The sequence below is a fragment of the Pseudorasbora parva genome, chromosome 9, assembly GCF_024679245.1.
Source record: "Pseudorasbora parva isolate DD20220531a chromosome 9, ASM2467924v1, whole genome shotgun sequence".
NCBI classification, from domain to species: Eukaryota; Metazoa; Chordata; class Actinopteri; order Cypriniformes; family Gobionidae; genus Pseudorasbora; species Pseudorasbora parva.
This window is the reverse complement of record NC_090180.1, coordinates 18,542,518-18,686,696: the sequence shown is the minus strand read 5'-3', so window position 1 is coordinate 18,686,696 and position 144,179 is coordinate 18,542,518. Positions and strand designations below refer to the sequence as shown.

The 144,179-nt window shown below is 40.2% G+C and overlaps 1 protein-coding gene, 3 long non-coding RNA genes and 1 pseudogene across 5 annotated transcripts; 3 read left to right on the top strand and 2 right to left on the bottom strand.

The window, feature by feature from the left end:
• Positions 1 to 21,358: 21,358 nt before the first annotated feature.
• On the top strand, positions 21,359 to 24,833 carry LOC137089562 (uncharacterized). Its single transcript, XR_010907710.1, has 3 exons — positions 21,359 to 22,125; positions 22,519 to 23,231; positions 23,602 to 24,833. It is a non-coding gene; the product is annotated as an uncharacterized lncRNA (long non-coding RNA).
• Positions 24,834 to 37,052: 12,219 nt separating this feature from the next.
• On the bottom strand, positions 37,053 to 77,978 carry brinp3b (bone morphogenetic protein/retinoic acid inducible neural-specific 3b). 2 transcript variants are annotated; one of them, XM_067454244.1, is made up of 8 exons: positions 77,583 to 77,978; positions 77,221 to 77,497; positions 65,458 to 65,648; positions 62,273 to 62,466; positions 46,861 to 46,966; positions 46,320 to 46,556; positions 39,730 to 39,952; positions 37,053 to 38,874 (listed from the first exon to the last, which is right to left on the bottom strand). In XM_067454244.1, the coding sequence occupies exons 2-8, from the start codon at positions 77,451 to 77,453 to the stop codon at positions 37,758 to 37,760; spliced, it is 2,301 nt and encodes a 766-aa protein (XP_067310345.1). In that variant the 5' UTR covers positions 77,454 to 77,497; positions 77,583 to 77,978; the 3' UTR covers positions 37,053 to 37,757. The 2 variants fall into 2 exon arrangements, with proteins under 2 accessions (XP_067310345.1, XP_067310346.1); XM_067454245.1 differs by lacking the exons at positions 62,273 to 62,466; positions 77,583 to 77,978 and having other exon boundaries at positions 77,221 to 77,488.
• Positions 77,979 to 78,112: 134 nt separating this feature from the next.
• On the top strand, positions 78,113 to 124,633 carry LOC137090319 (uncharacterized). Its single transcript, XR_010907838.1, has 3 exons — positions 78,113 to 78,181; positions 124,197 to 124,292; positions 124,529 to 124,633. It is a non-coding gene; the product is annotated as an uncharacterized lncRNA (long non-coding RNA).
• Positions 84,762 to 91,312, top strand: LOC137089561 (uncharacterized). Its single transcript, XR_010907709.1, has 4 exons — positions 84,762 to 84,893; positions 84,964 to 85,083; positions 89,037 to 89,113; positions 89,336 to 91,312. It is a non-coding gene; the product is annotated as an uncharacterized lncRNA (long non-coding RNA).
• On the bottom strand, positions 110,393 to 110,509 carry LOC137090408 (5S ribosomal RNA; annotated as a pseudogene).
• Positions 124,634 to 144,179: the final 19,546 nt, after the last annotated feature.

The following is a 144,179-nucleotide window of genomic DNA, read 5'->3' as shown; positions in this document are numbered from 1 at the left end:
CTCAGAAAAAGCTGAAATAAAGTGAGAGGAATATTTAAAATGGAGAGAAATATAAATAATTAATTAAATGCAAAACCAAGAAAAAACGCAATTTACAAGAGCGTATTGAACCATGAAGGCTGTACCAAACGGTTCAATATTATATTGAGAATTGTGGCATCATGAACAGTAATGATGTCGTCTGTTTTACCAATTCGAGCCTTAATCCTCATCATCTGGAAGTTCATGTAAAGTGAATTTGCTTTCCCAGCACCGAAAACAGTTTCTTCTAGACATGTCAACAACATGAACCAAAATCCGCCAGTCCTCAGCACAACTAAAGTGTTTGAGGTTGGATCAAAGTAGATCCTCATCACAGATAACCAATTAAGTCCATAGGCTGGCATTATTCAAAATATTTTATTTTTTATTTTTTATTTTTTAGGAGACAATAACTTTCTTTTGTTGTGCACTCTGGTCTTTGAAACTTTGCTGACCTTTTACATTACACACTGCATGAAAGTTACAATTTGAAAGATCAGTATGGCGTACACTGGAGAGAGAAAAACAAGTAAAATGTACTTCATTTTTCTTTTGTACGTTTTTCCTCACATTTTTTTAAGTATATGAAATTACGTAAACTCTGTTTAATTAAGTTAAGTAAAAGTAATTTTAACTTGACCAGTAAAAGGTTGAGTATTTTCTATTTAGTCTACTTAATTTTCCTCTGCGACGATTTTTACTCAAATAAAATAATACTGAATTAAGGCACATTTTGAAAGTGTATGCTTTACTTAGAAACATCTAAGTAAATAAAAGAATAGATATTGTAGAAATCATGCAGCACATGAACACAGATACATCAATACTTGGTACACAATACACATTTATGGTAACATTTGGTGGATCATTTGAGTTTGAATGTTTCATTTAGAAAAGACCATGAACTCCAAATTTCACAAAATAGCAAGTTACTAAACCTAAGAACAAAAGAACACCAGCGAAAAATCAACCTTATTAATTATTCAAGCCCCAGTGCATGATGGGAACACAAGTATAAGAAAAGTTGAGTAGTTTTAAATCATTAATTAAGATAATTTCAAGCTTGAAATGAGCATTAAAACAGAATTTATTTATTTATTTATTTATTTATTTATTTATTTATTTATATTCTGGTCTTAACTATGAACTTTTTTCATGAAGAAATAACCCCACCCCACCCCCCACCCTTCACCACAAAATATTTTGTATTACTGGATGTTAAATCATATGGAGAATTTTGATTCTTTTCAAAAAAAGAAGGAAAAAACGTCCACCATCTTGGATTCATTTTGCTCACTGAGCTTGATGCAGTGTATTCTGTGAGTGGATCTGTGGACATGTGAAGTTGCCTTGGAATTCAACCAAAATCAGGTATGTCTGGAGGCAGCGTAATTATGCTTTATAATTATGCGGCCTACATTTTTGGAACAGTCACCACATCAGGTGTACGCCTGTGAGGAGGCAGCTTGCTAGATTTTGGAACTATGCGATGGTGCCAAAGCAGTTTTCAAGGAATCGTGCCAGCGAGCAAGCCAAGGGTGATTAAGGCAAGAAGAAGCTATGATGGTTACGTTAGAAAATCATGTCTTTAAATCAGATGACAACTCAGATGCATAAGACTTTTGGGTACTTTTAAAATATGCCTACTAATTAGGAAAATAATTCACAGGAATGATAGCTGTGCTGGGAGACACAACCACACCTGGCAAACACATTTTTTCCCCTCATGGCAAAGCATGTCAAAATGGCTCACTGCTGTCTCTTAAGACAAATTTGTCTCAATTTTTCCATCAAAGCCTCAAAGCCTCCCGACAGTCCTATTAGAGGACCGCCCTCAATATCAATGACTGTGCATGTGGAGCGAGAAAGAGCAGAAGAAGACTTGTGAACACCTGAATTAAGAGTAATGAGGACCGAACCGGATAGAGACATCTTTTCATCTGAAAACTCCATCATTGAGGGCAAACTCCACTTTGGATAAAAGACTCTATTACAGACATTATGGCTACTGTAGGTCTATTCTTTAACATGCATCTCTGTATCTCGCATCAAGATTTTCAGTTATACGAGGTGTCATGCTGATTATGTTTGAGATGGTATTGGGGAGATTAATCCTTTGGCAGACACCATGGTTCATTCAACCAAATTTCTAAGTGAATTAACGGTGACAGAGTGGCAGCAGACATGATCGATTTTGTCATTAATTTGATCCAGAGCTTGGTAAAGGGATTTTCGCTTTCATCTGAAGACCGGAGGCAAGAGCTTTGAGTCCAGGATACCTTTGAGAGCGACTCTGCCCTTTTCAACAACCAAACCTGTAATTCATTCTAAATGTCTTTGCAACCCACCAGAAAACAAAGTGCACTTTATTTAACACTGAATCATTTAACAGACGCTTTTACCCAAGGTGACTTACAAATAGGAGAACAATATAAGCAATCAAACCAACTGGCAGGGCAAAAATATATACTGTAAGTGCTTTGACAGGCCCCATTATTTTTATTTTTATTTTTTTTAAACAAATAGATACAATAGAAATAATAGAATAGTAAGTGTTTTTATATTAAGTTATAGTAAGTATTTTTTTAAAAACCTATACACTTAAGAAATGCAGAATTGAATCATTGAGTTTTAATGTGAATCGTCTTAAATCGAATCATTCAGAATTAGCAAAAATCGTTCTTGAATCAAAACTAAATGTTATCAAGTCGCTGTCTAACAAAAGATTCACAGCCTTAAGGCCCTGTCATACACCAGGCACGACGCAAGTGTTTTTTGCTACACTGTAAAAAAAAAATATTTAAAAAATAAGTTACCTGGTTGCCTTATTGAGTTCATTGAAATTAAAAAGTTAAGTTAATACAATTACCATTTTTGAGAATCTACAACCTGTATTCAAATATTAATATATTTTGTAAGCATATTGGGTAATTGTGTTTTATTTTTGATGACGCAGTGAAACATGCCAAATTGTGCTATTTTTATGATTTATCAAATTTTTATGTATAGTTCAGATACAATAATATTTTGAGTTTATATTTATTAAGCCAATTTCCTTCATTATATCAACTTAAAAAATTTTATTTCAATAAACTCAGAATTTTAAGGCAATCAAGTTACTTCCTTTTTTTAAGTTAAACCAGTAATATTTTTTTACAGTGTAGTTTTAGCCTGGCGCAGTTATCATTTTCCAGTGTCAATTTTAAATAGCAAAAGCATTAATGCCCAAGGAGGTGCTGGTCTGAAAATGTGTGTTCAGGCGTATTGTCTCATTGCTATTTTGAGGCAACTATAGACTGTGCCATTGACCAACAAAATCCTGGTCTACAGTCAATAGTGTAGTATTTGTGTTATTTAAAGGGTGCATTAGTAATACGCACCTATAGATGGGTGAACAACATGTGCACACTCTGCTAATTACCCAAAGAGTGTCTGACCCCACCAGCCTTTCAATCACACATATAGCTTTAAAGCAGCAAGAGGGCAAAACAAGAGTTTTCTACAGAGCCCTGCACATGACATGCATGCAGTAAAAAAAAGTAGTAGGCACCGTACATACGATTTACTAATCCGTTCCCTCGATTTATAAATAGTGCGCACGTTTTACTAATTTGTTCCCTTTACTAATTAAGGGCCCGAAGATCACGGGCATCTATTATGGTTTCCCAGCCTTGACCCTTACGCACAGAGATTGTTCCAGATTCTCTGAATCTTTGGATGATACTATGCACTGTAGATGATGATAACTTAAATCTCTTTGCAAATTTCTCTGAAAATCTCCTTTCTTATATTGCTCAATATAAGAAAGCATTGGGGACATTGGTGATCCTCTGCCCATCTTGACTTCTGAGAGACACTTTGAGAGGCTCTTTTTTATGCCCAATCATGTTGCCAATTGACCTAATAAGTTGCAATTGGTCCTCCAGCTGTTCCTTATATGTAAATTTTACTTTTCCAGGCTCTGTCCCAACTTTTTTGGAATGTGCAACTCTCATGAAATCCAAATAAGCCAAATTTGGCATGACATTTCAAAATGTCTCATTTTCAACATTTGATATGTTATCTATATTCTAAAATATCCCTATAATATCTATAATCTAAAATAGCAATTTCAAATAATAATACGTTTATGAGATTTGTGTATTATTGCATTCCTTTTTTATTCACAATATGTACAGTGTTTGCACAGTGTTCCAACTTTTTTGGAATCAGGTTTGTAGTTTTTTTTTCAGTGTTTCTTTCCTACTATGCTTTATTTTTATTTGGGCTTCTTCTCTAACTTTTTTGGAATCAGGTTTGTAGTGCAATGCACCATAAACTTATAAATAAAAGATGGTTATGTTTGTAAAACATGCATAATGTACACAAATAGGCTGTTAATATGTCCATATTTTACATTTGAATGCATTTCGAATGGTACAAAAATTGGTGTGTAAATACTGTGTACATATTTTTATGAGATCAGGCGTCCAAGTTTGCACTGAGCAAGCAATATGTGAGCTTCAGTGGCTGGGAGGACAAAAACAGTTTCACACAAAACTACTGTATGGTTTCAATAACAAAAACTGCACAGTACTGACCACTTTTACGATGCTTTTGAAGAAAGTATCCGCAACATGGAGGTCAACTGGAGCAAGTTTGCTAAACCCAAGTGCAGTTTAATCAACTTAAACTATAACATAAATCAAAAGGCAAAACGTGGAACAAATACATAGCTTGACAAAACAAAGACTTGCAGTGGCTAAACATAAAATTCACCAACACATCAGGTTACAACATACACAAGGACATAACAAACATGAGGGCTTAAATACACAAGTACTAATGACAAGACCTGTGAACAATGATTAAACAATGAACCAAAAACAGAACATGACACAAGATCGCATAAGGGCGTGGGAATCACATGAAATGCAGGAAACATGACAGTGAACAAGTTAAACTAAGAAATATGAAAACACCAAAACACCATGTGTTAATATAACAGCTGTACAGAGTGTAAAACCCTGAGGATTTGTTCTTTGATGGTTGATTTGATGGAAAGCTCAGTGTTTTCGCCCCTTCTTTTTCTCATCTTCTAAAGCCCAGCGCACCTCATGCCCCCTGCCCAAGCTGCTCTTGACCTGTGTCTGACCCTCCGGCCTTTCAACCACACTCATAGCTTTAAAGCAGCAAGAGAGCAAAACAAGAGTTTTCAGCCATTTTTATGATGGATTCATATTTGAATCAGATTGTAAACTGTTTTGAATATGAGAATGTAACATTAAAACCATTGGCTTCAAACATATTGCTTCTTGTTGGTAATATTAGGTAACACCAGTGTAAATAGAACATAATACAAACCAGTATCATATTGCAGCAGGTTCTCTATATTCAGTTGATAAAAAATATACAAGCAATCTATGGCTGACTATAAATATCATGGCTGACCAGATGTAGAAGGTTGTAGTAATATGAAAAATTTGGTATATATTACATTTATTTAATGTTATTTAAATTATTTAAGAATTGGTTTTTATTTATTTTCTAACAATTTTTTATAATTTTGAAGTGAATTTGAACACCTGGTAATTGTGTAGGTTCTAACAACAGCAAAATGCTATAGCTTGACACAGTGCAGGGATAAGTTGTAGATTTGAAACAGCTTTCATTTGTAGATAATATGGGAATAATACATCCATGAATTGTATGTCAAATTTTGAGACAAAGCGTTACAGATGATGAAAGAAAATGTGTTCCTGTCTCTCCGCTCGAATGACCTCGATCCCTCACCTTGTTGCATTGTTTGGTTTCACAGTGCTAACGGCTATGGCGCAGTAAATTGTGCGATTATTTATCACTAGGCTTTGAAAGCTATGACTTCCAGTGTCTCGGTGGACTGCACAGATGCTGATGTGGACATTTTTTACATGTCCCTTAATTGCAAATCTGTCCCCTCTTGTTTCCTTTAGGTGCAGTTGCGGGGATGTCTGATTTATGTAGTGGTGTTTGTGTGTTGTTATTTTTTAATGAGTTTTTCATAAACTAAAATTCCCTAAGGCTACAGCTGGTGAGCATTTGAATCCCCTAAAGTTTTACTCTACTCTAATAACAGATAACACTCTGCCACTGTTTTACTCCTTTCAAATTAACTTTAATACGATTATTAAATTGTCTCTTCTTGGTTTTTGACCACTGCTTAAAAGCAATGCTTATTTTTTATTCCATTGCGAGTTTGTCGTTTATCTTTTTGTTGTATTCAGTGTTGTTGTTGAGTATAATGACTGCACTAGTCAGAGGAAGCTGCATAATTCCTCTAGTGGTGGTTCTAATAGTATGCTGTTTGATGGGGCGTAAGCGAGCATTTGCATAATGCTCTGTTGGTGTGAGTAATGCGTAAATAACAGCCTTTTGCTTGGTTTTTTGTCATTACTTTCCGTATTGTGTCACTCTAAGGAAGAAAGAAAAGAGATGAGGATGAGATTCATGCTGGACTGAATTCTCTTAAGGGTGTTTGTACAATAGTTTTGTTATTTCACATGCATACATGGTAAAGCAGCAGATGGATTTTCGAGCTAACTGGTTGTCACTGCAATTCAAAAGTCTGCCTGGACACACTTTGATTAAAGTTTCTCATGATTTTAAAAACCTTTGTTAAATGCTTGAAATGAGCTCGCTTCTAGAAATCAAGGAAACACTTTGGGGGGGGGGGGGGGGGGGGGGGTGCTGTTTCATGCATACTGAGCTTTTTACACTGTTAAAGACTTGGATTCCCATCCTAAACATAGACAAAGTTTCAAAAACTAATGTTGGACGTTTGATGGAGTATTTCTGTGTTAAAAATACTCCTTCCGGTTTCTCACAAGTTTCAGAGATTTTTTTCTGATATGGCTCAGCTTGACGTTAATAGACCGGAAGGTCCTTGTATGGGCTGTACGGGCTCTTCACCCATTAGGGTGCGCGGGCGCATGACTAGAGCGAAAGAGGAAATGCACGACCATAAACACTGCTCTCAAGCTGCAGATCCAGTCGTCCGTGAACACTTATGTCGGTTATAGTCCGCGCCACGCTCCACTTCATTCCTCCACTTTGACATTAAGCGGCTTCAGCACAGCATTCCGGGTAGGCGGCGCTGCATTTGAACCGATTTGAACGCAGAAATGACAGGAAGCTTCACAACATCGCTTCAGTCGCATCGCAAAGTGGATCTCCACACTCCAAGAAGTGTGTTTTTGACGGAGCGGTCCCAGCGATAAAGGTTCGGTCCTGCTTTGGAAGCAGCCGGTGAGTAAAACTGTTGGCTATCGTCGCGTGAGTAAACATCAGTAAACGACACGATCGCGTGCTTCATCATTCAAATAGGCATACGAACTCCATTGCTGTTCTATGTATAACGTTACACTAGTCTGACGTGCAAAACCATTTTGCTTGCTATTGCTAAGGTTTAGTCACATTTAGCTCCACCCACACGATACGCCTCCAGGCTCTCGTTTTTTTTCCGGAAAGACTCGGTACAGCCCATATTTCTTTTATAAATATAATAAAACTAAAGACTTTTTGGAGATATGAAGGATGCAATACTACTCTATGGGTACTCAAGATTGACATGAGATTGACTGAAACTGAGTCCCCCCCCCCCCCCCCCCCTTAATATAAGGAGCACATATTCACTATTAACTATGACTTTTGGCAAGGTAATTTAGTTTAGGTAATGGGTAAGATTAAGGGATAATGCATTAATATGTGCTTTATAAGTACTAATAAACAGACAATATCCTAGCAATATTTATGCTAATAAGCAATAAGTTGAAGGTGTCATGACTTTTAAACAAAGGTGTCATGGCTTTTAAAGCGTTGGCATGGCATAAAACATGGTATTTTTTTTATTCATTGTCTGAGGTCAGCTTATATCATTTGCATGGTTTTACATTCCAAAACATCATAATAAATAACTTATAGGCTATTTTCTACCCTGGTTTTGAGGCTCTCTCCTGCAACGCTCCGTTTCATGGGCATGCTGCACTGAAGACTTGGAAGTAAACGAACACGGCTAAGATTGATAAAATGTGCATATTTAATACGCTTCAGTGCATGTGGGAATTGTTTTGAAATGTGTGGGAAAACAGCAACAAGAATGAATTGCCCACAGGGCTTGCAAAATGTCTTTATCAAACAAACACAATGATTTATCTTTCATCCTCCCGCGATTGATTGAAATGTAATTTTTTTATTACTTGGCTCGGCCCGATCGTTGGATATCACTGCAACCCACCCATTCATGCACATAATCTCATCCTGTCTGCAATGCAGTCTCTTGTTTACAAAGGAATCCATAGTCGAATGAAGGAACAAATGTGCAATGTCTTTCCCACGTGAGCTGATATTCATTAAAAATAAAGTTCATCCATGCATTCATAATATTGGAATCCAAATGAAGCTTATACAATGAGTTTATTGCTTAGAACTTTGATCCGGTGTAGCTCTATGCAGGCCTATGTCATGTCAGGCAAGAATCAGTGGGCGGGGCTACAGAATCAGGCGTTGTTCATCTTATGTTGAGGCGGTGTTTCACCACACCAATGAAATCAAGCTGGGCCTGGTGTCTATAAAAGCTTTTCTTTGACTAACAATGAAGTTTTCAGCTCTGAAACTTACAGGATATTCTTATATTACCATGACCTTTTAATTATCAATAGCTCAAGGGAAAGTTCATTTCTCAATGAATGACTCCTTTAAAGGATCCCATGGTGTTGAGACTTGTATGGCTTAATATAACATAAATGATGTCTCTTACTGAATTATGTGGTAGAAAACCCATGAAAAGATCTACGTTATTTAAAAAATCGATTTTATATTTGGACCATGGGCGGCGCCATTTTTGTTTGCGTTCTAGGTTGATGACGTAGAGTGGTTGAACTCCTCAATCAGCTGGCGTTACCCGTTGCTATTTTTACCACAACGCAACTCGAAAATTGTTTCAGAGTTAAACAAAACCAATGAATTGCTTTGTAATTGTACTTAAAACACACTCAAACATACATGTGCACACAAACTCACCTACACAAGTCACAAAACAGATCGGCGGGCGCGCACACACACACCCTGACTGCTCTGTCTCAATCCCATGCATCATCACCAAAACATCCTGCCTCTCTTCCTCACGTTACTTTATCCCATCGTCCTACTAGATATTTCCCTCTGCTGGTCACATTAGGCATTATAGTTAATCTACTATATCAACAGTCTATCTAGGGAACAGGATGTGTTTGAACAGGATATCAACACAGGGAATAGATTGAGGGTTATGTATGCGCGCGCAGTGCGTGCGTGTGTGTGTGTGTGTTCGCGTGCCGATCTGTTTGTGGTGTATGTGTGTGTGTCGTTCGCAACGATCTGTTGGGGTCGTGTGTGTGTGTGTGTGTGTGTGTGTGTGTGTGTGTTCGCGCCGATCTGTTGGGGTGTGTGTGAGTCTGTGTGAGAGAGAGAGTTTGTGTGCACATGTATGTTTGAGTGCGTGAAGTCGGACAGCTGTTTGTAAATCGGCTTTACTCGTTATTGCGGTGGAACGTGAGGACTGAATGACTGCACTCGAACATGTCCACTATGGTGTCGGACAACACTACAAATGTCCGTCCTTCAAATAATGCCCTATTTAAGGGTATAGGGTCGATTTCAGATTCAGCCCCTGTCGTGGAGACTGAGCAGCCCAACATCTCGATTGAGACAGAGCAGCACTGTCGTGTGCGCGCCCGCCGATCTGTTTGTGACTTGTGTAGGTGAGTTTGTTGTGCACATGTATGTTTGAGTGTGTTTTAAGTATAATTACAAAGGAATTCATTGGTTTTGTTTAACTCTGAAACAATTTTCGAGTTGCGTTGTGTAAAAATAGCTACGGGTAACGCCAGCTGATTGAGGAGTTTCAACCACTCTACGTCATCAACCTAGAACGCAAACAAAATGGCGCCGCCCATGGTCCAAATATAAAATCGATTTTTAAAATAACGTAGATCTTTCATGGTTGTCTACTACATAATTCAGTAAGAGACATCATTTACTGTTATATTAAGTCATACAAGTCTCAACACCAGGGGATCCCTTTAATAGCAAGAATTGAATCCTGAAATAAAATGTTACTATAATTTTAATTTATGCATCCGATTTCGCTTCAATAGTGGGTAGATAACAGATCACACGATTTTGTGATCAAGTATAGTTTTCAATTACAATTCAATAAACAAGAGAGAAAAGAAACGACAGCTTTGAGCATCGAAATGTCTTGGGCAAAATGCAGTAATTTCAAAAGGTATCTTTTGAGTGTTCTAAATAAGTCATTTAGAGTTTTGCGTGGCTTCTGTGTTACTTCTTACAACAGTACACTATTGACACTAGACAATTATTTTTTTAACTATACCAGAAAGTGATCCAAGGCATGTCTGTCCAGTGATGGTCCATGTGGAAATTTCCTTCCCTCCGTTCCCCCTCTGTTGACTCCACTCTGCTGCATGGATTTGCCTCAGATCCTTTGGTCTCCGGCAAGTGGATCCCGTAGCTTGGCCTCCAGCCGCCAAACCTGTCACTCCACCTTGGCTCCTCCCTCACGGTTCCATCTGAGGCTGCCATCCTTACGGCTGCACCACGCTCCCTTCTCCCTCCGGCTTCACCTTAGTCAGTCATTGCTCTGCCTGTACCACGAACTTCCAGGCCTTCAACTGGTCTTCGTCCCTCCACCCATTCAGGCTCCACCTTCTTTCTGGCTCTGCCTTGGTCTGCAGTCCCACCGGCTGCGCTTCAGTCCACCTTGGGCATTTGTCTTTGCGGCTCCACCTCTGCCTCAAGATTCATTGGTGTCACTTAATTTCATCATCTCTTCAGGTCACCTGGGTCCACTTCTGTCGGTTGTCTTCCTTGTTTCCTTCAGCATCTTTATCAGGATTCTGCCACGGCTCCTCCCTCCATCAGCTCCGTCATGGGCCTTCATCCTCCCTGTGCTTTGGGTCCCAACCTGGCTCTTCCTACTCTCGTCTCCACCCTGGCTCCTTCCACCGTCATCTCCTCCAGTTTTCAACCCCTAGTCTTCTTCCAGAACCACAGCCCTCTGTCCATCATCGGCATAGACCAGGGATCTCAAACTCGTGGCCCGCGGGCCACTTGCGGCCCGATATTTTGTGGCCCCCTACTTGACATGAAAGTTTAGTGTTAGTGTGGCTCGCGTGTTGTTCTGAAAAGCATCTTTTTGCTGAGTTTTTACGTGTGCCGCACTTGCCACGCTTTCTGCCTCACATCGTCGTGTGTGTGTGTGTGTGTGTGTGTATGAGTTAGCTCAGCCCTCCCTAATGCAGTACAATTGGTTGACACCACATGATTGACAGGAACAGAGGCTGATCAGAAACAAATGTGGTCTAACAGCACGCTGATGGCCAATCCAATCAAAGTAGGCGGGGTTTACATTCTCTATTGTTATCTTCACACACACACAGGCGGGCGAGTCAATCTGTCGCATAATGCCGTTGCGGAGAAAGCCTATTCTTTCCGTTGAAATCACAAAACGCGCACACAAAATGCAACGTGTCCATGCTCTTAATATACAATCATTGATGAACATTTTAATGAAGAAGAAAACTATATGAGGGGAATTGAGACGATTTACTAAAAGTCTACTATTAGACCACCGAGGAACTCAAATAAAAGCAGCGGATGTACGTAGGGGTGTCACTTTTTATTCGATATTCGAATATGCATTCGAACATGGCGTGAAATATCCGTAATCGAACTATAAATAAATTATCCGGTTTTTAAAGTGCCATGTAACGCAATTTTTTACAGTTGAGTGCGTTAACGTGGAGCACTGTAATCAGTTTAAAAGTCCATCTGAATGAAAATGCTCCATATAAACACCTCAATCGTAATCAAAATGCCCAAACTGAATGAAATTGTAATCATTTTGAGATGGGTGGGATAAACCTTTTCATGAATCGATCAAACGAAACATTTCACCATGTAAACGACCTGACCGGATTACTTTTGAGTGTGCGTCCTTATATGGCGTACACAACACGCTTTCACCACTGAAGAGCAAGCCGCGCTCACATGCACCAAGCATGTTGACAAGAAAGGAAAGTAAATTTTTCTGAGGGATAAACTTTTTATTTCGTAACAATTTATGAAGATAATTTTGGCATAATGACACTGTCCCTAAACCTAGCAAACAATCAACTTCTTAAACTGCGCATGACATTAGAATTAATTTTTTTTTCTGAGATGATTTATACAGTTTACAACAAATAAATAGCTTTTATAAACCGTATAAGTCCTGGTGGCCGTTGAGAGTTGCTATGGCATCCGTAAACAAATTCCAGCTGCTGGAGAGGACGGGCTTCGACATCTGATGCGGTAGTGGCACTTCATATCTTAATTTACACTTAAGTTGATAACCTGCTGTTTCAAACATTAAGTTAACAATTTATTTTTCTAGTCTATGACTGTCAGACTAAAGCCCTTCATTTATGCCGAGCCCGACGGGCCCCGACTTTTTTACGCCCCTAGGGCCGGGCTTCGGCCAATTTTCACGTCATACCTAAAACGCGGGCCGGGGCTTCGGGCCTTTTTTAGGCTTCTCCTTCATTTTATATTTATTTTATTAATTAAAAGGCACATTGAAATGTTCTGCGCTGGTGGAAACAACACCATAATAACTATCGCGACTGTCAAGATATGGCTCACACAGCGTTCAGAGCATAGGTTCAGAGTCCGTGCCAGCAGCAGCAGCGCGCGTTTCTGTTGCGTGTCATCCGCGGGGCGTCTGCTGCTAATAATGCACAGGGAAGCCCTATACTATTAAATAGGCTATATAAATATATTGCATATTGATACAGCAAAGACAACGTCGGCAGTAGCCGGCCCATACCATATCCATGGTATTGACGGCAAAAGGCTACAGAATATTTCGTTCTGTATTGACAGGTTTAATATTTCAAAATCGATAATTATGTTATTTTTTATTATTGCAATTAGGCTGCATTTATGTTAACCTACAGACTTTCAAACATGAAAATGTCATTTTTATTAATATGTATTTGTGTGAAAATGGCATATAAACATCTTTTCATATAGGTTATATTTCGCCTGGAAACGCTTCCAACACGCTCGCGGTGAAGCATGCACACTTTTTCCACGCGGCTCGGACCGACGCAGGCAGTATGCAAGCTCTAGCCAGTTAACATGGGAGCCAAAATAAAAACGGACACGCCACGCAGCCGAGACGCTCACGACACGAGAGGTAGCCTATTTAATTCCGATCACTAAACAAACCAATTCAGAAGGATGAAAGCATTTTAGACGAAACCGGACAAATTTAAATGTAGCCTATCTGGTTGTTTAAACCAAATGTATAAATTTTACTCCTGGCAAACGGTTAAAAAATAAACGTATGAGCGTGTTATGGGCTATATGTTGTAGTCAAATAGATATGATGGTGCTGCAACACTCATCTTCAATAAAATTGAAAGAGACTAAATGATCTTACCAGTGCGATTAGGTCACGTTCTCTTATGTGGTCTTTGAATTTGAAATGAGCTGCTGTATAAAATGCATCTAATCTTTTGCTTTCGTTGCTGTAAACTCCGCTTAGGTTTAAGGTAGGCTAGGCTATAAGACAACCTGCATGTTCCTTTTTTATTATTATTTGTTTTATTTGTTTGCGAGAGCCTTGAGCAGAATCAGCCTGGCTCAGCTCGTCAAAAATGCCTTTTACTGTGGTGGTAATAGTTGGCCTAGGCAAAATTAACTAACATTGTGATGCTTGAAGTGTTTTATATGTATGGATTTTATTGTAGGCAAGACAAGTCAAGAGTTGATTTGAGAGACTAAATCGATTAAATATGCGGTTAACTCACTGTCGGCCGCTGGCCGCTTGGTTGTCACTTAAAAAAAATAAAACTTTAATTTAACAAACAAAAAAAAATGCTCTAAACATTTTTCTAAATTAACTTAATAAAGAAACGAAACAAAATATAATTACTTTGACATTAAACAATACAGAACTATTTTAATGGCTGCAATAATGTAACAAAAAAACAAAAAAAAAAACAAAAAAAAAAACAAAAAAAAAAACACGGACTCCAGTCGGACTCGGGCCGAGAATTTTGATAAGCTGTCGGACACGGGCCGGGCTAGGGCCTCAGCGTCTCGGGCCAGGGCCTGGCTAGGGCCTAGATTTGAGGCCCGTGCAGGGCTCTGTGTCAGACTGTTAATGTATTTGTAATTGAATCTCCGTTACGGCGGTGTCTGTTTTTTTTGTGTGTTTTTTTTAAATGGGGTCATAGATATTCGAATATATTCGAATAACATTACATTGGTTGATATTTGATATCCGTTCGAATTAGATTTTTTTTTTTTTTAAATGACAGCCCTAGATGTACGTATTTATACACTCATGCGAAGAATCTCGGGACTAATAATATATTTGATGCAAATTAATGCAAATATCGTTTGCAAATCCCAAATAGATTATTTCCCAACTAGAATTAGACCTAGAGTTTCATTCATTGTTCTGTTTGACCTGTTTATTGCCTCACTTTGAATTGGTCTATTATTTAAAATAAAAATAAAAACATGTAATATTTCAGTATTACATAATGGTTTAATTTCTATAGGCTATATTTTTAAAAACAACAACAACAACAACAAAAACGAGTAGGCAAGAGAAGCCAATATGAACCATTCATGCTCCGAAAGGAATGTTCAAATTCAGAGGAACAGTTCATGTTCAGAAAAAACATTCATGTTGAAGAACTGTTAATAATAAAGATTGAGAAGATTAGATCAGTTGTGCTGTTTTTTTTTTTTGGTGGTGGTGGAATAGGCCTACTTGATGCGGCCCAGCCTGACCCAGAGTCTACCTCCAGCGGCCCCCGGGTAAATTGAGTTTGAGACCCCTGGTAAAGACTCTTGTATTATTCGTTCATGCTAATATTACTATGTTTATTTATATCTTTCACAGTTTCCTTCTTCAAGGTTGTTGAAAACAAGTTATTCCTCTATTTTTTCAGCATCGAAGATGGACCCACCTCACCCAACAGACTAGCATACAATGCCAGAGGAATGTTCTTTCAAACAAAACAATAGTACTTGTTTATTTCACTTCAAGGACTCTTAGTCTTGGCCATTATGTTTTGCACTGTGATCATTAATGTGCCAGAACTCAGTGAATATGTAGTTCACAGCAAGGGAGCTACTAAAACACCCCAGGTATCGCTGTCTGTCTGCTGCATACGTGTGTTTGTTTGTGAGTATGCATACCTGCTGATTCTTACATCTTCTTTTCTCCATTTGTGTACAATTGCAGGGCATTTCTAACATTCAAATAATCACACACTAAATAATGATGGGTTAAAAACAACTCAAGTTGGGTTGAAAATGGACAAACCCAGAAATTGGGTTGTTTGAACCCTATAGTAAATGGAACCATTCAAACAACCCAATTTCTGGGTTTGTCCATTTTCAACCTAACTTGAGTTGTTTTTAGCCCAGCATTCTTTAGAGTGCAATGGTGTCATTCAAGGATATGGCAGAATGACTAGGGACTCGGTGGTGAAAAGCCAGGCAAAACATTTTTCCTGTTTTTGCACATTTCCTTTATATTGATTATTCGGGCTTTTAGTTCTTTTACAGCTCAACCGTTCATTAACACTAGCCCATACCTCCTGCCCCCAGGGCAGCATTGAAACCCCAGCAACAGGGAGAAAGCCCACTAAATAGATTTATTGTTTCAGCTCCTCCACGTAAAAGCAAGAGGTGATGCACCTTTCAAAATGGAAAAAAAACCAAGAATGTTTTTGGTCTTTTACAATTTTATTTTTGATGTCCTTCACCTCTATCTACTTTTTTCTTTGAGTGAAGATGCAGCCTTTTAAGATGTACATGTTAAGAGATTCAGATCTCCAGATATTTCAAATCCCGTCAAAAAATATATGGACAAATACATATAAATGCCACATTGTGACATTCCATATTTCATAGATGAGTCTTTGTATTTTACCAGCCTCTAGTTTTCTTTTCTCACTCTTGTACAAAAGATATGATAATTTCTTTATCCCTGTGACGTGCACAGTGCTACGTAGTTTTTTTGTTTTGTTTGTTATATATACAGTGCCTTGCGAAAGTATTCGGCTTCCTTGAACTTTGCAACCTTTTGCCACATTTCAGGCTTCAAACATAAAGATATATAAGTGTAATTTTTTGTGAAGAATCAAAAACAAGTGGGACACAATCATGAAGTGGAATGAAATTTATTGGATATTTCAAACTTTTTTAACAAATCAAAAACTGAAAAATTGGGCGTGCAAAATTATTCGGCCCCCTTAAGTTAATACTTTGTAGCGCCACCTTTTGCTTCGATTACAGCTGTAAGTCGCTTGGGGTATATCTCTACCAGTTTTGCACATCGAGAGACTGAAATTTTTGGAATTTTTTGAGTGGATGATCGCCTGTAAATCGACAGACGTCAGATGCTGATGTCAGGCGGGTACCACCAATCAGCGGTCGCGAGGCTCTTTATGAATGGAGCAAGCTGAAATGGAGGGTGTGCTCTGATTTTGGAGAGAGAGAGCATGCTCTGTGACGACGCTCTCTCGTTCGAGAGTCCAGTCCGAGAGTCTAATCAAAAATTGTTGCTTTGCATTATGACCGAGGGTTTCTGAGTGTCGATTTTCTCATCTGTTCACTTCACGCAGTGAAAGGGCTAAGAGAGGTTGTGAGCCAGTTAGCAGGTCGCGAACTACATTCCCACACACGTAGCTCAAATCATGTATTAGACACACCAGGCTCAGGAGTGGTGCTGTTTATGTACAGTGCCTTGCGAAAGTATTCGGCCCCCTTGAACTTTGCGACCTTTTGCCACATTTCAGGCTTCAAACATAAAGATATAAAACTGTATTTTTTTGTGAAGAATCAACAACGGTTGAGCTGTAAAAGAACTAAAAGCCTGAATAATCAATATAAAGGGAATGTTCTGCAAGGAGCTGTTCTGCAAGGAGGAATGGGCAAAAATTTCAGTCTCTCGATGTGCAAAGCTGATAGAGACATACCCCAAGCGACTTACAGCTGTAATCGCAGCAAAAGGTGGCGCTACAAAGTATTAACTTAAGGGGGCCGAATAATTTTGCACGCCCAGTTTTTCAGTTTTTGATTTGTTAAAAAAAGTTTGAAATATCCAATTTCATTCCACTTCATGATTGTGTCCCACTTGTTGTTGATTCTTCACAAAAAATTACAGTTTTATATCTTTATGTGTGAAGCCTGAAATGTGGCAAAAGGTCACAAAGTTCAAGGGGGCCGAATACTTTCGTAAGACACTGTATGTTTTGATTTTTTGTTTAGTTAGGAAGTTTAGTTATGGCGTTTTCGGACGTCGAAGATGTTTTTTTCCGACATCTTTTGTTGTTAGTTAGTTTAGTTTTTGAATCTTTAGTTAGAGAAGTTTTATGTTTGGTTCTTTGATTTAATCACCATTCGTTTGCCTCTTTCTCTCTCTCTCCATTTGTTTGATGTTTGTTTGATCATGACTGCTCGTACTTTGTCAATTTATTTTCTACTTGATTACTTTTCACTAAATTATTTTACTTTACGATAATAATCACATTAAATACTTTTCAATTGAGATTGTTGAGTGTTGCTCGTTCTTTTGCATGTTCCCCTACACTATCTGTCGCGCACACACCTCTATTGTGTTATATGAACAGCAGTTTTCAGTTCTTTCCACAGATTCTCGAATGGATTCAGGTCTGGACTTTGGCTTGGCCATTCTAACACCTGGATATGTTTATTTTTGAACCATTCCATTGTAGATTTTGCTTAATGTTTTGGATCATTGTCTTGTTGGAAGACAAATCTCCGTCCCAGTCTCAGATCTTTTGCAGACTCCATCAGGTTTTCTTCCAGAATGGTCCTGTATTTGGCTCCATCCATCTTCCCATCAATTTTAAACATCTTCCCTGTCCCTGCTGAAGAAAAGCAGGCCCAAACCATGATGCTGCCACCACCATGTTTGACAGTGGGGATGGTGTGTTCAGGGTGATGAGCTGTGTTGCTTTTACGCCAGACATAATGTTTTGCATTGTTGCCAAAAAGTTCAATTTTGGTTTCATCTGCACCTTCTTCCACGTTTGGTGTGTCTCCCAGGTGGCTTGTGGTAAACTTTAAACAACACTTTTTATGGATATCTTTAAGAAATGGCTTTCTTCTTGCCACTCTTCCATAAAGGCCAGATTTGTGCAGTATACGACTGATTGTTGTCCTATGGACAGAGTCTCCCACCTCAGCTGTAGATCTCTGCAGTTCATCCAGAGTGATCATGGCCGTAATTTTTTTACGATAATAATCACATTAAATACTTTTCAATTGAGATTGTTGAGTGTTGCTCGTTCTTTTGCATGTTCCCCTACACTATCTGTCATGCACACACACCTCTATTATGCTATGTCTGATATTATACTAGACATTTTAACATCTAACTAACAAGGGACGTAACAATCCCTGAGATGAGAAGAACAAATATCAGTAAATGTTTGCATGTTTTGATATATTTCAAGCAAGTTTCATCAGAATACACTGTAATGCTCCATTGAGCCTTTGATCAGTGGTTCTCAAATTATTTGCTTCAGGGCTCAGATTTTACGTTTGACATCAAGTTGTGATCCAGTTTGGTAATACATTTTTTATAATAAAAAGTAAATAAAGATGCCTTAAAAAAATTAATTCAATAATATCAATATTATTATTTTATTATTATTATTATATTATTGTAGAGTACATCGCTGTCCTGTTAGTATCCTCTTCAAACTCCAGTCCAGTGGGTGGCAGAAATGGCACATTTTACTTACTAACGCCAGAGGAAAAACAGTATGGCTGTGTTCGGAATGGCACACTAACTTACTAACTTTTTGTTAAATAGTATACAATATGCAACAAATAATGTTTCAAAGTAGTATGCTACAGTGTTATCAAATGACAAACATTGAACATTAATTCAGCACAGCTCTCCAGGTTGTTACCTTACAAATGTGCTGTAAAAACATGATTTGGTGAGATTAAGTCTTTCGCTTAAACACACATTTTGCTCAACAAAAATGTGCACTTGCGAAAAATGTAGCATAAAAATGTTTGCTTAATGTGGTAAAATGTAAATTAACTGGTTTGATTCAAGTCAAAAATATGTTTAACTAATGATAAGGGTTTCCTACAGGAACACCGACTCTGCGTCCCAATTCGAATGCTATCCTTACTAAATAGTATTCGAAAATATAATTAGTATGTCCCAAATCGGAGTATGGTGAAAAGAGTATTCCAAGGAGACCATGGTTTACTATTTCCGGTAAAAATGCGAAGTGCGGATCGACACACACTCTTAACAGCTGATATTGCCCACAAACCATTGGATTCGTTTAGAACTACAAACGTGGAAAAAAAAGTGTTAAAAAACTACAAACATGACAGATGTGTGAGTCTGACGATTAAGTAGAGAGTATTTATTTAGTGTTGTCCACATTATATTTCACCTGCAGGAGCATTGTGAACTTTTGTAGTGACACATTTGGCCATTAACTTTTAAATCCATCATTATATTTAAAGTGCAAACACAAAGAGAGTCTCTGCATTAAAGACCCACACAGGCAAATCAATGTGCTCCTACATTTCTCTCCAATATGGTAGGAAATTAAACTGTGGATGATTTTAACTGTGACGATGATTGACAGGGCAGTTTAAACGGTGACGGGATGCATGTAACTAAGTGACATAGTCCATTATAGATGATGAAGTTATCTCAAAGTTATCTATCAGCTATATCCCAAAGCTTGCATCTGCTACACACTCAAAAGTACTTTTGTAAAAAAGAGTACAAGTATGCTCTTAGGACCTACTATAAGTAGGCGAATTGGGATGCAGCACTACTGTAGAAAATCCTTCAGGTGATTTGATTGGCTGACCAAACTTTAATGAACACACCTGTGGTTTCTAATTAAGGCATAGTATCAGTAGCTGTGTCTCATTTCGGAAGGCTCCGTCCTCCGGAGATGGCATTTGAAGGCTGCATACGTAATAAGGCTTTCTCATTTCAAAAAAGTAAGAAGGACAGTCCAAATGCGACCTTCGAATGCGCCTTTCTTTTACAGGAATTCGTAATGTATCCTTCACTGCTGCAGATAACCCACAATTCTTTGCATCACCGTTAACAACAGTCATATTTTTTTATATTATGAAAAAATGCCACCTCCGGCTGATATACATGCAAGCGTAGATGTTGTGTTTTAAAGGTAATTCATTTCAAGCTTGTTTTTGTTTTTTAAGCTGTATTACCTGAAACAGACATTTGTGGTAAACAGGATTACAAGTGTTTCGTGTTTTTTTTTTTTTACTTTTAGAACAGTACATTGCTGTCAAGGCAAGAACATTTTCATAGTCATTTTTAAGTTCTAAATAATTTTCATTCATATAACTGGCGTGAGAGCGCAAAGAGGCTGAACGTGTTGGCATAGCAACGTGATACTTCCTACCTGTGTGTCCTACAAAGGACGTCTCGTTTAATTTGGATTGAGGACACTCCGTATACTACATCCTTCACAGGATGTGTCCTCCGGATGCAGGCTTCGAAATGAAATTGAATGAGACACAGCTAGTGGGTTTGGATGTAAGAAGCCAGCTTTCCTTGATTCAGACATGGCCTGTGTGGATTATATGAGTTGTTGTCATTGTGAGTTACTTTTTGTTTGCTTCAAGTATGATGTTTTTGATATTTGTCATACATATAATTTGAGTTATATTTACTTTCCTTTAATCCTATATATGTAAATGCTGTTTTCAGATGTATGATTTAGGACATGCTAATGTATTTGTATTACATTAGTTGTTTCTTTTTTGTTTATGCTTTTATTAAAAACCAACAATAAGCTGCATGTCATCAATGAGAAATATCTACTTCATGTCAAGTAAACCAAGAACAGATACAGATGACTGAATGATTTTTAATGGACCCACAATTCTGGTAGCTTCTGCCCAATCAGCCTAAAATTCCTTCTATTTTTCTACACCTATACCACATTTTACAGTGTAGAATACTTCAATTATATATAGGTACACAAATAACCCATTATAGCTGGGTTTTCCAAAACATCTTAAATAATTCTCTTAAGACTTATGGCTATGTTATACACATTAGGTAAATGGGTTATATGTTGTCAGCATAAATAGTTATTGATGTTAGCCCTTTTGTGGGTATCCGTGGAACGTGCGATTTGCCTTTATAATCTTCATATGAGTAGAATGGTTGCAGTGCCTGAATCGTTTGCTGTGCAGGTGGTTGTTGGTCATAGGCCGTGGGCCGGACCCCGATATTGTGAATTTCATAGATCCCTGCCAAGGAACTAAGTAATTTGTTTAAAGATGGCATGTAAAAAATCTTATAAGTGGTGTAAGCATTGTTTCCAACTTTGATTCGTGCACATTTTATAAAGATATCAATTTAAACTCTTAATTTTTTTAACAGGCAAATTTGTAGGACCACTAAATCGTAGCGTCAGAAAACGTAAACAAATAAACCCGTCTCCTTGACAACTAACATTGTTGATACTGTAACATTTCTCTTTGATAACGAAATCCTTCCATTATAATAGGCTTTATATACTTTTTATTTATTCAAACTATACTATACATTGTGCACTTACCATCAGAAGACTTCTAACGCTGTTGATCACCCGTAGGTGGGCTTGTCACCTAAGTTAATTTATTTACATTAGACCGCATAACAACAAAGCGGGTCGCGATTGAAAGCCGGTGCGCGTCAATGTGAAGTGCTGTATGTATGTTGCTTCTAAGGCAAAACGCCTAATAACCTTATTTTCTAAAACAAGTTGGGCATCATTTGTTTAGTGTGCCCAGAAATGGGTTGACCTCAACACTGCTGAGTTTAGTAGCTGAAAAAGCCATAGCAACATTTAACTTAACAGAAACCTAGAGACCAAGATGTGGCAATCAACGTGGGCTTCCATAGGGAATGCTACATGCTTTTCACCAATAAAGATCATATTGCAAGAGCATGTAGGAGGAGAGAAAAAGCAGCCAAAGATACTAAAGGTATGTATCAAATCCATTAATTCTACCAAATGTCTATTAAAATAAGTGTGTATTGGTGCATCATGTATTTGTGTATTCTAGTTAGTTAAAAAATGTATGTTAAATAAACCACTCAATACCAGCAAATCTTTCATTAATTCATTAAAGTCATTTTTCATTAATTTTTTTTTTTTTACATTATCTTAAAATTGTACTGAAAAGCTGGACATTTAACAAGGGTAAAATAACAGATTCAAAATAAGATTACAGTAAATATTGTGAAGTTGACATTGACTTGAACAAGTCATTGTTTTAGAAATGTTTTATTTGAAACAAAGACATCACATGGTATTACTAGACTAAAAGTAATCACCTTTGATAAACACATTTTTTGTCCCCTTTGTAATTTTATAGATAAAGGCCACTTGTTGCCAGAGGAAGTCAGTGATGACACTGCATCCAAGGTTCGGGTTTTGCGTTCTGCATCATATGGCCCAAGCCTCACAAAAAGAGCTTTCCATCTCCTGCCTGTTGGATGCCTGATATGCAGAAAGAACCAATACATAACTGATAGTCACAGCAGAAAAAGGTGCTACAGACGTTATACAAGACATCTGCCCAAAATTTATCGCGAAGGAAATCCAGAAAGTAATCCATATCAGGCAGGCTACAACCATTTCTGTGAGTCAGTGGTGGAAAAGAGGTTGCTGAGAAACCGTGAGGTGTTAAGGCTGTCCTGGCTAAATGGCCTTTTTTTAAAAAATAGTTAAAGAACAAGAAGGTGTTGACATTTCAACTTACAAAGCTTTTTCCTTAAAAGCCAGACTTCAAAAGTCACATCCATTTTTGAGATTTCTGAAATCCTCGAGAAATTATTTAGTATATGTTGATGATTTAACTGCTGATGAAGTAATCCATGATGAACCGTCACAGCCATCATCATCAGACTATAGTGAAGATGACACAGAAACAAGTCATGTTGGAGCAGGGCAAGGAACAAAAGACTCAAGACTTCTGTATCAGGCAGCCATGTCACTAAAGGAGATTATAGATGCCAAGTCTTCCTCCAAATAAGGACTCCCTTTTCTTCACATTCAGCGAGAAAACTACCAGGCTGCTATATACAGGTAAAGAACCTAGGAACAGAAAAAATAACAAATTAGTACTGTAAGAACAAGTGATACTAAGAATACTAATGTTACTTAGATTGTCAAAAATACATAAAAAAATATTTTTAAATAAGATACAAAAAAATCAATCTGTAAAGGTATCTAATTAAAAATACAAATTACATCAACCATGACATGTATCAAAATAAACAGTAATTTGTATTTTAAAAATACTAAATATTTTTCCAAAGCAACACAATTTTGATCATAATTGAAAGCTCTTCACTGTTTAAAAATTAATTTTACATGCATGTAGCAAAAAAATACTGTCCATGTCTGCCTGACCTTGAATATATACCAACAAACTTTCTATTCCTCTGTTCTACAGGAGAAGTTTGCAAAGCCTGACAGACATACCTCCCCCAATGCAGCATGGATGGAGGATCGAGGGGGAATTTTACGCAGTTCATTGGATGACACTTCCACCAGCACCAAAAAGTGTCTTGGAGCTTGTGCATTGCCAGTGCAAAGCATCACAATGTGTGGGGGGAAACTGCACATGTAGAAAGCACCAGATAGCTACCATGCACAGACACACATGTCTGTGCATGGTAGCTAGCTGGTGCTTTCTACATGTGACAAAACATTGTGAGCACACATTGTGATGTAACGTTACTATGTACAGTACTATGTAGGAACTGCTCCAATGCTGTCTAAGTGCAACACAAAACATTGTGAGCATGCAGCCATGGGCTTAATGCATCTTTAAATAAAATGACACTGATAAAGTTTATCTGGTTCAAGTTCATTTTTGTCTGGGCTCCAAACAGTATTAGGGGAGGATCACAGGCTTAACTTTAAATAAAATTAATTCATACAGCTAACGTTACCGGTAGTCTACACGGAAGGGGCTGAACGATGGGGAAAAACTTGAAATCTTCTGCAAGACAAAAAAAAAACCTTCAGCGTAACTTAGTCATCATTTTAAGACTAATGCAAATATGCCATTGCTAAACTCTTTATAGCAATAAAGCCAAACATATAGTTAAATAATTAGCTTGCGGTATCCACAGATAAAAAGCTAACGTTAATCACACCATACTAAGTTACCTCAGGTGCTAACGCTAGCTTAACATTTGCTTATATTAGTTGTACAAATACTGATAGTAGTAGCTATTTTGACGGCGAACATGTGCCAAGACCCATGCATTCAGACTTTTTACAACGTTTCGGACAATGCTAGTGCTAATCAGTTACCTACCGTCTCCACGAGGTGTGGTGCAGCCATACACTGTAGCCAAAACAATGGTTTGCCGCTCCGCTTTCAGTTCACATCCGGGTCTTCAGGCACTGGTTCAAATAATGATGTGATTGGCCAACTCAAGTTGACAAGGTAACAACACGAGCTTTGATTGGTTCTTACTCCGGCTAACCGTTTGTGGTTAGATAGCGAGATTATATCTACATTATATTTTTAATGTGCAACATTTGATGTTGGAAACAAGTAGTAATGTACTCAACAACGGTTAATGTAACCAGTTATAAAAAATGAATCAGTTCCCTGGAGGAGATCTATCAAATCGAAAACTAAAGGAGAAAAAGGGACTTGGCCCACAGCCTATCAGAGGAAAAACAAGCCCTGTTTATTTTAGGGGCCCTAGTTTACGGATCTAAGCACATGGCGCAAGTAGGTGCACCTAGGGCATGTCCGAATACACTTTTGTTGGTTTTAAGACAGAAAAAAAACCTCTAGCATGCCAGGCGCATGGCCGCAAAGGGTTGTAACTAATCTCATAATGAGTCATGGGAGTGTTTTGGGCTTAATCTGCAATAAACCAATCACCATAAATCAGTCTCATCTCCCATTCCCTTTCAAAGCCAGTTGCGCTTGCATCATGGCAGATTCGCTATTTACATGGTGGAGTTTGCGAGACTGAACGCTTCTCCAGAGGGGAATCCTCTTATTTTTAATATTTAAAAATGTTTGTGTGCTGCTGTGCGTCTCTGTGTGTGTAATAAGCAGAGTGTATATGCCTTATGCACCCGCCTATAGGGCCAAATTACTAACACAGCCTTTAAATAACACAAAAAATACTGCGCTATTGACTTTAGACCAGGTTTTTGTTGGTCAATGGTGCAGTCGTTTTCAGTTACTCAAAATAGCAAAGTGCCAACAATGCGCCTGAACACACCTTGTTTTCAGACCAACACAATTAAACAATGTGGTACTGGACGTAAAAATGATAACTTCAAAAAACACTTGTCTTGTATGACAGGGCCATAGATGCGTGTTTTAAATGCTTTCAGGCTGGTTATGTTGAGCTGGAAAGGCGGTGGATGCTGAATGGTCAGTACAGGCAAATTGCACCTTCCACGCGCGAGAGATCCACTTTCGACGCTTTCTGCGCTTGCGCAGACTAAAGGAAACACACATGCGCGCCCTCAGATCAGTCGGACGTAGTGGTGTACAAGGGGTAAAAACGTCTCGGTTACGTATGTAACCCTCGTTCCCTGAAGGAGGGAACGGATACGCCACGTCGGAGTACCGACGAATAGGAATCTCGCTAGCGAGAGCCAATCTACTTCGAGTGTAACTAAACGAGCCAATGCACATTGGCATGCAATGATTGCACCAGCTGCCCATGCCACGCAGAGCGGGTATAAATGAGGCACAGGTGCTTGCATTAAATTAGTCTTTTGCTGAGGAGCCGAGTAGGAGAAATGGCACCCCAGCAGGGTACAGAGGACATGGCGACGGGACGTGGCGTCTCCGTTCCCTCCTTCAGGGAACGAGGGTTACATACGTAACCGAGACGTTCCCATTCAGTCGGTCACTCTCGGCGCCACGTCGGAGTACCGACGAATAGGAATCCCTACCAAAGCGCCATGGCCTGTGCCCCCTTCCAGTGCCCTGTGTGAGCCTCCTGAGCTCTCTTACCTGACGAGACGGGGCTCACACAGAGAAGTCCATCACTGCTGTTCTGCATGACCCGCTCAGTGACTATTGGATAACACTGGGAAGCATGCCCTAATGGGGGGCCGCTGCGGAACCACATCATACCAAGGAGAGTTATGTGGACACAGAGCTGAGCCGTAGCCCGCCGCCGTGAGGGGGCCCCATCCCTAAAAGGAGGGCTCTCCCAAGGGAAAGACACGGGCTTCCGAGAGGAGCAACCATGGAAAAATATGTGGGATCCCAGCAGGGTCACTCACATGGCCCAAGCCAATACCGGTTCTCAAGGATTCAGCGGTAGGAGGCCTGATGCCGGACGCTCCGCCACGCCCGGCACCGAGGGCGGTGGAGGACTCACAGAGTTTGCTTCTGGAGAAAGTAAGCGCCAAGGCGCAGCAAGCCGACAGGAGCCGGGCCTCTCAGTGCTTCTACCTGTTTGAGGTGAGAACACAGGAGGAAACCGGCTCCACACGTAAGCTATAGAACCTAACGAACGTGTTGGGTGTCGCCCAGCCCGCAGCTCTACAGATGTCTGGCAGTGAGACGCCACGTGTCAGTGCCCAGGGGGATGCACCACATCTAGTAGAGTGTGCTCGTACCCTGAGTGGACAGGGCACACCTTGTGCTTGGTAAGCCAAGGTGATGGCATCCACTAACCAGTGGGCCATCCTCTGCTTGGAGACAGCCTTTCCCTTCTGCTGGCCTCCGTGACAGACCAAGAGCTGAACTGAGGTCCTGAAGCTTGAGTTCTGTCCATGTACCTAAGTGGATGGGACAGAGCAAAGCTAGGGCTGGGTCTGCCTCCTCCAGGGGCAGCGCTTGCAGGTTCACCACCTAGTCCCTGAAGGGAGTGGTGGGAACCTTGGGCACATAGCCAGGCCGGGGTCTCAGTACCACGTGGGCGTCACCCGGCCCGAACTCCAGGCACGAATCGTCGACCGAAAATGCCTGCAGGTCCCCTACCCTCTAGATGGAGGCCAATGCAGCCAACAGTAAAGTCTTCATGGACAGAATCTTAAGCTCTGCTGACTGCAAGGGCTCACATGGGGCATTCTGAAGTGCTCGGAGCACCAGAGCAAGATCCCAAGAGGGTATGGAGGGAGGTCGAGGAGGATTTAACCGTCTCGCCCCCTAAGGAACCTGACGACCAGGTCGTGCTTCCCCACCGACTTACCTCTACATGGCAGAAATAGCAGCAACGCAAACTGATGGTGGAGGGCGACAGCCTCCGCTCCAACCACTGCTGCAGGAAGGAAAGCACTGACGCGATCGAACATCTTCGGGGGTCCACCCGGCGGAGAGAACACCAATCGACGAACAGGTTCCACTTCAAGGCATAGGCCCGTCTCGTAGACGGTGCTCTAGCTGAAGTGATGGTGTTAACTACCTCTTGAGGTAAGTCACCTAGAACCTCCGCGTCCCGTCCAGGGACCAGACATGAAGTTTCCAGAGGTCTGGACGCGGGTGCCAGAGGGTGCCCCGTCTCTGAGTTAGAAGATCCTTCCTCAGAGGAATCGGCCAAGGAGGGGCTGTCGCGAGGAGCATGAGTTCTGGGAACCAAGTCCGGTGGGGCCAATACGGGGCCACCAACAGGACCTGCTCCTTGTCCTCCCTGACCTTGCACAGTGTCTGTGCAAGTAGGCTCACTGGGGGAAACGCATATTTGCGTAGACCCTGGGGCCAGCTGTGCGCAAGTGCATCCGTGCCGAGTGTGCCCTCGGTCAGCGAATAAAACCACTGGCAGTGGGACGTTTCAGGGGAGGCAACAGGTCGACCTGTGCCACCCCGAACTGAACCCAGATCAGCCGGACCACCTGGGGGTGGAGCCGCCATTCTCCCGGAAGCGCAGCTCGTGACAGCTGGTCGGCTGCCCGGTTGCGCACCCCAGGGACATGAATGGCCCGAAGCGACCTCAGACACTTCTGACTCCAGAGGAGGAGATGGCGGGCGAGTTGCGACATGCGACGTGAGCGTAGACCACCTTGACGGTTGATGTACGCAACGGTCGCCGTGTTGTCCGTATGGACCAGTACATCTTTGCCCCGTAACCGGCCCTTGAGGCGGCTCAGTGCACGATGTACTGCTAGCAACTCGAGGCAATTGATATGCCACTGCAGGTGCGGGCCCGTCCAAACCCCTGACACTGCATGCCCGTTGTACGTGGCACCCCAGCCCATGGACGAGGCATCCGTGAAGACGACAGCATGCCTGGATACCTGTTCCAACGGCACTCCGGCCCGAAGGAACCCGGGATCTGACCACGGGCTGAAGGTTTTGCGGCAGGACGGAGTGATGCTCACCCGATACGTGCCGCGTGTCCACGCCCATCTCGGGACTCGGCCGTGAAGCCAATGCTGAAGCGGTCTCATATGAAGCAGGCCGAGCGGTGTAACTGCCGCCGCAGCCGCCATATGCCCCAGGAGCCTCTGAAAATGTTTCAGTGGAACCGCCATCCTGCCCTGAAACGTGTTAAGGCAGTTCAGCATCGACTGGACGCGCTCCTTCGTGAGACGCGCAGTCCGCTTGACCGAATCCAACTCCATACCGAGAAAAGAGATCCTCTGCACGGGGGCGAGTTACTCTTTTCCCAGTTGACCTGAAGACCCAACTGGCTGAGGTGTCTGAGCACCAAGTCCCTGTGTTCGCACAACTGCTCCCGGGACTGTGCAAGGATGAGCCAGTCGTCGAGATAGTTTAGGATGCGAACGCCCTGTTCTCTCATGGGCACAAGGGCCCCCTCCGTGACCTTCGTAAAGACACGGGGGGACAGGGCCAGCCTGAAGGGTAGGACTTTGTACTGATATGCTCGCCCCTCGAACGCAAAGCGCAGGAACGGCCTGTGTCGGGGGAGAAACGAGACATGAAAGTACGCGTCCTTCAGGTCGATCGCTGCAAACCAATCTTGGGGACGGATGCACTCGAAAATGCGTTTCTGCGTGAGCATCTTGAACGGTAGCTTGTGAAGGCTCCGATTCAGTACTCGCAGGTCCAAGATTGGCCGTAACCCACCGGTTTTCTTGGGTACAATGAAGTACGGGCTGTAGAAGCCTGTCCTCATATCGGCTGGAGGGACCGGCTCTATCGCATCCTTCGCCAGTAGGACTGCGATTTCCGCACGCAGGACACGGACGTCTGCAGCTTTCACCGAAGTGAAGCGGACGTCCGTGAACCTGGGAGGGGGAACGCCGGGCGAACTGAATCGCATAGCCGGGCCTGATGGCCTGAATGAGCCAGCGAGATGGACTGGGGAGCTCTAACCAGGCTCGCAGAGACCGAACAAGCGGGAACATCAGGACCACCGGCGTACCCACCATGGGGCAGCGAGGTGGAATACAGGCACCGGCCTGGGGCGGCTGTCTCGTGGAGGTGGCCCGCAGTGAGGTGTGAATGTGCTGTGCAACACATACCTGATTCCACGGAGGGCAGAGGGTCCGCGAGGAGGCTGTGGTGCATCCCTGCGTCATCCGCTGCTGCCTGCTGGCGAAACAGGAGGAGGATGAGTGTGGTCCGGCGTTTGACCAGCCACAACTCTCCAAGCCCCCTGAGGACCCAGAGATAGAGGAACTACTTTTTTTTTTTTTTTTTTTTGAGAGTTTGGGTACCACTGGTTGTGACCAGCGGCAGAACAGAATTTAGACTCAAAACATTCCCCGGCCCTCTTCCGGGGAAAAGCAGCCCCGCCCATCTCCAGGTCACCCGTCTCAGAGGTGATGTTTCACCGACCGCTTAAACAGCAGTAGAGACGGGTGGCGTCGTCCTCCTGCCGTGAACACAGTAGAGCAGACTGTGTCGAGGGTCCCTTTTTTTTTTTTTTTTGCAGGGGCGACGTCTTTGGCGACAAGCAGACTGAGGGGCGGCCCATAAGGCGCTCTGAAGCTTGATTTCCTCAGCCCGCTACCGACTGCAAAGAACTGCTGGGCTCAGTTCTCAACAGTGTCGCCGAAATGGCCACCTTGTGAGATGGAAGCATCGTGAAGCGTACTTTGACGACCACTCGCATCTCAGCAAGGCAAGCCAGGGGGCGTTTCTGGACCACAGAGGTGGACATCGTCTGGCCGAGGGCCTGCGCCATGACCTGATCACGGTTAGTCAACGTGCGCAGCTCAACCCCGACTCAGAACTACCCTCGTGCATTAAGAGTGCAGGGCGGAGGTGGTCTGCGTACAGCCACCCCACCAAGGAGGGTAGTGAGGGAGGAAAAACTTATGCAGTGCTGGCCCCTTTGGAGTTCCATACTGCCAAGTTTTACATGCACATCTGGGATAGATCCCAGGAAAGCATGGCTATTGACTCTGAATCTGATACAGCAAAGCACACACCATTACAGTGGGCTCAGCATCATCTTCATTCCCAGAGCACAACAGCCCGCTCTCCGATGTAGCGATTGACATCTGATCCTCAGCTGGAGCCCTGAATGAAATGCTAGGTTCCCCCCTAAGAAGGACCAGCAACTCCATCCAAAAGCTGCACAGCTTGCAGTGCGCTAGAGGGGGAGGGGCCCCAGGGGGTTGGATCCCCGAAGAAGCCCCACCCACCTCAGGTCACCCCAGCCATTACACCAAAGTAGACCTCTCCTGTGGCCACCAGGGAGGGCGCTACAACGGGAAATCGGCCCGGGGACAGCGCACATAGAGCGGCGAGCGAGCGCTGGGTTGCCGTGACAACGCGCGCTGCAGCTTAGCCGCTCGACGGCACACGACACGCAGAGAAGCGAGAGGTCCGCCCGGTTTTCCCCCGGCGGCAGCTCTCGCTGATCTCCACGGTCTCCCAGAGTGTCGAGCAGACCCGCGGCTGTGCTTTTACACACGAGCCGCGGCTGGCCAACAACAAAGGGGACTCAAGCTTCCCGGAGAAAGAAGAGTCGCGACTGGCGTGCCGACGTGGTCATGTTCCCATTTGAAAACATGAACCACCCACGAACGCAGTCTCAGCATGCAGCCCAGACATGTGAAACAGTGCTCGTGGCCGTCAGTGAGGACAGGGAACAACCGCAACCAGAAACACACAGGTAAATTGTCATCTTTAAAAAGACGCAAGCTCTACCTGTGTAGCTCTTTTAGGGAAAATGCTCTCTGGGGTGCTGAAGCACACAGGGGATAGTCGCGGCGACACAGACAGGGAATTCGTGCAGCCTGTCATGCGCGCTCTCTTTCTCATAGAAGGCGATCTCTTACCAGCCGTGAAAACGGCCTTTCAGCGCTCTAAAACAGCGCACCAAACCAGCTGTGAGAACAGCCTTTGTTTTTGCTCAATAAAACAATCGAAAGTGAAAGAGAGAAATTCGACCCCGCTGCAATGCCGTCACTCCAACACCAAACGAGGAGAGATTCACCCGAAGAGCTTGACTCGTTATAATGTTAACACACGCTTGTAGAGAGTGATTTCAGGACGATCCATTCACCACTCGGCTCCGAAGCAAAAGGCTAATTTAATGCAAGCACCTGTGCCTCATTTATACCCGCTCTGCGTGGCATGGGCAGCTGGTGCAATCATTGCATGCCAATGTGCATTGGCTCGTTTAGTTACACTCGAAGTAGATTGGCTCTCGCTAGCGAGATTCCTATTCGTCGGTACTCCGACGTGGCGTCGAGAGTGACCGACTGAATGGGAACAATATAAATACTGTTCGTTTTCTCACACAAACTGCTCGTTTCGTGTCTTAGGCCATCAGTGTGTACTTACGATGGGAGATTGTTTAATTTGGACTTCTCTGTGTATGCTCTTTGAGGTGGTGACCATAAACCTGCATTATGTGAGGCACAGACAAGAACGGTTTGACCTAAAATGATCAAAAATGAAACTACTGGGGAATCAAATACTCCTACATCTCGGATGCCCATGAGTTAAGCTAAAACATATCAAAATTTAATTTCAAAGTGAACTATCCCTTTAACGGATTATTGAAAAAGGAAACAATGTAGGGGGATGCTCTCTAAAGTGAAGGCATATGAATGCAAGCTTGCAGGCCTGGAAGGTCCAGTTAGGACATTTAGATTTAATTAAACATAATGAGGTCACAACATTTTTTATAAATTTACCTTATGAAGGGATCAGTTGTTGGATGAATAATATCCTTAACATTAATTTCGAAAATAGATGAATGTTCATTTCATGCTGTTTATAAAAGGGATATTGATCTTGATGCACACTGAAATTGAGGTTTTAAGATTTGGTGACTTCGGATTTTAAAGGGTTAGCTCACCCACAAATTGAAATTCTGTCATTGATTCCTCACCCTCATGTCGTTCGACACCTGCAAGACCTTTGTTCATCTGCGGAACACAAATGAAGATATGTTTGTTGATATCTGATGGCTCAGAAAGGCCTCCAATGGCAGCAATGTCATCTCCTCTCTCAAGGCACTAAAGACGTTGTTACAAGCCCATCTCACTACAGTGGCTCTACAATAATTTTATGAAGCAATGAGAAGCATTTTTGTGAAAAAAAAATAAAAAATTCTAAATAACTTTATTCAACAAGTTCCCATCTTCCGTCTGGGCCTCAGGCGTGAAATCATGAAGCACCACAATGCATGCGCGGGAATATGAGTTAGAGACGACTGAAGCGAGGAACTTTGTTTACAAGCTGAGGAAGACACGCTGTATCTAAGCTGTTGAATTCTACATTGATTGTATGCATTTCCTGGAATGCATTTTCCAAAGTGGCTTATAAAAGAGGAGAAAATGAAGATCTCCATTATATTCTTGTGCATGTGTTTTGGTGCTTCGTGAGTTCATGTCAGAGGCCCAGATGGAAGACCGGATTAAAATTGAGTAAAGTTGTTTTTTAGATTTTTTTTTTTCACAAACAAAAACTATTCTTGTCGCTTCATAAAAAGATTGTAGAATGACTGTAGTGAGATTGACTAGAGAGGGTCTTGTGAGAGGAAATATCATTGCTGCCAGTGGAGGTCTTTCAGAGCCATCAGATTTCAACAAAAATATCCTAATTTGTTATGAAGATGAACAAAGGTCATATGGGTGTCAAACGACATGGGGTAAGTAATTAATGACAGAATTTTCCTTTTTGAGTGGACTAACCCTTTTATATGCAGTGATACAAAAACAACATCCATCCTTTAATAAACCCTTTTCCTTTAAATCCTGGGCAGATTTAACACACTGACATTTCTGACTTCATGCCCCTGAAATAAATATAAAAATGATTTAAATTTAGAAATGAATAACTTGCTCAAGTCAAAACATCATACATCCTTATATAATATATACAAAATACAACACATATCACTCTTTCCTGAACTTCCGGTGTATGAAAATCAATGAGAAGCAAAATTGTTTGGTTGGGTTCTTAAAAATATCTTGTTCAGCTGAAGAAAGTAAGTCATATAAGCTTGTAATGACACGAGGGATGAGAACATGGGTCTTAAAACTATCCCTTTATGGTGTCTGATGATGATAAGGGCACGTCACACCACCTGTCCAAGTTGACTGTAGCTTCGACTAAATGATAGATGAATGTGCGGCAAAATACCAGAGTTTGATTGGATGCATGGCCTTTGACACCAACAAAAAGACACTTTGAATTGTATTATTTGCATTCAGTGTTGTTTCTTCCCTGCTGTCTGTGACCCTATCAGATCAGACTTACGACCCACTGCACTTTTCTTCTCTTATTTTAGCTTGCCATCACTCTGGTGGAATTTCTGTTTGTACCCATAGTGAACCACACTGACAGGAAATCTGTTCACCTTATGTGGCAACACCTTGCGAGTCATGCTTGTCTGAGAGATAGAAACATGGGGAAATTTACTTCACAATGCTGCTGTCAATCACGACGTAGCACTCTGGAGCAGCAGATGGTTTCACAGAACCAAAAACAAATTCATCTGAACCCCAGCAACCGAGGTAAATAGCTCACGCGCTTTGAACAGACTCCTGCAGCCGTGGAGAAGGATGTCTGATAATGGGCTCTGTCCAGGGTGCCAGCCTTTCGAGCGCCGCATGTCTCCATCTCCTCAGTGCTCATCCATCACACCGGGAGCGATGACGGAGTGGAGGACTGAGGGAGGTCACTCTCCTCATCGTTATTCGTCTGCTGATAAGTGCCAGCGCTCGTCTCTCGAGGACCGTGCATTTAGGGCACTAAATTTGCCACAAAGAAAGTAGGAGGGGACCATATGCCGTCCATTTCTAGGGGTTGTTAAGAGCCTCACACTCTACAAGATGTGATGGAAAGTTGAAGGATGAGTTGGAATATGTTGTGAATCAGGGAATAATGTATATTAATGACCATGTGATTGATGTTTCAGAACGACGCAAATCTGATTTTGGCGTGAATTTTTAAAATCATTGTAGGAATGCGAAGAAATTGAATGTTGCTAAGACATGCGCTGTTGTCCATTGACAGATAAATACATATTTATGTATTTCAGCAAATGTTTGAATTCATTTGAATATCTCGTTTACCTGAAGCCATTACTAGTTTGTTCACTTCAGCTGATGTCTTAATGCAGTAGATCTGGATTTCAACTGGAATGAAACATTTAAAGGAATTGAAGCACCTCTGCTGTCAGTGCCAATGGATATTTTAATGGTGCACTTCAGTATTGCCTTTCAAAATGTACAGGCTTGGATTTAAAATACACTCCCTGCATTCTTTTTTCTTCTTCTTTTTAAGTAGGGGATCAATTATTACTTTGTCTTGATGTACAAACCCGCTTCCAAAAAAGTTGGGACACTGTAGAAATTGTGAATAAAAAAGCAATGCAATAATTTACAAATCTCATAAACTAAATATTTTATTCTCAATAGAATATAGATAACATATCAAATGCTGAAAGTGAGACGTTTTGAAATGTCATGCCAAATATTGGTTCATTTTGGATTTCATGAAAGTGACACGTTTCAAAAAAGTTGCGACAGGTAGCAATAAGAGGCTGGAAAAGTTAAATTTACATATAAGGAACAGCTGGAGGACCAATTGCAACGTATTAGGTCAATTGGCAACATGATTGGGCATATTCTCTCAGCGTGCCTCTCAGAGTGTCTCTCAGAAGTCAAGATGGGCAGAGGATCACCAATTTCCCCAATGCTGCGGCAAAAAATAGTTGAGCAATATCAGAAAGGAGATTCTCAGAGAACAATTTAAAAAGTTTGAAGTTATCGTCATCTACAGTGCATAGTATCATCCAAAGATTCAGAGAATCTGGAACAATCTCTGTAATCTCTGGCTGGGAAACCATAATCAGGAATACTTCCAGAAAACATTGTTGGTGAACACAATCCACCGTACCATTGCTAGTCGCTGGCTAAAACTCTATAGGTCAAAAAATAAGCCATACCTAAAAATGATCCAGAAGTACAGGTGTTTTCACTAGGCCAAGGCTCATTTAAAATGGGCTGTGGCAAAGTGGAAAACTGTTCTGTGGTTAGACGAGTCAAAATGTGAAGTTCTTTTTGGAAAACTGTGACGCCATGTCATCTGGACTAAAGACGATAAGGACAACCCAAGTCATTATCAGCGCTCAGTTCAGAAGCCTGCCTCTCTGATGGTATGGGGTTGCATGAGTGCGTGTGGCATGGGCAGCTTACACATCTAAAGAGGTACCATCAATGCTGAAAGGTATATCCAAGTTCTAGAACAACATGTGCTCCAATACAGATGTTGCTCTTTCAGGAAAGACCTTGCATTTTCCAACATGAAAATGCCAGACAACATACTGCATCAATTAAAACATCATGGCTGTGTAGAAGAAGGATCCCGGTACTGAAATGGCCAGCCTGCAGTCCAGATCTTTCACCCATAGAAAACATTTGCCGCATCATAAAGAGGAAGATGCGACAAAGAAGACCTAAGAGAGTTGAGCAACTAGAAGCCTGTATTAGATAAGAATTGGCCAACAATCCTATTCCTAAACTTGAGCAACGTGTCTCCTCAGTCCCCAGACGTTTGCAGACTGTTATAAAAAGAAGAGGGGATACCACGCAGTGTTAAACATGGCCTTGTCCCAACTTTTTTGAGATGTGTAGATAACATGAAATTTAAAATCAACTTATTTTCCCCTTAAAATTATACATTTTCACAGTTTAAATATTTTATGTCATCTGTGTTGTATTCTGAATAAAATATTGAAATTTGAAACTTCCACATCATTGTATTCTGTTTTATTCACAATTTGTACAGTGTCCCAACTTTTTTGGAATCGGGTTTGTAATTGAAAACAACCATTGAGGGATGTAACATGCATGATTAGAAATGTAAGGGTGACCAAAACATGTTCAGGTCATGTTTTACCTCAAAAAGTATTGGACAAAAATACAAACTTTCATATCACATGGAAATTAATACCTTTTTTTGTTATCTAAGCATTTGTAATTGCTTTACTATTTTTATATATTATTTAAATTGTAAAGTTTTTTTATACATCATTGTAGAATTTGTAGAATTGATTGAAATTAATAAAAAAATAATTACAGTAGTTTTACTTTAATAAAAAGCATTAAATATAGATTAATGAGAATCATTATAGTTAACTCAAAATTCAAGTGTCTGTAAGATATTTGACTGTTTTTGAAAGAAGTCTCTTATGTTCACCAAGGTTGCAATTATTTTCATGAAAAACAATAAAAAGTAAATAAACAGTAAAATACTGAAATACGTTTTACAATTTAAAAGAACTGTTTTCTGTTTAAATACTTAAAAATGCTATTAATTATTGGATGCAAAGTTGTGAAACATTTTCATCATCATTACTCCAGTTTTCAGTGACATAATCCTTCAGAAATCATTATAATACTGCTGCTCAAGATTTTGTTTTTTTTGTTTTATTATTAATGTTGAAAACAGTTGCTTACCCCCCCCCCCACCCCCCCAAAAAAATAAAAAAATAAAAAAACACTTACCAACCCCAAACTCTTAAATGGTGCATATGTACATACGTATTTGTTTATTTATTTATTCATTTTGAGGTGAAATATGACCTTCATATGTAAACTTGTTGTCAACATGGTATAAAAAATAATGTTAATGTTTTTACTTTTTATCTCACATAAAATTTCAAGTTATAAAGTTAGAATTACAAGATATAATGGCAGAATTGCAAGATATAAAGTCAGAATTGAGAGTTATATTCAGAATTGTGAGTTATAAAGGCAGAATTGTGAGATATAACGGCAGAATTGAGTTAAGTCAGAATAGCAAAATGAAGTAAAATAAAAAGTTGCAATTATTAAGAAATAATTAATTTCCATGGTGGAAACAAGCTTCCATACCTTGTTGTAGTATGTAGGAGTTTTGATAGATTGACTTCCAGCTAATGAGAGAAATATTCTACTGTATGTTATAGATTCTTAAAATGTTCCATTGCAGAGTTGGGATCCAGACAATCCCAATCAGTGTGCTACAAAAACATAACAAAAAGTTAGATATTTTTGCCTATTTTATTTAATTGAAACATGGCAGAATTGATAAAATTGTGCAAAACTTTGTTTAATCTGAACTACCATTTGAACCAAAGACATCAAATATATACCATGTCTATGAACAGTAATGACTTCATATCAAACAGCAACAGTTAAACTTCTCAGCGAGTAAAACAAAACATCAATGGTAAAAGTAAATTCATTTGCTTTCTAACTACAAAGTTTCGAAGCTTCATACTCTTTGTAGAATGGCTGTTTGGCACTAAAAGTCTGCAGTGTGGTAAGTATTCTCTGTACCTCAGAGCTGGAGAGTTTGAGCCTATGTCGGAGTAGGCATGAGAACAGATCTAACGGCAGTGATCCAGGAGGAGACAGTCTGTTGACCCGGTATCGGATCTCCATTAGCTGCAGCAGGGCAGAGTCTTGAGATCCCTGAGTGTATGGATAGTCCAACTGCAGGATCAGGTCCTGGATAGCCTCGGGGTCAAAGTGCATACTGTAACCAAACAGCTGCATGCTGTTGATCTTCATGTATCCAAAGTTCTGAGAGGAATCCATAGCTTCTAGAGGCTCGAAGTAGACCGTATCGTTCCCCTGAGAGGACTCAGTCCGAATGCGGCTCCTCAGGTAGAAGTGAACAGTCTCAAAAAAGCTCTTCCACCGGTTGCCTAAAGTCAAGGTCCAATTGAAGCAATCCAAAGGAATGTCCAGCTTGGTTTTCACCCAGTCCGGATAGCCGTTTTGATTGATGGGCATAGTCCAGCTTTCTGAATGGCTGCCACCGAAAGGGTTGACGTAGACAGACAGCGCAGGCTCCAAGGTGGAATTCTTGGTCATGCAGATCTGCAGTGAGATGCCCAGCAGCATATGGACACGGTTGGATTTGAACTTGTTGCTCTTTAGCGTAAGCAACATCCTCTTTCTCCAAGACGGGTCGAACCAAACGTTGAGGCGCACGTCGTTGCTGACGAAAATTGCATGTGTGGTGATGCGGCCGTCTCTGTGTTGCAGTAGGTAGCGTAGCTCCAGGTCTTGAAGGTCCGTCTCAAAGCCCAGGTAGTGGTCTGTCGGGTTGGGTACGGCGTATTTACAAACTCCATGACTAAGAACGTAACCTGGATTGCAGCTGGAGCAGCGGGTGCGGTTGTCCGCGGAGCAGGCAGCGCATCGGTGGCCGTCACCCACCTCGCAAGGGACAACACCCTGGCATGAGGGGTTCTCGTACGGACAGGCACAAGTGCGTAATTCCTCTGCATAAAATCCCAGTTGGCTGTTCTCACTGCAGTACAAGACGGACAGGGTGAACTGAAGCCAGTAGCCCAAGGGCCTGGGAAAACCAACAGTAAACGAACAAAAAAAAAGTGAGTAAACAAGATATAATGGCTTGTAATGTATGCAAATAATTGCAAAGATTATAAGGCAATGATTCGCAACAAACGGTGACTGCCAATAGACAGTTTTGTTTAGCAACAGTACTAATTGGTTTCTAACCTTCAGCTCTGCTAATATCTGCCTTTGAAAGCACTGGTAGGACAAAAGTAATCCATTAGTGCAGCAGTAGCCTCAGAGGCTGTAGTGGGTGGTTAAACAATAGATTAGTCATTAGTCTTTTACACTTGCTTGGAGATGGGGCTTAGCTAAACAATTGCGCTTTCGAATCAAAATCCAGCAGTGTAATACTCAATCAAAGCGTTTCCACAATCCCAGAGGTCCATTATATCGCTCAGAGGTTACCATTTCAAAGCTCAATAGACTTGATTGTGATTTTACTTATGTTTAATTTATGTATCTTCAACATGTTACAAATAAAATACAAAAATTGACACAAAGGAAATAATTATTGGTTTTAAAGCTTTCTGATGCCTAGGGACCCCAAATATTTATTTACTCTCCCATTGTTTGCAAACTATTCATTAAAGCAAAAGTCTTTTTAATTTCATTACTATAGGAGAAATATCTGAGATATTGAAGGGATCTTATTTGTGATTCCCTATGGGATGGGATAGATTTTTTTTAGCTAAAATCAAATGAATCTGGAACTTGGAGTTTAATGATGCACAAACATTCTGTATTCCTTATAGACTAAAACTTTGCAGCTTTTCATGTTGCTTCATTTGCATAGCTTGCATAATTGCAAAATTAGGATTCGTGGGTTTAATGTGTGCCTATAAATACATTTTACCTCTCCCTTAGAGACACTATTTTGGGCTGCATGCGGCATCTCTTGCTGAGGCTGAAGAGCTTGTTAGCAGTTCGTCGGGTCTTGGAAAGCAGGAGGCTAACGCGGCTTTCGAGCTGTCTATAGCGTTGCTGTAGAGCGCTGTCTGTCCTCCACAGTTGCTGGATTCTTGATGAATTTAGAGCACACTGTGTTGGTAATCTACCCATGAAGCTCTGGAACTCATCTGATGAAAATGGAGATGAGAAATTTTCAAATTGTCAGTAAAATAGCCACATTAAGTCTACTCACAAGGTAATAACATGCTAAATGTTAAAATTACCATGAAATTACCATGAAATCAAAACTGACCATTCTTCTTATTTACTTGTTTAATGGAATATCATAGTGTTTAATGAGATACCATAGTATTTATTATAGGTTACATATCTATGCATTATTGGTATTACAGTTTTTCTCAATTGCTAAAATGCTATTTCTGAAACCTTGCTCTATTTTCAGAAACCATTAAACACAAAACCTCCTCTTCACAAAACCTCTGACTCCTCTTGCAGAATGAAACTTTCGCCTCAAAACAGTTTGACCCAGTTTGTGTTCAAAATCAAACACAATCATAAACAAAGTGATCAAAATGATAAACACTATCAAACAAAAAGTTATCAATACACCAAAAAATTGAAAACACATTGTTCAAAACAGTTCTCAGGGAGAAGTACATTTTTTATCTCAAAAAATATCATATTTTTCTGTCATTGTCTTGTGATGAATGAAAACATGTTTCAGTAGCTTAAGATTGATCAGAAATTCTACTCTGCATTGCTTTGCAATTTTTTGTTCTTCCTCTTACTTGTAGTCTCATGAAATGCATATATATATCACAAATTGTATTTATTGTGCGATTTATACACTGTAAAAAATTATTGAGAAATACAATAATATTTTGAGTTTCTTTTTATTAAACAAATTTCCTTCATTGTATCAACTCAAATTTTTTATTTCAATAAACTCAAAACTTTAAGGCAACCAGGTTACTTACTTTTTTAAGTTAAACCAACAAAAACCAACATAAATGTTTTACAGTGTACGGCAAAATTTGTTTTTATGTGCATATGATTTGCATTGTCACCCCATTGGGTAAGATTAGTTGTTTGGAGTACTTGCACATAACACAATATAAAGTACATATCATATGCACACGAAAACTGCATAACATATGCACATAAAAACTCATATTTAAATCGCATGATAAATACAATTTGTGCTATAGATATGCATTTTCATTAGATTAGGCTGATTTTTACATTACTGTACCCTACATCTCACAAACTTGTCCTTTGTTTCTGTGATACTGTAATTCTTGTTCTTTGTTGATATGAACCTGCAACCGGTCAAAATCTATTGAGCAGTCCAGTCAGTACTGTTCAGCACAATGTTCACGGCAATATGATTTGTTCATTGTACAGTATACAGCCTACAATGCACTGTACTTATACAGGTGGTGTCTCATCATTTGAAAAAGGTTAAATCAGTTTTGAGTGGTTGTGTTCAATCAATGACATTGTGTTCTCCATTCGTATTTGATTGTTACCACCTGTGTTTACCCGTATGGATGACATGTGCATTAGTGTGCAGAATGTGTCTTTACAATGAGAATGTGTTTAGAGATTTGCTGAAAAGTCTAAGTGAGATCTTCAAATTGTGTTTTACCATGTAAAATGGTTTAAGGTATTGAAAACAGACTGCACAATTAGCTAAATGAGCTCAGGCAACTGAGATTTTTTTTCAGCCAGTGGGTGTTAGTGTTTAAGTAATTGAGACAATCTGTAATATGTGCTCAAAATGAGTAAAGATCTATTTCCAAAAGCACAAACTTAAAACAACTTAGTTATAATAAAGAAGGTATAATTACAATATTCCCAGAGTGTGAAATATTCAATACAATTAGGTTTTTGTAAAGTCATAATTTTGTTATAATATAATATTACTTTTTCTATTTTTTTAAATACTTAAAGACAAAAAATTAGCAGATACAAGTCAATAGCTTGTGATGGCCACTCTTTTTTCACACATGAGGCTCTCTTAGTAGTCACCGATTCTGTAGCAAATTTTAAAATGTTGTTTTCTGTGATGCATGTGGATATTTTGCCATACGGTGACATCCTGAACACAATTTGTGCATCGCAACAATTATTTATAATTACACAGTGCCTATTTGAACCCAGGTGCAAATAGCTTCTCCCACACAGCACAGCTATTTGTATCCAAGTTCTTGTGAAACTGTAGATATTTAGGACAAAGTTTGCCGTGTATGTACTGGGGCTGCAGTGGCGTGAAGAGTGAAGATGGAGCCAGTACACTTTTATGTGCAGGCGACCTGAGTTCAGATCCGCCTTTTGCCTTCCTCTGTGAGTATGAGCAAAAATAAATAAATAAACACAGAAAAACCCAGCCATGCTGCCCACATCTCATTAAAATCATTCCCATCCATATTTTTGAACACTTTTTCTTCTTTTCCCTTCCAAAACAACCATAAGCCCTTCCTTCGTGTTATTTGTTGCAATTTGTGTTCATGTGTGTCTGTGAAAATGTCATTTCGGGATGAGAGTTGATCTAGTTTTTAGCTGTGTACTTGCCCAGTATTATGGTGTTATACTACGAGGATGTTGAATGCTTCAACACGAGTTCGGAAGACAGCGTTCACATCGTCCAAACAAACCGAACTCTGATGACCGAACGCCTCCATGTTTTCCCTATTTAAATACAGTTACAACAATAGTTGAACGACCAAGTATGGTGGCATAAAATAAAACGTGGCACTTTTCTAAGTGGATTAAAAAGGAGAACTATAATGTATGGCGGAATAGCATTTGTACACAATAACTTCGGCTTGGCGCAGTAAAAAGTCCCGGCTGAAAAATCCTCCCTCACATCTCCCCCTCCCCCCTATTGACAGAAATGAGAGAGGGAGAGAGTGTTGTGAGGGAGGATTTTTCAGCCGGGACTTTTTGCACTCTTTTCAGAAGTGCTATTCCGCCATTCATTATAGTTCTCCTTTTTAATCCGCTTAGAAGAGTGCCACGTTTTATTTTATGTCACCATACTTGATCATTCAACTATTCGTGTAACTGTATTTAAATAGGGAAAACGTGGAGATGTTTGGTCGCTTCTAATGTGATCTCTGTTTGGTACCGTAGTGAATGAACTGGGCTTAGTGGGCTAAGCTAAATGCTATCAGATCATCACCGCCCGTCAGCGAGATTAAGTGCACACACTGAGATGAGAGAGGTATGTAATAACTCATTTTAATTAAGGGAATAACATGTTTTAATATGAAAAAGTAGTGAAGTATCCCTTTAAGGACAAAACCCTGACAAATGTTTCGAAATACATCATCTGAACAATGTTTTGAGGTGTGGTATAAGTAGTATAAGCAGAATAATTATTGAAAAAAAAATGCACACTCTGCTTTTCGTCGTGGCCGCATTACCATCTCAGGTATGCAATATTTTTTTGTTTATTATTCTGATTGGTCAATTCACTCATTCAGGTAATGAAGTCCAGGTAACTGAAGTCTCGCTCTCTAGCCTGAAATGGTCAAACTCAATTCTAGTCAGAATATGAGTCTAATACTGCTCCTTTGGGCTGTAATTATGGGGCGTGTTTCAACCGAACCAGAAAAGACCTCAATTGGATAGACCTACAACCAATCAAAGCAACGAAGTGACGGATTATGTTAGTTGTCAAATGTCAACAGAACTCAACTGCACTCTGTTGCCAAGTCTGCGGTTTTCCCGTGGGTTGTTTTTCATGTCCGTGAGTTGAAGCGACCTCAATTATGTGTACACCCCAAATGCCACTTTTTTTTTCTCCAGAGAACCCCCCCGAGCAGTTATTGGGCTTGTTTGGGGCTAGTAGGTGGCGGATTTTGTTGAAAAAACTTGGCAACCCTGTCTGTACGCACACTGGAATAAGTTACGTTAGAAGAAAAAGAGGAGTTTTTAACGATCTTTGCCTGTGTTGCAAAAAAAGAATTTAAGGATACACAGAGTACTTACCAACCCGATCTTCATTTCTGAGAGAAAAAGTGAAAGTGAATGCATTTACGAACATGTCCTCCGTTTAAGATTAGAACCCAAGTGCCTTTGATGACATGAATGATTATGTCACTGTTTATCATCTGTCCATCATCGTCTAAAGCCCGCCCTGATGATTTCATTGGTCCGAACAGTTTCTGTTCGGGGATAATTACTCCTCTATGGATCAAGGCCAGACCGAACTGCCCGAGCTCAAATGTTGGGGGCGGGGCTGAGTTTAGCCTAGTTTCATACAAACACTGTCATCTGTGAATGTAATTTATGGACCATAGTTAAAATGAACTCTAAATGCTTTAGTATTTTTATTGCTGTTATTTTATTCTATTTTCTCTCCTTGCAACCCTACTTAATAGTTTGAAGATTATGCTTGTGTTTATTGTACTAAATATGCTGTTATTTATTTTATGCTCTTTAACCTATTTAAGCATAGGCTTATAGACTTGGTCGTGTCATAGTTAAGGGGCGTGATGTGGGTGCAGAGTCAGTCCATTAGAAACACTGGAAATATATGGCGTTGACCCAGTATAGCCTCTTTAGAATCACTTCTGCCGGTTGACAGAGCAAGATACAAAGAAATACTGAGCCATATTGGGTCAGGTTGTCTGTACAGTATCTGTGACTTGAAAAACGACCCTACGCAATGGCCAAAGGTGTCATTTTCTCATTGAAATGCATGCTGCTCCCAGAAATATCACTTGCCTACTTCATAAATCACCTTCATAAAATCATCTTCATAAATCGAGTCTTTCGATGAAGACGTTTATTCAGTGTTCCTGAATTTAATGGATTTAGGGTATGTATTACATACATTTTAAAATGACGTTTTAAAATGATCATAAAACTTGTCATGTGCTATGAAATGTTTTTCTAAATATGCCACAATGCAAAGGGCGTTTGTCCATGTATTTGCATGGGCTAGAATATAATCATTAACTGCAGTGCCACGTTTAACAAACATTTGTCAAAACATTCAAATCCAGTTTTATGATGAGCTGTTTGGGCTCAATTACACAGGTTTAGATCGAGTTCAGACATCCATCAGCTTTCTGCTGTCTTGCATGCATGTATTTTTATCTGTTTATTTATTAGTTTTTCTTGTTAGTACAGCCATGCACAAATGAATTAGTTCATTTTACAAAGCAAATTTGGAGTTGACATGTCAGTGCCACAATGCTATTAGTTAAACTTTTTTTGTGCTTTTTTATAGCAAGCGTCTTTATCGAAAAATGATGAAGTAGGCGATTATATAATATTTGTGGGAGCAGCATGCATTCTGATGAGAAAATGTCACTCAAGTGTCGTACGTGTAAAGTGACTGTATCGTGACTGTAAGCTTGAAGCATGAGCACAGCCCTTCCCTTAATGAAATAAAGAAAACTTTTGAATGTATTGCACATTAATAACCTCACACACTGTGATAGCTTGCGTGAAATCTGCTTTAATGATAAGTTGACTGCTTTTTGACGCAGTTTGAGTCCCGTAACAAACTTACAACTATATTGCCGTTTTTGTTAAACAAACTTTTGTGACTGTAGTAATGAAATCTTTTATGTTTTCATCTTTACAATAATACATCATCATGTAGTACAGATGTTTAATTGTAATGAATGTATTGCACAGGCTTTTGGAATTGACAAAGGCTCCGTCTGTTATTCCGCAGTATATAGAAACTCAGATTTTTTTTTTTTTTACTTATTAGAGATGCATAACGCAACACAGCCACTTTTCGGCTTTGCACCAAGCACAATTCAATCCTATTTATTACGAAAAGTAAAGATAAAGCATCTAACAAAATCTACGCACACTCATTCGAATGGGTTGTTTTTCCCCACGGCATACAGGGGCATGACGTTTTTGTGGACGTTCTCAGTAATGCTGACCAAGTCTATATTTACAGATATACGAATGGAGAATTAGTTACATGTTATATGCGTATGTCATATACATATTATTGTTCCCCACTTGAGTTTGTACATTGATATTGTTAAAAAAAACTATATCATTTATAAATCGTACAAGAAAATCTTGTACAATTTATAAATGAACTTAAATTAATAAAATCAAAATGTATATTTTTGTTCATAGCCATCAGTGTTATTTTAGTTTAATTTACATACACTGTAAAAAAATTGACTTTTTTACAGTGTGCAATTGAAGTTTTTATTAATATTTTGAATTACTATTTATTTTTATATTTTGCCTTTTTTCATTTCTATTTCTATGTATTAATTTAAGTTTAAATTAAGTTTTCTAATATTACTAAAGTAATTTTTATTGTGATTACATTAATGTTTCATGATTTTCAATAGTTTAATAGCTTTGGTTAATACTATCAACACTGTATGAGTATGTGATGAGTGGTTGGTGAAGTTCCCAAAGGAAGAAAATATTGCTGGTTAAGCTATAGTCAAGCAGGCTTGAAACCTAATGGGAACAGCAGAACCTCATGCATATGTATGGAGGGGATAAAAAATGAAAAAAAAAATGATGTTTTGGCACCTGAGTCTTGAAATGCCTGGTTCTCCTGCCTCCAGGCCTCCCTCATGCGCTCCAGGTAGCTTTCCTGGGAGCGGATATCAGCCTCAGGGCAGTTACACAGGGGGAACTCCTTGCTGCATTGGCACCAGCAGTCATTGTCTTTGCACACAAACTGGCCTTCAGCATTGCAGCCTATGTAGCCTAAGGCAGCCTGAACAAAGCTGCTACTTAAATAACTAGGCAGAATAGCCTGAAGTCCTAGAAGGAGAAATACAGAAATGTGAGATCGACCACACATGCCTTTACTTTTCCATGGTTGAGAGTCAAAAGGGCCTCGTTCAGTTGTTAAATCCTTTAATCTAATTAGCAAGCACAGTCAACTATGAGCATTCAACTTTTGTATATAATTAGCAGGCTAATTAGACAACAGTGGCATCAGCACTTTGATCGTGTTGCTACCATGGCTCATCACACAACCACAACCTTTGGAAACACTTTAGGATTAACAGCAGGATGAGGGGAAGTGTTTTATGAGGAGGTTTGGGATTGTGTATCTCCCTACCTTGCAACTGAACTTTGTTCTCCTGGCTGTGAACCAGAACGGAGCTGACAGAGTCAAGGTTGTCATAGTTACTGCAGCCCAAAGGTCCGGTCCTGGTCTCAGTTACCTGGACAGATAGCATGAGAGAGAGAGAGAGAGAGAGAGAGAGAGAGAGAAAGAAATAAGAAATGATTGGCTTTGTCTAATAAATTAATTGAAGTGACTGGTGGTTATCAAATACACCTGACCAGAAATTTTTACTCTAAGGATCCTACATAGCTGATGGATTTCCATTAAAAACAAAAGAAAGAAAAAAAGAAAAAGAAAAAAACTAGTTTGCCCTCATAACAAACATTTATGTCATATTGTATTTATGTATACAGTGGGTATGGAAAGTATTCAGACCCCCTCATTAATGTACACACAGCACCCCATATTGGCAGAAAAACATTTTTGCAGATTTATTAAAAAGAAAAACTGAAATATCACATGGTCCTAAGTATTCAGACTCTTTGCTCAGTATTTTTGTCTTTTTGGGAAAGATTTTCACACCTGGATTTTGGGATCCTCTGCTATTCCTCCTTACAGATCCTCTCCAGTTCTGTCAGGTTGGATGGTAAACTTTGGTGGACAGCCATTTTCAGGTCTCTCCAGAGATGCTTAATTGGGTTTAAGTCAGGGCTCTGGCTGGCCCATTCAAGAACAGTCATGTTGTTGTGAAGCCACTCCTTCGTTATTTTAGCTGTGTGCTTAGGGTTAAAATTGTCTTGGGAGGTGAACCTTCGCTTAGTCTGAGGTCTTGAACACTCTGGAGAAGGTTTTTGTCCAGGATATCCCTGTACTTGGCCGCATTCATCTTTTCCTCAATTGCAACCAGTCGTCCCGTCCCTTCAGCTGAAAAACTCCCCTACAGCATGATGCTCCAACACCGTGCTTCATTGTTGGGACTGTATTGGACAGGTGATATTTTTCTCCAAACATACCACTTAGAATTAAGGCCAAAATGTTATATATTGGTCTCATCAGACCAGAGAATCTTATTTCCCACCATCCTGGAGTCCTTCAGGTGTTTTTTTTTTTAATGAAAACGTTCACGTATCGTGCACTGAGGAAAGACTTCTGTCGGGCCACTCTGCCATTAAGCCTCAGCTGGTGGAGGGCTGCAGTGATGGTTGACTTTCTACAACTTTCTCCTATCTCCCGACTGCATCTCTGGAGCTCAGCCACAGTGATCTTTGGGTTTTTCTTTACCTCTCTCTCTTTTTTTTTGTAAACTTGCTGATTGGTTGTAAGTTGTGCCTTGCCACAATTCTGTCTCTGAGCTTTTTAGGCAGTTCCTTTGACCTCATGATTCTCATTTGCTCTGGCTTGCACTGTGAGCTGTAAGGTCTTATATAGACGGGTGTGTGGCTTTCCTAATCAAGTCCAATCAGTATAATCAAACACAGCTGGACTCAAATGAAGGTGTAGTACCATTTAGATGATTAGAAGAAATGGACAGCACCAGAGTTAAATATATGTGCAAAGGGTCTAAAAGCTTAGGGCCATGTGGTATTTCAGGTTTTCTTTTTTTAATAAATCTGCAAAAATATAAAAAATTCTGTTTTTCTATCAATATGGGGTGATGCGTGTACATTAATGAAAAAAAAAAAAAAAACCTTAAATGACTTCAGCAAATGGCTGTATTATAACAAAGAGTGAAAAATTTAGAGGAGTCTGAAAACGTTCCATACCCTCTATGAATGAGGCATTTATAGGACTTTCATATGTACTCCTGTACACCCAAAGCACTTTACACTCATGTCAGGGGTCTCTCCTCAACCACCACCAGTGTGCAGCATCCACTTGGATGATGCGACGGCAGCCAAAGTACAACGGCGCCAGTGCGCTCACCACACACCAGTGATAGGTGGAGAGGAGAGAGGGTGATAGAGCCAATTCAGTATATATATCACGCTGTTTTTAATTTTAGGTATTGGGTAGGATTAAGGGATGTAGAGTATGGTAATACAGAATAAGGCATTAATATTTGCTTTATAAGAACTAATAAACAGCCAATATCATAGTAAAATGCATGCTAATAAGCAACTAGTTAATAGTGAGAATTGGACCACATAAGGGCACACTACATTGTTATAAAAATATTTCTATGTTAAATAACTGCTTTTCTTTTGAGTGTTTTATTCATTAAAGAATCCTGAAAGAATCAACATTTTGATCTAATTGGAATGATATACTGGATTTATTTTTCAGGTGCGATGCAAGTGATTTTTGCTAGTTTAAGCCTGACTCGGTTATAATATCCAGCGCCATGTTGTCTATAGCAAATGCACTCGTTCCCGTCTGTTTGCCCATGGGCGTGCTGGTCTGAAAAAGAGGTGTGTTCAGGTGCATTGTTGACGTGTTGCTACTTTAAGGCATCTGAAATCGACTTATTCAGCTAAGATTTCCCTGGCATTTATTGTCGAAACCATGCCTATATTCATAGTTTTCACTGCCAATGTCACGTGATTTCAGCAGTTTGGCAGTTTGACAGGCGAATCATGAATCAATACGCTGAATCATAACCTTTTGAATCTTTATTTGAGAATTGAAAACAAACCCAGAAGAGAAGACAATGCTAAATAAAGCCATACTTTTGTCTATCCATACTATCCTGTCCTCTAGAGGGCAACAAAGGGAGGAAAAGGTTTTAAGGTTGCGTTTAGCATAACGAGAGTCATGGCAATGGAGTATGGGTGAAAATGCCTGGAATCACATTGTGTTTGAGGAGTTAAGTGAATTGTAACATTCTAATGCTTTACAATCTTATTCAAATGCACATTTTTATGTACCCATATAAATATTAATTCATAGTGTTTGGAGGTTTGCATGCAGAGAAGCTCACAGAGGACTCTGCTATGGGGCTTGAGTGCGCTGATACCTACTTCTTACTTGTGTTGGATTGTGCCAGTGCCTTATCTGGGATTTAGGATTGTATATCTTCATTGCCTGCTGGGACTGGGACTTCTACAATATTCAGATAAGAGACTGTATATCATTTTTTTTTTTTTTTTTTGTGCTGTTTTTTGTTTATTTGTGTAACACTTTAGTATTTTGGATTTGAGTTTGATTTATTGTTTATTGGTTTACTTTCAGTATTGAGCTTTGCTTTTCACAATTCTGTCTTGGATTTCATCCATGTGAAAATTGTTACTATGTTATTATTATAGTGACGAAACGTCCTGCTTTCCCAGGACATGTCCTGTTTTCAAGTCCTGTCCTGGCCGTCCTGGCTGTTTTTTTTATAAAGTGATGAAAATGTCCTGTTTTTCATTATTTTTCATTGGGCCATTAAATTGACCGGCACTAGGGCAATCTACATGTATCTCATTGCCGGGCCGAGTGTCCTGTTTTTTTGGTAATCAAAATATGGTCACCCTACATTCAGTGATTCAATAGATACCATTTATTTTCACTCCGTCATTGAGACTCTTACAGTTATTTTGAATACAGACTACTGGCAAAATTGAATTCCCCTTTTATGAGGCTTTATTATTGTATAAAAAAAACTAAGGTGAGTCAGTTACAAACATGAATGGGTTTGTTTGTGTTATGATTGTTTATTTCTGAAGTTTAATAAAAAGCCAATTTATTTCTGCACCCTTGAGTCCTTATCCCTTGCCTCATCTGACAAGTTATTAATATTATAAAATAATATATTTTAAATGTAATTTGTTTTATACATAAAATCTATACTAAGACTCTGACATTTAACAGTGATGGTGATTTGTCACATATATAATTTAAACATATAATATGTGGAATAATGATATATTTCAATATATGGAATTTCTTATAGCTGTGCATATATGTACCTGTATGTATACTCTATATGAACATATTAGGATATTTCATGTATGAGACATGTACAAATATGTATTATACATACATAAACATATATAATATATAATACATTTATACATTTATATGTCAATATATGGAATTGTTACAATTTCTAATTGGTTTCATATATGTTTTTACATTACATATATTGCATATATTACATATATTGATATTTCATATACTCATATATTACATTTCTGTATGGGTAAAACTGTTATAAAGCTGATTAAGCAGCAGACAGGGTGAACTGATGGCAGACCAAATAATCATTATTAGGGCAACCCACCCTTAAAGTGATATTAAAATATCAAATTCAGTTTACACCTTTGTGATGATGCATACAGGCGAGTATACTGATAAGAGCTCAGAACTCAATGTGTTTTCTTTATAATAGGTTTTGATGGGGAAACGCCTAAAGAGAAAATTTGTGTTGCACTAATATTCTGTGTTCATCTGCTTTACTGTTCAAAATATGCAACATCAATGTGTATATTGAATTCCATATTATAATATCACTGTCTCTGCATTAATACTGACTACAAACCTGGTAAAAAATGACTGGCAATGGAGCCTTGTTTTGCCCTCCAGGTGGGCGAACTTATAAGCGTGAGACGATATGTGAAAACTATAGAGAATAGAGAATAAATAATCCGTCCAACTATTGCAGCAGAGGATTATTGTTGTTCTCTTGCCGTTTTCTCGTTTTCCTACTGTTTCAATGCGACCTCATTCACTTCGCACAGTCTATTTTCTCTGTTTTAAATATTATCTAGGCCTAAATCATTATATATTTTTAAAAGTTTAGTAAGAATAAAAAATAAACAAAATCAGCACTTTTTGTACTTGCAAAAGCAACAACAACTATCTAGGTCTACTTCTGTTTGTGTAATGATGCAAGAATTGGTTGCATCTGGTCCTAATTTATCATGAAACTAATTAGGTTAACATCACTGTATTTAATTAACATTTTTATTATCTTTGCGCAGCCCAGAGAGCACTGTTTGTCTCTTTCTTCTGCTGTGGCATAAAACTATGGATTTTTTTTCTCCAGCAAAATAATGTAGAATATGAGATATTCATCATTTATGAAAAAAAGCTATAAAAAGTATTCAAACTGCATGTCTAGTCAAGGGCAAGATTCAGCAGAGTGTGAGAGAGACAGAGAGAGAAAAATCACAACTTCATTACACCCACAGCAGGCTCTTACGCTGTTAATGCTGCTGGAGGGAGATTCATTAAATCCTAAAAATTCTCTCTGAGGTCCGAGCCAGCTCATTGTCCCTGTAAAGGCCAAACACACAATAGGCCTGTTGTTGCAATCTGCATCTAATTGTACATCAAAGAAATGAATGAGAAATATTGTATTCCGGACCTGGTAAATGACAAAAATGTAATGTTTACTGTGAATTGTGAATATGGAGGAAGGGAACTATTAAAAACTATTAAATGGTTTACACACACACGCACACACACACATAGTGTTTCCATGTTTTATGGGGACTTTCCATAGGTGTAATGGATTTTATATTGTAAAAATCGTATTTTCTATCCCCCTACACTGCCCCTACCTCTAAACCTACTCATCACAAGAAAAAATTCAGCATTTTTACATCTTCAAAAAAAAATAAAAAAAAATAAATTATAATAATTTTAAATAATTAATTAAAAACATAATTTTGTATGATTTATAAATCCATTTACATTGTGGGGACCGCTGGTTGGTATATATCCCAAGTTTGTATTGAAAATGCACTAACCCAACAATTGGGTTGATTTTACCCAATGGTTGAGTTGTTTTAACCCAGCGGTTGGGTTAAATGTTGCTTAAGACAACCCAATGGCTGGGTTAAAACAACTCAGCCATTGGGTTAAAACAACCCAATTGTTGGGTTAGTGCATTTTCAACCCAACTTGGGTTGTTTTTAACCCAGCATTTTTTAGAGTGTATATATATATATATACACACACACCATATGATATTATAACCTTGAACTTACTATATGCTCATAAAAAAAGCTTAATTATCTGACATTTTATGCTTCATCTGACAGCAGTTACACTTTTCTCATAAGCTGAATATGCAGGCAATCTGACGGAAGCTAGACGCATTAAATATGGATATTTTTCGTACAAAAACCTATCGATTTGCTTCAGAAGGCCTTTCTTAACCACCTGGAGCCATGTGGATTACTTTTATAATGGATGGACTTCAAACTTTGGGCTGCCATTCGCTGCCATTATAATGTTTGGAAATGCACACATTTTTAATTTAACTCTGATTGTATTCGTCTGAAAGAAGAATGTCATACACCTAGGATGGCTTGAGGGTGAGCAAATCATGGGGCAATTTTAATTTGTGGGTGAACTATCCCAATACTTAGATTTTGTGTATTGACCTGTGTTACAGTTTTTTTTTTTTTAGATTGCTTACACACTAAAATTAAAAGTAGTACACTATTAGCAAAACCTTACACTCAAGAAGCAAAACATCAGCCCATATTTCCACAACTATAAGCGCATTGTCAACTTCACACTTGTTGCAAAACTCTACATACAGTGATTTGCAAAACACTAAACACACTTAACATACATTACACGCTAAAATCTATCATGAAGTCACTTCCTTGCAATACCAAAGCACTGACTGTCAAATTACCGCACAGTCCAACCAATTGGTTCAACACAGTCATCAGCTGGGCAAACACTTGTTTGCTTAATTCTAGACACACCAATCAGGTTTATAAGCACTATAAAAAGCAGCAGGCGCGTTCATCCGTCTTCAACACAATGGAATGAGTCAGAGAAAGAGTAAGACAAGGAGGTGAACGAGGAGGACAAGGAGGACAAGGAGGACAAGGAGGAGGCCTGTGATCAGATGGAGGTCAAGACGTTTCTTTCCATTGTGTCTTACTAATGACAACATTGCCTACGCTGTTGATGAAAAAATCTGGCCAGATCCAGGGTGTCTAGGTGTTTTTTGTTTTAGTTTTTTTTTTACAGTAAGCTTGCAGTACAATATGTAAAGTGACATTTTGTTACAGTATTATGAATGTCCATGTCAACATTTTGGGCATGTTGAAATAAATGAGTTTCTTCAGTCAGCAACATTGGTCTTGTGTAGTGTTTGGTGGACTTAGATTATATTTGTACTTTGTTGATGGTAGCCTACTCTATTCATAGGGAAGTAGAAGTGCTAAAAGTGTTTTAGGTTTATCACAGCAGAGTGTAACTCGTGCAAACAGAGTATAGTAAAGTGAAACGTGTGTGTTTCATATGGTAACAAAGTGTGTTTTTTTAAAGGTGCCCTAGAATGAAAAATTGAATTAACCTTGCGATAGTGAAATAATAAGAGTTCAGTACATGGACATCACATATTGTGAGTCTCAAACACCATTGCCTCCTACTTCTTATGTAAATCTTGTTTGTGAAAAACTCCACGGAAAAATAAGTGCTTCTCAACATAAAACCAACCGTGACGCAAGCGTTGGGGATTATTTATATGCACGCCCCCAACATTTGCATCTGTCCAAACATGTTCATTGTCAGGCGGAACTGACGTCACGGAGCCGAATCATTTAGACTGCAGGTAAAGACACTCGAGCATAGCGAAATGGGTAGCTCTCATGACACACGTCATCGTCATGTTTAGGCTGTGCAGAGGACTGTTGTCATTTGTCAACAGTCATGGTTGAGGTTTATTATAATCGGATACCACAACAAATATTTTGTTTGTTCGGTCCATTTCAAGCAAGCTTCGCTCAGCATCTTAAACTGAAGAAAGCAACTGTATGAAAGCATTGTCTAGATAAGAGAAGATGCTAGTACAGTAACAATAGGAAACTCCAAGTACCATGCAAAAACTAAATAGTGTATCTAATGACAAAGGTTAATATTATTTTGTATTACAACTGTAGATACGTTGCTTACAGATCGTTCACTCGATCCTTCTAGCAAACGTCACCTTTTCCGCCATATAAGTTAAAATGACAGTCATTTGACAAGGCTATTCATTTTGTAAAAATATAAGTAGCCCTCTGCTGTTTTTGCATGCTTGTATTTCAGTAGATTGCTGAAATGCAGCTTACTTGTTTAGAGCTCATATGGTTGCCTGATTGGACATGTTTAGGTAAAACACCAGATAGTATACATGTTCCTTTAACAGAAAAGCTCTGTTTGTAGGGTTTAAATGACTGAAATCTGGTAACCAAAAGCATGTGAGCTCTTTCTCGGGCGGATGATCTGAAAACACCAATAAACAAGTAGGCTGCATTTTAGCAATCTCCATTTGAGATGTTCTGCTTAAAGTGTCATTCAGTTGTTCTGTGTTCTGTCAGGATGGTCAGGACTCACGAACTGAACAGCTGAACTGCTGTGCTGTGAGCTGTGAGCGGCTGAAATAATCCTGTCTGACCGATACCCGATCTGGCAAAATAATGGCGGATCGGAGCCAATACTGATACTGAGTATAGGATCGGTGCATCCCTAATAAATTACATGTATTATTATCATTAAATCTACCCATTTAAATTTTGAGTGAACTGTACCTTGCAGACACTTGGAAATCAATGCTAAAACAAATCTTTCTAGGAGAAGTTAAAGACACTTTGGTTGTAAAATCAGATTTCCCTCATCTAAATGACGGTGTCCCGTGATCATGTTTATTTAGGTGGCAGAAAGGAGCATTATGTGAAGGTTAATGTTATTTGGCCTTCTTTCTTCCGCTTTACTGAAGAGTAAAAAAAATTTGAATAATGTGACTGTGGTTCTCTTTCTAAACACTCTGGATTTACATCGTTGATTAACACAAAGCTAGAACGAGTATTTCACCTCTACATTTACTGCCTGTGTTAAAATGAAAAACTAATTCCAACAGCAACAAATCGCCACCTGATAAGTGAATCAATAACCTTAATGAATAACATAGCATTAAAAAAACTATAATTGCTCACAGACCAATCATTATTCTTCTGAAAACATTTAACTCCATTAATTAGCGTAGAGACAGACAATTGTTTAAACCACCAATGAGGTCAGCTACTGATGCCATCTGCGACTATACTGAAGACCCAGCAAAACGAATGAGGCCAACAGATTCAACAGTGGTGCATCATACTCAAACCTCTAATTTATGCTCTCAAACACCCTTCGAATACCATCCTCCCTCACCTGCTCATCCATAAGAGAAACACTGAAGAATCATCCAACTAGCTCCATTTAACACCTCGGCTAACCTTATAATACATCTTCCATACATCTGTTTTCTTGCCTCAGAGCTCACTTCATGCTAGATGCAACTAATGAGTTAAATTAGTCAATGCAGAAAGGAATCTAAATGGAAGAGCCAAGCTGATCCATCACCGTGATGCATGTTGTGACTAACACCGACAGCCGCTTTGTCCTCATTAATAGCAACTTAGCCCGAGATCGTCTTAGCAAACGGGCTCAGACCCCAAAACAGTTTGCCTGACTGAGATTGCAAATGACTGAATGTGGCAGGACAGAAATGGCCTTTGAATGGAAAACTGCTACATGGGATTAAGTCGCGGATTTACTGATGACTGCTTGAGACTTTTTGAAAGGAAACCTTGGGTCATTCGCATCTGAAGCACTTCAGTGGTTTAAGCATGGATTTATATTTAAAGGCTGCATTTGGCACTGGCACTTTAAACAAAGCCTGAGCAAATGAGATCAGTGTGGAGTCTATTACAAACGCCGCAGGCGCAAGGTTACGCTGCTGATAACTGCGTATTGAATAATGAACTCACCTTCGAGGCGGTAATAATTGTGTGCAAGAGGAAGACGTTTGCTCGTATGTATCACCTGCGGTTGAACGCATGAATCCCACATAAATTCACATTGAACATCGTTTCAGATTCTCCTGTTCTGGTACCTGTGAGATGAGTTTTAAGTTGCAAAGAAACTGACATGAGGCTTCTAAACTAGAGGCTTTTGCATGATATGAGTCTTTAAGGAAAAGCCAGCAGTACTGTTTAGTAGCGATGGGAAGTGTAAGGAATCAGTTCTGGTTATGATTCCTTAATGAGTCCATTAATGATTCTTTGAGTAATGACTTTTTAGAAAGTAGCCAAAGCCAGCTCAAAAAGTTTAAATTCCTAAATTCCTCTAGATGACGTAATGCGCCAACTGCCGACACTTTACATCTGTTCTCTCTCCTAATCCGTGCCCACATTCTGTATTTTAATGTAATATATAGCCCAATGTCCAATAAAGCCAATAATTTTTTTTTTTAATAATGGAATGAGTATGATGAGGGACTGACTAAATGTTAATTAGCTGTCCAAAATGTTGCCAGAATTGTCCCTAGTTGCTTTTTTTGAAAGAAAATAAGGGGTGTAAAAAGTCGCTAAATGGGCAACTCTGCTTTTTAAAAGCCTTAGATGTGTATTGAATAATAATATAGGCTACGGCCAGTGATATTTTCAAAATAAATTGAACTGATTCAGATTAATATTCCCCACTCAGCTCCCAACTCTTTTTTCAGTGGCAATGTGTGGCCATATTTGCTCCACAGCAGCACTTCAATACATTGACCACAGCTGGCACAGTATCCTATGGTTTAAAGAGGCTGACACAGAGTATGGCAAAATACAGCAGACAACAATCATGTGCCTTTTTTTTCCACTGATGGATCGATTGGTCTATCAGTGAAAAATTCACCTTTTAAAACATGCTGGAAATAGAACCATGCATGATATTAAGGACCAGATTTACTATACAGGGCAAATTAGCGTGAGAGTAGACAGTTCTGTGCGTGATCTACTGACAACACTCAAATTAAAGAGCACAGACGCAGCCGGATCATTTCCATAATGACCAAAGCAAACTACCCGTTAGAGCCTGCAAGACCTGCTTTATTTAGGCTGTAAATAATGCCGCAAACACCAGTAAATTTACAAACGAAAACCCTCAGTAAATCACCTTGCATGATTCATTTAAAAACTCTCCTCCCATACATTTTGCACCTGAAAGGGAAACCCCTACAAATACATATGCAATAAGGTCAACAGCAAAAATAATCGCGTCCACACATTTTCAGTGCTAATTTATCACTGTGCGTCTTTAGTCAATCCTGACATTTTTTAACGCCAAGAAGGTTTGCGCTGACGAAAGCTGTTAGTAAATCTGCCCCTTAATGTGTATCAGAGATATACTTTGGGCATGGGGGAGAAGTTTCCATTGATGTATGGTAATAAATTAATAAAGATTTCCCAATGAGTGCAGGAAAGAGAGGCACGCCTGAATGTTGTAGAGTCATTTTCATTTTGTATTGCTCCCTTGCTAACCTGGATAATGGGTAAAGAACACACTATACATTTTAAAAGCACATGGTATTAAGATAAAATGGTCTGTTGATTCAAGTTAAGCCTCCAAGACTCATGTTTGGATAAGTATGGTGTAAAAAACAAGGAAATTGTGCAAAATAGTAATTTTTTAGAGTCCATAAAACTAGCCTACAACACAGAGAAAGCCAAAAGACTCATATAAACCAATATTTCATTTAATGTCAAAATTTTGGGCCAGATTTACAGACAGATGGTCTGTTAATTAATCTGGCCCAAAATGTTGACATTTTTTGACAAAATTTTGACGTAAAAAAATAAATACTGTCAATTTACTAAAGACACGCAGAGTCTTTAAATTAATCATGCATGGTGATTTACTAAGGTTTCTGCTTGTCAATTTACTAGTATTTGCTCCATTACTTACTGCTCACAAAAACATGTCTTAAACCAGACGTTAACTGTTAGCTTGTGTTGGTCATTATGGAAATGATCCTGCTCTGTCTGTGTGCTTTAATTTGGCGCACCAAGAGTAGATCACATGCAGAACTTTCCACTCCCATCATGCTTTTTTGAAATGTAATTCTTATGATAATTTGCCCTGTGTAGTAAATCTGGCCCTTAATGGACGTTAAAATGCACATTTTAGGTAACCTTATTTCTTTAAATAGTTTGGTCAGTTCAAGAATAATTTATGCAATTTTGTATTATTTATTTGAAAGAATTAAAAGAGCAGTTTCATGTCTATCTATATTTTTATTGTTCAACTGGTCGAGGTTGATATGGGATTTAGAAAGTAATAAGTATTAAGTAATGCAATATTTTTCAGATAGAGTATTTAGTGCAGTGATCTAATTACACTGTTAAACATTAATTAGTGGCTAGTAATTAATTACATTTTAGAGTAACTTACCCAACACTGAGAACATACTAGCAGATTTTATAGGCTACAATTAATGCATGATTTGGATTAATCAACGCTGCCAAAAAGGCAAGTCCCCCAGTGATTTGATGTCAAGTTAGAAAATTAAAAACACTAAATCAAAACTTGTCCCATTTATACATTTTAGTTCATTACAAAATTATAATGTAATATGTATGGGGATTTGAAAACGATTTGATCAGGAGATTTAGCCCAACAAAAAAACACATATTCCTGATGATCAACAAGAATATTGTAAAATCATTTAGTAGGTGTGAATTTGATGATGTTAAATGAATTGAGCAGGATTGTGTGTGATGGATACACTATTAAGGCTGGGCGATATAGCTATAGGGTCCAAATCTCACTATTAACTAGTTTCTTATTAGTATGCATTACTAGGATATTGGCTGTTCATTAGTACTTATAAAGCACCTATTAATGCCTTACTCGGCATGAACATATTCTACATGCCTTAATGCCTACATGACTTAACAACTACCTCAGTAACTAAAGTCACTACTATTAAGCAGTAATTAGGAGTTCATTGAAGCAAAAATAGCTAATGATGAGAACCGGACAATATTCTAAAGTGTGACAGCTATTTTTTAGACATATTTTAAAAATTGTAACACTAATAATTACATATAGAGTTTTTTGCATTTACACAATAATGAACCAACATAATATTGTACTTTTTACGGCACTACGTTTCATATTAAATATCATTTAATGCTTAATTCCATTAAATGTAGTACACTGTAAAAAAATAATAAGTACAACTGACTTGGATGTTTAAGTTATTTCAACTTAAATGATGCTAAACTGACTTAAAAAATGAGTTGCATCTTGTATAACTTAGTAAAAAAGTTTAACATTTCTTAACTTATTTTGATGAGTTAAAATTATGTAAAAACACATGTTGTCATAATATATTAAACATATCGTCGCTGCCCGATGAAACTCACTTATGTCCAAAATGGTTACTTTTCAGGAAGTGAAAAAAACACCATATTTCAAAAGCACTTGAATGTAGCGTTGTCATACTTGGTACGGCATCTTTACATGTAACCAAATTCTTTCCAGTGTAATGATATAATTCACATTTGACCAAAATTGAGTTTAAATGGATATACATGCATATTATACGCGGTCGATACGTGTTCTTCCGATCATTAATTAGAATGGCCAAGTCGCGTTTCATATTTCACATTCATTTTCAGCGTTTATTCGCGCATCTTCTCAGTTAACATTGGCTCTGTGTAGTAACAGCTGCTCTATGTGAAATCACGCACCTGAGGGAATTTACCGCTGATTAGAGAACCAGCTTTACTGACGAGATGTGCATTAATGACCGGCCGATCGCGATCGGAGCAGCCCTATATTTCAGTAATGAATACAGTAGCTGTGTCTCATTTCGTTAAATTTCGAAGGCTGCGTCCTCCGGAGGACACTTCCTGTGTAGGATGCAGTATAAGGAGTGTACTCAATCAGAATTAAGGGGGTCGCACACCGGACGCGGAGCTCGGCGGCGCGCCACGCAGCGTCTCAGGTATCACACACCAGACGCGCACATTTTAAAAGGCTACGTTTATTATACATTTCCCCAAAATATGTTTAGACTTTATTCAAGCTGTTGAACTCAGAATGTAAAACAAATTTGTCTTGTAGCAAAGGTTGAAATCAGTATACCTTAACGATAATATACTTTTAATATAAAGCCTTGAAATGGCGCTCCGTGGCGCGGCAGGATTTAGAACAACTTCCTGAGTCGCCGCGGACAGGCGCCGAATGCCACCACCGGTATGCGTACACTCATTGAAAACAATGTGTTTGAATTTTAAAGACGTGGCGCGCCGCCGAGCTCCGCGTCCGGTGTGCGACCCCCTTTAGACGTCCTTCGTAGGACACACAGGCAGGAAGTATCACGTTGCTATGCCAACAAGTTTAGCCTCGTTGCGCTCTCACAGCAGTTATATGAATGAAAATTATTTATAACTTGAAAATGACTGAAATGTTTCTTGCCTTGACAGCAATGTACTGTTCTAAACGTTTAAAATGCACTAAACAGTTGTAATCCTGTTTACCAAAACTATCTGTTTGAGGTAATAGAGATTAAAAAAAACAAAAAAAAAAGCATGAACTACTTATTTTAAACACCACACCTACGCTCGCATGTATATCTGGCGGTGGTGCCGTTTTTTTCATATAACATAAAAAAAAAAATTGCGGTTGTTAACGATGACGCAAAAGAATTGTGGGTTATCCCCAGCCGTGAAGGATACACCTCATGCACACTCCGAATTCCTGTGAAAGGAGGACGCATTTGAAGGTTGCATTTGGAGTGTCCTACTCACTTTTTTGAAATGACACGGCCTTATGACGTATGCACCCTTCGAATGCGACCTCCGGAGGACGCAGCCTTCTGAAATGAGACACAGCTAATGTAGACTTAATTGTAGACTTAATTGTTTGACTCAATTCTATTTTCCTACTAACCTTCCTCATCATTGTTGACCCTCGCAATCGCCTCAATAAAAGCCCTATCATAGTTAACATTCATCAATTCACACAGCTCCTTTACAGAGACAGACATCCGGAAGGAAGGGAGAAAAGGATCAGAAAAAATATAGCGCTATGCCCTGTCAACATTGTTTCACTTCACTTCGGAAATCCGTGCGTTAACATCTTCACAATACGATGAATCTTTACGAGACCGGCGAGATGCTTCCACAGGGTGGGAGATAAGCGGCGTGATTGACAGCTTTGACACCAAATGGATATACGTGAAAATCAGATGACATGATTTCACAACTTTTCATTGGTCATTTAGATATTTAGATAGCCATTTAGATATGTGAAGCATACTGTATACGGAAATGAACCTGGACATTCAATCCGTCGAATAATCTCAAAATCGGCAAAATGGACATACGTGGTTTTCATCGGACAGTGACGATATATTTTTTTACAGTGTACTTTCTTGTACTGAGGTAAGTTTTACTTGAGTACAATTAATAAAGTATCACATTCGCTAATGTAATTAAGTATATGGGGGGGGGGACTTAAATTTATAAAATTGTGTGCAGTAAAATTATTACATTATGCTTTGGAATGTAGTGAAGTAAAAGTTTTCCAAAGAAAAACAGTAAATTGAAACAGAAAAATGTACTAGAGTAGAAAGTAAAAATACTTCACTACTGTCCAACCTCTGTGATTCGCCCAGATCTATGCTACATTGAAGTGTTACAGATTTTTGCATTTATTTACCCCCAATCAAGTGCCATCACAATTCAAACCCTGGTCGGATCCATGGGGGTCATACCTTAATGGCGGTGGAGGCGATCTGGAGGTGATGGAGCTTCCGGAGTGTGCTGTCTCTGTCGATGAAATAGGATGCCGCCAGTTGGTGGAGGGCTTCGAGGGTCAGCGAACCAGCTGTAATGTTGGAGGCACCGCCATTCTGCTGACCTCTGCTAAGCTTACTTTTGTCCACGAAAATGGTCAAGGACTCCTCGCCTGATCAAAAGCCAGACAGAAATGATCATCTCAGCTGGAGAAGCTAATCAACCCTAATCATCTACAGCATGAGCTCGCCCCGTCTCGGCCCGTCGGGGGCCCACAAAGCCACGGAGCTCTTCCCCATCTGACGCGTCAGCTCTCATTACACGCATGGTACAGATGAGAGTATCCTTCATCTCTGAGTGAGAGGGATCCAATGAAAATCAATTGACTCAGCTGGTGGGTTTGTTTGGAGAGAATAAACGCCTAAGAAAAAATGGTGGAGTCAAAAGGTGTCCTGTGGAGCATTAGCCAGACCTTCAAATGATCCCCACTTTCAGCCTCAGTCACGGTATAAAAGCGGTTTATTTATGGAGCGAGATACTGACGAATGAGAATGTCTCTTTTGAAGAGATGTGTACTGTAAACAATCTCTCTCGGTAGGAAAGGTATAAAAGACTATGCTGAACCTAAGGACTTCTGTTCTGAAATATATCTACAAATGAGGATGAGTTTGAAGAGGTCTGAACACCAGCTAAACAAACACGGATGTACCTTTCCACACTTTTCATCTCTGAAAACTGACATGGCAGTAATCCATTTTACTTTTGTAATAGCTTATTTTTTAAGATATCAGAACATAAAACATACAAAGAAAGGGGCTTAATTATATATGGGGAAAATACTATTGGGGGGATTTTCTGACTTAGATGCTAAACGTCAAGTTACTCAAGAACATCTCAACATACACCTTTTTGTCAAATCTATGGTTCCATGAACACCTGGCATTAACATGCAATCTCTATGATTGAATCATGATCAGCACACTTATCCAAATCCACATCCAAAAGGCAGATGAAAGATGGATTGTGATTGGATCATTGTGAACGCATTTGGAGATGGTCTTGAATGGATTCATTACTGTAAATGAAGGTGTAAATGCAAATGAATTTTTGATTATCCGCATACGGCAATGAAAGTAAAATGTGATGAGGTCGAAAAAAGCGTAAATCATTTTCACATTCAAGCCCTCTTTTGCTCTTATTTAATTTCATCAACAATTTCCCATTATTTATGGAATTATTTCACCGAATTAAACTTGGAATGAACCTTTTTCTGCACTTATAACCCCTAACTCACTGAGAGATTTAGCAAAAAATAGCTATGTCAATGTGTTTAAAATTTGGTTAACAAGTCTAAAAATGAAAACGATAAAGTAAGAAACATGTTATTTCCAGGTGTAAAGGAAGCATATATGATTATTATCGCTGTAACTTCGATTACTTTGCATTTCCTTTAAAAGAGCCGTAGAAAAACTTACGACACTCCCATATACTTCCAGAGGAACTGAGGATTGTGTAAGTAATTTGTGTCGTGGAGCAACCAATAGTTACAAACTACCAATAGTTCCAGCGTTGAACCCCATTCAAGCACACTCGTAGGTATATTAATTTAAATATTAATCGGATTAAAAAGGAGAACTACAATGTATGGCAGGAATAGCACTTCTGAGAGTACTTCGCCTCGGTGCAGTAAAAAGTCCCGGCCGAAACATCTTCCCTCACATCCCCCTATTGACAGAAATGAGAGAGTGAGGGGGAGGTGTGAGGAAAGATGTTTCGGACGGGACTTTTTACTGCGCCTAGCCGAAGTACTCTCAGAAGTGCTATTCCGCCATACATTATAGTTCTCCTTTTTAATCCGATTAGAGAAGTGCCACGTTTTATTTTGTCACCATACTTGATCGTTCAACTATTCGTGTAACTGTATTTAAATAGGGGAAACGTGGAGGTGTTTGGTACTTCTAACTTGATCTCTGTTTGGTTCCATAGTGAATGAACTGGGCTTAGGGGGCTAAGCTAAATGTAGTCAGCTTATAACCTACCTTTAACTTTTTACTTCTGACGACTGAATTTATGCTTCAAAATCCATAAAAGTTGTGTTCATCTGTGATAATTATCTTAATGGACAAAATGTGTAAGCATCATAAACTTTTGTTGATCAAAGAGCTTGTTTTTAATGACAATCCAAAAGCATATATAGGAAAATCCTTTTTTTTTTTTTTTTTTGGGAACCAGTGCTATGCTAACTGCTGACTGGCCTACAAAGTGATGTCTTATCTGCACCAGTCAGCTCCATGAACCATGTGACCACGTGGCGGTGAGATCATTTCACAACTCTGTTTTTCAACGGCTCTGCCTAAAGCAGTTCCTAAATAGTTATTTGACTATTGGGTAGAATTAACTAATATCCGACATAGCCTAGGTCAGAAGTTCTCAACCTTTTCGAAGGCCTCCAACTGTCCAACCCAATATATGAAGGCCCCCTAAGTACTATAATATTAATTACAATAAAATATATCAACTATAATATATTATTAACAGAAAATGGGTCAGTCAATATAGGTACATTTATATACCACAATTTATTGTGTGATTCTAGAAAGTGCAACTACAATATATTCTTCAATAAGACCAACTGAGAGGAGAAATTTTAGCAGTTTAAATTTGAATTGTTTTAATATAATGATAATAATATATTAAGTTATTTTTAAGTCATCCTGAAACTTTCTTGGAAGTTTGCTGAGAGCCCCTTGTGGGTCCCTTAGTTGAAAACAATTGGTCTAGGACTAGGTGACATAAGCGTGACATTTCAGAGGAAAATAAATAATTTAGCAAATCTACAAGGTTATAGATATACAATCGATTGTCTTAGGAATAACATGCATTGTTAAATCAAGATCAGAATTCTGCTTTAATAATAATAATAAATAAATAATAGGATGAATTTTAAGTTAATTGTCTGACCCATTATGTTAATCCTGGAACTTGAGCTATCAGTGTCATATCCATTAGACAACACTAACCCCAGTTTTCAATAATGCGTAATGTCATGTCAACCTCTACCGAGACTATATAAAGATGTCCTTGCAAACTCAAGCACAAGACAGGAATGAAAATCTATTTTGCGGGGATAATAACTAGCTCCCATATAATAGAGTTTTCTTACCTCCCAGAGTGGCAGAGAGCAGGAAATGAGTCCCATATTTCTTAATGATGGTGTCAGTAATTTTCTGCAGGCTTGGCCTTCTCCCCAGAAGTCTGATGTTATGGATAAAGTCGGGGTCAAAGGGCACGGCCACCCCATTGCCTTCTTGTCTCTCCGCAGCAAGGCTGTTGACCTTCCATCGGCCAAACTCCCTGTGAGTTCATAATAATTTACGTGAGATGTCGTATAAGCCGATGTGATGTTGTAGCACAAGTAATCAGCACATCCCTCACATTTCTCATTACAGCCGCATTCATGTCGCCCTCTCAAATGTCAGCTTAATCGTTCTCTTCTCTACATTTGTTTTTTTCGTTGCTCTTTTCCTATTCCAAAAAGCTCTTTGGGGCTCAACAGTGAAGCCATGACGGTAGGTGGTATTTCATTGTTTAGGGCTTGAAGAGCCTCTGTGGGGAGCCAGGTGCACAATCTGAATACATTTTTACAAAGCACTGGGGATGTAATCCCTTAAGATCCTCCTTTGGTGCCTCTGCATTTCAAATTGTGCATATTACTACCTTGAACAATCCTTCTTGTTGTACAAGGTAACGCTGTACTTGTAAACCTCTTTTACTGCTCTAACCAAATACAGAAGCAGCACAGTGTGTTTTAATGTTGCTTAATTTTCTTTCGGAACCATTATCTGATTACGCCCTCACACGGGATAAAAGCAATCGCTTCCTCGACTAAAGGAAGTAAGCTAAAATGCTTACAGTACACCCACTAAACTATGAAATAGCTGTTGTGGCCGGAGAACTGAATCTACTTTCTTCCCATTTAAATACACTGTCATCTATTATTACGCAGCGAGAGAGCTGTGTTTGAGAGTTTAGTCATCCAATATTCTGTCCTAATCCAGTCTGACAGAATTTGTAGCATTCCCTGAAGCTAACATTTAGATGGTAGATCTTCAAACAAAGCATCCCACTCGTGCCTCCCTAAAAGCTTTAGCAAAAAATTGAGAGAGGTTGTTAAACTTTTATTTTATTTATTTATTTATTTGGGGGGGTTCTAAACTTTCTTTTTGTGTGGAAACACATTTAAAGCATTACATCATGACATTTGATTTGTAAAAGATGCATTAAATGATTTCACAGAGAGTGCATTTTGCCGTATGGGAAAATATCATAATGTTTACTTAAATGCAGTTTAATATAATTATGCAAGGGGTCAAGTTTAGTCTCTGTTTAGAACAGTCCAGTTTGCCCCCACAGGTAGATAAATGGCATATTTTATTTTATTAAGGCATTCATTCGGAGGCTTAATTTATATTTGACTCAGATACTCATTTCAGGCACTTCAGAATGAGCAATATCAGAAAGGTTTTAATTGTTTTAGCAAAATTACTTTTTGTATGTATTTGTAGCGTATGCATTTTTGACTGGTTGTACATACAGGCAAAGGTGGAGTGGGAATGTATGTGAATATGTAAATGTTTGTTTGATTTTTGTACATTCACATTCCAACTTTGACTTTTAGATCAAAAGGTATAATAGCATGAGCAATATTCAGAAAGGAACTGATCAAACATGACACTAATAACAGCAAATCGGCAATTAGAATGATTTCTGAATGATCATGTTATACTGAAGCAGTGCCATTCCTCACTATATGCAAAATATATTGTGTAGGACCCTCAAACCACCAGGGACCTCCCTTGCTCTCAAGAATTATTTAGAAATGATGATCATGTTGGTAAGTACTCTGTGTACTTACCAACGAAATGAAACTTTTAGTTTTGTTTTTGTTTATGGCTTCCACAAATTATGAAAACATGATGCCGCTTTCTTTTCTTTTCCTTTCCTTTAAACCAGTGCGCTGTCACCCATGCCTAACATCCAAATCAGTTTTATGTAATGTCACGTGTAAAAGCGCATTGAGCTGTTAAAGAGACACTCTTCAACATGCGATCTGAGATATAGAAAAACAAGGACAAGTACATGCTAATTTGGGCTCTGGGTGTGGACAAATGCTGGCTCCGCCCTCCTGTACTTCTGCTCAATTTTCACTTTCCTTCAATACTCCGTCTGGGATCGCGGTATATTCTCTGGTTTTCTCAAATTTTAACTGGTTCAATCAGCGAACAGAGGGAGTGACTGAGAACGTTGCCGTTGATTTTGTGCACTAGTTTGAGATAACATACGTCACGGCCAAACGCTTGCGATTGTTTATGTCAGATCCAGAGCAGCTCTGGGCGGATCCAATAGTTTTAAACTTCAGGCCTTCAGGGAAGTTAACACTTGTCAATGTAGAGTGGCCAGACTCTCTGTACAAATGAAATGTATAGACTAGGCTAGACAAACGCACACAAAAATATTTCAAAATATCTGTCTCTGGGACTTTTTAACTTATGTCTTCAGTGAACATAAACAGATGGGGAAAGTAATCGAATGCTTGTCAGTGTATTATGTCTGTGCGTTTGGTCTTGAAGTGACATCAGCCTAATAAACCTGCTCATTTAATAATTGAATTTTAATCAAACAACAAAAGAAAAATTAGAGAATCATCAAAGTCCCTTTAAGACAAGTCTTTTCACTCAGCAAATCTTTAAAACACCTCTTGGGCATGCAAGTGCAGCTCCTATCTCTTAAAAACATTGATTTCTCCAAAACTGTCAAGCTTTCATGCATGCTGTCCACATTTGTAAATAGGTTAGTATGAATGTGAATATGTTAGTACACATTTGTGGACAGTTAATTTAACACCATTTAGGTTAATTTATTTTTGTAATGTTCTCCAAACCACTTGAGGGCAGTGTTTGACAGAAATAGTCTAAGAATGGCTACTGTCTTGCATTCCAAATATTCATTGCTTGATGACGTCCTTAATCCAAGATGGCTGACAGTGATAGACATGTGCCAAAGGCCCCAGGCATATCTCTGAAAAACTTTTATACAAGGAGGAGGAGTGTGGTCAAGTGAAGTAATTAAGTTCTCCCACTTAAAAAGATGAGAATGGCTGTAATTTTCATCATAGCTACACTTCAACTATGAGAGACATAATGAGAAAAACAAAATCCAGAAAATTACTATTTTTAACGAATGTATTTGCAAATGATGGTGGAAAATAAGTATTTGGTTACCTACAAAAAAGCAAGATTTCTGGCTCTCACAGACCTGTACTGGCCTCTCTCGTCATTTTAAGAGGGAGAACATGCACAATTGGTTGCACATGCACAAAACAAAATACTTTTTTGCCCCACTGTGTATATACAGTGACCTAATGGATTATTAGGAACACCTGTTCAATTTCTCATTAATGCAATTATCTAATCAACCAATCACATGGCAGTTGCTTCTATGCATTTAGTGGTGTGGTCCTGGTCAAGACAATCTCCTGAACTCCAAACTGAATGTCAGAATGGGAAAGAAAGGTGATTTAAGCAATTTTGAGTGTGGCATGGTTGTTGGTGCCAGACAGATCGGTCTGAGTATTTCACAATCTGCTCTGCTCATGGAAAAAACATCCAGTATGCAGTCCTGTGAGTGAACTTGCCTTGTTGATGCTAGAGGTCAGAGGAGAATGGGGCGACTGATTCAAGCTGATAGAAGAGCAACTTTGACTGAAATAACCACTCGTTACAACCGAGGTATGCAGAAAAGCATTTGTGAAGCCACAACACGCACAACCTTGAGCCAGATGGGCTACAACAGCAGAAGACCCCACCGGGTACCACTCATCTCCACTACAAATAGATAAAAAGGGGCTACAATTTGCACAAGCTCACCAAAATTGGACAGTTGAAGACTGGAAAAATGTTTCCTGGTCTGATGAGTCTAGATTTCTTTTGAGACATTCAGATGGTAGAGTGAGAATTTGGCGTAAACAGAATGAGAACATGGATCCATCATGCCTTGTTACCACTGTGCATGATGCTGGTGGTGGTGTAATGGTACCTGAGCATTGTTTCTGACCCTGTCCATCCCTTTATGACCACCATGTACCCATCCTCTGATGGCTACTTCCAGCAGGATAATGCACCATGTCACAAAGCTTGAATCATTTCAAATTGGTTTATTGACCATGACAATGAGTTCACTGAACTAAAATGGCCCCCACCGTCATCAGATCTCAACCCAATAAAGCATTTTTGGGATGTGGTGGAACGGGAGCTTCGTGCCCTGGATGTGCATCCCACAAATCTCTGTCAACTGCAAGATGCTATCCTATCAATATAGGCCAACATTTCTAAAGAATGCTTTCAGCACCTTGTTGAATTAATGCCACATAGAATTAAGGCAAATCTGAAGGCGAAAGGGGGTCAAACACAGTATTAGTATGGTGTTCCTAATAATCCTTTAGGTGAGTGTATATATGTGTTGTACAGTAGGGTATGATGAATATGTTAGTATTTTATAAACAAAAATTTTGAGTAAAATGTAGTTTTTATACACTAAACACTTATACACTGGACATCATACAACACTGGAGTCAGATAGCATCAAGCCTAATTTCTGTAACCTGCTATATCTGTTCTATTTTTGCAAAGATGTTATGAGTTGTCTTATTGTAATAAAACAGACATTTAACAAATATATCAACATAATTATCCATTCAAAATTACATATTACTAGCCTAGAAATCTAGACGCACCCTAGCGGCAGCAAATCGAATCTGCCACGAGTGTCGTCTAGCAACTCACAATACACTTCTGAGCTGTAAACGCCAAACTCTGGTTGGGCCAATCACATCGTGTATAGAGTCAGTGGAGCTTAACATAATGATGACGGCGAGTTGCGCTTATGCTTCTAGTAAACATAGAAACTGGCGAACGGCGGTCTTTCAAATCAGCTTTGACCGCGACTCTGGAAGACTTGGAGTAAAGCTTTTCTCTGAGAAAAGAACAAAGAACGGCACTGAAGTCATTCTTAAAAAGGGAAGATTTGTTCGAGTTTTGCCGACCGGATACGGCGAATGTTTAATCTATCAACGAGCTCCGTTTCACCTTCATTGCTCTGGTTGGTTGTAGCGCTATCCTATTGACGGAGACGGAGCTTGAAAGACAACCGTTTATCCCGCCCCTCGGATTTAGAACTGTCAATGGTGAGTTTCCAGACCAAACATCTTGATGTGGGTCTGGCTTGTCAGGCTAACATATTACAACATTAAATGGCACCTTTACACATACATACCGAGACAAATTAGCATTTTGCCTACCAAATAGGGACTGCACAGGTCAAGCTCTCAGTACAGAATAATAGAGAATATCCCAGAGGACAGTGGAAGTGACAGCATTGATGAGGAGTATGTGCCAGAAAAGCCAAGCCTCTAGGTTTTCTTGTATATATGTAACCACATTTTGTAAAATTTCAAATGGATTGCAATTTTAGCTAAATGTTAAAGTAATAAAAATAATTCATGCATCAAAGGGTTTTAAGATTAAATTTCATATTTGAAATCAATCTGGCAACTTTCTCATAAATTTTGTTTCTAAACACTCAAATCATACACAAAAAATAATAGTAATAATAATAAAACAACAATAATGCGCATACACAGTCCCAAATGTGCTTCTCTGTGCTTTTTTTATAGCAACCAGAGTGGCAGCTGCAGTGACAATGACTTTATTAAACAATGATTGGCTCTTTTATTTAGAAGGCGGGGCTTATTTGCCATAGTAGGTGTTTGCACTTTCTCCTGTTCCTAAGTAATCGGAGTGCACCGTCTTCGTATATATAAAATCTTTGAAATAACTCACTGCTCTTTACTGAATAACATTAGTAACTTTAAAAAGATTGAATACTGTGCAGTTTTTTATTTACTTTATTTTATTTTTTTATAGCTATTCATATATATATATATATATATATATATATATATATATATATATATATATATATATATATATATATATATAGTATTACTGAATGTTTCAACCCAAACTTATGAACGGTAAATCATTCTATGTCCTCGTCTTTTCATGCATCACATACTATATTGAAAAAAACATTTAATATCAGTGTGTCAAATAACATCAAATTAGATTTGCATCCAGTAAGTTTTGCCTTATGGGAAAATATCTCATGATTTATATACAAATGAAGTTACTGTTATCCAAGCAGTGAACAAATTGCATAGCAAGCAAAAAGCCATGCCTCTTCTTCTCAGGTTCCGCTAGACCACACCATTAGATCAATATTTATTATTTTCTCTCATCCTATTTCCCGCATTCCCGATCTCCATTACAAGGTTATTAGTCTCCACACCGGAGAAAACACAGGAGGTTCCCCAACCTTGGATGATGAAATCTCTCTTTGGAGATTAGCATTTAAACCACGGCACTCTGTACTAGTGACAGAGTTTAAAACTCATGGGAACCAATCCAATCACTCACATGAAGAGCCCTATCCAGAGAACAATCATGAAGGGAATGGAGGACGTCGTTATCACCAATCAACCCAACGAGGGATGGCGTAAGTATCAGATGAGGTGCCTGATGAGCACTAGCGTCGAGCATCTTAGCCACTGATCACCACCGACAAACCAGAGAGGGCAAAACGCTCCTTTACTGGAGAGCTCTCTGAGAGCCTGTGGTGTAGACCTGAGGGCAACATGTAATCAAAAGCCACAAGCTATTTTGTAATCAGAAGAAGAAACCAGGGGTGCAAATGAAGATGAGATCAAGAGGAAAACGATGCTAATAATACTCTAGAGTTCTGTTGCGAGGCTTCCAGAAAGCTGTGGAGGTGTGTTTAAGCATTATTACTTATCGTGTGAAGAAGGTATTTATTAGTGATCCCTGAGCGCTATATGCTTACTGAGTTTATGGCACTTGACATTTTTTCACCTGGGATGTTATATAGAATTGTTTTATGATTTGTTTGGTTATGTCTGAATTTTGTTTAAGCTAATATCTGAGCCCATGAGAACAAATACATCCGAAAACATCATGAATGGTGTAACACAACCACTCGACAAAACTGAGTAATAATTTACGCTGTGTATCGCGCACGAGAAAAAACGTGCAAATAGCGCTTCTTGTTGGCAACTAGCTCCGCCTAACAATGGCTTTGCAAAACAAGATTTTAAAAAAGTGCCTGTAATTCATTGTCTTGTAAGTCTGTAGACCACATGGCTAATGGCTCATTTTTTTGTCATGATCAAATCGGATTCAAATCCGCCTTTTGCAGAGCTTGCTCTTCTCTGTTTTCTCATCACAAATCACATCGGAAAGGCATTTTTTTCAATAAAAATTAAGAAAATGTACTAAATGTATCTAGTGAAATGTTTAATAATAATAAAAAAAACATTTCTGGGGTAGGGTTAGGGATAGGTGTAGGGAGGGTTTTTATTGCCCCTTTATGGCGGCATTCCATTTAATTTAAATTCATTTAATTTAAATAAAATTAATAACTTACACTTGTTATTATTGCATCCTGTTAATGTACAACAATATCGAGGTGCAAATATATGTATCTGTCAAAATAAAGTATAAATTACATGTAATTACTATATGTATTGCAAATAACTGCTACTTTTATATAGCCTGACAAGCCAGACCCACATCAAGATGTTTGGTCTGGAAACTCACCATAGACAGGGCTCAATCCAAGGGGCGGGATAAACGGTTGTCTTTCAAACTCCCTCTGCACACGATAGGATAGCGCTACATCAACCAGAGCAACGAAGGTGAAACAGTTGATAGATTAAACATTCACCGTATCCGGTCGGCTAAACTCCGAACACATCTTCCCTTTTTAAGAATGACTTCAGTGCCGTTTTTTGTTCTTTTCTCAGAGAAAAGCTTAACTCCAAGTCTTCCAGAATCGCAGTCAAAGCTGATTCGAATGACCGCCGCCGTTCGCCAGTTTCTGTGTTCCGACTCTATACACGATGTGATTGGCCCGTCCAGATTGTGAGGAATACAGCTCAGAAGGGTATTGAGAGTTCCTAGACGACACTTGCGGGCAGATTAAATTTGCTGCCGGTAGGGTGCGTCTAGATTTCTAGGCTAACTTTTATATAGTGTGAATAGACTATATCAATATTTTCAGAGTAAACTGAATTTACAGCTATTTTCACTTTGCATCTATAGCTAAGAAAATGTTATTTTCACTAAGTATAAATCAAATCTATAGTTGCTATTAACACTTGGTGTAAATAGCATCTATTGTTATTTGCACTTAGTATAAATAGCCGCTGCTCAGAAAAAAAAAAGCAAGCACTTTCTTGATCAGGCAAGCTCAAATCTGATTGGTTGGATGGCTTTACAGTCGGGTGCACAGAAAGTCGTGCTTGCAAGGTACAGGGTTGATAAAATGAGCATTTCTGAGGAAGAACATGTCACTGCATTTACCAGTTTGCGAGGCAATGGCATCAAATATTTGAAAAAATACTCAAAACATTTTCTGGTAAATAGTTACCATGTATTAGAATTCATGATTGTAAAGTCTACACACTTTTCTAAAAACCTGCCTCTGAACACCTTGTAAAAAGGTCACTTGTGGTTGGTTGTTTTACAACCAGACAAATCTTGAGCAGTTTTTGGCAGAATAGCATGCGTGGTTTGGTGGGAGGAAAGCAAATCCAGTTACTTAACCATGAATTGAGAGATATATCCAATGGATGCAGTATTTTTAGAATGAAAAACACTCGTCACAGTTCAGATGTCATTTCCTCAACAGAGCACACTTTCATAAGTAAACATTGCTCTAACCAATTTAATCCTGCAATACCAAAATGTCACTCTATTTTAATATGTACAAATTAAATTAACACTTTATATAAGATTCATTTGTTGACATTAGTTAGCTGCATTAGCTAACATTAACTATCAATGAAATATTTCTAAAGCATGAATTCATCTTCGATGTTAGTTTAAACATTTACTAATATATTACTCAATTTAAAGGTTGTATATAGTATTATTTAACAGACATGATCTAGCATTAACTAACAATGAACAGTTGTGTTTTGTTAACAAAGATTAATGAAACCAATTAATGCTCATTGATTAATTAATGCAGTTTTCAATCTCTGAGCTGTGGTTCCAAGAAATGTCAAAAATCACCATGCCAGTATTAGAAACATAGTCAATTCTATTGGTGCCATTTGTTCTGAAGTCATATAACAGCTCTGTTCGAGGAACAGACCCAGATTTATGGCAATAATTGTGATGAATTTGATCACACTAAAAAAATGTAACTAAAAAAATGTAACTAAAATTAAATTTTCGATTTAACTAAAAAAACTTTCCCTGTTTTCACAAATGCCCCTATTATGGTGTTTTAAAGGTTCCTGATTTTGCTTTGGATGCCTCCTACAACAGGTTTACATGCATTTCATTTTCTAAAATACATTGCAGCATCACCTCTTTTCTCACAGTGTCTGAAACGATTCAGAGAGCCTGGTCTGCTCTGATCGGTCAGATGGCCCAGTCTGTTGTGTCTATTGCTTACACAGAATGTCGGAAACTAAACAGCCATTACCATCTCAATTTCAGCTTCGGACGCTTTCTCAACACTTGATACCAGTGGCGGCTCATCAGGGGAGTTATTCATTTCATGTCTTAGAATGTATTTCTTGTCATTTCACCACTGTAAGTGTAACCACTGCGCTCTTAATGACATTTGTTCAGAAAACTGTGATAATGTGAGTCTGAGTGGATAGGGGAGACTTGTGCCACAGTTGGTAAAGAAAATAAATCACCATCAAGGATTTCACTTTCAGTGATTAGGAGTGATGAGAAAGAAACATGGCAGGGGAGGCTAGCCTCCACTGGTATATCAATCAATCATCAAAGAAACGTAAATGTGATAATACTTTGAATTATTATCAAAGAAACGTAAATGTGATAATACTTTAAACAACTATAGCTGATGTACCAATGGAGAGTAGAGATATTGAATATTTGATCGCAAAGAAATTTACCAATTCGTACAACATCTACGAAATAAAAATGACCACGCCAAAGTTGGACAAATAGGCTACAGCAATCAGCTTCACTAAATGGCCAAACATGCTCTTTAAAACACAGACATTTAAAAGGACAGAAGGAGGGGTACACCATAATCTTATATACCTATACGAGGTATAAAAACAATTGCTTACCACTTCCCATTGTTAGTACCTCTTCTCCTCTGTTCTCCCTCTTTTTATATATTTTGCAATAAAGTAATAGCAATCAGAGCTAGAGTAGAATATCCTTTCTGAGCCCCTCTATAGCAGACAGCAAGCCAAATCTGTTTACCAAGATTTAAGATAAGCAGATAAGGCACATAAACTCGTAAAATTATATTTATATTGTCTTGTTTTTCTTTCAATTTTCTGTCTAAAAGTGAAAAAAAAAAAAGCTATTTTAAAGCAGTTAAAACAAAACCGTTGGAGGGGATCCAAGTCCTCAAATTTTGTGTGCCTCCTCAATTTTAAAACCCACCAGCTGCCACTGCTTGCTACACAGTGATATGAAAAATAATGACTGTGTCGGTTTTCCTGTATCACTTCAAGCCCAAGCCCTCCTCATTTGGAAGTCAAGTCACCTTTATTTATTTAGTGCGTTTTACAAGTCCAATTGTTTCAAAGCAGCTTCACAGTGTTAACAGGAAAATAATGCAACAGAATTTGATTCGGCTGTACAGCCGCCCTGGTGAAAACGGTGATGTTATTCAGCTAATTTTACTTATCATATAGTGTCAATGCGGGCAGATCGGTTGAAATTTAAGTGTCCCACACTGAGCAAGCTAAAAGCCAAAGGCGACAGTGGCAAGGAACCAAAACTCCTTTAGGGCCAGAAAGTAAGGGGTGGGGGTGGGGGGGGGGGGGGGGGGTACTTGCGAGAAACCAGGCTCAGTCGGGGTGCCAGTTTTTCTCTGGCTGATGAACAAATAGTGTATGATTGGAAGTGCATCTAAAGTTGATATGCTTTCACAATGCAAGTCTGCTCAACATGTTGACAACACGAACTAAACTCTTCCAGTTTTACAGTTTTTGAGGGCGGGTAAAAGTAGATGTTGTTTATGAGCAGCCAATGAAGACCATAGACTGGCATTAAGCAAATCTGTTACAAAACTACACAGGCTCATGTAGGAAGCAAGACGACTCATTTCAAGCAGTTCAGAATCGGTTCTTTCTTTTGGGAGTCAATCGTGCACTTTGTTCTTTGAAACTTAGCTGACTTTCTGCATTCACAAACAGCTGTATTACACAATGCATGAAAGGGAATATCTGAATAAGCAAAACAGAGGGGCACATTACACATTCAAAAGCATCAGGAAGTGTTACAGGTTTGACGTCAGTGGCATCATATTAATCGGCTCGCTTGTTTTGTGACCCATTGTGACAATGCCAATGTGTGTATCTTTTTAAATGGAATGATTTTCAATAATAATAATAATTTTAAAAAAGTAATTTTGCCCTGTTATTGTATGCATTTGCAGCACTTGAAATTCCACTGGCAATTAAGAAATAGAGCTACGAACCAACTAGCGTTCTTAACGTTCAATTTATTTATTAAACTTTGAATGTGAATATGAACAAATCTTTTTAGTGAACAGAATCAAAAGATTCGAGTCACTGGTGGTTACCTGTAGCCTCGAGTGAATCAGTCATGCTGACATTCAGGATAGCAGCAGTCTAGTCCGGTTAAAATAGGCACTAAGAAGGGTTTAAAGGTCAAACCTTACGAGGTTAGAATCTGACCCTGGCCTCATACTTCGGCGACAGTTCAAATAACCAAATGAATTACGAGAATTCATTCTTTCACATTACTGTATTTCAGACCTGTCGTACCTGTATATTTTGTATCTGGTGGTGAAGCCGTGTTGGTATCGCTCGGTGAACTCAATGAATTCCTGAGAGCGGTGGAAAGGACCTTTATCAGACAGCAGCCACCCGAGCGGCTCCGCGGATCCCACATACACAGCCAGAGAGACGAGCACACAACCCCAGCGGAGACAGATCACCATCCCCTTCCATAAGAGCATCAGGTCAGGCGGTCTAGGACCAACACTCCGAGCCCACATCCTTCAGCCATACATGCTACCTCCTCTCAAATCCCCTTGGTGTCCTGCAACTCAGAATAATAGACGTTTTCAAACCGCGTTCTCAAGTTAACATCACCATCACACAGATTTCGGAAAGAGCGGCACTACCTGACATGAGTTACACTTCGGGTATCCGAGGCACAGAATAAATGATAAAAGATAACACTTGGAAATCCTCCGAGCAACTGTTCGCAACGGAAAGCGATTCCGTCGGAAAAAGGTCTAAATTATCTCGATAGATTGTTTTTTCCTATCAGTTGAAAGCAGGTGCGCGCGCCTTCACAAATCCCCGCTCCCGCGCAATGGAAGAAGTTGACGCACGTCTGACAGAGGTAGAGGGAGAGAGAGAAAAATGCTCTACTGAAACCGCTTTTCGGAGGAATAAAAAGTGAAATTTCTTTAGATCCCTCTGTTCTCTCGGGGGTAGCAGGTTGGATGTTCTCTCTCGGATCAGCTGTGAACCAGGATGGAGCATGAATGCTGGTTTCCCCACGAGTGCATCTCCTGCCTTAACACTTTCACACTGAGCAATACATATGAAGCATAACTCCTGTGCCCCCACCCTCAATTTCTCTCTCCACGTATGCCCCTCCTTTTGCGCATTCATTCATTTTATTTTATTTTTGTTGAAGAATGTGCTCAGAAAAAGAAAAGTATCTTAATGTGCTTATATTTCCTCCAACTTACAGAACTTAAAAAGGTAAAAGGTAAGTCGCTTGCTTTGGCTAATGGGATTTATTGTACCAGGCGTTACACAGTCTTCATGTTCTGTTTGGGGTTTGAGAGGCGTCATTTGTTTAAATTGATTAAAAATAACCGTCTTCACGCACAGTATCTGACTCTCAACAGAACATGATGGTACATTTTTCTGCACTGTGATTACAAAGCATTGCTTACAAGTTAAAAAAAAAGAATATTATTTGATGAGAAAGGAGAGAGAAGGGCTGTTTCATATTCAAAAAGAGACTATAAATCAATCATGCATGCGATATCTGAAGAGTGCTGGAATATCATCATCCTATTTTAGTGCTGATCTTTTGGATTTTTAATTGGAACTGCTTGACTTCCAAACGCGTGATACATTTTAGATACAAAGTTACCGCGTCTGGTAATAATATTTTAAGTGACACCAAAAGTCTAAGGCAAGCAGAATTATTCTGTTTTGCATTTATTTTATTAAATAGGCCTACATTTGTTTAAAAATCATATTATCAGTATAACGACGTGAGTGAACTGCACCTCTACACATATTAGTAGCCTACTATTATCAATACTGTTAAATGTTCTGTAAATCAGTATTCTTGTCATATTTTTATTTATTTATTGTTTATAATTATGTTTTTTGAATATTAATTTTTCCCCTATATTTATTCAGATTTATTTTTTCAGCCTCCTGCTTGGAACAACAGCTGGAAAAGCAGCTGGAAACCAGGAAAAGCAAGAGACATTTGACATTTGTACTGATCCCTTATAGACCATATTGACTGAGTTCTCTTTACAGTTCTTTGGGCAAGGATATTGAGTTCCTTAACACTTGTTCAGAAGTTTAGCAAGTTTATTGTGAAAATAATTGTTAAAATCTCCAATATTTATTTTGTTACCTTATAATGGCTTTACTGTCACTTTTTTTTTTTTTTTGACACAATATAATACATCCTTGCTGATCTTACAGACCCCAAACCTTTTAACAGTAGTTTGTATTTTCAGGAATTATGGTTTGAGGTGGGTTAGTTGGAACGTGCACTAATGTCATGTCATCATTTAAATTAAATGTAGCAAATCCAATGAAATTGCATTTTTTCTGTTAATAACATTCATCTCTGATTAAAATTTGCCATTTGAAAAAATGAATGGGAGGTAAAGTCGTGGGTCATGTTTTGTCCCATGCCTGAAGAATCTGTGAACTGTTAGCTGTGTGTGACCTAAAATTCCAAGTGAAGCTCCAGCCAATTACAAAAGCAATTATAACATTAATTAAAGTGAAATGAAAAATACTCAGGACACTACTTCATGAACACCTTAAAAGTGATCTCTGCTTTTGGGAAAGTTGCTCACATTTAATCTTTACGGGCAATTCATTACCCCCAAGCTTTTGAAGATAATTTCAGATGTAATGAAAGTCTGTCAGCAGAGGCACAACATCAAATGTTTGCTGTGTGTCTCTGACATTATTTCTGAGAGGAGCAGAGTTGAGGAGGGGAAATGAGTTTCCCTCAAGGCTAAAGACTGTTATAGTTTCCAGTGTTCCGGGTCTTTGTTGTCTGTTTACACAGTAATTGAAATGTTCCCAAACCTTTGCCCTGCCTTACTCTTCCCCTTTCCCTTTTCCCATTCCCTCTGTCTGTTCATTTCACTCTCTGTTCTTCACTTTACCCTCTACTCCCTGCTCCTTCCCGACTCTTTGTTGCTCCGCTTCTTTCGTTGTTTTCTTCCTGCTTGCCAACAGAGGTGAGGGATTCAGGAACTGTAGCTTATTTGTGTGGTAATCATCTCCTGCACCACAGTAGCACAGCTGGCACCGATGAACCGGTCGCAGAGGTGTACATCCTCCATTATGGAAGGGAGTCTTTTTTTTCTTCCCCATTTTAAACCAAACCAAGAGAGTGTGGAGATGTATGTATCCTTCTATCTCCTGGAAATAGGTTTGTTGGCTTGGGTCACTGCAGGACGTTGGCTGAATGCATGATATTAAATTGAGTTCCTGAAGAGTCGTGGCAAGTTAAGAATGTTATGCAGCAATATTTCATTAATAAACTCTGCCTTTTTAGTGCTAAATATATCTCAAGCCTGTATTGAGCAGGATAGTAATCAAGTCCAAAAAGAAAAGGATTTGGCATATAGGTTAGTAATTATGAAAGTCACCAAAATGTACAATTTCTTCTTCTTTTTAAATGGGCGATTTAATGATTTATCTGTGCATATCGTTCATGAATATGCCCTTGTAAACTTTAATCAAAATAACTTCCCCTCCCACTTCCAGCAACACCCGTTTTTTTCTCGGGATAAGGGCGGAACAACCTGTCACTCCCATGAGATCACAGCAATAGCAAAACACAATGATCCAATCAATTCCCAATTGGAAAAAGTCCCACCCTGTTTTTGTTTTTTTTGTTTGTTTTGTGTGTGTGTGTGTGTGTGTGTGTGTGTGTGTGTGTGTGTGTGTGTGTGTGTGTGTGTGTGTGTGTGTGTGTGTGTGTGTGTGACATATGAGAACACAAATGTGTATAATGACATGGGTATGACATATATTCAAAGGAGAGGGTGAAATATGAGGACAATGGCCATATCTTCACTTTTCAAAATGCTTATAAATCATACAGGATGAGGTTTTTTTTTTTTGAGAATGTTTCCTGTGATGGGTAGGGGCAGGAGGAAAGAAAATGCGTTTTGTACAGTATAAAAAATGTGTGCGTGTGCGTGTGTGTGTGGTCATTTGTGTGTGGTCATGTGAATGTGCCATGTATCCATGTTTGCAAGCACATGATCATATGTGAGCATGAATATGATGAACATGCTCCTCCTGAACAATAAATATTTATCTTATTTCAATATCCTGATTAATTTTCAATGTATAGTCATTTTTGACCCATTTAAGCTCAGGTCAATAAGGCCTTCAGTTTAAAAAATAAATACAAAACCTCCAATTGAAAGAAAACAAGTTGACAAAATTAAAAAAATCCAATATTTGGTGATAATATATCATAACAAGAGATTTAAATGACCTAAACACACAAGGGTTAAGAAGCCTTTTTACTTGGATACATATGTCACAATACGGAAGAAATGTACTATATGATCAGAAAGGAATTTTCTTTTTAACTAGACAATACTTTGTAAAATGGAATGTAGAAACAGTTAAAAGGATTACTTCACCTAAAAATGAACATTCAATCATTCAATTTTAAATTACTTTATTAAAATCCATAGATTCATAATCCAAGTTTTCTGAAGTGATACAATCACTTTTGATGATGACCAGATATGTATTCATTTGCAAAACAAATTAAATTATTGATTAGTTCACGTATACAGACCCCTAATCAAATATGCCTACACATCAATAACATCAAGGCTCATTGGTGTTGGTCATGACATCACAAGACACAAGAACTAAGTTTGATGTCATTGATTTTGAATTGTGTAAATGTGGGTTTCCAAATGACAAAAGTTTTATTTTCATATTGTAAAGTTCTTTATTGCTGAGTCATGATAAATTGATATTTGTCGGCCAAACCTCCCTTGTTTCATTCGACTTTAAGTTATTTTGCAACCCAGTCTCATGGTAAAACGTAGCTATTTTGTGAGGTGGCAATTCCTTATGGATTCCTATTTAAACACACTTTATATATATAATATATATATGAAGTAAACATGAAGAGCATGAAGCATGAAGATCCACTGTCACAATGTAGAAAGGACCCAAAAGCGAATGCTGGTAATATAGTAATTTATTGAAACGGGAAAAGGGAAAATAAGGCTGACTGCCAGTTACCAGCCATATAGGCGGACGCAGGTCAGGAGAGATAAACTAAAGAGTCCATATAAGGAGCTGGCGGGTAGCCTGGTAACGGGTACTGCTGGCCAGGGAGCGCACGCAGGACGCGTCGGAACGCACACCTCACTCGGCTGATACGGCGGTGCTGAAGAGCAGACTGGGAAGCCGCAGAACCCAGGGGAAAATCCTCTTGAACCACACACACACGGCGAAACAGGACTAGGCGAGCATAAGAGGACAACACTCTAAAAAAAAAAGGTTCTTCAGTGGTTCTTCAGCGGTTCTTTAGGGTGGATAAGGTGCTATATAGCACCAATACCATATAAAGAACCTGTAAAGCCCCTGTGTGGTTCTTCAGCGGTTCTTCAGTGGTTCTTTGGGGTGGTTAAGGTGCTATATAGCACCACTGTCATAAAAATAAAAAAAAAGCCCCTCTAGGTTCTGTCTCTCTTTTAGTTTCTTAATTTAGTTGGGGAATTGATTACAAAACAACATTAAATAAAATAATAATATTCACATGAAGTTAACATGGTTCTCAACATTTTTGGCCCATAAAGGCCCCCAAATCAAATATATTTGAGCCCTCAAACACTTTTTGACCCCAGCAAAGTGATTCAAAACAGCTTTTTGCCATTGGTATTAAAAATTAAGCTAATGAATATGGGGCCTTCCCAACTTTTTAAAATTAAAACACAATAGATATTCAATACACACAAATTTTAACAGTAGGCAGCTACCAAATCAAATCCACACTTGAACCATTTTCAAATCATCACCCATACATCGCTTATTAATAGCCAATACATTATAAATAAAAATTATAAAAAAAACCTCTTGGAAAAAAAAATTCTCCGCTGAAAAACTGATTTCACTTTATCACACCACTATAAAATGTTATTTACAGCGCCAAAACAAAGTTATCTTAATTATATTTTATTTAAGTATAATATTTTATACCTAATTTACTTTATTTTAATTTTATGTTTTGTTCATTTGTGTAGTCTAGCTTTAATAACATATTATGATGTCCGTATATTATATATATATATATATAAGATAAACGCGCCAATCAGATGTACGCTGTTTGTGCGCGAGCGGTCCTACTCGAGAAACTGGGTCATTGTGTCGTTGCTCGTTGGACCTTTGGAGCCGGCGTCGTCGTTATGAAGAGAGACTGAGGAGAAAGAATCTTGCCCAGGTGAGTGTCATACCTCCAACTGTCACATAAATATGCTATTAAAGTTGAGTTCCTTGTTAGGGGGACATTTTGTTGGTATTTTAAAATGTTGTACCGTGTTTTGAGTAATGTTAGCCGACTGTGTGGAGCCTGACCAACTGTGTTGACTAATTTAACTTAGTTAAGGATTTTTTTTTCGCAATAAACAAAGCGAATAACATCCTAGTGACGCTCAAAAAGAAAAAGGATAATAATTTCTTACACTCGAGCCAGAGTTGCAGCAGTAACGTTTTAGTAACGTTAACGTTAAGTTATTTCAACCAAATACACTGAAACGCATTTAGTGTAACGTCAACCGACAAAGCTCGAGAGACAGAGGGGGGTTTAAGTTAACGTTAAGGAGATACGGTTAGGGATATTTGTTGCTTAACTAACACTGAAGTGTAACGTTAAGTAATAATTAAGGATAACGTGGTCGTTCGTTTCGTGACCAACTATTTAATCTTTTTTTTTTTTTTTGAATCGCTGATAGAGATGACAGCCACGGTCCTAGAGGTGGGCTTTATATAACGTTAGCTGCACCGTTCCCATGGATACTGTGTCTAGTAACGTTAGTGAATATGAAATAAAAATAACATATGCACAACTTCTTAACTATTAAGTTAAAATTATAATGTAAGCATACTTATGTTAACCGTTTAAAGCTCAAATAATGTATTTAATCTTACATGAAAGAGGTGTAACATTACATAGTGTAAGGTTACGTCAAAGACTTCTATGCAAATGTAACTGGAATGGAAGCAAACAACAAATTCTTTAACGTTCCAGCTCTATTTATTTAGGCTATTTATCATTAGCTTAATTATTAACATTGGCCAATTTCATGTCATGAATATTTGCATGTAACTGTTAATGAATTGGTTTGAAGATCATTTTCAGTTAAGGCTGTGCATCATCAATGTCACCATACGATACACATCACGATATGGATCAATTTGTAATTACATTTCTTTTGAGCAGAGTTTAGTAATGTTAACAGTAATATCTGTTTATTGAATAACCAGTGCCAGTGTTTCTGTTATAACAGTTGTGATAACTGAAAAACTATTTAGTTTATGTCATTTAAAAAAAATTAAGAGTTAAATTAAATAAATTGTCACAAGAACAGCTTGGTTCAATATCGATTATTTTTGGCTACATAACAGGTATGCCACATGCATGGCAAATTTTCTCAAGGAATAGGATACACATCTCTTAACTGATGCTGTAAACTATAGGAGTCAGTTGAAGCCTACTATAATATTGAAGGTAAAATTGAACAGATTTGTACAAACTCTTAAATTACACAAGGATTTTTTAAAATAATAATAAAGTTAAAATATTTGCTAAACAAATGACATATTTCTACTCAAATTTGTTTTTTAAAGTATAAACATTTAAATGGTGGCTGTCAAACAAACTTTCTCAATTCACATTTGGTGTAGCAGCAGAACTTTGGTGTCTGTTCATCTAAGACAAATTTTATTAATCTTTATAGATTCCTGTGTAAGTGTTTTTTGTATTTGTACCCACATTTGTAACAATTTCAATACCCCTATAGGTTGATGCAGGACAAGATGAACAAAGTATTAGGGGACATCTAGAGAAGCTTCAACCAAACATAGAGCTCCTCAAAGAAAGGATGGTGTGGAAAATGTTTTTGTCCAACCATAGCACAGAGGAGACTCGTTTCAGACTGGTGAAAATGGTAAGTACAGTAGTGTGTTGATTGCCTCCTTATGTATGACTATTTTTTAATATGTCTTTTTTTACTTTAGCCAACAAATTCTTACACCGCTCTCTGTAATGGCACAGAGACCTTCAAGTTTCACGGAGTCCCCTTAAGGACAAGTTCAGGCGAAAGATTGACGACTGTGAAGATGGCAGGCTAAAAAAAGGTAATAAGGGTGGTGCTATAATTCAACAAAACAAGAAATTGGCTCTACCTACAGTTCTGTTGGTCTGGAGTGCATTTCCCGTATAACGAAGTAACGCAGGTGGTGGAGTAATAACTGCTTTTAATTAATTATTTTGAGATAGAATTCATGCTAGATCTTTTGCTATACATTATGGACATGGCACCTGAGGCCTAATTCTTATTTTTCTCAGTTATTTTGCTTCATTTCCTTATTCAATCAAAGGCTCTTTCTTACGTACTAGAGCGCGTCCGCACATGCGTACTCTTCAAAAAAGGCCATTTAATATGGCCTTATACATATACATAATACATAAAGGACATTTGTATGTATTCGAAAAAAGTCCCGGCTGAAACATTGTCCCTCACATCACCCCCTCTCCCTCTCATTTCTGGCAATGGGGGGAGGGGGAGATGAAAGGTAGGATGTTTGACCTGGGACTTTTTACTGCGCTGAGTACTTAGTGCTATTCCGCCATACATTATAGTTCTCCTTTTTAATCGGCTTAGAAAAGCACCACATTTTATTTTGTGTCACCATACTTGATCGTTCAGCTATTCGTGTAACTGTATTTAAATAGGGAAACCGTGGAGGTGTTTGGTGGCTTCTAACTTGATCTCTGTTTGGTACCATAGTGAATGAACTGGGCTTAGTGGGCTAAGCTAAATGCTATCAGATCGTCAGCGCGAGTCAGAGAGATTAAGTGCACGCACTCCGACGAGAGAGGTATGCGTCAACTCGTCTTAGTTAAGGGAATAACATAGTTTAATGTGAAAAAAGCGGTAAAGTATCCTTTTAAGTCCACGTCATGCAAACAAGAAACTATGCTTCTAACCAAAGGTCTAGAGCTGTCGTTCCAACAACACAAGTTTACGATGCAGTTTGCGAAAGTTCAACGATTTGGTGTTTTCTGACACCATCGTTCCAATGAACGATGTCGGTAACAACGGAACTTGCGACCATAGTTGGCTAACGATGGGGAAACTCACCCCGGATTGACTTGAAAATTAACATGCAGTTTCTTTTCTGGACCTGTTATGAAGTTTTATGTAGCATCATTTCTCAAAGCTAAAGTCTGAACATTCTGTTTTTGCTTCAAAAGAGAAAAATTATACAACCTAATTTTAACATCTTTGTTGGGATTGGGATTAAAATGCAGTGGTTGCCTATCATTTTAAATGGGTACAGACAGTTAAGGCAGATAGACTGGCAATACCAGATGAACTGGCAATCGCAATGTGCAAACACACAGTTTCTTCCTAAATGCTGTTTAACAGTAGCCTTGAAGTAGACGCACCCTTGCAGCAGCAAATCTAATTTGCAGCGAGTGTGGTCTATTAACTCATAAAATTGTGAACTGGAAAAAATAAACTCTGGTCAGGCCAATCACATTGTGTTTAAAGTTGGTGGGCGGGCTTAACATAATGACGGCACTCCAGCAGATTTGCGGTCTTGTGTAGGTTCCGCATGCAACTTGTAAACAAAGAAGCTGGCGAACGGCGGTCTTTCAAATCGGCTTTGGCCGCGACTCTGGAAGATTTGGAGTTAAGCTTTTCTTTGAGAAAAGAACAAAGAACGGCACTGAAATCATCCTTTGGAAAGGGAAGATGTGTTCAGAGTTTTACCGACCAGATACGGCAAATGTTTAATCTATCAACTAGTTCCACTTCACGTTGCTCTGGTTGGTTGTAGCACTATCCTATTGCGTGCAGAGGGAATTTGAAAGACAACCGTTTATCACGCCCCTTGGATTGAGCCCTGTCAACGGTGAGTCTGAGTCAACATCTTGATGTGGGTCTGGCTTGTCAGGCCAGTTCAAAAGGGAAGTGCAAGTAGATGCAAAGGGAGCGGTACACAGTCAATACTCAGGCAAGGACCCCCTCCGCTGGTGTGGCCTTACACTCCGTTTATAAAAATGCCAGTGAGCGTGTGGACTAGGCCTAAATTCACTATCCCTCATTCTTCGCTGGGTTCAGTGGTTGCACTTGCAAGCTATCACCATCATTATCACTCATTAGCGCACCAAACTTCAGCTCTCTTCACTTTACCACTTGGTCTGGTTTCTTCAAAAAGGACACACAACAGACTCTACCTGGTTTTGCACTGGAGTGCTTACCTATTATACTCACCTGATAAACCTACCTGTTGTTCCTGATCTGTCATCTGTCTTTTTTTTCCTGCGTTGTCTACTTGGATCTTCTTATCACTAGTCATCTACAACGCACACCACCTGCACAGAGAACCACGTATCACCACCAGCTAAGTCTTCAGTAAACCAGCATCATTGTTGCATTCCCACTTTGTTATCCTATCTTTACAATAAAGACTTTTTGTTTCACTTATCCCCCTTGTCTGTCCTCTTCCTTGTGCATGACAGAAGACCAAACCACAAAAAGAAAACATGAGCTGGAAATTCACTGGAGAGCGTCGTTCCCCAGTATGCTTTACAGCCAGCCCCAGAGTCTCATCCTAAGATGGGTGCCTTGTCAGAACTCCCTTCCTAAAATTACTTCTCGTCTGAACTTGTGTCCTAAAATGGCCAATGATTTCAATTCACTTCCTTTTCTAGGATCCAGTAGCAACTACCTTTCTTGTCCAGAGGCGAGTCCCTTCCTCGTCAAGAGCCCAGAGGTGGCTCTAGTCCATGAGTCCACTCTAGTTAGTGAGTTTACTCTCATCCCAGAGGACATTTCTGTGCCTATATAAAGCTAGCATATGTGTCTTGGCCACACACACATCGGCTCCAACCCCTGCACTGCCTTGACATCCCGAACTGCCTGCACCTTCATGGCTTCCAGAACCGCCTTCACCGTCATGACTTCCTGAACCGCCTGCCCCGCCATGATCTTCCAGAACCCCCTGCACTGCCATGGCTTCCTGAACCACCTGCACCGCCATGGCTTCCAGAACCGCCTGCACTGCCATGGCTTCCAGAACCACCTGCACCGCCATGATCTTCCTGAACCACCTGCACTGCCATGGCTTCCTGAACTGCCTGCACTGCCATGGCTTCCTGAACCACCTGCATCACACCGCCATGATCTTCCAGAACCCCCTGCACTGCCATGGCTTCCTGAACCACCTGCATCGCACCGCCATGATCTTCCAGAACCCCCTGCATTGCCATGGCTTCCTGAACCACCTGCACCGCCATGGCTTCCTGAACCACCTGAACTGCCAACTGCGCCCTGGTCTCCAAATCAACCGGTCTTCCTGTACCATCCTTGAGACAACCTGCTCTGATGAACCATAATGAGTCCAGGACGCAGACGCCCTCAAACAACCCCAGCATTCCTCTTGTTCCACATCTACACTCACTCCTCATTATCACCATCGTTATCACTCATTAGCATACCCTACTTGCGCTCTCTCCACTCCACCATATTCTCTGGTTTCGACAAAGAGAAGCATCACAGACCAGGCCTGGTTTTGCACTAGAGTGCAAAATTATATTATATACTTTTATACTCACCTGAGAAACCTACCTTTTGTTCCTGACCTGTCAACTGTTTTCTTTTTCTTGTGTTGTCTGCTTGGTTCTCCTACTAACCAGTCATCTACATCGCACACCACCTGCACAGAGAACACTGTGTCACCTGACATTCATCCATGCGTGTGTTGCATTCCCGATTTGTTCTCCTATCGTTGCAAAAAAGACTTGTTTCACTTACCTCCCATGTCTGTCCTCCTTTGTTCCCTGCAGGCAAAGAGGGGTATTGCAACTTGTCCCAATGTGCATGTGATGAATGCCTGTGTATTTGTACTAGTCAAATTAAGTATACTTTGAATGGCTGTGCGTTCGCCTAAGCGTACATATAAAAAACAAAATATACCTTGGGCATTAAACAGTAATGAAGGTTAAAACAAACAAAAAAAGTATTGGCTAAAAGCATCCCCCATGTTATGTTAATCTAATGATGTTATTTTGTTTAAAGGCCTACAGTTGGAACCAGCTATTTTGCTCTTGCCTGCACTGTTGAAGGATGACCCGAGGTTGCTGTTTGAAGTTGAGGTGAGCCTTGAACAGTTTACTAGTGTGTAAAGCACAATCTAATCAAAGCACTACCCTTATTACTTACACTCGCATTTTATTATGCAAATTATTTTAATTCAAACATTTGTTTTTTTGTTTGTTGGTCTCTTCAAACTATCTTGTTAAATTGAAGAGACAATTACATTCAATATAGAAATAAATATGAGAAGATGGTTAATGCTATTATTTCCTCTCCTCCAGGGCCATGCTCAGACCAGCCCTTCTGACATCCTAGCACCTAAAATGGTGCTTAAAGGCTGCAGGGAGGGTCATCCCCTGCAGTATGACCACATTTTACTCACTTTGGATGGCCAGGTAATCACTGAGGAGAGTGAGGAGATCTCAATGGCACTGGGGCCTACTCTTGTGTGTTGTGTTTGGAGTCCAGTATTCTACAGGAATCAAAAATACACTGACCTTTTTTGACTGTCGTTTTAAAATAAAAGGATGGAGCCGGACTTCCTGTCACCATAAAAGATGTGTACAGTTCAATCTGTGACAAGATTTAAGTGATATATTCTCTCTTTTTTCCAGTTTTAGTTCCAGTATATGTATTGTTTTTAAAATCCTGAAGGACTTGCAAATGGCTTGAAAGCTTAAAGGGTTGGTTCACCCAAAAATTGATTCAAGCTGATAGAAGAGCAACTTTGACTGAAAAAGCCACTTGTTACAAATAAGGTATGCCGCAAAGCATTTGTGAAGCCACAACACGCACAACCTTGAGGCGGATGGGCTACAACAGCAGAAGACCCCACCGGGTACCACCCATTTCCACTACAAATAGGAAAAAGAGGGTACAATTTGCACAAGCTCACCAAAATTGGACAGGTGAAGACTGGGAAACGAACAACATTAGGGTAAGTAATTAATGACAGAATTTTCATTTTTCGGTGAACTAACCCTTTAACTCTGATTGCAAATGGTTGTATAAGCAGTTTTATTGTATATAATAAGCTATTAGAAATTAGTTAATATGAATGCATGAGTGTATGTATCATACATCTGTATGTAGAATGAATTCAAATGGTGAAAAGTAATCATAAGAGGTCTATAATACCTGTAGAAGGGTGTACAACTACTGACTTTGAGTAGACTTTAGGCCGGGGACACACTGCAAGCGTGCCGTGAGCGTCTCGGCTGCGTGGCGTGTCCGTTTTTATTTCGGCTCCCGTGTTAACCGGTTAGCGCTTGCATACTGCCTGCGTCAGCCGAGCCGCGCGGAAAACGGAAAACGCGTGCATGCTTCAAATAGAAAAGACGTCTATTTTTCACGCGACATGCGAGCGTGTTGGAAGCGTTTCTAGGCAAAATAGCATAGGAAAAGATGTTTATATGCCATTTTGACACGAATACATATTAATAAATGACATTTTCATGTTTGAAAGTCTTTAGGTTAACATAAATGCAGATATAGGCCTACTTGTAATAATAAAAAACAACATAATTATCGATTTTGAAATATTAAACCTGTCAATACAGAACGAAATATTCTGTAGCCTATTTTGCCGTCAATACCATATGTATGGTCAATAGGCTACTTCTGACGTTGTCTTTGCTGTATCAATAGGCAATATATTTATATTTAACCTGAAGAATAGGGCTTCCCAGCAGCAGCAGCGCCGCGTCAGACACGCTTCTAGTGTGCAAAGACAGAGAAAACGCCAGGCAGCCGCCCCGCGGCTGACATGCAGCAGAAACGCCACGCTTGCAGTGTGTCTCCGGCCTTAGGGTTCTATATTCTCTCTCGCTTTCTTCCAGTGTTCCAGTTTTGTATTTATTTTTTTCAGTTTGCATGTGATTGTATTAAAGTTTTTGAGCAATTCCACTCACTCATTAATCTGTTACAAACTCTCAAAATTTTCCAAATAAAACATGTTTGTAAAAAACAAAACAGGTCTCTTTTTCAAAAATGTACATATTTCAAGTGTGTTGCATTTTTTATGTGTGTAGGTATATTGTAATGTTTATGTATAGTCCCTGACTTGTCAGCACTGATTTTATTTGCTACTAAGATTAATCAATTAAATGGTTTTGAAAGTGTAATTTACTTTGTTTCTCAGAAAGCATTTAATACAGTATTTTAAATCTTTAAAACCACAATTTGGTAAGAATTATCATTTACCTTTTAAGTAAAAGTTGTAATTAAGAAGCTTATTGACATCAGAAGCGTATCTGACATGATAATGGACCCTACTATCTAAAAAAAACTATATATATATATAAAAAAAACAATATATGGCACCTCTAATTTGACAAATGTGCTAGAAAGCTACTTGATGAATAGGTGCTATATAGCACCGAAAAAGGTTCTTCTGATTATGAACCAAAAGAACCACTCCTGGTGCTATATGGCACCCCTAATGGTTCTATATAGCACCATTTGACAAAGGTGCTATATAGCACCTTTAAAGATAGGTGCTATATAGCACCGAAAAAGGTTCTTCTGATTATGAACCAAAGAACCACTCCTGGTGCTATATGGCACCCCTAATGGTTCTATATAGCACCATTTGACAAAGGTGCTATATAGCACCTTTAAAGATAGGTGCTATATAGCACTGAAAAAGGTTCCCCTATGATTACGAGCCAAAGAACCATTTTTAGTGCTATATAGCACCATTTTTGTTTAGAGTGAAGATCTCACTCTCCTCCAAGTACGACGACAGCGCTGAATGAACGCTTGAACCGAGGGAACGGCAGCCGCACTCTCCTGAGAGGGAAACAGAGGTGGCTGGTAACCCAAGCAACATGAAAATGGAGACAGGCCAGTGGACGACGACGGCAACGAATTATGCGCGTATTCTGCCCAAGTCAATTGTTCGCACCAGGAGGAGGGGTTTCTAGCTGCCAAGCAGCGAAGCATCCGCCCAAGGTCCTGATTTGCGCGCTCGGCCTGACCATTAGTCTGTGGGTGAAACCCTGACGACAGACTGGCGGTAGCCCCAATCTGCCGACGGATTTCCCTCCAAAAGTTAGAAACAAACTGGGGCCCCCTATCCGAAACCACATCAGTAGGAAGTCCATGAATCCTAAAGACGTGGTCCACGACCGTACGTGCAGTCTCTTTAGCCGATGGAAGCTTGGGAAGAGGGACAAAATGAACTGCCCTAGAAAATCGGTCAACAACAGTCAGAATCACCGTATTGCCACAGGAGGGGGGAAGCCCCGTGACGAAATCCAGGGCAATATGGGACCCAGGGCGGGAGGGAATAGAGAGGGGACGAAGAAGACCCTTGGGAGGCGAATTACCAGACTTTTGCTGCGCACAGACAGAACATGACGCGACAAATCGATGTATCTCACGTTCCATGGCAGGCCACCAGAATCGCTGGCGGACAACTGCCAGCGTGCCCCCCACCCCTGGATGCGCAACAAATCTAGAGGCGTGACTCCAGCGAAGAACAGCTGGACGAACCGACTGTACGACAAAAAGTTTACCCTCAGGGCACCCCCGAGGAACGACGGTGTGCGCCAGTGCTCCTCTAACCAACCGTTCCACTCCCCACGTGACGGAACCAACCACGCATCCCTCCGGTAGGATGGTCTCCGTGGTGGCACCATCATCAGAGGAAGAGAACTGGCGAGAAAGAGCATCAGGTTTAACGTTCTTGGACACAGGTCTGTAAGAGATCGTAATACTAAAACGCCCGAAAAAAAGAGCCCAGCGAGCCTGTCTAGCATTTAGTCTCTTGGCAGAGCGGATATACTCTAAGTTACGATGGTCAGTCCAGACGATAAACGGAGTGGAGGCTCCTTCAAGCCAATGACGCCACTCCTCTAAGGCCAGCCGGATGGCAAGGAGCTCCCTATTACCCACGTCATAGTTGTGTTCAGCTGACGAGAGCCGGCGCGGAAAAAAAGCGCACGGGTGAACCTTATGATCGAGAGGGGAGCGCTGCGAAAGCACAGCTCCCACTCCGACTTCAGACGCGTCAACCTCGATGATAAATTGGCTCTCCGGATCAGGCGAAATTAGAATAGGCGCAGATGTAAACAGACTCTTAAGACGTTCGAAAGCGCACTGAGCATTCTCAGACCAGACAAAGGGGGACTTCGCAGACGTAAGAGCAGTCAGGGGAGCGGCAACCTGACTGAAATTACGTATGAAGCGGCGATAAAAGTTCGCAAGCCCCAGAAACCGCTGAAGAGCCGAGCGAGACTCAGGAACGGGCCAATCAGTGACTGCCTGAATCTTGGAGGGGTCCATGCTTATGCCCCTTGCCGACACGACCGAACCAAGGAAGGTAACCGACTGGACATGGAATGCGCATTTCTCCGCCTTTACATAGAGACGATTCTCCAATAAGCGCTGTAATACGCGACGAACGTGTTGGGTGTGTACCTGGAGATTCAGGGAGAAAATGAGGATGTCATCCAGGTACACAAAGACAAAGATGTTGAGCATGTCTCTTAACACATCCTTAACGAGCGCTTGAAAAACGGCTGGGGCGTTTACCAGCCCGAACGGTAGCACCCGGTATTCAAAGTGTCCTAACGGGGTATTAAACGCCATCTTCCACTCGTCCCCCTCCTTAATGCGCACCAAGTGGTATGCGTTACGGAGATCTAACTTCGTGAAAATCCTTGCCCCCTGCAGGATCTCGAAGGCCGATGACATCAGTGGTAACGGATACCGGTTCTTAATGGTGATGTCATTCAGCCCACGATAATCAATGCAGGGGCGCAGGGAACCGTCCTTCTTTTTCACGAAGAAAAATCCCGCACCGGCGGGGGAGGAGGAAGGGACAATGGTACCCGCCATGAGAGATTCGTCAAGATATTTCTCAAGTGCCTTGCGTTCAGGAGCAGACAAGGAATATAAACGCCCACGGGGAGGAGAGGTGCCAGGAAGAAGGTCGATACTACAATCATAAGGACGGTGCGGAGGGAGAGAAGCGGCCCGGGAACGACTAAACACCGCTCGCAGATCGTGGTACTCCTCCGGGACTCCAGATAAATCAATGGACTCCTCCTGAAAAACAGACACAGGTGAGACAGAGGAAACAGCAGAGACAAGACAATTTGTATGACAAGGCAAGCTCCATGACATAATAGAACTATCTGACCAGTTTATCTGGGGATTGTGCTGTGTTAACCACGGATGTCCTAGAACAATGGGGGCCATAGGAGAATGAAACACTAGAAAGGAAATGGTCTCTTGGTGGTTGCCAGATGTGGTGAGACTCACCAGGCGGTGGCTAAACGGATGTTAGACAGCGCCCGGCCGTCCAGGGCAAAAGCTGTGGGAGTCTCCTTTAATTCATGAAGGGGAAGGCCGTGTTTAACTGCCCACGTCTCATCAAGAAAATTTCCCTCCGCCCCCGAGTCAATGAGGGCAGAGCAGGTGACAGATGAGGTACCCCAGCGAAGAATGGTCGAAATCAAGGTGCGAGACTTGAAGGATGGGGATAGAGGAGTTGCGCTCGCCAATACTCCCCGATCTACTGGCGAGCTCTCTCTTTTGCCGGACATGTGGCAGCAAAATGCCCAGTGCCACCACAGTAAAGGCACAATCGCTCCCGGATGCGGCGTTGGCGTTCAGCGGAGGAGAGATGTATTCTGCCCAGCTGCATTGGCTCAGGGTCTGGGCGTGACTCCGGTGATGCCGAAGGCGTGGATGGGGATCCCCGGAAACCCATGACGTCAGCACGAGCGCGTCTGCTTGTCTAACCGAATGGCCAATTCCACCAACTCATCTAGGTTCGAGGGAAATTCACGAGCAAAAATCTCGTCCTTCAGGTCATCATTCAGGCCCTCCAAAAAGCGTGCAGTGAGAGCAGCCTCATTCCATTCACAGGTGGCAGACAAGGTCTTAAAGTCAATCGCATAATCGGCCGCGGAACGTCCTCCTTGGCGGAGAGCCGCTAGCTGGCGAGAAGCCTCGCGACCAAAGACAGAGCGATCAAACACCTTCAACATCTCTTCTTTAAATAAGGTGTACTGTTTGCAGCAGTTAGCTTCAGCCTCCCAGACCGCCGCTCCCCAATCCCTGGCTCGGCTCATGAGAAGAGACACCACAAACGCAACCTTGGCGCGGTCCGAAGCATACGTGACCGGCTGAAGGGAAAACACTACCTCACACTGGGTAAGAAATGCCCAGCACTCTGTAGGCTCGCCGGAATAACAAGGGGGGTTGTTGACGCGAGGCTCGGCTGCTTGTCGCGTCCCAGGAGACGAGGACTGGTCTTGACGCAGGAGGTGTAGTTGGCCGGTCAAATCCGTTACCTGGGCAGCGAGTGCATCCACGGCGTGCTTAGCGGCTGCCAATTCCTCGGCGTGTCTACCCAGCATAGCTCCCTGCAGCTCGACCACTGAGTGGATGGTCGTCTCGTTCGCTGGGTCCATAGTGGTCGGGTTATTCTGTCACAATGTAGAAAGGACCCAAAAGCGAATGCTGGTAATATAGTAATTTATTGAAACGGGAAAAGGGAAAATAAGGCTGACTGCCAGTTACCAGCCGTATAGGCGGATGCAGGTCAGGAGAGATAAACTAAAGAGTCCATATAAGGAGCTGGCGGGTAGCCTGGTAACGGGTACTGCTGGCCAGGGAGCGCACACAGGACGCGTCGGAACGCACACCTCACTCGGCTGATACGGCGGTGCTGAAGAGCAGACTGGGAAGCCACAGAACCCAGGGGAAAATCCTCTTAAACCACACACACACGGCGAAACAGGACTAGGCGAGCATAAGAGGACAAGACGTTAGTTGCCGACATGAAAGAACAAACAATAACCCGACAAAGAGGGGAGAAGAGCATGAGAGTTAAATAGCAAGGTGATCAGGACAAAGGAGGGACAGGTGTGAGATGCACAGAGCGCGGCCGCTAATTAATATAGCGAGCAGCTGAGAGAAAGCGTACAGAGAAGAGTAAAGCCAGAGAAATCAAACCAAACTCCTGACATCCACTCCTAACATAACACATCACTGAGGTGTAAAAATTTCCAACAAAAAATGCAAATGATGTCATACAAATCCATTCAAATTACACTCCAATTCTCAAAAAAAAAAAAAATGAAAATACGAATTGCCATTAGATTGTGTTGGTGTTTTGGCTCTAAGATGTATAGCAGATATGTTTGTCCAGAGAATATAAGGAAGGCACCCAGCAAGCAATTTTGCTCTTAAAATATGTCTAATATCTGTCCAAACATGGCCTGACATCTAGGCTTAAACGAGGTAAAATTTTGATTGTCAGTGAAAATGTAATAGATGTCTAACTATAGACCAAGAATAGACTAGTCAGAACATGAACATGTCAAAGAAATGATGGTATGATGGAATATCATACATTTCGAAAGTTATTTTGGAAAAAAACGACATTTCAGCGTAACCAAATTCAAGGTTATTTTGGCTAGAAGTGGGTTATTCACAGCCGGACTATATTGGGTCTATATGTAAACTGAGGCAGTGAAATGAAGTCTATTGCTTGCTGGGGAGTGCAACATTCAGAACAGGAAATAAATAACAGTAAAAACTAAAATATCATAAAAATGGAAGAAATAATGTTTAAATGATTCATTTTCTACAGAAACACTGTCCAACAGCAGTGGACAAAAGATCACAGTGAGGCTCTTTGGAGCTCATTGTGTTCCCATTGAGCTCCTGAAGTGCGGCGTGAATGTGTTACTAATGATTAAAATAGATGGTGATTTTTTTAACAACAATAATAACTGAAGAGCAGTTAGTTATAAATGAAAGAGCAATTCCATCTCAACGGATGACATTTGCAGTGAAAATGCAACTTGAGAAAGAAATGACTGTGGAACCATTCTTATTTATTTAACACTTGCCTTATGGCACTGATAAAAATGGGCATGGACTTCTGAGAGAAGTTTGTGAATTGAAATGCAGTTTAGAAGAAGTAATAGAAGGCTTAGCACTCAAAAAAAAAAAAAAAAAAAAAAAAAAAGAAGATTATTCCCCTAATAATGAGAAAAAACAACATTCTCTCCCAAAGTAACATATCTGAAAGCAGCACTTAAAAGACAATGGGAGACCATCTACAGTAAAACTCTTTGAAACGAGGAGACTTTGATGTCCGAGACATTGGTATGATAGCCATTAAAGCAGCACTGTTAATCTTATTTATACTAAAATCATGATAACTGCTCGATTATTAAACTGCAGATTATAGTTGGCTTCCATTGCTTCTATAAGAGAGAAGGAGCTGTAAAGTTAGAGGTTGAACATAAATAATTATTCACATTCCCTCCAATGTGGTTATAAATGCAGTGGGCTTTAGTAATGTCACAGATGTGACTACAGAGCTAGTCAGAGATCTTTCTGAATCATCACAGACAGCTACAGTTTTTTTTTTCTATTTTGGAGGCCCCAAGTAAAGTTTGGCTTTTAGATGTCTGTGCACATGTCGACTCATACATTCATACTTAAATAGTAGTTCTTACAAAAATATCTAATTGTATATTGTAGCTACTTTTATTGTTATTGTACAATTCAAAATTTTAATGGGGGGGGGGGGGGGGGAGATCATGGTCATGAATAAAATCAACTCTCCCCACGAGCATATGTAGCCTATTTATTTATTTATTTAAAGTTGCCAGCCACTACCAATGTTTATATATATATATATATATATATATATATATATATATATATATATATATATATATATATATATATATGTGTGTGTGTGTGTGTGTGTGTGTGTGTGTGTGTGTGTGTGTGTGTGATCAAAACACATGGAGTAGATCGAGTCCATCAACACCCCCAAAGCTTCACAGTCTTGTCCAGCGGTGCGTTTCCCATAAACCAATAGTTAGCAAATTAGTTGGTTGGCAATGGGAAATTGCATTGCAGCCAACAAAGTTGCTAACTTAGTTAGCAACTATGGTTTTGGGAAACGCACCACTGGTTGACATTTCTGCCAGAAAGACTCGGGAGAATAAATACTGTGACAATAATCCATTTATTAACAATCCAGCAAGCAATAAAGTACTTTGGCATAGGCCCCGTCCGTAGCTCGCAATCAGAGGGTATGGACTCTGCATATCCTGCCTGAAGACGAAGGCAGAGGCCCAGCTGACCCCCCTGTGAGGTATGGATGGGACCATCCTGGTGGTGGTGGTGGGGTGGAGTAGGGAAGGATTTGACTTGGAGGTGGTGGGGAGGATGGCGGTGAATTGGGGCGTCAGCATCTGCGAACTCAAACATGAGTAAGTACCGATCTTTTATACCCAAGTATTAGAATGTGATTGGATAGATAGAAGTTGAAGTGACGTAACAATTAAGTCTTCCTGGCAGAACTTATGCTAAAGCTTTCATTTCATTAAATAATATTAAGCCGTTTTGATTATAATGTGAGAATGTTATTGCCATACCAATCAAGGCTGATAAGAACCATTTGTATCTCCTTAAAACATTATATTGATGACAAAATAAAATATATTAAAAAATGCAGGAAAACAGGGAAAATACATTAAAGATAATAAGCAAATATGACTAAAATGTCCAGGTGGAAACTGTCAAAGCATTCAAGACATGAGCTGATGACTATTTATATGAAAAACACATGCATATTTTTAATGTCAACAGTAAGAATACAACAATTTAAATGCAAAAAGTACCCAATATAAGAGTTCAGAATAAGCAGCGTAATTTCACATGTTAATGCACACACCACAGCTAAAATGTCATTCATTCATACATGTACGATATTGCGCAAAAACTACAGTACATCTTTCAGGAAGTACATATTGTAGAACATAACGTACTTTGCACAGTCTAAATGTATCAATTGTTTATTCAAACATCTGTCGGAATTTGTCAGAGATGGGTAAAGTGCAGTCTAGATGGTTTAAAAGTTGCAGATGTCCTGTCCTGATCAGGTCAGTGTGGACATTCAAATATGCTCTCATGTCTCAGTCTTCGAGTCACAGGAGTAATCCACATTTTGAGGGTTGTATCACTTTCCCACTCTTTACTGTAGATATCACTATGCCACATTGGCATAGCAATCACTTGAATATAGCTACAGCTACAAGTTATCGCGAGAACGTCTCAGTCATGAATGATCATGTCTGCCTGCTGATTAGCTAAAAGTGCGTGCTTGTTGGCAATGTCACCCCCGGCTAACTCTGTGTGTGTCATGATGACTGGTTTTATAGCCTGACAAGCCAGACCCACATCAAGATGTTTGGTCTGGAAACTCACCATTGACAGGGCTCAATCCAAGAGGCTTTCAAACTCCCTCTGCACGGCATGCACACAATTGGATAGTGCTACAACCAACCAGAGCAACGAAGGTGAAGCAGAGCTAGTTGATAGATTAAACTTTTGCTGTATCCGGTCTGCAAAATTCAGAACACATCTTCCCTTTTTAAGAATGACTTCAGTGCCGTTCTTTGTTCTTTTCTCAGAGAAAAGCTTAACTCCAAGTCTTGCAGAGTCGCCGTCAAAGCTAATTAAAAAGACCGCCGTTTCCAAGCTTCTGTGTTTACTAGTAGCACGCAATTCAAGCACAACTCGGCCGTCATTATGTTAAGCCCAGCCCACCGACTCTATACACGATGTGATTGGCCCAAACAGAGTTTGGCTTTTACACCTCAGAAGTGTATTGAGAGTTGCCAGACGACACTCGCGGCAGATTCGATTTGCTGCAGCTAGGGTGCGTCTAGATTTCTAGGCTACTGGTTTTATGGAGTACGTGTACATTTGAGTTTTGTTTATTAACCAATTAGACTATAAAAATTAGACTTTTGAAAACTTTTGTTGAACAGACCAATATGTCCACCTGCCGAAACTAATTTTTACCCGCACAGTCAAACCACCCAATTAGGTTGGAACCCGCCCAGTCTGACAACACTGGATTCAGTACTCTTTCAGAAAATGCGTAATAGCACCCCCTTACCATATAACAGTGAAAACACGGAAACACAGACAATTCAATGTTTTGCAGGAAAGCGTTTTCTCACAAATATTTAAAATTTCAACACTATCTCACGACCAATTCATACATATATTTTTTTACGAGGTGACTAATTTGTATGATTTGTCTAAATCTCACTGTATGCAATAAGAAATAGCATGAATTGTAAATTAATATATAGGCCTACTGTATTCACAAATAGTATTGGTTGATAGTGTAATGTAAATGTTGCATATGCCTCTAACTTGAAAAAATATGCAAGAAATTGCAACTGGAATATAAATTTCAACACGATCTCATGGTAATGCGTATCAATGGTACGAGTATGAAATCTCGTAGAATGGATATGCCAAAATGAGTTTTGGCGTGCAAATGCTACGCAGTTTTTTGCGTGCATATGATACACACTTTATGGCGTGCATATGACACATTCTTAAGATAAGGGTAATATTAGGGTGGGGAGGTGGGGGGTTCGTACGTATAATACGGCATAAAGTGCGTATCATGTGCATGCGAAATTACATTATGTACCATATGCACATAAATAATGCAATGACTTTTGGGCGTATACATTCCACGAGATTGCACACTCGTACTATTTATATGCATTTTCGTGAGATCAGGCTCATAAATTCACATTAAAAAAACACACACACACACAAAAAAAACACTGAACATGCCACTGATGTACACAAACAATCTAACCAGGGGTGCATTTACTGTATAATGATGTAACTCACTGCTTAACCACTACAGTATGATGCATCATTGGAAAAAAATTGTCAGGATTGTTTCCCGAAAGCATTGTAACATATCTGCACCTCAGTCTTTTGAACCATATTTGTTCAACAACTATTAATGTCAGTGTGGCAAGCAGTTGAGGCCGAGGAACAATGAGAACGGGGTGAGGCCAGTGGCGTGAGTCATAATGAACTGGTCTCGTGTTTCACGGAGGAGCTCAGAAAAATAAAAGGAAAAGCAATGACAGTGAAGAATGAGAGAGGACAAGGCCTGGACTTTGATTGGTTTGGTTTATGTTTGGTCATCCATGTGGAAGCTGCCATTTTTACATACAGTTTGCATTTATTTGTTTATTAAAGTTTATTGAACGCTCAGCCGGTTCCCGCCTCCTTCTTCCCATAACAACATACCTTGCTACGGTTAGATTATTATAGTTCTGTCATGACAACTCTCAGGAGATTGCTATGGTAATAGAGATTGTCCTGTTAAGGGATATGTTAATGTATGTGGTATTGGCAGAATAGATATTCTACGCTGCTGCTTTAGAGGAAGTACCAAGACTTGCCACTGCCAATACATTCACAGACATTGCTGTGAGCAAGTAAGACATGCTGCTGCTATACAGTATAGCATACATGAATTACCCATAGCAGATCTATACAAGTGGAGCTGGGGAGTGTGGAGGGTTTCTGAAAGCATGCTGCACTGCTAAGGCAATGCTAAGTAATTGAAGGTTGAGCATGCAAGTTCATTGGCTACTTATACAGCAACAACCAATCAGCAATGGCCTGATGTGGTTTCAAAAAGGTTGAGTTAAGGACATATTAGCCGATTTGATTTTGTCCGGCAACTCAGTCATTTCTAATGCTTCTGTTACACTTTTGAGGGAACCAATCACAGACTGGTTTATACACCTGGCACACTGTCTGCGGTTTTAACACACTATGATGGATAGAGAAGCGATGGGTCGTTGCCTGTTGATCACGCGTCCTGTGGTCTGATTGGTTGAAGGACTATCCAATTGTGTACAGAGTTATTCGAATAATGCAAGTTGATCATGCCTTTTGTGCAGTAGAAAATACAGAGCAGACTCCCCAGACCAATGTTCAATTTTAAATTGAACTTGGCCTGGTGATAGCCAGAAAAATATTAGCCTGCACCATCTAGAATTTAATGAATGAACTTTGTATTTATTCAATAATCATGTATATATATATATATAATCAAATGAAAGATGAGAATTTACTGCATGTTTGCTTGCTAATTGTGGTCAAGAGCGTGATCTATTCAATTAAATTCCACATGTCATAAAGACAAAACTGTTTTTAACCACAGCTGTTCTGTTTGCAAACTTTCATTAGAACTTTGGTTTCAGGAAATGCCAAAAATGTTGAACAATGTTGATAAGGACGAATCTTGCGACCACAGTTAGCTGAAACTGTTGACTGGATGTTAGTCTGTGAACATCTTTCCCTCAACATGAAAAACTCTCCTTCTTTTGCGCTCGAGCTTTGTCCTCATAATTGCCGGACAATCAAAGAGAGAGGGAATAATTTTCCAGCCCTCTGTCTTGACTTGGCTCATTAGCGGTGCTGAACTGAAACATCACAATATGCATCAAAGCTCTGACACTGCACTGTTTCTCGGTTACTGTTTCTGCAGTGCAGTGAGTCTTGAGTCACATTTCCACAGTAAATGACCAACCTAGAACATTTTAATGTGGGCAGAGGAGCAAAATACAAGAGCACTCACAATCACCCATTTTCTCTTCTGTTACATCACTTGACAAAAGTTCTTTGAAGCATTTCAGTGTGCAGCATTCAAAAACGGACTTTGTAGTGGATTCTGGTATTGCTGATCTGGTGCATTACGAGATCTGATGCAATCCTTTCAGGTGAATGCAGCTTGTGGTATTCATGAAGTACAGTACTGTAGGGTCTTTCCATTTTAAGTGTGAATGGATTTAGTTGTTTACCTTGAATAGTTGTCTCTAGATTCTTCGATTACTTACAACTGCAAGGCAAATTAAACCCCAGACAACATGCTGGGCTACCGTATCGATTTGCTTACTCAGCCCCTGTTCGAGGGGCAAAATGAACACAGCAAAGCCTGGAGGAAAAAATGAAGTATTAAAAAGTAATGCCTTGAAATAGAATCATCCTTGTGGAATACAACGGATTTCGATCAAATTCTGCACGTCGCCTGTCGCACATGAAATCACCGGGCGACTCCTGACCTCTGATGTGTTGAGGTGAGAGGACTGCCATCCTGCAAAATGTGTTGTGTAATTTTACACATAATCCTGTTATAATCCACATAATACAAACCAATTGCATCATGAACAGTGCTTCTGGGTATATTGAGTAACAGGGCCGTGCAGAAGGTCAGCTATTGTCATTACATGTTAGGGTAAATATCAAGAGTCTGCACTACATGGAATTAATGACAAAATATTTAGAAAGTATTAGTAAAGCGGTCGCCTTAGGCTGCTCGTCGGTCAGCATTCAGACATGGTGTTTAATCATGCCTCATGGCAATATGAGTCAGTCACCCACACCACTGCTAATGTATGAACAGTTTATTATAATGCAGTTGAATACTAACTAAAATATAGGGGAGACCAGAGCTACACTTTTTACTCCAATTAATATTTTTCAGAGTAGGTTTTAAAAGAATTTCTGTGTAAACACATACCATAAAGTCTTAATTTCCACTGTTATTGTTTAGGGGAAAGAAAGAGAGAGAAAAAAGATACGGTGGTGGCTTCCCTGTGTGACATGGGTCTCTATTTAGTTATGTATTGCAAATATTCAGAAAGTGGCTCTTGCCTGAGAATGGCCCACTGGAGAGCGGATGCCATCACTTTGGCTTACCAAGCACAAGGTGTGTCCTGTCCACTCGGGGTGCGAGCACACTCTACTAGAAGTGTTGCATCCCTTCTGGGCACTGGCACATGGTGCCTCGCTGTCAGATATAAGTAGAGCTGGACACCCAACATGTTCGCTATACTGTAGCCTGCATGTAGAGCCAGGTTCCTCCTGTGTTCTCACCTCAAATGGGTAGAAACACTGAGAGGCCCAGTCTCTTGTTGGCTTATCCGCCCTGAATTGTGGGTGCCTATATTTTCCAGAAGCAAACTCTGTCGAGTCCTCCATCACCCTTGGTGTCAGACGTGGTGGAGCTCCTAAACAGAAGCCAAGGAAGAGCCACCTCCTTCAGTGACTCTTTTTGATTTTGGGCTATGGCTCAGCAGTTATACCCCACATAACTCCTTCGGGATAAGGGATGGGTATCGTTAAGGTTTTAACGGTATTACTACTCTTAACGATACTGCTTGTCGGTCCGGTACTTTAACGGTATTCTTATCGGTACTTTTTGAGATTTACTATATATACCCCCCCCCCCCCCCCCCCCCTCAACACACACACACAATTAACAAAGATACACATTATATAGGCGTACACAGTGCTTTAATTACAGGAAGAATTCTAGTAATCAAATGTAAAATAACACTGCATAGTTTATCATAGATAGGATAAATTAATGCTTATTAAAGCTGAAGTTATTCATTCAAGAGCTGTGAGGGATTTTCTCTTTGCATTTGGTTGTTTAATTCGCAATAATTCATCAGCATGTTTATTTACACCGCTGCCTCTTTAAGACAGATGTGCAGATCTATAGGCGACTGATAATAGGCAGATGCACTACATTTTCTCTCAACTATCCATAATAACAACGTCCATTTTAGACACAAACTGTGTTTAAGAGACTCTCCAAGCCGGTCATTTTGACACAGATGTTGTGTACATTTGATCGTTTAGACGCGAGTGTGAAACCGAAAGTGTAATTTGCTCGTCTAGTTGCGGCTGTTTCGGAGCACGCGCCGACTTGGGAACAATCTCTTGCGCACATTTTTGTGCTTTTAATCGCTCTTTTTATTATTAAACGCATCCCACAATTTACCAGCAGTAGCTAGACTGTATTTTCTAGCTATGTTTGAATGTTTAGTTCTGTCCTCCGTCATCACTCAGGGCTGTCGTTTTGCTCTCTCTCTCTCTCTCTCTCTCTCTCTCTCTCTCTCTCTCTCTCTCTCTCTCTCTCTCTCTCTCTCTCTCTCTCTCTCTCTCTCTCTCGTCACGTGTATTTTCAAAAGTACCGACAACAGAACCGATAACGGCCGAGCTTATCGATACAATGGTCTTTCAAAATTCAGCCCCGGGGCCCGTTTAATACCGGGTTTCGGTACCCATCCCTATTCGGGATACAATCTTGGTTCCACAGTATTCCTTCCTACTAGAAGGCACGCTTTCCCAGTGCTAAGTCATTGAGGGGGGTCATGCAAAACAGCAATGATGGACTTTTCTGTGTGAGCCCCATCTCATCAGGTAAGACAGCTCAGTAGGCTCTAGAAGGGGGCAGAGGCCAAGGTGCTTCCGACATGGTGTCGAGAGTGACCAACTGTATGGTAATGTCTCGGTTACGTATGTAACCCTCGTTCTCTGAAGGAGGGAACAGAGATGCCACGTCCCGTCACCATGTCCTCTGCTCCCCTCTGGGTTGCCAGCAGAGGATGTGAGCGAAATGGAGCGGTGTGACACTCAATATTCCGCTCTATGCCAGCGCGCTTCACATAATCGTTCACCGCCAAAGCTCGCGCTCCACTCATGAACTGCTCATGCTCACTGGTAAAACAATGCTCACTTAAATCTCACTCCTACATGAAATTTGATTCCCTGTATTGCACTATACTCCATATTTATGTTTAAATATATATATATTTTTTTATATAATTTAATCTGCTGATTATAAAAAGTGAACAGCATAGGACACATCATACGATGACGATATATTGGAAGATATGATGGATCAGAAATATTTTTACCACTTCTTTACGTTTTGTTTTGTAGAAAGCCTTTCCTTGAAGTGAATTTTGTCTTGTATAAATTGTATCTTAATTTTGATGTTTCAACAACCAATTGTCTAGATTTAATAAATAATATGCAAATATGACACAATATAATCATGGCGCCAATCATAGACTAGAGTTCATCTAATAAATGAAGCGTAACTCAAGAAATATGTCTATAGAAAGTTTTAAATGTATACTATTTAATGAAACAATTCAAAACGAAAATAAATATCTATATTGGCTATATTAAATATCTATAATAATATTTCTCTCTGGGTGCGTCCACTACCGCAGAGATGGCGAGTCAGCATAATCAACTTCATCTTTGCAGATGGTAATGACAAAGAAAAAACCTAGTTTATTAATAAACAATTAATGTCTCCTTGCTATTTTGACACTTTTATAATTATTACTTTTGCTGTTTTTGTGGCAAGATTTATGCGTGCGCTCGAGTGTGGAATAGGCTATTGTATTACGTAAACACTCATTTAGAATTATTATTACATTAGCCTAATATAAATTTGTACTTAGTCGTCAACTAATGGCTTAAATTAACAAGTCCAGTAAAAAAAAACTTTAATCAGGGGCAGCTCGACTAATTTAAGAGCAGCATATCACAAAAGGAATTCTGGGTTGAGCTAATGGCGGTGAGCAGAATGTGCGAGCGAGCAAAGCGGGTTCTTCAGAAAGGCGTTCTCCGCTCTGGAGAAAATATTACCGCTCCGCTCACATGAATTGGGTGCCAGTTCACCTACTCAACTCCTCAGCGAAAAACTGATTTGATGCAAGCACCTGTGGCTCATTTATACCCGCGTTGCGTGGCAAGAGCAGCTGGTGCAATCATTCCATGCTAATGGGCATTGGCTTGTTTAGTTACACCCAAAGTGGATTGGCTCTCGCTAGCAAGATTCCTATTCGTTGGTCTCCCGACATGCGTTTCTGTTCCCTCCTTCTGAAACGAGGGTTACATACGTACCTGAGATGTGATACAGTAGGCTATAATTTATTCATAAAGAAGTTAGACAATAGCAATAAATACATTTTCAGATTTTTCTGTATTGTCTTGCCATTTAAAGGGTTAGAATGGCTTTAAGAATTGTGTAGAATGCTTTTTAGAATTTTAGAACTTTAGAAATGTAGAACTTTTTCTGAATGGCACACAGATATTTATTATTGAAAAAAGAGGATTTCCTGTCCTTAAAAAGCTGATATGCAGTCTTTTTTTTTTTTTTTTTTTTTTTTGCCATGTACAATGGTTGAAAATAATATTCAGTGAGTTTATAAACTTAATTCATATAATCATGTATGTTAAGGATGCATTTGAAATGAAGTCCGACATAGAGAGTTTTAATCTATTATGAAACGGTAATCTCTCATTGTGTGAATTGAATTAAATCACAGCCCATATGCTGCATTGCTTAGTATTCAACACACACACAGCCATATTCTTCTTCATATCAGTGCTGACCACATTGTAGAACGGCCGCTGACTTTCCCAAGGGACGGGTCTATCTGAAGATAACAACTTCATGTAAATGCAGTTATGTCAAAATAGAGGTCAACATGTAACACGAGAATGATTTACAACTCAATGTCACTAGAGGGAATAGTCATCTGAAATTCTCAATGCAATAGTTCTTGGACAGACTTGCAGCCTGCTCTAACATTACTGCGTGATAAAGACTTTTTTTTTTCCTTTTTAGATTTACAGTAAGTTATGGTTACCAAAAAGATGAGGACAACCTGTTTGATGACCATCATTATTGTGTCTTTGCCCCAGGGTGTTTCTAAAACAAGTTTGGCTTCTGCATGCTGGATAATTATTGGAAATAGTAGTTTTCTCTTCAGGTTCATAATGTTTTGCACTGGAATACTGCCAAGTCCCAGTTCTTTAATTATAGTTCCATGGGTTGTTATTAACCTTCGACAGGGCAAGCATCACTGCCGCAGCATGTGCGTGACTGAAAATGAACATTTTACTATTAACATCTCACATATTCCTTATAGATACATAAGGGGTTTCTTACATTCATCAATCTTTATTCTAGGCTCTTTTAGCATGTGCTTTTCTATGATTCAGCAGCTGTTAAAACATATGGAATCTGATGTGATTTTATCACACAATCATGCACTTCACAGAACATGGCCATTCATTTCAGCAGTGAATAGTCTTTGGAGGCAACTAGAAAAGAAATGAAAAAGCATGCTGAGCCTGAAATATATTACTTGATTACTTTAGAATATTCAGAATATGCTTTTTATTAATGTGATTAAGAGACCACCCCCCTAGAGCAGGCTGAGGTTATGCCCAAGTGAGGGGCCAACCTTTTTTTAGTCTCTTACTTTGGTCCTGTGTTTTTTCAGTGGCAGGTACTGTAGAATAGTGTCTACTGTACTGTAGAGGTACTGTTCTGAAGACGGAATATCCAAGGTAACGTCTTGTGGGGTTTGACAAGAGGTTTTAAACAATATCAGGATAAATCCTTATCCTCTTGTTATGAAACAAACTACATTTACATTTATGCATTTAGCAGACGCTTCAGGAGTACAGGAAGCGATCCGTCAAGAAGAGGCAAAGAAACGCAAAAAGTGCACTAAATACCAAGATTTGTATATGACTCAGAGTAGCAAAAAACAGAAAAAGGGAAGAAGAAAAGACAGATAGACGAGGAGGAGTTTTTTTAATTTATTTTTTTAATGATAAGATAAAGTGCTCATGGAAGAGATGAGTTTTTACCAAGCGGCAACCTCCCGCAATCTCTCTTGAAGCCAATATGGAAGTAATGTAAACTGCAGTTCCTCAACTGGCCACTAGAGGCAGGCTCCAGAAGGGAGCAGAATCTTATTGAGCCCCATGTTAAAATGGCCAACTTTACAGCAGAAAAAAAAAAAAACATTTTTACAACCTGGTACAAATTGTGGTTTTTGCCTATACAGCTAATTTTGACCTTTATTGACAACTGTGAGGGGGTGAATTTTTTATAACTCATTCATTTACGTTATATAAAGCCTTAAAGTTCTGCATAATTAAGGGTGTGGTTACAGGTGGATAGCCATTTATCCGCCGTCTATAGTCATTGCATCACCTAAGCTCTGCCCACATCCCGCCTTTTTGCCCATTTTCTGTTATCCGGGAGTGACACGCGATGACTCGCTCACAAGATGGCAACGCCCAGCTCGCCCCTACATTAAGCTTCAGAACGGCTTATCGGAATCCTATGGGTGACGTCACGGACCCTACGTCCATATTTTTTTTTACAGTCTATGGTTTTTACCTGTCTTTTGAATGAAGTGAGTGATTCTGTTGTGCGTATGCAGAAGATCTTTCCACCAACCAGGAACAATGAAAGAAAAAGTTCTGGAGAGGGATTTTATGCCTCTCGGTGATGGTACCACAAGCCTTCGCTCGTTAGCTGAGCAAAGGCTTCTGGTGGGGGTGTAGACTTGTAGGAGTGAGTCCAAGTATGCAGGTGCTGAGCATGTGGAAGATCCATAAGCAAGAGTCAGAGCTTTGAATTTGATCCGGGCAGCGAGTGGTAGCCAATACAGAGAGATGAAAAGAGGTGTGACATAAACCATTTTGGGCTCATTGAATACAAGACGTGCCGCAGCGTTCTATGAAATTATGAAACACAGTGCTCATGGGATTCTCTGTGTGATTAAGATCCGTGGATTTGCCTGGCCACGGTCTCAAAATTTAAATGATCTTCAAGCTACTTCATTATCACCCTTAACTTGTGACAGGGTGCTCCATCATGGTGGAAAATGCACAGATCATCACCAAATTGCTCCTGAAATGTTGGAAGAAGTTGCTCTTTTAGGACATTTTGATACCATTCTATATTCCCGGCAGTGTTTTTGGACAAACTTGTGAGAGAGCCACTCCCTATGAAAAGCAACCCCTCACATGGACGATCTTCGGAGGCTTCACTGTTGGCACGACACAGGGCTAATGACGAAACAGGACTCATATTTTTACGGTCTTCATCAGACTGTCCACCAGTCTTCTGCTGTCCAATCCTTGTACTTGCTGCAGAATTTCAGTCTGTCCTTGATGTTTTTCTTGGTGACTTTTTTGCTGCCCTTTTTGACACCAAGCCATTGACACCTGCTGACACAATAATAAGCAAACTCTGTACTGGTCACTGGTCGTGACACGATTCCATAGCTGACTCCTCAGCAGGTCATGGTACTTTTGGACAGTCTGGGATGTCTGATCTTGAAGCTTTTGATGATCTGGTAAATTGTTTTTTCAGGTGCAATTTCCTTGCATGTGAGGTAATTTTGATGCAAAGGGATGATGGCTGCAGGTCTTTCTTTGGCGTTAACCATTGCTAACAAAAGATGCAGTCTGCTCTTATAATCCAATCAGAATGATTGTACCTGACAGGTACTTGTTCACTCTTTCCCATGTGCTGATGATATGAAATGATGTTAGCTGGTCATTTTGTGCAAGGGCCAAAATAATATTTCATAATGTGAATTCTCTTATTGGCCTGCCTGGGTATGATTGGTAAACCAATGAGGTGCATGCTGCTGTAGTATTTAATGACCTTTATTTTGACAAGTTTGTACGGTCCTGTTTGATTCTGGGTTTGCTTTCCCCCTGGTACTTCCTTCCACGTCCAGGTATGTTGCTCTTTGACAGTACAGTGTCCCCATCACTATACTGGGGTGTTAGGACCCACACAGATGTGTGGGTGCTGGCCTCACTAACACCTCTACCAGCAGCTACCTGGTTTTCCCAGTTGGTGTCCCATCCAGGTACTGGCCAGGCTCAGCCCTGCTTAGCTTCAGTGAGAAACCAGTCTTGGGCTACAGGGTGATATGGCTGCTGGTAAAGGTATCTTATATATGTTTATGTATGTATAATACATTATATTTTGACATGTCTCCTATATGAAATATCCTAATATGCTCATATAGATATCACTGACAAATGTCGTAGAGTCTTAGTATAGATTTTATGTATAAAACAAATGACATTTAAAATATTTGAAATGTTACTTATTGTAAGGTGAGGCATGACACTTAAGAATGCAGAGGTTAATGTGCTTTTTATTAAACTTCAAAAATAAACAATCAAAACACAAACAGCCCTGTTGTAACAGATCGACTTTTTTATAATAAAACCTCATAAAAATGGAATTCACTTTTGCCAATAGTCTGTATTCAAAATAACTGTAAGAGTCTCAATGACGGAGTGAAAATAAATGGTATCTATTGAATCACTGAATGTAGGGTGACCCTATTTTGAATACCAAAAACCAGGACACTCGGCCCGGCAATGAGATACATGTAGATTGCCCTAGTGCCGGTCAATTTAATGGCCCAATGAAAAATAATGAAAAACAGGACATTTTCATCACTTTATAAAAAAACAGCCAGGACGGCCAGGACAGGACTTGAAAACAGGACATGTCCTGGGAAAACAGGACATTTGTTCACCCTAACTAAATGATAACATAGTAACAATTTTCACATGGATGAAATCCAAGAGAGAATTGTGAATTTCATTTGTGAAATTGTGAATTTGTGAAGCTCAATACTGAAAGTAAACCAATAAACAATAAATTAAACTCTAACCCAAAATATTAAAGTGATACACAAATAAACAAAAAAACAGCAAAAAAAAAAAGTATACATATACTTTGGTGTACCAAACAATTCAAAATGCAGTAGAGGGAAAATGATATACAGTCTGCAATGGAAGACTCTTATCAGTCCCAGTCCCAGCAGGCAATGAAGATATACAATCCTAAATCCCAGATAAGTGAACAAATCATTCTTTTTGAATGAATCTTTTAGGTGAACGAATCGTTCTCGTTCACGTAGTCTATTGACTCATGTTTCTCGTTCACTGAAATTCCTCCCTCCACCGCAGCGTGGTGCTATTAGCAGCGAGCGCATGCGCAGCTCTGTTTGACTGTTTCACATTGTCAAAGATTGACAAAACCTCAAGCCAATAGCGTTCGAGTATGAGATGTGACGGAGCATGTGATTTGTTGAATTCAGTGAACGAATACGCCCTTTACTGACCGAGAGGCTTTGAGTCTGACTCTGACGAGAAATGTCGTTCGTGAACGAATTGGTAGGCTACATGTCGTTTGTTCACGAATGAAATGAACCAGTTGTTGAAGGATACTGATAGAGAACAGCTCGGCTCGTGTAGGTGGCATATTTGCAGCAAAGAAATAAATGTACACTTTACCACTGTAATGAAAACAGTGTAATAATGCAGGTTGATGGTTAAATGATTACTACAGAGTAAAGTAAAGTGTGTTTATATTTTATTTTATGTTTGAACCGTTTTCTTCATTACGTTTGAGTCATGTCATGCACTTCTCTAAAAACTGTAAAACAATTAAAAAATGTGACAATGGCCTATGGTTTAAAAGATCTTGTGTCACGTCAGTAAATAGCGGAAGCTCCTGAACGAACTTCACTGACCAAGTTGCTGTTTTGAGTCTGAACGAGAGAGAGATCTCGTTCGTGGACGAGTACTTCTCATTCGTGAACGAAATGAACCAGCTCTGAATGAGAGAGAGATCTACTTCGTGAACAAACTAGGCTACCTCGGTCATTTAGCATGCGTGTCAGTCTCGTTCAGCAATCAGCAGAAAGCGGATGCAAAGCACAGTTATAGACAAACCTCATGTTTATAACCCCATGTTTACCATAATCCCAGATATATGAATGTCTAAATGTCTGACCAAACAATTAAATGTTAATCATGCAAGAAAACATGCTTTGGTCACCTGAACCACTTATTTAGACTTATTTTATTTAATGAGTAGATTATGCACATTTTAATAAAGCCAAATATTTTTTTTGTAAGTAAATACGTTTGTGATAAAGTTCGTTTGTGTAAGGAAGGAAGAGGACAAGGGGGTCGGTTTGACTGCTGACGCTTCTCTTTATTAGAACAAAAACTCAGTCTCTTCACACGGCTATTGCCCGTGTGTATTTCTCTCAGTCACTTCCGGGTTCCGGTTAAACGTTCCGCTTCCGGGTCAACGTGTCTCACAACTCAATGTCCGTGAGTGTGTGTGTGTGCGCGTCAGCAGTCCCTCTCTCTCTCCTGGATCTCCGGTTCCACCTAGGTTTTATCCCCTCTCCGCGCTCATTACTGGAACGAGAGACAGGTGTTATTAATCTGCTTCCAACCCACTCACTTACCGCTCGTCCCGCGGCTCTCTCTCCCGCTGCAGACCTCGCTGAACCACGCCCCCCTTGCCACATACCCCCACCGCCCGACTCAGGCCGGGGAGCCGTCCGGCCTGCAGCCCCCCCCCCCCCCCCATTTCTGGAGAGGAAATCGGCCACAGCCATCTGAGCACCCGGCCTGTGGACCACCTTGAATTTAAACGGCTGAAGAGCTAGATACCAACGGGTGATCCGCGCGTTGGTATCCTTCATGCGGTGGAGCCATTGGAGAGGAGCGTGGTCCGAACAGAGGGTGAACTCCCGCCCCAGGAGGTAATAGCGGAGAGTGAGAACGGCCCATCTGATGGCCAAACACTCCTTCTCTATGGTGCTGTACTTAGCTTCCCTCTTGGAGAGCTTACGGCTAATGTACAGCACCGGCCGCTCTCCCCCCTCCACCTCCTGGGCCAGGACTGCGCCCAGCCCCCTGTCCGACGCGTCAGTCTGCAACAAGAAAGGGAGAGAAAAGTCAGGGGAGTGTAAAAGCGGCCCGCCACATAGAGCAGCCTTCACTTGGGTAAAAGCCTGTTGACACGGCTCCGTCCACTGGACCGTATCTGGTAGCCCCTTTCTAGTAAGATCAGTCAAAGGGCTGGTGAGGTCCGAATAATTTGGTATAAACCGTCTATAATATCCCGCCAGCCCCAAAAACTGTCTTACCCCCTTTTTGGTCTTGGGCCTCGGACAGGTTGCAATTGCGGCAGTCTTATCAATTTGGGGACGCACCTGACCATGACCCAAGTGGAAGCCCAGATACCTTACTTCCACCCGCCCAATCGCACACTTCTTTGGGTTGGCCGTGAGCCCCGCTCCCCTCAGCGACCTCAGGACCGCCCTTACATGCTGCATATGCCGCTGCCAATCGTGACTATAAATCACTATGTCATCCAGGTACGCAGCAGCATACGCAGCATGGGGGCGCAAAATCCTATCCATGAGTCGCTGGAAGGTTGCGGGCGCTCCGAACAAGCCGAAAGGAAGCGTGACAAATTGGTGTAATCCAAACGGCGTGGTGAAAGCTGTCTTTTCTTTGGACAATGGAGACAAGGGGATCTGCCAATAGCCCTTTGTTAAGTCCAGTGTCGAATAAAATCGAGCCGTGCCTAACCGATCAAGCAACTCGTCAACCCGCGGCATTGGATACGCGTCGAATTTCGACACAGCGTTCACCTTGCGGTAGTCCACACAGAACCTGACCGAGCCGTCTGTTTTGGGGACCAAAACTATCGGGCTCGCCCAGTCACTGTTGGACTCCTCGATTACTCCCATGTCGAGCATTGCGCCTAATTCTTCCTGAACTACTTTTTTCTTATGTTCAGGCAAGCGATACGGCCGGCTGCGAACTACCACGCCCGGCTCGGTCTCGATATGGTGCTGAATCAAGTCGGTACGTCCCGGTAGGGGCGAGAACACGTCAGCGAACTCCGCCTGCAATTTTGATAAATCAGAGAGTTGTAACGGTGAGAGGTGATCTCCCCCAGGGGCCAGCGCGACTGATTGCGCTTTAATGCTCGCCTCTGGCCCGAGATCATCCTCTCCCCCGATCACCGTTGCCAACAACACTGATTCCACCTCATTCCATTTTTTTAGCAGGTTGAGGTGGTATATTTGACGTGCCCCGTTCCTATCGGATCGTATCACTTCATAATCGAGCTCTCCTATCTGTCGTGCGACCTCAAACGGCCCCTGCCACTTTGACATTAATTTTGAGCTCGACGTAGGGAGTAGAACGAGCACTTTCTCTCCCGGTGTGAATTTGCGTAGTTTTGTACCCCTGTTATATGACCGGCTCTGGCGGTCCTGGGCTTGCAACAAATTCTCCCTAGATAGCCGCCCCAAGGTGTGGAGTTTTGTTCGCAAGTCCATGACGTACTGAATTTCGTTTTTGGCCAAAGAAGGTCCCTCCTCCCAAGTTTCTCGTAGGACGTCCAGCACCCCCCGTGGCTGTCGTCCGTAGAGAAGCTTGAAGGGGGAAAACCCCGTGGAGGCTTGTGGAACCTCCCGCACGGCAAATAAGAGGGGTTCTAACCACCGATCCCAATTTTTGGCGTCTTCCTGTACGAACTTACGGATCATGGATTTAAGAGTGCGATTAAATCGTTCGACCAAGCCGTCCGTTTGTGGGTGATAGACGCTTGTTCGAATGGATTTAATGCCCAATAATCCGTAGAGTTCGCTCATCGTGCGTGACATAAACGCCGTGCCTTGATCAGTGAGGATTTCTTTCGGAATCCCCACTCGGGAGATCAGACGAAACAGTGCGTCCGCAACACTCTTCGCGGAGATGTTGCGGAGAGCCACTGCCTCCGGATATCGTGTTGCGTAGTCCACGATGACTAACGCAAAACGATGTCCGCGTGCGGATCGCTCCAATGGCCCGATGAGGTCCATCGCAATTCTCTCGAAGGGGACCTGCATTAATGGAAGGGGGCGCAATGGCGCTTTTGGGGCGGCCAGTGGATTCACCAACTGACATTCAGGGCAAGACGCGCACCACCTGCGCACATTGTCATGAATGCCTGGCCAAAAAAATCGGGTCATTAAGCGATTCAGTGTGGCCGCCTGCCCCAGGTGGCCCGCCATCGGGTTCGAGTGAGCCGCCTGGAAAAGCATTTCCCGGCGGCTCTTTGGTACTAATAACTGGGTTGTATCCACTTTTGTCTGAGTGTCTTGGGTCACTCGATACAACCGATCCTTAATTATGGCAAAATAAGGATACGTGACGGGCAACGCGGGTTGGAGAGACTGACCGTCGATAGAGCGGACCTGCTGAAATGCATGTTTTAGGGTCTCATCTTGAGACTGCTCCAGAGGGAAGTCATCGCGGTCCGAGAGAATCAGTCTCTCGACCCCGCTCGGTTCCTCTGAAGCTGTTCCCAAGGGTCCCGTATCAGTCTCGCCAACCTGCACTCGCACCGCCCCGTTCCTAGCCTTGTTTTCCCAAGCGGCATCCGCGCATAACGACCCCAATAATGCCGAAAAGGCGGGCCAATTCGTCCCCAGAATTAGCGGATGCCGGAGGTGGGGACTAACCGCCACCTCAACACTATGCTTTTTCCCCCTAAACTGTATCGTGACTGGGACAACCGGATATTCCACCACATCCCCGTGCACACACCGCACCTTAACCATGCGGCTTGTATCCAATGCCCCAGGCTGCATCAGGCTTTGATGGATCGAGGTTTGGTTACATCCTGAATCCACCAAGGCCTGATATGTACCCCCCTTGATACTTACAGGAATTTGGTACTCTCCTGCTTGATCGGGGGTGGTCCGCTGGACGTCTGGGATCCGGATCATTGTCCCGATGTCCATCCTCGGACATCGGTCCACAAAATGATCCGGATCACCGCACCGCCAGCAGGCCAGCCCAGGCTTACCCGCCACCCCTGCGGCGGGGAGTGGGTTGGAAAATGAGCGCGGGGAGGGTGTGCAACCGGAGCCATTATCACCACCCGCCCCCAGCGGCCCCGCCCCCCTGGGCGGAGCCCGCGAACTCCCGGACGGTCCTGGGCCCATCCCACCCCGACCTCTGGGGGGAACGCAAGGAGGGCCTGGAGGACGGGACCTGGGGAGAGGGACAGGGCGAGAGGGAGAGACAGAGGGGGGAGAGAGAGAGTGAGAAGTTAGTGAGGGCTCGCCGACCCCCGGGCACGCCACCAGGTGGTCCTCCGCCAGCTGGATGGCCGTCTCCAGCGACGTGGGCCGGTGGCACTGGACCCACTCGGCGGTCTTTCTTGGGAGCCGAGTGATGAATTGCTCCAGCACCACCAGATCGATGGTATGGTCCACGTCGCTTCCGCCGGCCAAGAGCCATCTGCGGCACGAGTCCCGGAGCTGTTGGGCCATAGCGAAGGGTCGGCCGGCCTCGCCCCATTCCAGGGAGCGGAACCTCTGGCGGTGTTGCTCCGGGGTCCGACCGACCCTCTGTAGGATGGCCCTTTTTAGATCCTCGTACTTCAGGAGGTTCGCTACCGGCAGATGTTGGGCGGCCGCCTGGGCTTCTCCTGTTAGTAATGGAATGAGGCGCACCGGCCACTGTGCCCGGGGCCAGCCGGAGGCCTCCGCGGTCTTCTGGAAGAGGTCTATGAAGGCCTCCGGATCGTCCTCTGGCCCCATCTTGTGGAGGGGCATGTGGACCGATGCGCTAGCCCGCCCGGCGGCTTCGGCGCGAACCTCCCGATCCATCCAGCTCCGGAACCGCTCGCGGTCCTCTTGCTGGCCGCGGACAATCGCCTCGAAGCGGCGCTCCTGGTCCGCCCGCAGGTCCAGCATTGCCTGATGTTGGTCTTGGTGGAGGACCGCGAGGGAGGTGATGATGTCCGCAAATGGCGAGGCGGAGGGCGTTGTCATGGCGGCGGCGCTGTCCTACTTCCTTCCCGGGTTTCGGCACCAGTGTGATAAAGTTCGTTTGTGTAAGGAAGGAAGAGGACAAGGGGGTCGGTTTGACTGCTGACGCTTCTCTTTATTAGAACAAAAACTCAGTCTCTTCACACGGCTATTGCCCGTGTGTATTTCTCTCAGTCACTTCCGGGTTCCGGTTAAACGTTCCGCTTCCGGGTCAACGTGTCTCACAACTCAATGTCCGTGAGTGTGTGTGTGTGCGCGTCAGCAGTCCCTCTCTCTCTCCTGGATCTCCGGTTCCACCTAGGTTTTATCCCCTCTCCGCGCTCATTACTGGAACGAGAGACAGGTGTTATTAATCTGCTTCCAACCCACTCACTTACCGCTCGTCCCGCGGCTCTCTCTCCCGCTGCAGACCTCGCTGAACCACGCCCCCCTTGCCACAACGTTTGTTGACTTAAAACATTACACATAAAACACTCTTTTTCATCATCTGCAGTCATATTTATGTAATATTTTTTTTTAAAAGTTACTGTACGAATCAATGAACGAATCTGAACAAATCATTTTGGTGAACGAACTGAAAATGAACGACTCTCTTAAAAGAATCAAAATTTCCACCGCTAACGATGAGCATGATTAGCACAAGCTGTGTGTTAAACAAACACACAACACATGGACAAAAGAGTGTATACTGCCCAAGCAAAACTACTTGCTCACACGACACAAGACCAAGTGAATGCTCATACTGTACACTCACAACGGGGAGAATAAAACACACAGAGCACTGATGTACGAAGCCTGAACTACCAAACCTGAAAACTAAACTAGAATGAAATGCCAGGATTCAAAAACCACTATATAATCCATATAAAATCCTAAACAAGCATACTGAATGTGTGCATATATGTTGTTTAAAAAAAAACTTGCATGTATAAATTAGACATGTATTGATTACGTACAGTATATGGCATTAACATAAAGTACCATTTAAAAATTCATCATATAAATCATTTTAATATGAATATTTAATAATTATTATGGGCATTTCATACATGGGATAAACCTATCTATCGTAAGAATGTATATGTGCGAATAATGTATTGCCTTATATAAAACATACATGAAATCACTACTCGGATATAGGGACATTTCTGTACATATATTAGGTGTGTGGTTTTTCTTAATTCACCCATCGTCCTGTCCTTCTGGTGCTGTTTAGGCGCTATCCTGCTGCTTTCACTGTATGTGTCGCCAGGGAGCCGGCGCACAGTGTCTGTAAACCTCCTTTTGGCTTTCTTTTATTATTTAGTGTAATTTGTGTATCTTTTTTAGTTGTGACTTTGTTAATGTGTGTTTTCTGCCAGGAGCCAGTGTGGAACAGGGGAGGCTAGCTGTGTAATTCTGTGGTGTTTTTCACAGTGTGCTGTGTGCTGACACAACTGCCTTATGGTGTGTGTGCGTGGTGTCTGATTTGAGGTGGGTTTGAACGACCTCCTGAGTTGCAGCCGGCCTGCCTTGTTCCCATGAAACCTGGCTCTGGAGAATAATGATGTTGAGCATGTCTCATGAGAGAGGAATTGAATGCCTTTTATAATCAAATTAATTTTTGTAACGATATAACCGTCTCACTACCCATTTCTTTTGCCTTCATTTGAAAAAAATGTACCTGTGTCCTTTTATTTGGAGTATTTCCCTGGTTATCCACCAGGGTGGTGTAATCAGATTAACTTCACCGATTCACCACATGATGACGTCAAGGTGTGGCATATTCTGAGATCCATTATTTGCTGGGCTTGGTGTCAATAAAACCTTTTCTTTGACAAACAAGGATTTTTTTTTAGCTCTGACAGGATTTACTTATTAACTTACAGGATATTCTTATTAGCAGGACCTTTTATATATCAAAAGCTCAAGGGAAAGTCAATTTCTCAATTTATCACCCCTTTTACAGCTACAATAAAATTAAAGAAACACTCCACTTTTTTGGAAAATAGGCTTATTTTCCAAGTCCCTTAGAGTTAAATAGTTGAGTTTTACAGTTTTTGACTCCATTCAGACGATCTCTGTATCTGGCGGTTGCACTTTTAGCATAGCTTAGCATACATTATTGAATCAGATTAGACCATTAGCATCATGCTCAAAAATGCTTTCCCTATTCTTCCTATTCCTATTTCCTAAAACTTGACTCTTCTTTAGTTAGATCGTGTACTAAGACCAATTGAAAATGAAAAGTTGCTCATCGTCAGTATAAATGTTATTCTGGTTCAAATAGATAGTAAATATATTCTGAATCGTCACTCAATACAAACGTCATCATGGTTACAAGGCACACTCTCTATGCAAGCAGGTTGTCACCTTGGTTATGTTGACGGAAGTTTGCCTATTTTCAGGCGCTGCGTAATAGCATTGCACCACTGTACCCATATCAATCTAAAAAAAATAAAAAATCGCAACTTTTAATTTTCCGTTGGTCTTAGTACACAATGTAACTATAGAAGAGTCTTAAATTGGAAAAATATTGAAAGTCATTTTTTGAGCGTGATGCTAATGGTCTAATCTGATTCAATAATGTATGCTAAGCTATGCTAAAAGTGCTACCGCCTGAAACATAGATCAGCTGAATGGATTCAAAAACGGTAAAACTCAACTGTTTACCTCTTAGGGACTTGGAATATAAGCCTATTTTCACACAAAAAAGTGGAGTGTTCCTTTAATTATACTGTTTTTTGTCTATAATGTGATTTAGTGATCGGATCGCAGAACATTTACACTTGTATTCACTGATCAGATCACTGACAGGTGTGAAGGGGTCTTTGTGTTAGCAATCCAGATGCCTAAACCATTAAGCTACCACATGCCATTTGTATTTCAATGGGTTCTGAGCAAACCCCCTCTAGCAAAGTGACATGTGCAGCTTTGATTTCCCTCCATTTGTTAGAGGCGTTGTTATAAATGAGAGCTGTTTATCTGTGCTTTCATTTATTTATCATGGGTGGGATGGTTTGAAACACATGGCAGAGGATCCATTGAGTCCCATTTGATAATGGACTAAGTAGGATTTTTTCACTGCTAATGCATTTTTAATGGAAGCAAATTTAAGAATGGGTGGAGAGGTTAGCCTGAACCTTTTAAAACTACAGCACAAACATAGTAATAGAGAATCAGCTGTGCTAAATGACAGTAGAGAGTTTGCATAAATGTATGCAAATCATTTTCCTGTTGTTAAGGCACTTTAGGTTCCACTTCCAGTAGAATAATCGTTGTTTGTGAAATAAAGCATTCCCAGAATTAGTTATTTTTTATCACATTATTTTAGGGCAAAATTTTGTCTAAATTTGGTTGTGAATTCAGTCCTTTTTCCACCTTTATCCTGTAATTGCTGCAAGAATTCTGGAAATGCACCACATTCCAGTTCTGTTTTAAAGTCAGTATTCATTTAATTTCTTAAAGAATGTTACTGGTCCTGCTGTGAATTATTAATCAGTGCATTTGTAAATGAAAAGTTCGGAGCATCAAAACATCATAACTTGTTCTTTCGTGCAATATAAATCACTTATCTCTGCTGACATGTGCAAAGCCATGCGATAGTTAAGCTAATCACATTCAGATCTCCATTCTGGTGTGCAATGCTCTATTCACAAACCAATCAACATCTGATGCATAAAGTCCTGTCCTAAAAAAAATGTTCTTGTTCGACAGGAGTTTTAGTCTGAAATACTTTTTATGATTTGTTAAAGTTAATCATATTTTTTGTTTCATGCAGATTTTAATGACAATGAATGGTGCATTTCTACCACCCACCCTTAAAAAAAGTACCCCAAAAAAGTGAGCTTAAAATTTTAATTGATTTTAAACTAAAAATGAAAAAGTATACTTTCAATCTTCTTTTATTGTACTTCTAAGAAATTTACTGAAGCTACTTGATTGCACTAAAGTATACCTGACTTATACTTTAAAAAAAAGAATAGTATATTTGGACATGTATAACTAAAGCTGCGTTTCCACTGCAGGAACTTTCCCCAGGAACTAGGGACTTTAGTGTGGTACTCTGTGTGTTTTGACCGGAACCAGGGTCTAAATGATGTTCTGGGTTAATATTTTCCCCTCAGAATGGCCCTGCTCGTGAAGTAGTACTTTTTCAAAGTTCAGGGCCCTCATTTATCAATGGTGCGTACGGACAGATTTGAGCGTAGTGAGTGCATAAGAACAGTTTCACGCAAAGTGTGGGATTCACCAAGTTGTACTTATACGTAGAAATGTGTGTAAATATAAGCACACCTCTGAGCATGCTTACACAGATAATCTGGTAGAATAGTGGTAGAATAGCGACACTACACATAAAAAGCATTTAAGAGTGTAAAAGTAAGCATTAAGCAATCCACATATATCCTGTGTTTCCTTTAAAACACTCAATTTATAATATGTCTAGTTTTAAACACGATGCTTAAATGGTGTCAAACCCTATAAAAGACAGATGTGAAATATATTTGGCTTATCTTGCGTTATTGGAAGACTTGGCAAACAATGCGTTTTCCAAGATCGCGCTGATCTGCTTGGCGAGAGCACAGAGTGGCTTCTAAGTAGGTATCGCTTTCCCAAAAATGTACTGCTGGATTTGTGTCGTGATTTAGGACCAGTGTTGGAGACAGAAACAAATCGCACGAAAGCCATTCCCGTGCACATCCAACTCCTGTCCACCCTTGGATTTTTAGCTACTGGCACATTTTAGTGTGAGGTTGGAGACATGTGGTATATCCCAGCCATCAGTGAGTAGGATCATGCCGGCAGTGTTGGATGCAATTATTTCCTTGGCCCCAACCTACATCCAGTTCCCTTATCGAAATCCTCAACAAGACGTAATAAAACGGGACTTTCATGCCATTGCTAGATTCCCAAACATAATTGGAGCTATAGACTGCACCCACATTGCCATTAAAGCACCATCAACCAACGAATTTAATTATGTAAATAGAAAAGGGTTTCATTCTGTTAACGTGCAAATAATATTTGATGCAAATTTGTTGTTATTAAACGTTGTTCCGCGGTGGCCTGGAGGAACACACGACTCGTTCGTTCTGCAGAATAGCTCTGTGGGTGTGCGTCTCCAAGAAGGCGCTGTTGAGGATGGCTGGCTCATTGGTGAATTTAAGGCTACAACATGTTTAAAATGCTATTGTAGGGCTATGTACAATTACTTAAAACTATTTCATCATTAGGTGATCAAGGTTACTCGCTAAAGTCATGGCTAATGACCCCCCTAACCAACCCGAGGACTGAGCGGGAACAGGCGTACAACCGTGCCCATGAACGCTCAAGGAGTACAGTTGAGCGCGCAATAGGCCTGCTGAAAGGACGATGGCTGTGTCTGTCAAGCACGGGAGGGACACTGCAGTATCAAACAGAAAAAGCATGCAAAATCATCATGGCTTGCAGTGTGCTACACAACTTGGCCATCAGACAGGGCATCCCTCTGCAGGAACCCCCAAGACCAGACGGCCCTATGCCCGATGCAGTGCCCCTGCCACCTCCTAATGCCGCTGGCATTCAGACAAGACAGAGAATCATACAGACATTTTAGGTAGGGATGTCCCGATCCAATCACATGAACGGAAATCGGGCCCGATCACGTGATTTCAGACTCGATCGGAATCGGACGTTACATCCCGATCAGGACTCGGATATATATGTATATTCTGGGGTGAGAGACAAAGTGAGCACTTGCACCGCGGTTCATCTCACATCTGATGACGCATCAATAATATGGGTTGTAACTTGAAAATAATGCTTTATTTATGTTTCTGTAGATGGATACACGTGCTGGCTCCTCAGTGATACAATACAACAGCGTTAATAAATGAAAAACGTGGGCAAAACGGTCTATCTGTGAAAACTTTGTTCAATTCATGCGAGTGCGGCCGTATTGTCGGATATGACCAGTCATCCCCCGGGTATATTCGCCAGAAGACGCGAATGAGAACGCGCACGCTGATCTGTCTCTGTGCATCATCCGAAAGCGCACACTCGTCTCACATGCGAAAATGTTGAGTTCTCTTTCAAGTCTTGCGCTTAAACGGACCAACTCACACAAGGAGTATGTCAACATGTCCATCTTGATGAGTATCCAAGCAGACATAGCCTGAATATGCCTTAAGAGGACTTTATACATTCGAGAAAGACGACGCAGAGCCTTCCATTAGGTCTTAAAGGGGCAGTAGCCTTTACTGCTGTCTGTTTAATCTCAAACAAAAGATAAGGAATCACTCAATGCTCTTGATTGAATAGCTTTTGTAAGGATTAGTCTTTAATTTTTAACAGTTAAATACGCAGCTATTTTACATTTGATTAGCCTACTTTATTCAATTTCTCTACCTAAAAACTAATGTTAGACCTATAAAAACCTGAAAAGCATTGTTAATTACACTTCAATCAAATTACACTTCAAATATTTTTTCCCCAAAAGTTAGTTTATGTCATTGTAGGCAGTTATTGTCACGATGATTTCATTTCAAGTGTTTGTTTTTAAAATAAGTTTAGTTTTAGTTAGTTATTTGATGCTATAAAAACGGCTGTGTGATGTCATTGACAGCTGAGATCGACGTCTTCTCTGCGTGAAGTTGTCACTGAGGCACTTACAGACTTTTTTCTGGATTTTTGGGAGCAGATTATTTAATTTAATTTAATTTCCATAACTGTTTATTTCACACCAACATAAGAGTGCGGGCGGGCTTTTGATATCGCCATTGTACTTCCTGCTCTGCGCAACTCTGGTCCCGGACTTTTTTATATTAACTGTTGCACTAAAATCCAAAAGTGAAGAATTTGTTATTTATTACTTGATTGTTCAAGCTACCTCACAGAAGTGCTCTGTTTGCTAGAGTTGTTGAGTGTTAAAATAAGGTGAATACAATAAAAAATAAGGAACATCCTGGTTTGTTTTTTCGCTCTTCTTATATTCTTTTTTTATGTATTGTAGAAGCATCGGATCGGGACTCGGTATCGGCAGATACTCAAAATCAAATGACTCGGACTCTGGGGCAAAAAAACCTCATCGGGACATCCCTAATATTAGGTAAGTTCGGCCATTGGTCGAGTGCAGAAACATTACAGCGATTTCATTTTGTAGCTTCGTGGAAACAAATAACTGAAATCACATTAGTCAGCGGTTTATGGTTTATTAGCAATTGTATCTGCGCAAGAGGCAATCTGTTTCAGAGACTCGTTGATTTGAATCAATACCTTCGTTATGTTGCTCAGTTGATCCTTTAGGTCATTAATGGTTTTTGTTGTTTCCTCTTGATTTTGTAGCACCGCCTCACTCAGCACTCTTGGCGCACAGCGCATGGAAGGGGCAATGGATGGGCCCTGCTCCTCAAGCTCCCCAGGCACAACGGGTGTCGCTATTAAGGAAACACATGTTCACATTAATTTAAATGAGTTTATCCTATGAATGATTTCATTAAAAGTTTTCAAAGTGAAATAAAATGTATGCAAACACAATCTCCTATTCCAGTTGGTTTATTTTACCTTCACTTTGGGTGTTAGATGGCCCGGTTTGTTCTGTTGCAAGAGCATCAGTGTCACTGTCCTTAGTAATCCCGGACAGAGCAGTGTCTCCGATGATGCAGGCTATGCGGTTGTCCAATGGGGAAAGTTCCGTTGTTGTCTGTCCTCCTCCAATTGCAGACATTTCTCGTCTGTGTGCTGTGACATGTTTTTTAACCAATACTTTAATATCAAACCATTTTTTTTTTCTGGGACAGTTCTCTCCTCAGACCCAACGGAATTAACTGCATTGATGACATTCTCCCATGCAGCATTTTTTCTTTTATTTGTAATTCCTCCTGGAGTCCTCCTAAACAATATCTGTTGGTTGGATTCAACTTCATTTACAAGTATCTCTAATTCTGTGTTTGTGAAGTTCCTCTTCTTTGCTCTCTTTGCCACTATTGCAGTGAGGAAAAAACACAATCACGTCACCATATATGGTTAATTGGAGGCGTTTCCGAATGCTAATGACCATGAATGTGAACGAGCATGGTACTTAAGCACATGTGGTATTTATCAACAATGATTGCTTACTCATGTGCGTAAGAACTGTGTGCGCGTGTTTGATAAATGCAGATTTTCTTGTACTTAGGCACATTCTAAATTTCATTCGTTGGACAATATAGAACCTTTTCTACGCACTGTTGATAAATGAGGGCCCAGGGCCCTTTATCATCAGTGCGTAGAAAAGGTTCTATATTTTGTCCTACGAATGAAATTTAGAATGTGTCTGAGTAAAAGAAAATCTGTATTTATTAAATGTGCACGCACAGTTCTTACACACACGAGTAAGCAGTCATTGTTGATAAATCCCACATGTGTGTAAATACCATGCTCGTTTATGTGTGCCCTAACCCTAAACCATTAGCATTCAGAAACGCCTCCAGTGAACCATATATGGTGACAACACTTCCCTTTAAAAATCACGTAATTGTATTTTTTCCTCAATACAATAATGGAAAAAAATTATGGCTCTAATTATGTCTGGGAATCTGGCGATAGCAAAGCCCTATTCTATTTGGGCTTGTTGAGGATTTCGGGAACTGGATGTAGGTTAGGGCCAATGAAATAATTGCATCAACATTTGTCACAGCTGTCTTTTATAGGGTTCGACACCAATACGCATTGTGTTTAAAACTACAACAAGGATAAATTCCGTGTTTTATAATTAAAGGAAACAAAAGACATGTTCTTAATGCATACTGTGAGACTCTTAAATGCTTCTTATGTGTAATGTTGCTGTTCTACCACTAGACTCTGCATGTTCAGAGGTGTGCTTACATTTAAACACATTTCTACATATAAGTACAAGTTGGTAGATCCAACACTTTGTGTGAAACTGTTCTTACGCACTCATTACGCACAAATCTGTGCATATGCACTGTTGATAAGGGCCCAGGGACTTTCAGGGGTGGGACTCGGGCACTGAACATGCTGATTGGTTGAGTTCATGCAGCATTTTGATTGGCCGACTTGACGCAGCATTTTATTTTAAACACTATTTTTAGTCTATTGCGGTGTACATATTATGGTGCATGCAGTAAGAGTTGTTGGCTATTCAAATCAACAATGGAATTACAATACAGCCAATGGTTCTACGACAAGGTTCAGGCTTTATCAAATTTATTTGCAAAGGACAAAATCCAGTGGGAACTGTAAAATCAACGCACGCAGTCCTGCGTCACTGGAATAATCTTCACAGTACTTTGGACCATGATGGAAACACAGACAGTTGCAGGTCTGGGGGAAAAACAAAGTTCCTGGAGCAAATTGTTCTGGGTAATTTCGGTGGAAACAGGGTTTATTATTATTCTAAGTATACTTAACTTATAGTCATGTTTAATCTTTTGATTGAGTAGCTTATTAGATAATTTTTCACATTTCACATCACGCTATTACACATCTTTCAGTACAGAATCTCCAGATCAAAACACAGCAGAAGAAGAAGCTTAAACAAGTGATAGAAGATGTAAATGTAAAACAACTTGTTCATCAAACATTAAAACACTATAAATAAAAATTGTCTAACGTTAATAACTGAAATATTGAATCCATGAAGAGGAAACGACTGAATCTTTGGGGGTGTTGATGGACTCTAGCTACTCCATCTGTGTTTTGATCATCGTTCTGAACTCGATCCGGACATAGTCTTTGACAAAAATGCAAAAAGAAATTTTTACAATTTTGCTTTTTAAATTAAACTTGCATATATATTTGCAGTAAAATTAAAATTAAATAAGTATACTGACTACATAACGTATACTTAAAAAATATTGAACTTTACTGAAGTATACTTTATAAAATTAGCTTGAAGTGTACTTCTTTAGGGTAGGCTGGAGTATGAAGTGCTAGATGGCACACAGGAGAACAATGGCATGCTTTTAAAGTGCAATTGCGTAAATGTTAGGTTGCTTTTCACCAAAAACAAGAACACTTGGAAAATGTTTAGTGAGCCACATGGACTTCTTTGCTGACACTCTTGAGGGTTTTTGAACCGTTAAAGTAAAACACCATGTCCTCCCAAAGTACTGAATTCAACAAACCATATAGGAAATTTGAAACTATTTTAACTTCTAACATTTCTCACGGCTTTTGGCCATGTAAGTCAAGAGTATCAAGGTTTTCATGGCCACTTTTCTATGAAACCTCTTCAGGTCCTTTATTTAGGCACTCTCCAAATCAATTAATGCACTTTCACCGAATGACTGGGACACCAACAGAGCTGGAAGAAAGAACATACAAAGACTTGAAAAACAGCCCGGCGTCACTGAAAATCCTGCTAGGCTTATTCAGAAACTCATGGATCTTTTCTCAGCAGGTGGGTTTCTCTGAGTAGTAGATACAAGGGGACTGGCCCTAATACCACGCTGTGCTGGGAACAGTTTAGTCTCTGCTGGATTTAGATTACAGAATGTTTGACTATAGTCTTTGCCAGCAAGACCGCAGCAGAGTTGAGAAAATACACCTAATAATAAAATGAGGATTACAGAGCTTTAGAACAAGTACAGTCTTATAATTATTGCCAAGGTAAAAGTTTCTTATCACATCCTCCATGATGTCAAATGAGCTGTCAGTTCATTCACTTGCAGGCATGTTCTCACTTGACAGAGCTGAAGGACATGGTAAAGCAGTCATATTAATGAGTGATTTGTTCCCCAAGGCATTTTCTTTATTAAAGAGATCAGGAAACACTACACAACTTTAAGTGTTATCAGCAAATTAGTATGTTTATTATAGTGCTCACATTATCATATAAGCATAAAGGATTTGTTCACTCCTAAGTGCTATTCCAAAATCACATGACTATCTTCTAAAACAGAAACACTTTGAAGAATGTACTCTTGCTATTTCCATGCATATATAATGAATAGGGACTGTCGATGAGGCTGTCAATGTTCAAGCAGAAAGCATTATGAAAGTATCATACAAGTACAGTGTGATAAAAGTAGTTCACATGACTTGCGATCTAGTCTTTTGAAGCCATATGATAGATATGTGAAGCAAGGACAGAAATTTAAGTTGTTAAGCCCCTGAATCTGGTGATGAAAGCCGACTATGGCGTCGCCTCAAGTCGCCTTGATCTCTGGCAAAAAGTTGAACACGAACACACTGCAAAGACAACGAACAACTAGCTCGTCATTCAAAAGAAGAAGAAGAAGAAAGAAACCAAAAGGGCAAGGACTAAAAAATTAAAAAATGTGGCATTCAAAATAAAGAAGTTCTAATAAAAAATAAAATAAAAAAAACATAGGCATTTCTCAATACCAAGTATGCAAAGTTTGGACTCCAAAATGGAGGACACAAGTCCAGAAAATTCTGCAAATAGAACCACAGCATTCTTGATAGCGTCCCTCAGCTTGCTCTTGTTCATTATTTCGCTGTATAATTTATATTTTAGGGTTAAATAAAACAAATATAGCATATTTAAATTTAATTATAAAGCACCACTCTTCCTCTTTTTATCTTCATATATATTTATTTTTTATATATTAATAGCCACTAAAATGTGGTTCATGCAACATGTAGGCCAACATTCTTCAATGCATGTATATTTATAACAAAACTAAATATAAAACACAACCTGCCTCTTTTTTGTTTCCATTTTAAACATATTAATATGTTGCTCAGGCAATATGTGCATATACGTTTTATAGATTATCTTCATTGTAGTAAAATGAAACATGACATAAAACACAACCCTCTCCTTTTGTCAGTTTAAATGATCTATAATAGATATGACAAAAGTATAAGTAAAATGTTTAAGAAGCTATACAATCATAAATAAAGTCAGCAATTCAGTCAAATTGTACAGTCATTGCTCTAGGATACATTTGTGAAGTAAAATAGCCTAAATATATAAAGTTATGAAACTTCACTTTGCCCTAAGCCAAATCGATTTGCCAGGGAACAAAGTATAGATTAATTAGACCAAAGATCATCAGTTAGATATACACAAGACAAATTATATCTCATGTTTAACCACTATAGAGACATCAGAGCCAACGGGCAAACATCAGAAGGACTAGCCGAGGAAAGGCGGTTCCAGTCAGTTGGTTAATGAGCGCTGAGCGCTTGGATCTCACAATGCACTCTCTTTATAAATAAACCACGGGATTGAGCTTTAAACTACTACTTGCTTGTCTGAAAAACTCTTAAAACTATATTTTGTGACACAATAACATTTCTTAAAATATGCAGGTTTCGCTGGTTGGTGCGAGATGCAATCGGAGATACCTGGCTGACTCAAGCCCAACACAAGTCACCTCTCGATGAATCCTCAATAAAAGGGGCAGAACAAGCACACTTTTTTTTTGCCTCACTGACCTCCATCTCACATTCTTAACCCCTAAAAACCCGTTCTGTGTAAATGGACCCTAAGGGCGCTTTCACACTTGGCTCATTTGGAGCATTTGTTTCAGAACCTGGCAAGTTTTCTCCTTTAGTCTGGTTAGTTTAGGCGGCAATTGTGCTCAGATCTGCAACAAATGATGTAGCCTAAATGAGTTGGTCTCAGCCTAAACTCTGGAGCTGTTTGGTTGTGGCGAGAAAGCAATCTGACCCAAGCGGAATCGTAATTCATAATGGGAAAAAAGCAGTGTCTTATTCTGTGGGTGAGCACATTAGTTATCGCAGTTGAAAACCAAAGAATGCCTCTTCATCTTAAAAAGTTGTATAATTGCTTGTCTTCAAAAACAGATGCATTGCAGCAATGCTGTCCAGACGAAGCCTTAATTCCTGCTCATACTGATCAATTATATATAAAAATAATGGCTACATTCGTATGTGTGTGTGCGTGTGCGTGTGTGTGTGTGTGACGACAGCTACATGTAAAGCCGCAATAAGCCTACTGAGCTAACTTCTTAATCCATCTTGATGGATGATGCTATGAGGAAAATACACAGGAGCACTCTGACCAATTAGAGGACAGTTTTACTCACATGTGGCCCAAATAAAAAAATGTTTTTTGGTATGCTTTGAAATGCTGCCTACCAAACAAACCAAATGAAGAAGAAATTGCAACACTGTAACATTTAAAGTATGGTATGATGGATGAAAAGCTATGAAAACACCTTAATGATGACAGTTCCTTAAGTCTCTTTTTTATTCCTTGGAATTCTGACATGAAACACGATTGTTTTTAAGTATTTCAGTGTAATCGTTTTAGGTCTCACTACCCAACTACTCATGAAAAAAAAACAAGAAAAAAAAAAACATGATGTAAATCATTAAACCTCACAGAGCTAATTAGGTGTCATAATGATGCAGAATGACTCATACACTTCCTGCACTGAGTGAGAGTGACAGAATGGGAAACGCTGGAAAACAAATCATCTTTGGTTCTTTATCATGCAGCCCCATCGCTCAGGTGAAGCGATAAAAAACCTCACTCTCTCATCCTCTATAAAACTCCCTTCAATGGGCTGGCCCACAGCCTACCGTTAAATCAAGTAAACAGAACTGTGCTATATTGCTGAAAACTCCTGAATAACAGTGTGCCATGTCCTACAGGGAATGAGAATAAATAAGATTAAAATAAATTGAGTGACCTGGTCTTTAGTGTTTAAAGTTGAAGTGTGACACTTCTATGCCACTTGTATAACAACAAATAATTTTTAAAAAGGTTTTCTGAGCACTTCCTCCATTTTTCATTCGTCAGAAAAATTGTCCCGCCTCTAAACTCACACCATTAGTTTATTTTATGAAGTATACGTAAGTAATGCATATTTTTAAGTATGCTTTAAGTATACTAATATAAATTAACTAGCAGTAAACTTGTAAGTGTACTATTTTAATACTGCATTGGACTAAATTGGCCCACTTTTTAGTATAAAAAGTATACGTTTAAGAGTACTAAGTGTAACAGTAGTAAATTTTGTGCACACCTATTTTACAACTACGTGTGAAGTTAATAAACGTAATTTCGGGAGGAGTACGCCCATCTAATCTTTCAATTAATACCAAAGTATAAAACCAGCAGCTTACCTCTTCCCCTTTTTGGTTCCTGAAGCTTCCCTCCTCCTCCCCTGCTCCTCCTTTTGTACAATTTTGTACACCACATTGGTGGTGGTTGAGGAGAGATCCCTGACACGAGTGTAAAGCGCTTTGGGTGTACAGTAGTACATATGAAAGCGCTATATAAATCATTCATTCATTATTTTATTCATTCAATTTGCCTGTTATAGGGGGGCAATCTGAGCTCAGGTAGAATATCCTCTCCGAGCCCCTTCATAGCAGACAGCAAGCCAAATCTGTTTACCACTTTCACTAAGATTATATGGGCACACAAACTATTGAATTATAATTTGTACTGCATTTGTACTAGAACTGAACTTATGTGTATACTATTATTGGACTATTTTAATACTTAATTAAAATACTTAATAATTTAATACTAGTATTTGTTTTGTTTTGTTTTGTTTTGTTTATGAAAGTACACTTTGAAGTAGTTTTATACTGCAAATGTACCTGTAGGTTTTCTTTAAGTGAAACATAACATCATATAGTTTGCTATTTATTTATAACTTGCTGTGTTCATTATTAGTATTCATTTTTATACTTTTTTATATAAATATACCTTTAACTGTATTTTAACAGTTCACAATTCAGAATTCAGTATTATTTTAGTCTATGATTCAGAACAAGGTTCGAAAGTAGATGGCATCCATCAACACCCCAAAAGCTTTACAGTTGTTTCCTCTTAATGGGTTTGACATTTCATTTGGATACATTGGCAGTTTTGGTTTGAATGCGGTTAAATGCTTGATGATCGCATTGTTTTAAATTTACATAGGTAATCTATTATGGCCCTTTCTCAAATGGCACCCTAACCGTCTTCATAAGAGTCCACACATTCATGACGAAACACTGCTTTGACTGTCAGAAAGAAGTTTGCTGCGGAGCCCGCACCAGTAAAAGTGAGCATCGAGGGCTCATATCGCCGCTCGAGAGCATTTCAAACGGGACACCCTACGGTCTCGTGGACCTAAGGGACACTTGCATGCGCCTGCGGCAGCCATTGTAAGTCCACAAGAATGAAAGTACAAGTATGCCATTTGGGACAGGACCACTTGTTTCTGCTTCTTCTTTCTTCTTTACATGTGTTTTGATCCAGAGATTATTAATGCTCAATTAATATTCGTAATAGTGCTCCCTATACTGTATAACAGTAAAAACATAGATAGCTGGAAAATTAAATCAGTGTCGGGGAGAGAGTAAAGATTTGAAGTAAATTCCTATATACACTACCTGTGGGAAAAAAAATTCAGATACTCAGAGTTAGGAACAAATCTGTATTTTTTTAATCAGTATTTTCAAACAATGTAAGTTTATAAGGCAGTATGTAAAATTATGTGAAAAAGGGCATACTTTATATACTTAAGAGCAGTTATTTCTGAGAAGTACATAAAAAGCAGACAGAAACTACACTTTCTTACTTTTAGTTTTAAAAAGAATACTAATAGCTCACTTAAATACATATTTTTCGTAGGCGTGAACCAGTGTTGTAATGCTCTCTCTGTCTCTATGTCTCTGTTGTCTCTGTCCATTTAGATGCCTTAAGATGAAGTATTTTAACACCAATATTACACACTTCAACTTGGAAACACATATCTAAGTAAGTAGATAAATGAATATCTTTAATAGTAGATGCGGTTCTGGCTGATTGAAAAGACTGCTTCTCATTACTGAAAGTCTGAATTCATCAGAATTATTACAGCAAAAAAACGAACAAACATGCAATCATGGTCTATTGTCATACCTCACAATGATAAATGATTAGTGATGAAACCCTTTTAGTTATTACCTTTTGTTCAAGGCCTGTTTCCTGTTGATTAATCATTACTTATTACAAGAGGAGAGAGAGAGAGAGAGAGAGAGAGAGAGAGAGAGAGAGAGAGAGAGAGAGAGAGAGAGAGAGAGAGAGAGAGAGAGAGAGAGAGAGAGAGAGAGAGAGAAAGAGAGAGAGAGAGAGAGAGAGAGAGAGAGAGAGAGAGGATAAATCTGCAGGCTCTCATAAAAACAGCTTTGCCAGAAGCGCTGAATAACTTTTGTGTAACTGTCATTTTATACTTTGAAATGGGGCCTCTGAAAAAGAAAACTTTAAGATGAATCAAAAGCGATCTTTCATTTAAAAGGGAGAGAAAAGCAAGTGGTGCGCTGTCAAACGAATTAGAAAAATTCTGAAAATTTGACAACAAGAACAAAGGTAAAAGCAGTGAGCTACCCCCAGGGTCGGCACACATCAATTCCTCGCTGCACTCTCTGGTGTTCTAGTGCAGGTGCTCCATAGGCAGACTGCCAGCGGTACTTCAGTCAACTCAGCTGCATTAATGATGGAGTTACACTCAACACACTCGTTTGGATGCTTTGGACAGATCGGAAAAACGATAAAAGAAGAAAAAAAATAGATAAAAAGCTGGTAAACTGAGTCACATTTGCCTTTGTTTGGCGCAATTCCATGAGCGAAACTCAGTCATCACAATATAGGCTGACTAGGCCTCCCGAAAAATTTCAGGACATTCACGAAGTCTACACTGTTGTCCTGAATCTGGCCCTAATTGTCCCGAAAATTATACTAAAGCAAAATCTTGTGTTGTTATTGTCTGATAAACATTAAAAACTATCTGCGGACTTGAGGCGTCCTGCAACCAGCCCCATCGGCTGCTCATTGGCTGCAGCATCTTTTTTCTAAGTTCTTTAAAAAAAATAGCTACTGTAGACGTAATGTGCTGTCGTCGGGCCTCCCCAACCTATAGGCTATGGCTGTGTGAATTTAAAGTTTTATTGTTTCTATACATGTATCTTATTAATCTATATGCACAAAGACAATACAACATTTTTGTCCCCATTTTGTTTTAATCCTTGAGGAAGAGAGCACAAGTTGCTGTAGCTGCGAGGAGGACAGTTGAGATGCACGCGTAAAGGAATAATTGATTGTTCGTGGCACTGTGTAAAAAAAAAAATACTTCACTATTCAATTATTTCTTTATTTTCGTTTAACCTTATTATCGTTAGGCTATACAGAAAACTGTCATTGTTTTTTTCTTTTCACAATAACATTTGAGTTCATGATTTTTAATGTAGTGTTTTTTGTGGCAGACTAAAGACAAACCGACTGTTGATCATTAAATAAAAATATATTTAGTTCAGATTTGAAATTCATTATCTTTTATTATAGGCTAATGTTACGCAGTCTAATATCATAGAAGCCCCCCATCTCTTCACTCCGGACCGCAGACCCATATACACCTGTCCCGAATGTCAGCCTATGTCATCTGGTCACCCTATCACAATAGGAATCCACACTATCTGGAATTTCTTCTTTTTTGCATCAAAATTAAGGTTTTTTAGAAATACATACAAAAACTTCTTAGTGAAAAGCAACCTCTGAATAAGCTTGCTATATTGTTAATAATGGACACAACCTTCTTTTCCTGCAAAATAATTCCAAAGTTTTGCTAACGTCACTGTGATTTTACTGTCAAACAAATAATTGTTGAACATTTTAAAATTGGTTCTAAACTATTTCATACATTAGGTTTCTTGGGCACGCATATTCTAGTGCGGCAAAAAGATTTATCCACATGTTTTATGCCAGAGGTTTTAAAACTGCCATCTTTATTTTTTTTTATCTCAGTACAGTTCTCTATAAGAGGTTGTTAAATAGTAGGGCAATATATGTATTTAAGCAATATTACAGATGCAAGAGTTCTGTATTTAAGAATTTTAGTCTGCAAGGCCTTGCTTATGGGGGGGGGGCACTTTTATGTAACAGTCCAATAAACATTACAAGGTAATATTGGCTAAATTACATTTTATGGCCAAATGTGCCAGACACTGTCTATTTTTGCACCATCAATGCAAACAGTTCCAAATAAAAAGACAACAAAGCCCTTGCATGTCTCTAAGCAACACACAAGCAACAGGCGTTACCTGAATGAATTAGTGTTTTGAATGAATCAGTCGATTGAGTGAATAATTCAATGACTCCCTTATAAAAACAGCCTCTTGTTTTGTTCTAGAATGAATCAGGGTTTGTGAAGGAATCGCTGGTAACACTTAACAATATGCACTAATGTTCACTAATATGCATTAATTCATGCTTAATTAATGCACAGGTAATCATGAGTTAATGTATTACTAATGGTGAACTAATGATTAATTAAAGTCCCACTGAACTGGAAGTAGCAAGTGAGTTTTCTTCAGTGCTGTGACGTATTTCCAAGTGAAACGGAATATTGAACAGAGGGCAGAGTTTTACTTCAGTGCTCCTCCTCTCTATCTCTCGCTCATAGTAGACGAACGGTAGAGGGGAGTGGTTACGCATTTTAAAACACAAGCCGTCAAACTGAAATCATCTGAGAATGAACGCCATTTCCAGACCGAAAGTAACTTTTCAGGACTTTAAAGCAGACAATTGGAAGTTGAAATGCATGGCTTTGACGCGTAGTAATTAGCACATTCATTTACATTATTAGTTAATATAATATGTTATTAAATAATTAATACATTATGACACATTTAACTAATTTAATGATTTAACAATTTAATGATTACTTAATATATTAATCATGTAGAATCTTCATTAGTTGCTGATTCGCATTAGCTGCTTAATCATTAATAAACAGGTTAGTTCACCATTAGTAATACAATAAGTCATGATTATCTGTGCATTAATTAAGCATGAATTAATGCATATTAGTGCACCCATATTGTAAAGTGTTACCGAATCGCTTAAATGGACGATTCAATGACTCATTTATAAAGGCAGTCACTTGTAACATGCAGAGAGAGAGAGAGAGAGAGAGAGAGAGAGAGAGAGAGAGAGAGAGAGAGAGAGAGAGAGAGAGAGAGGAGAGAGAGAGAGAGAGAGAGAGAGAGAGAGAGAGAGAGAGAGAGTCACTGGCACACTGGATCTTAAATGAAACACAGGTGAATTCCCACTATTTGCGTGCTCTGTCTACACTACCATTGATGTGATTGATTTCTATTTTTGATCAGCTACTCCAGCCATGTTATTTTCCCTGTTGGTAATTTTATTTACAAATGTGGTTGACATAATTGAAAAGACAGATAAAGTTTTGTTCTCTGAGCTGCTAACAGCCTAACTATGGAGAAATTGCAGTTCTCAAGAAATACAATTTCAAGAGTCATTAGTTGACTAAACATGCAAAGCAATATGGATGAGCGAGAGATAAATTGCTCAACTCAAAATCTTTCTTTGCAAATACCTATGGCAAATATAGTTAAAATTCTTGATTGTAGAAACTCATGGTTATAACTGTTTGACTGCACCTAATGGAGAACATCACTTGGCAAACAACTCTCAGATCATTTGAGTTTGAAACCCTTGGTTGAGACTTACAAACATTGCCACAGAACAGGCCTTTGTTGATAAGAAATAGGAATGTTACTTCTTTTTCTTTCTTTTTTTCTTTTTTAATTAAGAAATTTAAAGTTTAAGTAAGCAATACTTGCAGATTTGTTTTTATTATTTTGTACAGTTAATTGCTGGGTAAACTAATTCATATGTTTAACTTAAAATTATCATGTAGTCTCTTCTTAAATATTTTAGTGGAAAGTTGACTAGCTTATGAATCAATATAGCTAATCAATAAATGCTACTGTGCTAATTGCTAACAATGATTTCATAGCATTAGCATAGCACTTGTGGAAAGCAAAATAGAACATTTAGCACAAATCTGTTCACATCTGATACGGTTTCTTGTGTGGTGCTGTTCACAGCTCTTTTTTTTACTTTATTGATGATTTTGTTGATGGCTTCTGTTACTGAGGTTCATATGCTACTTATTAAAGGTCTGTATGTCTCTAATTATAAACAATAAAACAACTTGTAAATGAAAGACCTCTTTTTTATGCAGCGTTTTTTTCGTTCAAGGCAAACAATAATTTGAGACTGTGCCTGACCCAGACAACAACAAATCAACGTTTCCTGTGATGCTAATTGAAAAAATCCATGAACTAGACTGCTCTGAGATTTTACCTGAAGACATATAACATTCAGTGAACAAACAAGTCCACACACTAAGTAGTGTTCATAATATATCAGACTTTCAGTTGCATCAGAGGTAAGAGAAAAAAACTGCACTTTATAGACTGCATGAGGAGTGCATAAGACAAATACAACTTTTATGCTGACAAACACACACACACACACACACACACACACACACACACACACACACACACACACACACACACACATTATATGAGTTGTTTAACTAAAATATCTTGAAATAAATGAAACAGGATGGTGCTGCATACAAGGTTGTTGTTTTTAATTTTTTTTTTTTTTTTTTTTTTTTTTTTGAATCTCACTGGGGCAGCGCAGGGACTTAAACACAGTTGGTCATATTTATTGCATTTCATCCATCATCTTTTGGTGTTATTGACGATTTGGCGGGGTCTTATCACAGTGCCCAGACTATTGTTCGGTGCAGAGACAATCACTGTAATCTGCCCTGATAATCTCAGCGCCTGCATAAACCTTTTTCCTCTGTCTAAGTCTGAGAAACCCAAGATACCGTGTTCTGCTTGTGGAAATCCTCCTGGGCATTTGAAATATCCTCCTGTGCATACTTAGCGTCAGAGACTGTACAAAAATAAACCTGAGCGAGCTGGATCAGACCCCTATAAATGCGACTCGTTTTTGATCTTGGAATGGATGTGCTGTGCTGTGCATTTACTGACTGCTGTTAGTGTTTTCTAACTGTTGTTGTCTTCACTTCCTTCCTTCTTTATTTATTTATTTGACTGTCCAAGATGCTTTGTCGTTGTGCTTGGCATCTTTTAGATGTACTTTTAGACTCAAAAGCGCTGACATACATTGAATTTGTGAAGGATCCAGCAAGTGAGATATCTCACTTCAGTCGACCAATTTATTTTGACAAATTCTTCATTCTTTTTAGGAATCCGTCAGTGCTTTAGGCACAGGCAACTTGATACTGGAACATGTGCTCAATGCACTGTGTTTTTTTTATTTTTTTAACCTGCTTTGTCGCTTACTTGCTGCGGTAATAGTTTTCTTTTAGAACTTGACTTCCTTTCAATTGGGAAATTTGGAGAATGCTGTGAGCTTATTTCAATGCTTGGTATTGTATCCTGCAGTGGTAGTTTAAATGCCTCTCTGCTCTTTCATTACCCCTTTGAACCACCTTAAGGATCATAACGTTAAGTTCTGGGCTAATTTTCCGGTGACACTTTAAAATATCAGCATGTTTTTTTGAGGTAAGCACTTCAGTAAAGGAAAAAGTTGCCATTTAACTGCCATAGGAAATGTTCTATTCCTCAGAATAGTGTTATTGTGATATGTCAGGGACTGCAAAAGTGATCGAAAAATCACCTCTAAAAAGCAATTTCCACTAATGCCCAGCACGTCTCGATGTAAAGCACAGTGGGAAGCATTTCATTATCAACCACTTATGGGAAGACATCACCTGATGGACACAAATGTCAACGTTTCACTATATTAAGAGAAAAGTGTGAATAGATTTTTGAATGGATCGTGTTCTTGTGCCCTATGCATATTTAATGTCGTCATACAGATTTTGTATTTTTCTTGTCTTTGTTCTTCTTTTTCTCTTTTTCTTTACTGATGTTGTAGCCTATTGTGTTGTTTGAGACCCTTTCGGCGAACATTTCACAGTAATACTTAGCAATAGAGATTAATGCTTTCTAAAATACTTAAGCAGACATAATAGGTATGACATTGTATTTACAAGCAAAGGCACAAAATGATTACATGCATTTGATGATGGATTTTACATGTTATTGTTATAAGCCACATTTCCACTGCAGGAACTTTCCCCAGGAACTAGGGACTTTGGGGTGGTGTGTTTTGACCGCAAGGACCAGGGTCTAATGAAGTTCTGGGTAAAAATGTCCCCCTCAGAAAGTCCCTGTTCACAAGGTAGTATTTTTCAAAGTTCAGGAACTTTTGGGGGTGGGACTTGGGTGCTGATTGGTTGAGTTCACGCAAGCATTTTGATTTGTTAAGTTTTTTTTTCAACCACCATTTTTAAAAGTCGTTTGCCATTCGAATCAACAATAGAATTAAAAAAAATACATCCGATGGACTGACAATGAGGTTCAGGCTTTATTAAGTTTATATGAGGAGGACGAAATCCACACTGTACAAAAAATTCACGTCTCCAATTGACAAATTTTCAAGTGACGGATCATATCTACATTTTTTTAGCCTGACAAGCCTGACCCACATCAAGATGTTTGGTCTGGAAACCCAACATAGACAGGGCTCAATCCGAGGGGCGGGATAAACGGCTGTCTTTCAAACTCCCTCTGCGCGCGATAGGATAGCGCTACAACCAACCAGAGCAACGAAGGTGAAACAGTTGATAGATTAAACATTCACCGCATCCGGTCGGCTAAACTCCGAACACATCTTCCCTTTTTTAAGAATGACTTCAGTGCCGTTCTTTGTTCTTTTCTCAGAGAAAAGCTTAACTCCAAGTCTTCCAGAATTGCGGTCAAAGCTGATCGAAAGAACGCCGTTCGCCAGTTTCTGTGTTTACTAGAAGCGGGCAAACGCAACTCGGCTGTCGTCATTATGGCCCGCCCATCGACTCTATACACGATGTGATTAGTCTGGCAAGAGCTAGGGGAATACAGCTCAGAAGGGTATTGAGAGTTCCTAGACGACACTTGCGGGCAGATTGAATTTGCTGCCGCTAGGGTGCGTCTAGATTTCTATAGAAAATAGGCTAACATTTTTCAGTTGGCCGAATTGAATTTCTGTGAATCAAATTGCATCAAATCACAGAATTTAAATTCTGCCAACTGAAAAATGTATCAATTCACAGAATTTCAAATTGGCCAACTGAAAAATTTAGATGTGATCAGTCACTAGAAAATGTTCAATTTGGAGACATTTTTTTATTTTATTTTATTTTTTACAGTGCAGCGGGAACTGGAGTCAAAATTTAGCGGGAACTGGAAAGGGAACGGTAGGATGAAATCCAGCTGGTACTGGAAAGCCACATGCAGTCTAACATTGCCTGACTAATTTGCCTAGACTGCAGTGGAAACGCAGACAGAAACAGGTCTGGGGAAAAAAGTTCCTGGGACGACAAATTGTTCTGGGTGATTTTGGTGGAAACGCAGCTTTAGTTATTTTATGTTTCATTGTGTTTACCTAGTTTTCCCATGTGCTTTAGTTCCCCAGACAGCAAATAGTGTCAGCCCAGATATGCTGTGTTGTCATTAAAAGACTGTACCTTGATTCTCCTTCGGTTTCATGCTGTTTACAAACTCAACCCGTGGCCATTACATACATAGTTACTACTTACTGTACATTTGTGAAAAACTGATTTAAGCAAAAAAACGTTTTATGGACGTTGTTGTCGAACAATCCTGGTTCAACAAAATCTGTCCTGGTTCTTTGTATGATATTATTCTGAAGAGACAAGCACACAATTTGACAGATAGTACTGCAATCTTTGCAATAATGCAACTTAAAAATTAAGTTGTGTGCCTGAAGAGAAAGTTCTGCTTCAGAGAAAGTTATGTATAGATTCCCTGTGAGCTCTTAACAATTAAATTTAGACTCTTATATTAAAAAATGCCAATGTGGCAGTTTTTGATAATACTGGAGTCACATACTTAACTGTAATCATATCTCCTCTGGATTTGGAAAGGATTTTCTTTTGTGAACCCCAGCTGAAGATCGACTGTGCGATTTTATTTTTTTCTCAAAGACATCTAGAGAGAAGTGCCCAGTCTGACAGACACGACAGGATCTCTCTGAGGGCTGCTCTTAGGCTGATCCAGCTGAAAAACATGACACACGCTCCCCTCAGTGGCACACTGCCATTTTCGATGTCACCTTCACACACATGGAAAGGTTTACAATGCTCAGGTTGTAAAATTATTATGGTGCCAAATGGGAGTAAGAATCAAGGCAAGTAAATAAAATGTCTGATAACGTCTGGTCAGGTAAAAAAGACTTAAATCCCAATAATCCTTGGATGTTATTGCTAGCAATTACATCCAAAAGCTTGGTGGTCTCTCACCATTAGAAGTTAATCTGTATATTATATATTTTTGTCTTTATAAAACTCCTTGGAGACACACATTAAACACATTAAGCCACTGATATACAAAAATTAGCAAATCACAATATTTCTTCGGTTGCACTGCACAAAACATTGGGGAAAAATGTGGTAACACTTTATTTCGATGGTCAACTTCATACATTCTACTATAAGTATTAATTTAAAGCTTTTTTTTTAGAAATTTTCCCCCATCTAGCGGTGAATAGGTATATGACCATCCAGTGGTCTGCGGTCTCGTCCAAAGACACAGGCTCAGCGGCCATCTTGAAGGGTCTTGAAGACCCCCACGGCGAAGCAGACAACCACCAGAGCAGCGCAGGTGGTCTTGAAGACCCCCACGGCGGGGCAGGCAGAGCAGGTGGTCCAGCCAGAGTCCCCTCTGGACACGGGGCAGGAGGCGGAGCCCTCTCTGGACTCGGGGCAGGAGACGGAGCCCTCTCAGGATTTGGGGCAGGAGGCGGAGCCCTCTCTGGACTCGCCGCACGGGCCGGAGCCCTCTCTGGACCTTGGTTAGTGGCTGGAGGTTCTGGAATATCTGCTGAGACGACACGAGGCTTTGGAAGGTCTGTTGAGACAACACCAGGTTCTGGAAGGTCTGCTGAGACGACTCCAGGCTCTGGAATGTCTGCTGAGACGACTCCAGGCTCTGGAAGGTCTGCTGAGACGACTCCAGGCTCTGGAAGGTCTGCTGAGACGACTCCAGGCTCTGGAAGGTCTGCTGAGACGACACGAGGCTCTGGAAGGTCTGCTGAGACGACACGAGGCTCTGGAAGGTCTGCTGAGACGACACGAGGCTCTGGAAGGTCTGCTGAGACGACACGAGGCTCTGGAAGGTCTGCTGAGACGACACGAGGCTCTGGAAGGTCTGCTGAGACGACACGAGGCTCTGGAAGGTCTGCTGAGACGACACGAGGCTCTGGAAGGTCTGCTGAGACGACACGAGGCTCTGGAAGGTCTGCTGTGACGACACGAGGCTCTGGAAGGTCTGCTGAGACGACACGAGGCTCTGGAAGGTCTGCTGAGACGACACGAGGCTCTGGAAGGTCTGCTGAGACGACACGAGGCTCTGGAAGGTCTGCTGAGACGACACGAGGCTCTGGAAGGTCTGCTGAGACGACACGAGGCTCTGGAAGGTCTGCTGAGACGACACGAGGCTCTGGAAGGTCTGCTGAGACGACACGAGGCTCTGGAAGGTCTGCTGAGACGACACGAGGCTCTGGAAGGTCTGCTGCGACGGCTCCAGGCTCTGGAAGGTCTGCTGAGACGACACGAGGCTCTGGAAGGTCTGCTGAGACGACACGAGGCTCTGGAAGGTCTGCTGAGACGACACGAGGCTCTGGAAGGTCTGCTGAGACGACACGAGGCTTTGGAAGGTCTGTTGAGACAACACCAGGTTCTGGAAGGTCTGCTGAGACGACTCCAGGCTCTGGAATGTCTGCTGAGACGACTCCAGGCTCTGGAAGGTCTGCTGAGACGACTCCAGGCTCTGGAAGGTCTGCTGAGACGACACGAGGCTCTGGAAGGTCTGCTGAGACGACACGAGGCTCTGGAAGGTCTGCTGAGACGACACGAGGCTCTGGAAGGTCTGCTGAGACGACACGAGGCTCTGGAAGGTCTGCTGAGACGACACGAGGCTCTGGAAGGTCTGCTGAGACGACACGAGGCTCTGGAAGGTCTGCTGAGACGACACGAGGCTCTGGAAGGTCTGCTGTGACGACACGAGGCTCTGGAAGGTCTGCTGTGACGACACGAGGCTCTGGAAGGTCTGCTGAGACGACACGAGGCTCTGGAAGGTCTGCTGAGACGACACGAGGCTCTGGAAGGTCTGCTGAGACGACACGAGGCTCTGGAAGGTCTGCTGAGACGACACGAGGCTCTGGAAGGTCTGCTGAGACGACACGAGGCTCTGGAAGGTCTGCTGAGACGACACGAGGCTCTGGAAGGTCTGCTGAGACGACACGAGGCTCTGGAAGGTCTGCTGCGACGGCACGGGGCTCTGGAAGGTCTGCTGCGACGGCACGCGGCTCTGGAAGGTCTGCGGTCTCGTCCAAAGACACAGGCTCAGCGGCCATCTTGTCAGAGGACACCGGCTCGGCGGTCATGTCCCATGACACCGGTTTGACGGCCATCTTGTTCAAAGACAGGTTCGGTGGCCATTTTGTCAGAGGAGACCGGCTCGGCGGATGCAGTGAAAATGTCACGATCCTCCTCCATGACACCCACTGTGAAAGCAGAGCCGCTTACCTGAAGGGCATAATCAAGGAACTCACTCAGGGACCCTCGAGGACCATCACGGACGAGTTTGCTTTGTAACTGTTTGTTGAGTCCATGGCAAAAAAAGTCAATCAACATAAAGTCCGGGAGGTTGGTGAAGTTTGCAATGTTCAGAAAGCCTATGATGTGGTCCTCGAGTGAGTGAGTTCCCTGGCATAGACGGACGAGACATACTGCTGGATCCATGTTGGCGAAGTCTTCTGTAACGAACTGCTCTGAGACAGAAGGTTGGTTGGAGATCCACACGCAGTATTTATTAAAGGGTAATCCAAAGTCGTAGTCCATAAAACAGGCAAAAGGTCATACACAGGTAGGCAGTTCGAAAAGGCAAACAAAACAGAAGGAACAGGCAAAAGGGTAATCCACGGAGAAGGCAAGAAATCAAAGACCAGGATACATGAAACCAGGGAAACGCTCAGAAATGCAGTTGTGACACTAAACAAGACTTCGCAATGAATGACAGAGTGAACAAGGTATATATAGGCAGAGGTAATGAGGTGATGAGAGACAGGTGTAAACATTGAGTGCTAATGAGTCCAGGGAAAGGA

Bases quoted from the DNA above. Each gene is read 5' to 3' on its own strand.
- brinp3b (XM_067454244.1), bottom strand. From the start codon at position 77,453: ATGTGGGCTCGGAGTGTTGGTCCTAGACCGCCTGACCTGATGCTCTTA. The intron at 62,467-65,457 runs GTAAGAAAACTC...GCTTTTGATCAG, and splicing joins GCTCTCTGCCACTCTGGGAG to GCGAGGAGTCCTTGACCATT. The intron at 46,557-46,860 runs GTAGGGAGATAC...TTCTCCTTCTAG, and splicing joins GAACAAAGTTCAGTTGCAAG to GACTTCAGGCTATTCTGCCT.